The sequence below is a fragment of the Phragmites australis genome, chromosome 2 (genome assembly GCF_958298935.1).
Source record: "Phragmites australis chromosome 2, lpPhrAust1.1, whole genome shotgun sequence".
NCBI classification, from domain to species: Eukaryota; Viridiplantae; Streptophyta; class Magnoliopsida; order Poales; family Poaceae; genus Phragmites; species Phragmites australis.
In genome coordinates, this window is record NC_084922.1 from 6,360,685 (window position 1) to 6,474,612 (window position 113,928).

The 113,928-nt window shown below is 44.9% G+C and overlaps 13 protein-coding genes and 1 non-coding gene across 15 annotated transcripts; 6 read left to right on the top strand and 8 right to left on the bottom strand.

Moving 5' to 3' along the window:
- Positions 1–23,098: 23,098 nt before the first annotated feature.
- Positions 23,099–25,517, bottom strand: LOC133896311 (uncharacterized protein At2g39795, mitochondrial-like). Its single transcript, XM_062336895.1, has 3 exons — positions 25,213–25,517; positions 23,660–24,048; positions 23,099–23,552 (listed from the first exon to the last, which is right to left on the bottom strand). Exons 1-3 carry the CDS (start codon positions 25,456–25,458, stop codon positions 23,393–23,395), a joined length of 795 nt encoding a protein of 264 aa, XP_062192879.1. The 5' UTR covers positions 25,459–25,517; the 3' UTR covers positions 23,099–23,392.
- Positions 25,518–27,957: 2,440 nt separating this feature from the next.
- On the bottom strand, positions 27,958–31,030 carry LOC133896323 (uncharacterized protein At2g39795, mitochondrial-like). The gene is made up of 3 exons (XM_062336904.1): positions 30,681–31,030; positions 28,497–28,885; positions 27,958–28,404 (listed from the first exon to the last, which is right to left on the bottom strand). The coding sequence occupies exons 1-3, from the start codon at positions 30,942–30,944 to the stop codon at positions 28,245–28,247; spliced, it is 813 nt and encodes a 270-aa protein (XP_062192888.1). The 5' UTR covers positions 30,945–31,030; the 3' UTR covers positions 27,958–28,244.
- A 2,302-nt stretch (positions 31,031–33,332) lies between these two features.
- On the bottom strand, positions 33,333–37,986 carry LOC133896333 (probable pectin methylesterase CGR2). 2 transcript variants are annotated; one of them, XM_062336913.1, is made up of 7 exons: positions 37,575–37,986; positions 37,252–37,434; positions 37,110–37,167; positions 36,699–36,740; positions 35,215–35,583; positions 34,426–34,481; positions 33,333–33,816 (listed from the first exon to the last, which is right to left on the bottom strand). In XM_062336913.1, the coding sequence occupies exons 2-7, from the start codon at positions 37,372–37,374 to the stop codon at positions 33,670–33,672; spliced, it is 795 nt and encodes a 264-aa protein (XP_062192897.1). In that variant the 5' UTR covers positions 37,375–37,434; positions 37,575–37,986; the 3' UTR covers positions 33,333–33,669. The 2 variants fall into 2 exon arrangements, with proteins under 2 accessions (XP_062192897.1, XP_062192906.1); XM_062336922.1 differs by having other exon boundaries at positions 37,128–37,167; positions 37,575–37,983.
- A 10,638-nt stretch (positions 37,987–48,624) lies between these two features.
- Positions 48,625–51,397, top strand: LOC133896346 (uncharacterized). The gene is made up of 8 exons (XM_062336936.1): positions 48,625–48,772; positions 49,433–49,494; positions 49,855–49,998; positions 50,400–50,473; positions 50,592–50,646; positions 50,725–50,787; positions 50,864–50,991; positions 51,104–51,397. The coding sequence occupies exons 1-8, from the start codon at positions 48,721–48,723 to the stop codon at positions 51,180–51,182; spliced, it is 657 nt and encodes a 218-aa protein (XP_062192920.1). The 5' UTR covers positions 48,625–48,720; the 3' UTR covers positions 51,183–51,397.
- A 455-nt stretch (positions 51,398–51,852) lies between these two features.
- LOC133902029 (uncharacterized) lies at positions 51,853–53,382 on the bottom strand. Its single transcript, XM_062343602.1, has 4 exons — positions 53,316–53,382; positions 52,779–53,084; positions 51,989–52,612; positions 51,853–51,902 (listed from the first exon to the last, which is right to left on the bottom strand). The coding sequence occupies exons 1-4, from the start codon at positions 53,380–53,382 to the stop codon at positions 51,853–51,855; spliced, it is 1,047 nt and encodes a 348-aa protein (XP_062199586.1).
- Positions 53,383–54,538: 1,156 nt separating this feature from the next.
- TRNAL-CAG (transfer RNA leucine (anticodon CAG)) lies at positions 54,539–54,619 on the bottom strand. The gene has a single exon. It is a non-coding gene; the product is annotated as a tRNA-Leu (tRNA).
- Positions 54,620–56,138: 1,519 nt separating this feature from the next.
- Positions 56,139–62,839, bottom strand: LOC133896356 (actin-related protein 5-like). The gene is made up of 12 exons (XM_062336947.1): positions 62,651–62,839; positions 62,488–62,558; positions 61,854–61,978; positions 61,275–61,316; positions 60,437–60,539; positions 60,208–60,317; positions 58,881–58,990; positions 58,707–58,797; positions 58,052–58,483; positions 57,770–57,888; positions 56,883–57,219; positions 56,139–56,771 (listed from the first exon to the last, which is right to left on the bottom strand). Exons 1-12 carry the CDS (start codon positions 62,749–62,751, stop codon positions 56,274–56,276), a joined length of 2,139 nt encoding a protein of 712 aa, XP_062192931.1. The 5' UTR covers positions 62,752–62,839; the 3' UTR covers positions 56,139–56,273.
- A 2,541-nt stretch (positions 62,840–65,380) lies between these two features.
- LOC133902037 (uncharacterized) lies at positions 65,381–71,993 on the bottom strand. Its single transcript, XM_062343614.1, has 4 exons — positions 71,894–71,993; positions 71,634–71,788; positions 71,381–71,514; positions 65,381–65,702 (listed from the first exon to the last, which is right to left on the bottom strand). The coding sequence occupies exons 1-4, from the start codon at positions 71,991–71,993 to the stop codon at positions 65,381–65,383; spliced, it is 711 nt and encodes a 236-aa protein (XP_062199598.1).
- A 567-nt stretch (positions 71,994–72,560) lies between these two features.
- LOC133896365 (uncharacterized) lies at positions 72,561–74,838 on the top strand. Its single transcript, XM_062336958.1, has 5 exons — positions 72,561–72,742; positions 72,831–72,952; positions 73,539–73,620; positions 73,719–73,804; positions 74,336–74,838. Exons 1-5 carry the CDS (start codon positions 72,698–72,700, stop codon positions 74,586–74,588), a joined length of 588 nt encoding a protein of 195 aa, XP_062192942.1. The 5' UTR covers positions 72,561–72,697; the 3' UTR covers positions 74,589–74,838.
- Positions 74,839–77,511: 2,673 nt separating this feature from the next.
- LOC133902046 (protein MAIN-LIKE 1-like) lies at positions 77,512–78,589 on the bottom strand. The gene is made up of 4 exons (XM_062343625.1): positions 78,477–78,589; positions 77,827–78,401; positions 77,660–77,715; positions 77,512–77,559 (listed from the first exon to the last, which is right to left on the bottom strand). Exons 1-4 carry the CDS (start codon positions 78,587–78,589, stop codon positions 77,512–77,514), a joined length of 792 nt encoding a protein of 263 aa, XP_062199609.1.
- A 4,477-nt stretch (positions 78,590–83,066) lies between these two features.
- LOC133896373 (uncharacterized) lies at positions 83,067–84,859 on the top strand. The gene is made up of 2 exons (XM_062336969.1): positions 83,067–83,336; positions 84,501–84,859. The coding sequence occupies exons 1-2, from the start codon at positions 83,200–83,202 to the stop codon at positions 84,637–84,639; spliced, it is 276 nt and encodes a 91-aa protein (XP_062192953.1). The 5' UTR covers positions 83,067–83,199; the 3' UTR covers positions 84,640–84,859.
- Positions 84,860–87,440: 2,581 nt separating this feature from the next.
- On the top strand, positions 87,441–88,218 carry LOC133909800 (uncharacterized). Its single transcript, XM_062352352.1, has one exon. The coding sequence runs from the start codon at positions 87,605–87,607 to the stop codon at positions 87,914–87,916; it is 312 nt and encodes a 103-aa protein (XP_062208336.1). The 5' UTR covers positions 87,441–87,604; the 3' UTR covers positions 87,917–88,218.
- A 4,259-nt stretch (positions 88,219–92,477) lies between these two features.
- LOC133896383 (protein IWS1 homolog 1-like) lies at positions 92,478–96,690 on the top strand. Its single transcript, XM_062336980.1, has 11 exons — positions 92,478–92,670; positions 92,739–93,288; positions 94,023–94,142; positions 94,545–94,765; positions 94,867–94,996; positions 95,138–95,200; positions 95,285–95,362; positions 95,453–95,544; positions 95,656–95,718; positions 95,819–95,969; positions 96,093–96,690. Exons 1-11 carry the CDS (start codon positions 92,660–92,662, stop codon positions 96,189–96,191), a joined length of 1,578 nt encoding a protein of 525 aa, XP_062192964.1. The 5' UTR covers positions 92,478–92,659; the 3' UTR covers positions 96,192–96,690.
- A 2,020-nt stretch (positions 96,691–98,710) lies between these two features.
- LOC133896393 (RHOMBOID-like protein 1) lies at positions 98,711–103,108 on the top strand. The gene is made up of 6 exons (XM_062336990.1): positions 98,711–99,301; positions 100,611–100,774; positions 100,920–101,083; positions 101,168–101,427; positions 101,517–101,643; positions 102,105–103,108. The coding sequence occupies exons 1-6, from the start codon at positions 98,880–98,882 to the stop codon at positions 102,228–102,230; spliced, it is 1,263 nt and encodes a 420-aa protein (XP_062192974.1). The 5' UTR covers positions 98,711–98,879; the 3' UTR covers positions 102,231–103,108.
- Positions 103,109–113,928: the final 10,820 nt, after the last annotated feature.

Consider the following 113,928-nt stretch of genomic DNA (forward strand, 5'->3'; position numbering starts at 1 on the left):
CTATCTCATTTGATCGACCGATGAAAGAACTTCGTTTTCTCCCCCTTTGTTCACTTTGACATCCCTGAACATCTTGCTTTATTGCTTGTTCTCCCTTATGCATATCATCTTGCAACTTACATCTTACGTTGGTCTCAAAAAATTTCCCTTTATCAACAATCTCAAAAAGGCTACAAACACATGTTGAACTGGAAAACTCATTTAAAGAATTTTAGAGAGAGCTTCATAAAACATGATCCATATGAATGAAACGACTTAGATATGAGGTATTAATACTGTCGGAGGATGAACTCCACAAGTGGGGATCCGGAGGGACCCCCTTTGAGATTCGGCCGGGGAATGATTCTGAATCCATCTCGTACGTGAATTAAATGAGAGTAAATGAGATACAGGCGGGATGGATGATCGGATGCTAGAGAAAATAAATGCTCAGGGGATTTTAGATAGGTTCGGGCCGCACGGAGCGTAATACCCTACTCCTGTGTGTATGCTATAAATGCTCTGGGAATGCCTCTCTGAGAATCTCTTGTGTTACAAGGATTTCTGTCTAAGTCTAAGCTTCGTGTGTCTTGTTCTTCGTTAGCCTGTCTCGGTATTCTTCAACTCATGAGACTTAGTCGACTTCCAGAACTTGTCCTCGTCGTCGGGATGCACCCCCACCTTTTATACCGTCGGGGCGGCCTAGCGTGCCCAGAAAGGATGGCGCAAGTCCCAAGGCGTCATAAATGGAAAGCAACCATCATGGGCTGCAGCTTGACGTTACGGGGGGGTGAAAACGCGTCCCCGTCCGGTCCTGTCGTCATCATCCCACTTTTCAGCGGGTGCAGTAGGAAGGGTCCACTAGGCAGCCACCGAGAAACCCCACGTGCCCGCCCAGTCAGAGCGAGCATAACACAGCAGAGCGGCAGGCGATATGCCTCGAGCCCAGCGACGATATCTCCAAGCTGCGTCGGATGACACGCGATGGGACCCGTCGCAATAAATGTCCCCACGCCTCCCTACCAGGCGGTGGCAGGGACTGACAGCAGGCGTGGGGGGAGTGGTTAGAAGTGATAGTCCACGCTCCCTCTTAAATGCAGCATCGGGCCTCTCACCAATTGACACCTCACCGCTGAGCCCTTGTGGGGTCCACCGGCAAGGGGCTTCTCAGGTCCTCAGGGAACTCTGGGTGCTCGGGGACTACTGTTCATAGCTCCGAGTGCCCTCTACCGGATCTGCCTTTTCTCGGTCCTCGGGGAACTCGGGTACTCGGGGACCACTGTTCATAGCCCCGAGCGCCCTCTCCTGGACTGCCTTCTCGGGTCCTCGGGGTACTCGGGTACTCGGGGACCACTGTTCATGGCCCCGAGCGCCCTCTCCCGGAACTGTGTTTGCTCGGGTCCTCGGGGAACTCGGGTACTCGGAGACCACTGTTCATGGCCCCGAGCGCCATCTCCCGAAACTTGGTCTTCTCGGACCTCGGGGAGATAGTCCCCGAGGGAAGGCGCCACGTGGCATTCTGCTGTCCTGACCTCGGGACTCGGGGACCCCTGGTTCCCATGTCACCGACAAATGCCAATTGAAAAGATATACCAATAGAAAAAATAGGAGGCATTGATATCAATTGAAAATGATAAAAAAGAATCACAATTCATAAAACTCACATGATATAATTTAAACTCCCCTGTATGTGTGCATATATATAATAAGACTCACTTGTGAATATCACTTGTAGAAAAATAGCAATATATGCATAACTAGACAATATGTCAAGACGAAAGTTTAAGTCATATTATGTATTGAAGGTAGCTTAAATGAACAAATGAATTGACAATGATACCAAATTACCAATTGAAGCTTTTAAGCATCATACCTCTGGGGACTTGTTGATCACTTCATGAGACTACAAAAGATATTACTTGAAACACATGTTAGTCTCAAAATCACAACTCGTAGGATGTACTTCTCCAAAATATGTGCATACAAGTATTGTATACTTGTGAGATATATACACTAGTTATTGATAACAACGAGAAGGGTATCCTATAAATTAGATTTTGACACATAAAGGATAATAATTAAAAAAAACTAGTGCCATGTAAGAAACATATAACTAATAAATTATGTATGTTGCTCATAAGAAAGAGAGACACAAATAACCTATCATATGAAAAACTTACACTATATATTACAATAAATTAAATTGAGAACCTACAATCCTAGACAAGACAAGTGAATTCGTCAATTTAGAGAATTTAGCATCTGGTATCTTTGTCTTGTTTACCTTTGGATGGAAATTTAGGTATATGATGATTATGATCTTTGCCAATGTACTCAATCTTGTATATTTAGCTTCTTTGCTTGAACCTTTATTTCATCTTGTGAGCCAAGTCTCCAAGTCTCTGAGCCGACTTGTGGACTACAAATCTTCTTTGAATCCAAACCGATTTGAGCTCTCTTATGTTGATGATTACTTTTTTAGGCACTCAAATGAGTTGGTTCCATCCTCGGTCCTTTCTCCTAACTATGTTTGCGATCAATTTGGCATTGTTCTTCTTCTTGAGTTTGTAGTGATTGTTCTTGGTCTTGATCTTTTAGTTGAATTTGGTGTAGATATTGAAGTTCTTGTTGAAGAGCTCCTTCTTGATGATGGTACGGCTCGGTTTGATATGCATTTGAATTTTGCAATAATTTCAGAGTAAACAGTCTAATTCTTGGATGAATCGTATAATCCCATAGTCTAATGGAGCCTTAAGCCCTAGCAATCTGCTCAAAATTATCACTTGATTATTTGTGTTTGTGTTACTATTTGATGGCATTCTGGTTACACTTTGTTAAGAAAAAAAAAACACTGTCTAGCACATGTATTCCCCTTGCACGTGTTCGATCAAAGTGTCAATATAATTATGGTATGTATTTTTATCTCTTGTGGTTAGAAAGAGAAAGCGTCAGGTCGGATGGGACCGCAACGTGGGAATTTTTCAAAATATTATTTTTAGGGTAATTTCAGAAATAATATAGAAAATCATAGAATTTAAAAAATATCACCTGTTCAAGCGACCTAAAATTATAAAAACCGTGGCTAAAAAATAGAGTTTTTGCACTACAGTTGAGCGAAAAATATTATCGTAGGACCTTATAGCGAAAATAGAAAAGTTTTTCATCAGACCATATCATGAAAATAGTTTTGAAGGACCATTACGGGAAAATACTTTTCGTTGGACTAGATCGTGAAAATTATAATTTTTGTTGAACCGTCCAACGAAAATTACCGAGTTCGCTTGTGACGCCTCGCACCTCCTTCTTCTCTCTGTTAGTCGACATCATCACCGAGCTCGCGGGGAGGAGAGAGAGAGGCTGACGCACGACGAAGGAGAGAGCACTATGTGAAAAAAGATCACTGAGTGATAACTATAATTAGTGACAGGCCTCGTATCTATTACCTCGAATGCATCACTAATGAGTCGGCATTGTTGACGGGTTAAGACCCATCACATATAACTAGGTAATGGATCACAAATTGACCCGTCACTTATGAAAGTTATAAGTGACGGGTTATAACAATGACCTGTCACTTCTGACTTTTTTTATTTTTTTGACATGAAAAAAAGTAAAAAATATTTTTTCACCCAAGTCACCCAACACAGGGACCCATTATATATGCCCCATAAGCTACGTAATTTTTCAAACTGCTTTCAGTCTTTACGTTGCATAGGAATCGAACGTGTGCCCCTTACCACCACAGCTATCACGTTGTTATGATAGAAAACGGATATTTTATCTTTTTAACCTTTGTTACTGAAGGTCAAAGGTGATAGGTTATAACCATGACCCGTCACCTATGTCCATACTACCAAATTGGTAATACGAAGCGTCTTTGGTAAAATGGGTATAATTTTTGCATACGGACTTTAATTTTGATTTTTTTTTTTATTCTATGGACATCGGCAGAAAAAAAAGTTACATCCGTTTTCCCTCACTTCATCAAGTTCGAAAAAAAATTTGAGACCAAAAACAGTCTGGAAGATTGAGTTCTTGCGCACTGAAGCTTATGCATCATTTTTGAAACTCGTATTTGTGTCCATAGCTGCCACCCCTTACATCTAATTTGAGCAGAAATATACAATGATTCTTATTATAGTGCTACTGCGGTAAGAAAAAATAAGAGAAAAATAAAAGAAAATAAAAAAGTTATAGCACCATGCTATGTACATATTTACTATATAAGCAAAAAGTTAAATAAATTGCGATAGGAAATTGATTGGCTAATACATCTAATAATTGATTAATTAAAATTTCTTCACCTACTCTGTTTTATCAAACTAGTCATTAGTGATGGGTTCTAATTTGACCCATCCTAATGACTCTCTAGGATGATCCGTTACTGATGAGTTGGTCATTACTGATGGATGACAACTTGACCTGTTACTTATCACTAATCAATGATGACCTGATAATAAGTGATGGATCATAACTTAATCTATCATTTATGACTAAACAAGAATGACCCGTCACTTATAACTGGTCTTGATCCGTCATTTATAATTGGCCTAAGATAATCTGTCACTAATTTTGTGTCTCCTTTATCTGTTTTTCACGTAGTGGAGGATGTGCGCGCGTAGGAGGAGAGAGGACGAGCGTGTGTGGGAGGAGAGAGGTTGTGCGGTGCATTTGGCACGAAGAGGGAGGAGGCCAGTTAGAACAGAAGAAGATGTTAGTCTTTAGCCGTTCGTCATCTCTGAATGGTTCGGATTCATTCGCGCTACGACGAAAAACTCTACATCTTATGTAATATTTATCAGCGTATGTAACCTTTATTTTGGATTTTATGATAACTATATTTCAAAAGTACTATTGTTTGAAAAATTATATTTTTCATCCTTCCAAGTTTACTTCACTAAAAAGTTACTCAGATAATTTTACATCAAATAAAAAAAAAGAAACATCAGCAATCGGCCAATTACCTGGCCAAAATTACACCGAACGAAAAATTAAAGAAAAAAATGTTCTCGGCAATCACATAAGTACTTGGACAAAATTACATCAAATAAAAAATAACGATTTTTTGCATGCATAAATTATAATTTAAATTAATTTTCATATTTACAAGATATTTTCACAAAATGGAAAAGCAACGCAATATTTTCGTGAAACTAGATCGGAAAAAACTATCGTCGCACTACCGTTCAGTGAAAATATGATTTTTTTTTCAATTTTCGGAACCGCGGAAATATTTTCCCTAGTCAGCAGCGCGAAATTATATTTTCGCATAACGGTCTCACAATTTCTGTACTTTTCGCTTTACTGTTGTGCGAAAATTATTTTTTGCTAAACGGTCACGTGAACCTGTCATATTTTTTAAATTTCATGGTTTTCCGTATTATTTATAAAATTACCGTAAAAATAATATTAAACAATTCTGCAACGTGGTGCGTATGTTAATTATATTTTGCATCCTCTCAAGTTTACTTCAGTGCTGATTTCAGCCACGAACTGGTACTGATAGTAACTATTAATACTGTTTTTTGGTGCCTCAATTATTGCTCACGCGTAGGAGTTTAAGAACCAGCACTGATAGTCACTATCAGTGCCGGTAGAAACTAGAACCGATACTGATGCATGCGTTATATGTATATTCAACACTTAACCGTTCTCCTTGTTTGCTCTATTCAACCTGACGTTATTTCTCTTCCTCGACCACCCCTCCTGCCCGTTCGCAGCCTCCTCATCGCGCGTCGGCTCGTCACCTCCTCATCCTCGTCCTCATCATACATCGACCTACCACCTCCTCCTCATCGTCACGCACCAACCGCAACATGGTGCCAGTTCTCGACTATCCATTTGCTCATCTAAACGGTCACGCCAACGTGTCATATTTTTAAATTTCATAATTTTTCATATTATTTCTAAAATTACTGTAAACAAATAATATTAAAAAATTCCGTAACGTGGTGCGTTTGTATAAGTTTATCTCAACTATCCATCTGCTCATCCATTAAATTTGTCACTTATTTTATATTTTTTTCACTTAATCCTATAAAACTAATCTTAACATAAATACACTGCTAAAATAAAGGAAACGTACGCACTGTGTTACGAAATTTTCCCATCCCAGATCGGATTGGTCCTTGGAGTCAAGTCCATCACTTGCCCACACGCGAACCACAGCACCGAGAGGAACGCAATACACGCGCCAGCCGCGCGGCTCACAGCGCAAAGGAGTGCGCCGTACGTGTCAACTATCGAACTCGCTACGCCGATCTCGCCAAAGCAATTACAGTTTTTCAATTTTATTTAAAGGTATACTAAGATATATTTATATAAATGTGCAGCATACGAGTAATATGCGTGCGTAGATACATCCAACTTATACTTAAAAAACTCCCGCTTCTCTCATTCTAAAAAAACTCGAGGTTCTGTATTTCCTTCTCTTCTACGAATGGCCATATTAACATCCATGAAACGTATCTTGATTGCTTCTTTATCTTGGTCTAATTGCTAGTATAAGCTAGCTAAACTAGCGTCCGAGTTGCTACCGTGTGTACGCAAGGGCCAGGGTCGTACGTACGTACCTCGGTACCTGCCCGCCGTTGCCAAGAACGGTGTTCATGCTTGAAGGGCGTAGCGGTGGCGACGAGGGAGCCGGCCACAATTCGGCAGCGGGCGGTGTGGCGGCGTCGCCGTTGCCACCGCGGAAGGGCGCCGTCGTTGATCCTCGCTGCACTCGCTTGTGACCTCGACAGCCTCGCCGGCCCCGGGCGGTCGCCGGCGCCCATGGATCACCACCACAACGTAGAGATCTACGTTCGTACTCAAGCCGCTAAACCGCGCAAGTGCTCACGTACAGTGTTGTTGTTTGTGATCATATATATCATCTTAGTAGATTAATATATTACTTTCATTGATGGTTAATTTTCCAACATGTACCTAGCTAGCATCACCAATTTGCACGCTGGTAGATAGGTGAAAACGGATCGAATTTTTTCTACCCACCTGAGCACCCGAACCGATTTAGATGCTAATTAGATCTTGGACATCAGATATTCGAAAGAAATCTTATATCTCGGATATCCGATATCCAAAGAAATCTTTGATATCGGATCGGATTTTGGATAGTTATATTGAATTCGGATATAGAGAGTCAGTTATCCGTCAGATATCGGATATTCGAGAATAAAATCGCATATATCCAAAATTTATCTGAGTCTTTCTTTCGAAGTTTGTAACATCTTCATACGAAGTCGGATAGAAACAATATCTATATGAAAATTATAGCTCTCGATAAGATCTACAAGTTTGTAGTACATATTTTTTTCATTAAAGTAATTAACATGTTCTAATAATTAATAGAAGATTACCAGTATATTGAACATTCGTAACTTCTTTGATTTCGCTCTAACATAATTCTTTTCATAGGACTATAGTGTTGATTTGTTTGTTGGATCTCTAATGTAATAGTATTTTGGATATGTGGAATAATCGAATAATTATAACATATATATATATATATATGTTTGTTAATTTTACTCAATATCTATATAAATATTCGTGACTGATATTATTTGCATCTGACTCATCATATATTTAATCCGTATTTATGATTGAGACTATCTATATGTATCTATATCCGATACTATTCCTATCCAGCTCCAATCCTAATAAAAAAATACAGAATATCCGATTGGATTACGTGCGCTCCGAGTCTGAGACGTACAAAGAACCAGCGGTAACGAGTCACACGCAAAAATTGATCCGAATCAATGTGGATCCGACTCGGAGGGGGACTCCGCTCTGATCGCACACGGCACACGACGTGTCCGTCTCCTGCTCGGGTCGGAGATCGCAGGACGCGCGCGATAAATACCGAAGGTATGCGTACGTGAGGTACCAAATCACCAGTAGATCAGTACTCCTGCAGTCCTGCAGCGTCGATCGGTCATCCATCGCGCTCGCGCCATATGGTGCTCACCCGGAGCATGGCGGCGAGGCGGGCGGCGCTCCCGCTGCCATATGACGTCGTCGTCGAGATCGCCGGGCACGTCGCCGCGAGCTCGCCGCAGCCCATGGACGACATCTGCAGCCTGCGAGCCAGCTGCAAGGCCATGCACGCCGCGTGCAACGAGCGCTTCGTCAGGAGGCGCGTGGCTCTGGAGCGGGAGGCCAAGATGAAGTGGTCCGACAACGACCGCTACCTCGCCGTCGTCGGCAACCTGGCCGGCGCCGGCAACCCAGAGGCCTGCTTCCTCGCCGGGCTCACGCTCGTCTTCGCGCACCGGTGGGCGCGGCCGGGAGCCGAGTTGCTCGACCGGGCGGCCGCGGCCGGCCACGAGGCGGCGGCGTACGTGCTCGGCCTCCTCCTCTACAACGCCGTCGAGTCCCGCGGCGTCGCGAAGCAATACGTCAGGCTGGTGGAGGGCGAGGCGGCAGCCGGCGACGTCGACGAGAAAGGGTGCAAGGCCAAGAAGACGAACAGGGAGTGCGTGCGGTGCCGGACGCAAGCCGCGGAGGCAGTACGGGAGGTGACGTGGAATGTGGCTGGGCCGGTGCGGCAGGTGCCACTAGTGCTGCCGGAGGACGGCCATCGGTGCACGGCCACTGGCTGTGGCGTGCCGGAAGGGTGGGGTGACTGCGCCGTCTTCTGTAGTGACGGCTGTAGGATTAGGCATGAGTACGTCGCATTCTTTTCGCTAGTGTCACTACCTTTCTGTTAAACTGGCGAGATGAATATGTACAAATCGTAGAACCTTGATGCCAAGTTCGTTTTATCGTCCGACGGGTCATACCATTTTTCACATGCCTGAAAATAACATCTTTTTTAGGCAACACGTAGAGCCACCGAATCTCTATCTAACACGCTATAAGTTTTCTTTAACCTTCATCGGATCCTAACACCGGCTCGCTTCCCCACCTCTCACACACATACTGCTGTTTCAGGTGTGCTCGCCACCTTCGTCGTGCTAGCCTCTTAGTTTTAAGCGCCTTGTCATTGGCCGATCTAGCGGTTCTCTACTGTTTGTGACCAGTGGTGCCCTCCTCCTCCATCTTCTCTACTGAGCTGGCTTCTATCCCCTAGAAGCTCTTTTAATCCTTGAGACGAAGGAAGTCCCTCCCTCTGTAACCTCATCGACAGTAACCCCTCCTCTAAACTCGTTAGCGCCAGCACGTTCACATGTGTTACATGAAAAAATTAAGTTTTAAGCTCCAAAACTCTAGGAAGCGTGAATTTATAAAGCCATATGAATATATGCTTACGAAATAAATCATAAAATTACGGCTAAACAAAATACTACCTACGAATATATTACACATGTCGATCGGAGGACCATTTTATATTACTATGAACCAATAGGTAACACCTAGGGAATTATGAGTAGATATGTTTCAAAGAAAAAGAACTGAATTTTGATCAGTGCATAGGAAATTAAAAAATGATGGAGATTCAACCTTACAATGAAACACATGAGTACGCCGAATTATTTCCGCTAGTGTCACTACATATCCCATAACGGTGAAAAAAATTGTATAAACAACAAGACCTTGAATCCTTTACCTACAGCTTTAATGTCGGATGTAAATTATCTATATATCTAATGTGAGGATAAAACGAGATACGTGTTGTTCTTACTTTTTGAATTCCATGTGTTTTCTCCCGTATTTTATCGTATAGCGCGCGTTTGTATATAGTTAATTTGTAGGTCTAACCGTCTAACATACGCCCAAGGTGTGGTTTAAGTGAATGTAGGCCTGGTGTGTGTGTATTCACATACTACGGTTGTACCTGAAATGACTGTGCCGCACGTGATCTCTACTCAACACCAGCTTCTTTCCTTCTCTTCTTCTGGAAATGGCCGTGCTAACTCCCATGCCATGGGCTCACATGATTATAAACAAATTAGAGTACGTACACACGCATGACACGTATCCTGATTTCTTCTTAATTATGTATCCTAGTTGCTACCGTGTACGCAAGGATCAGCTGCTGCCCTTAAGTACGTAACTGCCTGCCATTGCCAAGCGCCCAGGATTCATGAAGGATGCGAGTGCGGCGGCGAGGGAGACGGCCACGGTTTGGCGGCGGACGGCGCTGTCGCAGGAGGGCGCCGTCGTCGATCCTCAGCGCGCTCCCCGGCGACCTCATCGTGTGCGGTGGAGATCGTGGGCCGCCTCGCCGCGCTATCGCCGGCGCCCACCGACGACCTCCACTGCGTCAGAACTACGTACAAGTTACAGCTTGCATGCAGTGGCGGACCCAGGGCCCGGCGACCCTGGGCACCCGCCCGGGCTCCGCCTCGATCCACCTCTATATCTCTATATAGGTTATAAAGAAATTCGTGACTTTGATCGGTCAAATTTTGGACAAAGTCTAGCCTGCACGGGCACCGCCTGTATCCAACCCAGGCTCCCTGAAATCCCTGGATCCGCCACTGCTTGCATGCATATACCTAGCTTGCCACGTAGGAGGGACTCCGAGTCTGAGACGTCGTACAGGCCGGGCAGCAGTAGCAAATCACACGCAAATACTGATCCGAATCGGAAAGGGCTAGCTAGTTGGCATTGATCATCATATCCGACTCGGAGTAGAATTAGCTAGGAGGAGGCGATAGCTAGCGAGGGCATGCGTACCAAACTACCAAACACTAGCGATCGAGTACGCAACGTCGATCTGATCATCCATCGAGCACCATGTCCCACACGACGTCATCGTTGAGATCGCCGGGGCCGCCGCCACGAGCTCGCCGTGGCCTATGGATGACCTATCCAGCATACGACACTAATATAGAATATGTTATAAGTAGTGTCTTATCAGTATCGATTCGAATATAATCGGTACTGTTGATATATCAGTGCCGGTTCTTAAACTCGCGCGTGCGAATCACGATTGAGCATCAAGAACCGACACTGTCGGTTCGTGGCGCCTCAATTATTACTCACGCGCGAAAGTTTAAGAACCGGCACTGATAGTCATTATCAGTGCCGGTAGGAACTAGAACCAGTATTAATGTCTGTGTTATATGTATATCCAGCACTTAGTCGCTCTCCTCGTTTGCTACATTCAGCCTAACGCAACTCCTCCTCAACTGCAGCCTCCTCCTCGTCCGTAGCCTCCTCGTCCTCGTCCTCATTGTGTGTCAGCCTGCCACCTCCTCCTCCTCGTCACGCACTGACCGCCGCCTCCTCATCCTCATCGTGTGTCGACCCGCCGCCATCTCCTCATCCTCGCCGCACGTCAGCCCACTACCGCCTCCTCGACATCCACATGACGAGCAGCAGCGGCAGTGGAGGTGGAGTGCGTAGATCTAGGCAGCATGGAGGTGGTCGCTTCATCCTATCCAGCCGTCCAGGTCCGGATGACCACCCTTGTACTCCCAGCCTCTAAATCCTCAACGGTGTATCCCCTTCCTATCCAGAAGGGCCACGAAACACCTGTTTTAGTTCTCAAATTCAAGTTAGCAAATTGTATTTAGCACATTGTAGTTAGTAATTTTAGTTAGTCAATTTAGGTCGTGGATTAGATATGTATTTTAGTTCAAAATATGTTGGCTTATTATTAGATATGTATGTCATGATATTAGATGTGTATCGCTATATCGGTATTTTAGATGTTACCATCACTTCCCAGTGAGCAACTAGTTTGGTACTTTCTTGTTATGCAATTGATGACTCGATATAATTGCGAGATTATTCACATGTGCCCATTGATATGGTATTGACATTTTTTCTCTAGGTATGTAGACATACCTATGACTTGTCGTAAGTATATCTACATGCTCGGAGATGAAAATCCCTTTGCTATAAAATATAAGAAGGCTAGTTAATATTACAGTTTGTAATTAACAAATTCAAAAATTAACATATCGATCGATATAGATGTTTCCTCATCTACAATGGTTATATGACATTATTGCGGACCTTGGTGGCACATCCCTGTTGTGATGAACACCTTAGCTTATAACAATAAAATGAAGATCACTATCTCTTTTAGCATTGATTTTCCTGTAGAAGGATATATTACTTTAACGGCATCAAGCTCTGAAACAGACCAAAGACTTATGACTGAAAAATCTGCTATCCATGCGCTTCTACAATCAGTTAACCGGAAACTTGGATACATGTTTTCGTACTACAGCTATTTCAAATTAAAAGCGCTTGAATAGAATGAGGATGTGCTTGCAATGACTCCTAGACTCTCACGGTTACATGCAGCTGAAACGGTTGGTGACATGAACATGTAGTTTGTAGCTAGATCTAGCAGTTTTATGAGGGCCAAGCTGGTGCTCCATCCTCCGTCGCAGAGGTAAGCTTTTCTAGGCAGGTGTAGATACTTTGAACTGCTCTTTTCTTCTTAATTACGCAACTTTACTCGTTTGTCGTAGGCCCTCGGCGACCACCGTGACCACCCCCCCTGACGGTGCCCCGGCCTGATGCCCCGACGCCCCTACCAGCGTTGGCTTTGCCCCTTGACATATCGATGGTGGCTCCAGGCCCCACGAGCTTGGTCGAGGAGTCAGTTTTGACTCCTAACTTGCTCTCGTGGGTCGGCCGTTTCCCGGCCGCCGTCCGCAAGCTGGTTGAAGAGAAGGAGATGGCGACCAGCAGATGCGCCAACCTGGAGAAGCAGCTGGTCAAGATGTAGAGGAGGTGCGGCGAGCTCTCCCAAGAGAAAGTCGTGCTGGCAGCCGAGCGCTTCCAGCTCAAGGAGGAAGAGCGCACTACCCTCAACATCCTCTGGGAAGCCTTCGGAGCGCTAGCGGATCCGCTGGGTAGCCTCGGGCTGGGGGTGATCGAGCCGAAGGATGACCGCACCGCTCGAGCCTGGGCCTACGCTCTCCAGGTCCTTGCAAAGCACTTCTCTGAGCTCCCTGCCACCCTGGTGTTGAGGGGAGCGGAGGATGTTTCGTAGGCGGTGAGGGTAACCGCGGAGTATATCTTTCGGTGTTACCATAGCCGTGACCCTAACTTCAACCTGGACTTGGTCCGGGAAGGGGCCGTGGTTGCCGGTCCAGAAGCTGAGGAGAGACTTCGGCGAGAGTGCCAGGGGGCAGTGGACTACGTGATGTTCATCTTTCGGGTGGAGGCCACCGAGGAGTAAAAAACTCGATTGTAACCTTTGTTATGTAACATTTTTTGAACGGAGCCCCCACGCCTTTGTTTCCAGACAAGATTGTGTCGTTGTGGTCGTAGAGTTCCCAAAGTGTCCGAGCCTTCAGCCTGAACCGAACCGATGCCCATGCTGATTGGCCTCTCAGCCCTTATCGAATCCCCGACCATATCCGTCGACTACCCTTCCGACCGACAATCCTTGGAGGTGGCAGCCGGATGTGTGCGGGGGTTTGTGGCCGAGCGGACGAGTACTTCCAGCGACCTTCAAGGTGTGTTGCACCTACCGCTTGCACCGCGTGATGGTCCTAGGTAACACAAGTAGGGTTCGACCTGCTGACACTGGTGTGGCTTACGCTCTGTCTTTTGACTAGCCTGCCAGGAGGAGTTACTCGGGGCGCAGAGGGACCTGGAACGGGCGACTAGGGAAAGCGCTGAGCAGAGGGAGGAGTTCTACGACCACCTTCGCCGCTGCTGGGAAGATTTCTATGCGATGCAAAAAGAACTCGAGCGGCTGATCAAGGAGAGCGACGACCGACGAGTGGCGTTCTATAACCAACTCAGTCGAGCTTTTACCCCTTTTGACTCGTTGCTTCAGTCCGTCGGTGTCCAGGTTCGTCTGACCCCTGGGAACACCGTGACCGGTCATGTCGAGTGATTTCTAGTGGCCTCCGAGGAGGCAGGTGGCCTTAAGCAGAGGATTCACGAGACCGTCATCGACCATCTATTTAAGGTTGGAGTCTCTGACGCCTGCCTGGCCCTTGCCTGTGTCAGCGACCACTTCCTCAGCCTAGACCACTTGCCGGCAGTCGGCGGCGGTTTTGAGGGTACTTGGATGACCGCGAAGGAAGTCGGCGCCCGACCTGATTCATTTTTGTATGTCGTTCATTCTTGTCTTTGGACCATCCGGTTCAACCCACTCAGGAGTATTTTTGGGTCCTAGGAGGAATGTCGTAGGCTTGTCTGGAACCAGCTCCCGGACTTTGTAATGATAGGTGTTTGGCCTTTATGTGGGTCTTCTCCGTGTTTGGATGATAAATAGCCTTCTGAGTGCCTGTATCGCTTAGGGAGGATCACATTAAGCCGCTCGCGAGCAACATTCCTGGTGCTGAGGGAGACCCTTAGCACGACGAGCCTTTTGGTGGCGACCAGCGCTCAACCCGATTTAGGACTTGTGGTATTGTGGTTGTTAACCCTCGGGTGCCTTTACACTGTCATCGTGCGAGCGGGTTAGCTTTGGATCTCGTCACATCAACATGGGCGAGCGCGCTAAACAAATCTTGGAACTTGGCGGGAGACCGCGTTTGTCCTTGGAGTCCTGCAACATAAAGAGTTTGATTACTTTATTTTGGAAAAACATACAAGTTATGTCCACGCTCGCCCAGAAGGTCCTGCAAAATAGACAAACAGGCTTGTCTCCGAGCAGCCTCATACATAGAGCTGGCGCACCACGAGCTGTATGATCGGCGGCCGACAACCCCGGCCAACCCGACCGCGTGACGCCGGGAAACTGGAGGTCGTCGGTGACCTGCGACCAGTTTCGTGTGTGGTGGTGACGGTCGTGCCTGAGGTCAGGAATTTAGGGCTGCCTGGGGCTTTAGAGGACGGTCCCACGATGTCTAGCCCCCAGATAGTGAAAAGCCGAGAGAGTGGTATGGTTTGAAGTATCCAGGCTGGTAGGTTGGTATTCTGGTCATGGTGCTGGTACGACTCGCACCTTTTCACCTGCTCGTGAGCATCTTGGAGGGCAGTGGGAGGTTCGGCCTCCACGTCTGCCTCCGAGGATGTTAGGGAGCGTTGTGCTCCCCCCATCCTAAGCGATGTACTTCAGTAAAGGGTCGTTGCTCCCTTGGTGATAGAGGCGTCCCTCTACCAAGGAGGATTCTCACGGTTAGCCCCCATGACCTTGTCTGCTGACACATCATCGCCAGGAGTTGCTTGATTCTGAAGGTAGTCCGAGATCTGATCCATCCAGATCGTACCTGAATCGAGCAGTACGACCACATAATGGCCACCTGAGGTCGACGGCACCGAGGGAGGCATTGCCTCCAAAGGTGTTACCTCTGGTGTTCCGTTTCCAAGCGGAGCATCCCTTCCGCTTCAGCCCTAGACCGCAGCGGGTGGCCGTGTGAGTCTTTTTCTCAAAGACTCCAACCAGGATAGATTCACAAGAAGAGGCTAGATGGGCCAGCCCATCGACCAGGGAAGAAGTCCTTGCGAGGAACATGTGCGACTTCCTGGCCGATGGAGCGTTGCTCTAGCTTTCTCACTTCAAAGAGGTATGTCGCCATCGTCCGGTCCGAGCACTCAAGACCTCTTGGCGACGGGGTTACACCTAGTAGCGAGTCCCTCATCGCTAGTTGGTGTTTTTCCCCATGCAAGTGATGCTCGTGTTCCGATTAAGAGGCCCTCATACTTCGTTTTGTATTTAATAACTGGAAAAAATGGAATTGAACCATGTACCTGACGATGCATGGTCATGTGCTCGCTCCTTCCTAGTCGGGGGAAGCATGCCCCGCTTAGTGACCAATACCGCGTCCGTGACCCTTTGAAATCCTGCAAGGTAGAACAAGGATTCCCCCTTCTGATCGAAGGGTGGTCAGTATCGGGAAAGGGAGAGGGTTACCTTTCTGATACTCTGGTATGCTGCCTTCCTTACTAGTACCCTACAGGGAGTTGTCGTTACTCGTGCCCAAAGTTCGAGGTGTAGACCCTTCTGTTCGTCCTTGGGTTGAACCTGCTCGGAGGAACGACACACGCGATTAGTTCCCCAATATTCTTTTGCCAGATTGAACCATACCTGCCCGATGGTTTTGGTTCACGTCACGGGCTGGGGGGTGGCAGTCCCGGCACGGTGAGCAGTCCTCCGGGTGGGGCTGCCATCGAAGAAGCCCGTTCCCCTAGAGCTTGTGATCCGTGAGCTCTCCATGGCGCTGGGAGCATGGATGCCTCAGCAGCCTCTACGGAGCCTTCGGATCCTGATCTGATGTCCTGAGTTTGGGACATATTGGCTCCGTCTGGGTCGTACCCAATGAAGAACACCTTCCAGCAACTTGAATCCCAAACTCGAAAACGTGCCCCCTACCTGGCGCACCAAATGTTGAGGGTAGATCCCTGATAGTAATTTCGGGGTATGTTGGATAGTGGGTGCGTGATCTTTGTTCGGGATGTATCTGCTGAATCTGTTTGTGTATATCTAACTCAAGAACATTGGGGTTTATCCAGGTTCAGGCCCCACTCAGGGTAATGGCCCTAAATCCTGAGTATTCTTTTCTTGTGGTCTAAGTTGGGTACAGATGATGTTCTTACCCAGACTTCTACTCATTGGGCCGAACCCCCCTTTACAAGTCCGGTACTCCTCCCTTTATATATCAGAGGGGGAGAGGATTTACATGTGAGTCAAGACATAGACCCAGGCCTAGCTAGAGCTTCCCACCTAGACCCATCATTACTAAGAGCAGACGTATCCTATTTGCTCTACGGTGCTTCAGAGCCTGTCCCATCGCTCCACCACCTGCGTCATCCCAGTCACCCGGACTGCCCTATCTCGTCCCCATGCATCACCTGCGCACCTGCAAAAGAACTCCTACCACGCATGGCAGGTTGTCCCGTAGCTATAATGCTATGGGACGGGTCATGGCCGCTCTGCGCTGACCACGCCGTGTCAGGCTGTCCCGTAGCTATAATGCTACGAGATGGGTCATGGCCGCTCTACGCTGACCACGCCGTGGACCACCAGAAAGAGGACCTGTGGAAGGAAAATACTCAAGTGAAAAAAGTATTTATTGTGATTAGATTGTTTAGACACATACCTGCCCTACGACCAGAGGAGACTGGTCGCGGGGTTTACTCCTGTGACTGGGGACTGGTCACGGAGCTCGATCGGAGAGCCTGGTTGTGTGTTCGCTGGCTGATCATGCGATTACTGACTGGTCGTGCAGGGGGACCACGGTTCCGGACAAAACGTGACATGCGGCACCTGCTGATATCTTACCAGCGTGGGTCCGCCCGCAAGGCGACCCCGCTATTCTTTACACCTACAGTCGGCCTCACGCTCATCTTCACGTGTCGGCATGCGCCACAGGGTGCCGCGTGGCTCGACCAGGCGGCGACCTACTACTCGGCCTCCTCCTCAACACAGTTAAATAGTGTCACAACACCGCGAAGCAGTACATCAGACAGGTCAAGGGCGAGGCCGCGCCGACAACAGTGGGTGCAAGGGCAAGAGGACCAATCGGGAGTGCGTGAGGTGCCAAAAGCAAGCCATGGATGTGGTCCGTGAGTTGACGCAGAAGGTCGGGCCACTAGGGTAGGCGGCGATGGCACTACTGGAGGATGGCCATCTGTGCATAGCCAACGACTTGGCGGAAGAGTGGAGTGCCACAGCCTCTACTGCTACTTGACCGGCATCAGGCGCAGACCATGCGATACCTAGGGACCGAATGGGCCCAGTAAGGAAGAGAACGTCGGGTACTTGAGCACTGAAACACTGTGAGAGGAGGCAAGAAGAACTTAGACGAAAACTCCCCTGGACCTCTGATTGCTTTCTTCTTCCTCTACCCCTCTGGTTCTCCTCTTCCTCCCTCTGAATCTCTATGTTCTAAACCAGATATTCTATGATTTTGAGTGAATTGAGAAGGAAGATCGTAACATTTGGTATCATAGCCGATTCTAACCTGATGGATCCTCTAGAGTATTTGGCGCAGCCATAATGCCTGACGTAAGAGCAGCAAAAGGCAGCGGAGATGGAGCAACAGGTAATGGAGATTGTGAAAGTGCTGGAGCCACTGCCCGGGCTGTTCAAGAAGATGGAAGGGTTATTCGTGTCGAATGCAACTATCGTTCACAAGGTGAAGGAGATAGGACCTGCGGTGAAGAACCGCATGGGTTGGAAATCAGAGGTGGATGCGGCGATGAGTGATCCACAGAAGGAGCTGAAGGACCTGAGATCTCAGGTGCAGCAGATCGGAGTGGAGGTGAAGGGAGGAGAGATGATCAACCCTTGGTAGCCACTCCTGTCAACCCCTTTGACTTTAAAGCGTTTGGATGATCTCAATTCCTCGGGTGAGATCATTGGGACAGGGAGCCATGGTGTCGAATTGCATCACTGGGGAAGGAATTAGGGGAATTTTTTTTCTCAATCCACCTACGATCATAGGTACGCCACAGTCCTTTGATCCCATCCACGGTTCCATGCATCATGATTCGTCGTCGCCAGGTTTTAGGCATCCGCATTATTTCCTTCCACCCATGGATTTTCCCTCATTCGACGGTGACAATCCCAAATCCTGGAAAATCAAGTGTGAAGCATATTTTCATGTTTTTCATGTTCCACCTGATTTATGGGTGCATATAGCCACAATGAGTTTCACAGGCAGTGTGACCCTCTGGTTGCAATCCACTAGATTCCATCATGGAGATTCTGATTAGGATAGTTTTACATGCGCTGTTAATGAGAAATTTGGGCGAGATGAGTTCTAACAATCTCTACTCCAATTTTTTCACCTTTTATAGTCTGCATCTATTGCTGAATATGTCGAGTGTTTTGATTCATTGATGCATCATCTGTTAGCTCATCATGCATCGTGGGATCCGATGTTTTTCATCACTCAATTTCTGGATGGATTAAAGGATGAGAATAGAACAGCAATCATTTTGCATAGACCACAAATGCTCGATGCTGTTGTTTCCTTGGCATGTTTGCAAGAAGAAGTCATGGAGGGAAATCATCAACACGACCGTCCCACTAAGCCCACATTGAGCTGTCGCGGCCGGCTTTGCTGTTACCATTGCCACCACCCACCGATGGGCAAGCTGCGGAGTGTGCCACCTGAACGCATTGAAGACAAGCGAGTTGTAGAAGCTCCTCAGTCTAAAGGAACTGATGACCACCTGGCCTCTTTGCGTGCCTACTATCGGACCCAAGGGATGTGTTATCGCAGTCGAGAGAAGTGGTCTCCAGACCATAAGTGCTCAGCCATTGTGCAATTTCATGTTGTTGAGGAGCTTTTGGATTATCTAACACCAGCCCATCTGCCTTCTGATTCCACCGACAATACTTAACAAGAGGAAGACACTCATTCAGAAGTTTTGCTGACCATCTCCAAGGAAGCTATGACTGGTTTAGAAGCACCCAAGACGATTAGATTGCAAGGCCAAATTCAAAAACACTCAATGCCTATGTTGATTGATTCTGGCAACTCAAACTGTTTTATTAGTGAAGCATTGGCTACACAGTTGTTAGGTGTGGTGAGATCAGCACAACTGGCCAAGGTATAGATTGCGGATGGAGCTATTCTGATATGTGATATGGAAATCCTAGATTGTCAATGGTGGACTCAAGGACATTCTTTCAATTGTACCATAAAGATTCTGTCACTGGGTGCTATGAAGTCATTTTGGGCCTGACTTGGCTGGAATTGTACAACCCAAAGCAGATTCATTGGAGGGCGCAGGCATTGTCATTTCAACATGACAATCGATGGATCACTCTCACTGGCATCAGACCTCAATTGAGTGAGTGTTCTATGATCTCGGCTACATAATTTTGCAGTTTGGAGCATTGAGGCGCCATCCAAACAGTCATCCAACTCTGTCAGACTAAAGTATTGCCAGATTCAGGTGTGTTGCCAGCTGAATTACAGTCACTATTAGATTCTTTTGCATTGCTGTTTGAAGAACCTAAAGGTCTTCCTCCAAAATGATATTTTGATAACTCTATTCCGTTGCTACCGGGAGCTAAACCCGTGAATTTGCACACATATCGCTACAACCCAGCCCAAAAAGATGAAATCAAAAAACAAGTGAAGGACATGTTGGCGCAAGGGGTCATTCAACCGAGCAACAATCCTTTTGCATCACTGGTGCTTTTGGTTCAAAAGAAATATGGTACTTGGCGCTTTTGCATCGACTATCGTCGCCTCAATGCAATCACGATGAAGAATTGCTATCAATTGCCCATAATCAATGAGTTGCTTGATGAATTGGCCAGGGCGAGTTGGTTTACCAGTCTGGACCTTTGGGTGGGGTATCATCAAATTTGCATGGTGGCTAGGGATGAATCAAAGATAGCTTTCAAGACACATCAAGGTCACTATTAATTCAAAGTCATGCCATACGGATTAACGGGTGCCCCAGTGACCTTCTAGAGTACCATGAACACTATGATGAACCTGTTGCTACGAAGAGGTGTCTTGGTGTTCATAGATGATATCTTGGTGTACAATGCCACCTTTGAAGATCATCTCACTACCCTCCGCTAGGACTTTCTTATTCTGGAAGAGCCCAAGCTTCGCATCAAACGCTCCAAGTGTGCATTTGGTCGCCGGCAGCTCACATATCTCAGACATGTTATCAGTGTGGTGGGCATCTCTACTGACCCTAAGAACATTGATGATGTCCTCTGTTGGCCACCTCCAAATTCAGTGGAGGAAGTCCATGGATTCATGGGGCTTACCGGGTATTACTGAAATTTATGGGCAATTTTGTAATTCTTAGTTGCCCGCTTACATATCTGCTCAAGAAGCACTCAGTATTCCATGGAATTCACTAAAGCTGAATCCTTCCAAGCACTGAAGGACGTGTTGATCTCCGCTCCAGTTCTTGCCTTACCAATTTCACGGTACCATTTGAGTTGGAGACTGACGCATCTGAGAAAGGGATAAGTGCGGTGTTGATTTAAAGAGGTCATTTGGTTGCCTATCTTAGTAAGTCATTGGGACCGCGGCATTAGCAATTGCCCACCTATGAAAAATAGTTTTGTGATCTTGATGGCTGTTGATCACTGGCGGGCCTACCTGCAAACCGATGAACTCGTGATTTTCATCTATCAATGAAGTCTCATCCATTTGCAGGATCAACGCTTATCCACCCCGTGCCAGCACAAGGCGATGATAATACTTCAAGGCCTTCAGTATCGCATTTTGTATAAAAAGGGTACATATAACACAACAGCGGATGCACTCTCCTGTTGATGAATGACAATCACTAATGAAGTGGCAGCCTTGTCCTCGCTAGTGCCCACTTGGATTTCAGATATTGTGGCACGATATCAAGCTGATCCAATTGTTCAGGACCTAATCACGAAGCTCAGCATGGACTCCTTGGCCGTGCCACACTTCCAATTATGGGATGGGGTCCTACGTTACAAGGGCCGCATTTGGGTTGGGCACAATCAGGCAATGCAACAAGCTATTTTGCAATTCCTCCATGACAACGCGTTGGGAGGTCATTCGGGCATTCAAGACGTATTGCCGTATCGGAAGCTTTTTACGTTGCCTAGATTGAAGAAACATGTCAAGGAGTATGTGGGTTGATGCGCCAACTGTAATCAAGCAAAGCCTGAGCATGTCCATTACCCGGGACTACTCCCGCCATTGCCAATGCTTGAGCATGCATGACATTCTATCTTGCTGGACTTCATCGACGGGTTCCCAAGTCCTCCAGCTTTGACAATATCCTAGCGGTGGTGGACAAGCTTACAAGGTACTCCCATTTCATACCACTTGCGCATCCATATACAGCATGGCAAGTTGCTCAGGCGTATCTCCAGCATGTGTCCAAGTTGCATGGCTTACCACATTGCTTGATTTAGGATCGCGATCGCATTTTCATGAGTGCTCTTTGAAAGGACGTGTTCAAGTTGGCAGGCACTACTTTGAATATGAGCTCTGCATATCATCTTCAAACGGACGGGCAAACGGAACACATCAATCGATGCTTGGAGGCCTATTTTAGGTGTTTCATCCATTCCTGCCCCTCCAAATGGCGCTCGTGGTTGGCACTTGTGGAATTTTGGTACAATACTTCCTTTCATTCTATTCTTGGATGCATTCCTTTTAAAGCTTTGTATAGTCATAGTCCTTGGCATTTTGGAATCTTTGATTCTTCTGATTGTGCTGCTCTAGAATTGACTGAATGGGCTCAAGAACGTCAGTTGCGCACTGAACTGTTGCGGCAACATCTCCACCTAGCATCTCAACGGATGAAACACCAAGCAGATCAAAAGCGCTCGGAGAGATCATTCAAGGATGGCGATTGGGTTTATTCGAAGCTGCAGCCCTACATCCAATCCTCAGTGGCACATCGTGCTAACCATAAACTTGCATTTCACTACTCCATCCGATGGGCAAGATGGCGTACAAGCTTCAGCTGCCTACATCCAGTTGTATTCATCCCGTGATCCACGTGTCCCAGTTGTGCAAGGCTCTACCACCAGTGACATCAAGTCAAGCACAGCTTCCCAATCTGGTATCTGACGATGCTCCTCTGTCGGAGCCAAGCAAATTTTGTAGCGGCGGTTGCATCGTCGTGGCTCCAAGACAGTCGAGCAGGTGTGGATCAAATGGACGGGATAACCATCAGCTCTGGTGACATGGGAGATGGCATCAGAGTTGCGCCATCGATTTTCGAGGGCACCGGCTTGGAGGCAAGCTAGTACTGAAAGGGAGGAGGATGTCACGACCTCTACTGCTACTTGGCCAGCATTGGGCACAGATCAGGCGACAACAGGTGGCGGAAGGAACGGGCCAAAAGTCCCCATGAAGGGAGGCCGTGTCCGAAAGCCCACGACTCGATAATCAAGGACCGAATGGGCCCAGTAAGGAAGAGAGCGCCAGGTAATTGAGCGCTGAAACGCTGTGAGAGGAGGCAAGAAAAATTTAGATGAAAACTCTCCTGAACCTCTGATTGCTGTCTTCTTCCTCTGCCCCTCTGGTTCTCCTCTTCCTCATTCTGAATCTCTATGTTCTAAACCAGATATTCTGGTAACATGGAGCGGCTACCGCCTTCTGTAGCGACGGCTGCAGAATCAGGCACGAGTATGCCAACTTCTTTTCGTTGGTCAAAGTACCTGTCTCTCAACGGCGAGATAAAACTGTACATATCACAGAACCTTTATGCCAAGTTCGTTTTATTGTAGGATGCAAATTATAGAGGCAGTATGATGATCACCAAAAATAAAATGCAGAAAGTTCCACCAAACGAGATATTCTAAAAGCACAGAGCACATGTTGCAAGCAAATTGATTTTTGCATATGCATGTCTGTGGTGGCAGAGAAGCAGAGCAACAGCACTTTGAATCCTACTAAAAGCCGTTCCACAGTATCACCGGTTCCAAGTTTCAACTTCCGGATCATAGGTCGTTATCATACCGCCAAAAACACAGCCATGAAAACGAACTTAAGTGCTAGGGTAAGCATATGCGTCCTTAATACTTGTGTGAAACAAAAGCAGCTCTTGGCTCTCAGAATGGGATTTGCATTAAAAAAATAAAAAATTGACTAATCTTATTCACGGCGAGCAATGGCGTTAATCTCTACTGCTTGACGAAATCCTTCAGCTTCGTCAGCCAGAGGAGGTACTCGCGGCTGTCCTTGTTGATCATGTACTCGTGCAAGAAGTTTGTGGTCATGGGCGTGATGCCACGCAGCTCCAGATACTTCTGGAATGCCCTCTGCAGGTTCTCATCAAGGTCACTGCAGCAGACAAAGAGCGTGTTGGGTATCGGTATTAACCAGTGATTAAGGCAAACACTCGTCTATTCAAGAAATAAAAATGAGCTAGCTAAGTTATGCTCTCTTACTTGAAATCAGGGCCCTCATATGCAATCAAATCTTCTTCCTCGTTCCCTGACGGCTGCCTCACAGACAAGCTGTCGATGATGACCTCATCGGGATAGGCAGTGCAGGTGAATTCAAGGGTGGGCCCGACACCCTTGGAGACAGTGACCGTGAGAGGTATGCTCGACTGTGGGGGCTTCTCACTGTCATCTTCCTGATTCTCATCTCCCTCCTTGTCTGCATCCTCATCCTCACCATCCCGCTCTTGATCAGGCTCATCTCCAGTGACTAGGCTGGGCATGTGAACCAGAACCTCGATCTGCTCACCCTGATAAGTTCTTGAAAGAGTAATTGCATTCATCCCCTTCTCATCACTGATTTTGAAAGGGAAGTTGTCTGGAATCTCCTCAACCTGTTTTACGACGAACAAATGAGGACTCAACCACAACACCACACTACTAAAATTAACAAGTAGCTCTTTCTACGGCGAATATGGAACTCCTCCTAGGCAGGGTTCCCTGCAGAAGATCAGAACAGACTGACAGATCCCCCACAATAGCTGGCACAGGAACCACCATGAGCGGTGTGTCATCCAGCATCCATATTCATATTTGAGTAGCAAAATCATGCATGGCTGTGCTAAACTGCTAAACCATTGCATTTCACAAACTATCTATCTTATATCCTACGCATGTACCCATCGCAACTCAAAAGTCTCAAACAGGAATGACAAAAGCCTAAGTGTTTAATAGTAAAATTAAATGGACATAGCAACTAATTCATTCAATTTCAGTTTCTATTCCCTTCAGACCAGCTTGAAATACTTAAGCAGGATGCTTTAGATTGGAATCACAAAGAAGATATCAAACCGGTCACACTGACACATAACAATACCAAGCAACAGCAAAATATGCATCAGCTACTCCCCCAGACTGCCACAAATAAAACCACACAACATCAACAAAATGATAGTATAAAAAGAACAAAGGCACCAGAAACAAAAGAACATAGAGCGCCGTGACAGCGAAGGCACTAGCAACCTTTCCATTAGAATTAAATACAACACACCATCGGTCAACTACTACAGTAATGTTACAACTGCAGAACCGAAGACGCCGAAACTATTAAAACTAACTAATCAATAGTACAGTGGCAATTAACATGGACCGGACAGTGGCAAAACCCTCATATCACAACAAAATACTGCCTCCGTGCAGATAAAAATTTAGAGCATTGGGTATAAGGTTAACAGAAGTACAGGACAACGCTACCAACTGTGGTATGGAAATACAGATGAGATCAAAAGAGCTATACACCAAAACTACCTAAAAGTCCTTCGATTTGGATGACAATATCAGACCCCAATTCGCAAAGCTGCAACATAATACATATCAACATGTAACAAATAATCGCATCAACTACCAACAGGCCACGAATTGCTCGCTCGCGTTCACGCTAATACGACTAAAGGTCTAGATTTCAAGTAACAAGGAATTCAGAATGCAAAAAATAAGGAGGGTCATGTTACGGTAGAGCGAAATAGCGGAACAAGCGCTAGGGGAATCGGCGAACGCACCCGGCCGTGGTCGTCGCAGTCCTCGGCGCACTTGATCTCGGAGTCGATGATGCCGAGGAGCTCGGCGTCGGAGCTGGGCCTCGTCGCGGGCGCCGACGAGAACGGCATCGCGCGAGGCTGCGGCCGCGCCGCGGCGGCGGCAAGGGGGCGGAGAAGGGTCGCGGGGCGGGGGGCACCCGAGGCGGAGGCGCGGAGGAGGGGGAGGGAGGAGGCCGCGGCGCGGCGGGCAGCGGCGAAGAAAGCCATGTCTGGGAGGAGGCGGCGGCGTGTAAAGGTCTAGGGTTTGCGGGTTTAGGATTTCAGGAAGGCGAGGGGTTTAAGGAGGAGGGCCAGAGTGGGGACCGAACTGTCAGGTTGATCACTGACCTGTTCTGTTTCATGATTTCCGTCCAAGCTGTTCTTCTTGGGAAACAAGAAAGGAATCGGGTTTTGGGTTTTCTACTGGTATTTCTTTTCAATTATTTTAAACGAGATTAGCTATTTATCTACATCCTCTATAGATAAATCTACACTTCCGTAAAATACATAAGTTGTGATAGATCTGATTAATTTTCACTATTTATCCAAATTAATCAAATGATCATCATGCAAAGTTAGACTCTATTCTTGCTTATAAAAATACATTCAATATCTTATTATTTATTTTACATATCTAGAAGTCAAATATTTAATTTTTATACATTTAAAAATACATTCAATCTCTTATTATTTATCTTACATACGTAACGTCTAATATTTATATTCTGTATATTCATCGTCGGGTTTCTCCAGGGGGTGTGCTATCTCTCGCACTTTGCCTACAATGTCAGCTTCTCGGAGAGAGTGCGACGTCGTCTGCACGCCGCCTCAATACTCGTCTATCACAGAGGTCGTCTCCATCACGCTATTTTTACACTAAAGTATTATGAAAGAATTATTTTCATCCACTTACGAATTAGTCACCATCTAGATCCTCCTCACAGCGTTGCTACGAACAACCTTCAGATGATATAATCTTCTTTACCCTCATGTCTAGATACTCGCTATTCTCCTCCTTTAAAAATATATGATAATATTCTAAATTTATGTTTATAAATATCTTTTTTTATCTTATATTTTTATTTTTTAATTGTTATATCTGAATTAATTTTACGTAAGTAAAATACATATACGGTTGTCACTGAGTTATAATTAGTGCTAGTGAGTTATAATTAGCTAGTTGATTCTTTTTCTGTGCTGGATTGATTATTTTTGTTATGATCATTAGCCTTGTCCGCGTCCGGCTCGGAGGACGCGAGTGAGAGGCAGGAGAGCAGGAGGGCCGCCACGCGGAGCGGCAGCCGGTGCGGCATGGAGGCGGTGGGGCTGACGTGAAACGCGGAGGGCCGCATCCATGGGAGCTCTGACATGTCCGTGCTCACGCCCAATGGCGAGTCCCAGGCCGAGACCTCCCGCCAAATGCTCCTCTCTGACTCCTTCGACGCCTGCTTCACTAGCCTACTCTCCCGCTCCCGCCGCACCGCCGAGATGATCTCGGAAGGATGCGATGAGAACCTCATCCCGGATTCCGATCTCCGGGAGATCGATCTCTACTCTTTTCAGTTGGATTTTTATATGCATATTGGGTAATATGTGCAATGCTTGCAGGGTGTTTTGGGGAATGTCTGACCAGTTTTGTCATCAGCTTGTTGGTTCCTTGATGGATGCTTAGAAGATGCTTGTGGAAATGCCTTAGTGTAACGAGCAAGATTTGTGGAAGGTGCTCGTGATTTAGTCTCTGCTTTATCATAATCAGGTGTATGTGATGCTTTTAGTAGAGGTATGTTTGCCTTCTTGCAGTCCATTTGTGCCATTTGGCTATCCTGAGATTGTCTTCTTATATTTGCAGGGACAAATCAGAGAATATGCTTTCTGAATGGGAGTCCTGATGAAGTTACCCGCAGCTTATTTCACAACAAGAATAATGAATCACTCATTATCGTGTCAGTATATGGTTCTGAAAATTTCAGTGATCTGCGATACAGGATAACTCGAGTAGAGTAAGATTTTGGATCCATATTTTTTTGTTAATGCAGTGATATTTTTATCATGTCATCTTCCTTAAAGGCTTTGTCCAACTATTTCAAGGTACATTCGATGAGACCAACGAGATGTTGGTTTCCCTCTTTTTGAGACAGTCTTGAAATGGCCTGGATTTGTGGGTATATCATGAGTTGGTTCTCACAATACATCTTCCCCTACTCTCTTTTCATATAATAAAAACTCCTAAAATTCAAATAATTTACCTATTTTTGTCATTCATCTTATTTCTTTAGCCTCCCGTCTTGTTAACAGCTATATATATGAGATATATTTTACTAATAAAAATAAATAAAGAAATTACGAGAAAAATTAGTGGATAATCATCATCTAATTTTTCGGATCCTATCTGAAATCAAATTACGGTATCACTCCCGACGTATTCGTTTAGCAGAACTCCTATAGCGTATCTATATCTCTATACCTTAATATTTATGTTTGATGTTATCGTACTTAATATTTATATTTTTGTTATAAACCGGCACATAGCTAGTACTAATAAATCATCACTGATTTTACTTATCATCACTCCTAAAGAAGCCAGAGGTCTCAGAATATACCAGAACAAGTTTACAGGCCAACGCGAGCCCAACAGCACTGCCTCATAGCTGATCATTTGTTCTTTAGTATCCTAAACAAAACACATATCTTTAGCTTGATTCAGAACGTGCTCATTGCTGCACAGGATCATCCCAATCATCAGAATTCCAAAACATATATCCAGATTTTTTTAGGAACAACATATATCCAGACAAGCAGCAGAGAAATGATAACAGCTCGTAGCGACCACTAATTCTAGTTTTCTTGAAACATAGTTGGAAATCTATCTGAGCCCCGGTTTCGCCATCTGATACAGATACATTGATCCCTTCTTTTTAGAGAGGGGGAGAAGCTTTGCGTAATCTTAGTATTCTTGTAACACATTCTCTAAGGCTAAGCTACCAAAAATGTTGCCATGTCAGCTTGGCCATTCCTCATTGCCTGACGAAGTCCTTCAACTTCGTCATCCACCGGATGTACTCCTTGGTCTGCTTCGTCACCATGTAATCGTGCATGTAGTTTGTAGCCGATAGCGTGATCCCCCTTTGCTCCAAGAACTTGAATAGGCCTTTCTGCACAATCACGGGGAGCTCGCTGCAATAGAAAATGAGCCAGTAAATGAGTGGATTAGTAGCTAACATCGTACTATAGGACCCAAAACTGATATTTAAACTGATATCGCTTACGTGAATTCAGGGCCCTCGAACGGCAATTTCTCTTCTCCTTTTGTGTCTGTTTTCTCCACTATTAGCATATCATCAATAGTGATCTCCTCACGAAAGGCTGTACAGGTGAACTCGAGCTTTGGGCCAGACCCTTTGGAGACTACCACCTTTAGAGAAACGCTACTATCTCCGGCACCCTCATCATCTTCATCTTCTGCTTCTTCATCGTCCTTACCAGCACTCTCACCATCGCCCTCACCATCTTCGTCATCAAACTCAGGACCCCCTTCTAAGTTAGGCATGCTGACGATGACCTCAATCTTCTCATCCTTGTAGTCCCTTTTCAAAATAACCACGCTCATACCCTCTTCGTCAAGGATTTCAAATGGGAAGTTGTCCGAAACAGGTTCCTGTTAAAAGAAGGATAAATGAATACAGCTAAAAGGCTTAAATATTTGCAAAGGCCAAGGACTGATGTGAAGTGCCTCAAAAATGAACTGATGCCCATGTAAATTTTACAGCTAAGTATTACATCTTGCAGAAAGTAACATCTGTCCATAGTCTTTTCAGGATCACTGGATAATCCATCAACCTCAATGTCCGTTTGAACATTGCTCTGGCGTGGAGCCACAAGTAGTTCAAAACTGAAACCAAACCCTCAACAAACTCAATCATTGGTCCCACTGATTTAAAATTATACTCCCCAAAAAATCATTGGAATGATTGGGTGATTTGACATCAGCCGAATGATTGCAGCTGCTCAGAGGAAATGCAGTCCAAGTATCCTTGCTTCTTTGGGGATATTATTATAAATAGGCAACATGAAACCGAGCTAAGCTGTAATACGTATGAAAGGTGATTACAACTTACATGCAAAGAAGTACCACCGGCATGCTTTATTATCGGTCATATGTATACATGCACGAAGCGTCCGGCAAACACAAGAAAAGAAAATACCAAATAGATGGTTTATTTACATTAGGCTCTTCAGCAGATATTCAGGTGAACATCTGAGAGATGTAAATGCAAGAAAGTAGGAAATCTGGATGATCAAATGGGACCGTAAATAGTAGATGCAAGGATAAATAGCTCTTTGAATGCCAACTCATATGGCAAATTGCTAGTATATGACCTCTTACACAATATAGATACCATGACTGCAGAATTTGGGTAATTAGGAGATATGCAAGCTCTCTCTGTGTATAGCAAATCCTCTATGTGAACTAGCATTAAGTGGTAAGATTTAGGGCTGGCAAAAAAACTCAAGGCTCGTGAGTCAGCTCGGATCGTTCCCAAGCTCGGTTTGGTTCAGCTCGGCTCAGTCTTCTAAACAAACCAAGCTGAGCCTCCTTTCTAGCTCGTTTTCTTAACAAGACAGCTTACAAGCCGCTCGATTAGCTCGTTAGGCTCAATAAATATAACAATCACAAACCCTGACTTCAATAATTCATTGATTTTATTATGTTTGGCTAAACTTGACTTGTCATCCAACCTATAAGCCAAGCATAGTAATCAGAAAAACTATACTAAGTGTTGAAACATCTATATTCTTTGTATTTGTTGTCCCCCGTTGGTAATTTTCGTAATGCTGTCATGGGTTATCATTTTAAATATTATTAACATGCTTAAACATTGTTAAAGTGATTAATCTCACATGGGTTCTTGACATTGAAGTTGAACTATGCTTGGCTTGTGAGCCAAACGAGGCAGCTCGAGCTTTCTAACGAACTGAGCTGAAATCCCTTTTCAGCTCGTTAGTCTTAACGAGCTGAGCCAGGCCAGCTCGTTCTCGAAACGAGCATTAACAAACCAAGCCTTAACGAGCCAAGCCGCTCGTTAATCCACCCCTCAGATTACCAAGACAATTGTTACACTGTAAATTGGTCTCTCCCTCTCTCCCTTACACACCAAATTATAGGTGTGTCTGCAACCTAGCGATAAGTTAGCAACTAGCAAGAGATGTGGCCTAGTATTGAACTAAGTGAACAATCAGCAGTAAACACCTACCCATCATTCACGAAGACATCGCTAGAATTTGACAAAATTTCAGTAAAGCTGTCTTCTCCATGGCAATTTCATCTCTAAATTGGCCAAAGACACTTCTTTTACTAGCGAAATCCCACTACTTCGACGAGGGGACTACATATTACCACATAATTCGACCGGACCGGAAAACTCTTAAGGAGCGAAACGCGCGTGCGTCACCTGCTCGTCGCTGTCGAGGTATTCCTGGGCCTCCCTGATCTCGACGTCGAGGGCTCCGGGTAGGTTCCCGGCGCCGGACCCCTTCTTCTTCTTGGTCTTGACCTTGCTCTCCAACACCACCGGCGCTGAGTTCGAGCCCTTCGCCGCGCGGAGAGGAGGCAAGAGCGGCCGCCGTGGCTGCGGGTAGGCGGACGCGCTGGCGCCTCCGCGGACGGCGGACGGGACAGGGACGAGGAGGGAGGCGGTCGCGGAGACGAAGGCCATGGCGGTGTGGGGAGGAGAGGAAGAGGGGATAAGGCGACGGGGTAGGGGTTTGCTTGGGCTTTGGATTGGGGGCTGTTTATTAAGCCATCTCCAATAGTTATATATAGCTATTATATTTTAGTTAAAAATATATATTTTTAAAAAATAATTATTTGTATTTCTTTATACTTATAGAACAAAGTAACTTGTAAGTACTAATTTTTTATCTTTTTCAAGAGTTAGTGCTTACCCTTCTCTCTTCTGTGAGATATAAAAAATGATACTAGTAATAACATTAAGAAATATGTTTTTTTTATAAGAGATAGTAGTTATCTTCAATAATTGAAGATGTCCTTAGATGGACATTTATAGAATGCTCATCACTCTACCTGCCGTATGGTGTGGCCCACACGTTAGTGAAAGGCTGGCATCAGGAGCTTCCACATCTACTCCGCGTTTGCGATTTTGCATGAAACGGTGAGACTTAGGTTGTTTGGCAGAATTTAGCTCCGAGATTTATGTAGCTTAACAAATTCATAGAATTTAAAGTATAATTTTCGGCCTTCATACCAAGGTGACATCGAGACGTCTAAGGATATATATAAATATAATTCGGCACAATCATTATGAAAACGCGTGTTCCAGAGTTGAGTGTCCGCGACGAAATATCCGAGTCCTCCAAATGTCTTGAGCACCTATGGCATGGTTTTCTATTTCCTTTCTTCGTATTTGATGCCTGCATAGTACAAAAAGCTTCCATCAAGCGCGATCCGTGAGAAAATAGTGCTGCTCTAGTGCTCTGGAAATTTTGGGTTCAAAAAGATGTGCTCTGTAAAAATCGTAGCGCCATGTCGTCCATGCTTGAAATGAAGGTCCGATTGAGAGATACATAAGACGAATACAGACATACAGTTTGAATTATCTCAGGTTAATTTGCAAAAGAAGATGGGAGAAATTGAACAAAGAGTATGCCCGAAATTGAAGGATCAAGCAGCAGGAGACCGCCGAAGAAATTAAGCACAGAGTACGCCTCAAATTAAAGGACCAAACAACAGCAAGATGATCATGCACAATTCTACAAGAACATCATAAAGTCAGCCCTCACTTGAAATCGGAGACACAAACATGTATAGTTTCATATCAGCCGTGCCTCTGAGCTTGCAATTTGGCAAGCACCAGAGTGAACCTGTTCTGTATATACAACGGCAGAACCAGAGCCTCCTTGACGAGGCCTGTCGATTCGTTGCTGCCTTTATTCCAAGAAGCAGGGAGAAAGGAGAACAAAGACTCGGAAACATAACCAAAAGAAAAGAAAAGCATCGACCAAATTAAACGATCACCGGCTCACAAGCTGCGCTTCTTTGCGTGCCGTGCATCTTGTAGGAGTATGTTGCATCAGGCGACGAAGAAGCACCGGCGGATGATTCATCCGCGGTCGTAGTAGCTGCGCGTCGACGGCGAGAGGAAGGCCGGCAGGTCTGCGCCGCCGGCGAGGCGGACGTAGTACGGCGCGCGTGGGGACGCCGACGGCGACTCGTTGCGGAAGGGGTTGCCGACGGGCGTCTCCCCGCCGTTGGCGAGGCTGATGATGGCCCTGTACAGGAAAGGCAGCAGCCCCTCCATGATGCCGAGCTGCCTGCTCTCTCACCAAACAAAGCAAAAGCAAAGCAACAACCACTGTTGCTCTCTGTGTTTGGTCTGATGCAACGAATGAGAGAGAGAGAGAGAGGATAGGAGGGGTTTATGTAAAGGCTCTAAGATGGACAAAGATGTGCTTACAACTTGGACTAATCAAATCGATCGGACTTGGTGGAGAACAACTGGATTAGCTAGGGCTGCTAGGCAAGGGAAATGGTCAATGAGAGAGAGGACAGCCACAACAACTGGAGGAGAGGATAATGTGTCTGGAAGGATGTGATGGGTTGCATGCTTGTGGGAGAGAGATGCTGTTTACACTTCAGAGGGGGGCACAGGATGCAATAGTCTAGTAGCTTGTGCAACAGCTGTGGAGTATTGGTTGCAAGAACAAATCAGGTGGGTAGGGGCAATGAGTTTGTGGTTTCTGATTCTGGTCTTGGGGAGGGGAGGAAGACCACCCTTCATATAAAGAAGAAGATCAAAGGACTTGTGCTAGCAGAAAAGGAGGAACACAAAAAAGAAATATATATTTATTATACATAGATGCAGGTTGAGGACGAGTTACCTGACCTTAGGACAAATTCTAGTATTGTTTGTTGTGCCTTCCTGTTATTATCCTGAGCTTGTTAGGTGAAGCTTGCAGTTGGGACTTAAATTGAGCCTATCACTAGAACGATGAAATAAAAGGTATAATCCGAAGTCTGGTAGACTTTAAGCATCATCCAACTTCTGAAAATGACATACTAATAGGCATAAGAAGACAAAGGGCTAGGGAATTGTTACTCTTGGATGAGTTTACAATTGAGATTGCTCAGTGAACAACTGGTACACCAAGAATAACAGGGTACAACACTGTAAAGTTGTTACAGATATATATGTCGTCAGGGCTTCAATTTGCAATTCTCGATAACACATAATTTAATTTTCAGAATGAATTTCTAGCAACAAGTGGTAAAGCCTCCCTACATAGGCTACCTATAGCTGACGGTGGCTCTTTCGTGTGGCAATTCCTCCGCATGAAAGATGAGCAAGTCAACGGGTAAGCAAAGATATTGCTTACAAAACTGGTGCGATGTCATGGACAGGCATCACCGTGCTCAGTATAATCCTACGAACTAAGGTGGAAGATCTGACAGTCTGGTTTATATTTGTTCTTGGATGCAGCCTCTTCAAACTTCTTCAGCGGTCCTTCATTCTCTGTCAAGCCAGTCTGGACAAAGTAGCGAGTCCACCATGAAGAACTCCGCAACTTCGCCTGGGAACAAACAAACACAACGGATTTTGTCAGCGACGGGCCTACCTTGCCAGTCATGACAAATCGTCTTAATTTTTTACAGCCTTAAGTAGAGTGTAGTATCTTCAATCCAAATAAATACTTGCATAAACTTAACAAAACAGCCACACCAACAGTCTCTGAACAATACCATCAACAACACTAATGGACTAACAGAGTTGGCAATAAGCAACAGTGTCTCAACCTACTTCATAACAGAAACTAGGTCAACATATCAGATGCAATTTAATTCTGGGGTGCGATACATCCACAGAAAATATGCCACACAAGCAAGGTTACTGTAGTTACAAACAAGCAATAAGCGCTACTGTGGACCATCAGTAACCTATAGTGTAAACTTAATCATACCATGTTTATACACTGCTATTTGGATTATGAACATGAAATGTATCAATAAGTTTTTTTTTAAGGCATGGGCTCAGTAAAGTGGGCATCATGTGGTTAAGTCATACAACAACAACAACGTGCTTAGCACGTTGGGGGTACGCTAGAAATGAAACCCAACAACATGCAGTTAAGTCATATGCAAAACAAATTTGTATGCTAGCAATTGGAATCATCTGTGCATACCGGTCTTCCAAATTTTGGTAGTTCAGAAACTTTAGCTTTCTGCTGACCTGGATTGCCTGCAACAAAGTAAATGAAATAATTATTACTCAGATAATTTATGGCATCCACCATAACAGATCGTACACAGGCCACGTATCACAAAATTGATATCTACTAAATGAAGCTATAAGAAGTCCAAGAGTTGAACGTTATTCAGGGGGTCTAGGTGCCATTACGTAATGTTGCTAACTAAAACAACTTATGCCATAAAAGCTATTTAGAGGTAGCACAGTTCGACCTAAAGCTGTTCCTACTCCAGAGACCTAACATCACACATTAAAAAATAATACTACTTCGACCTCCTAGAGGGTAGTATCACCTGATGTTGCAATAGCTACAGATATAGATCTGTTGGAAATATTTTTTATCTTTTAGGTTCATCCTTCGAATTTTTTGCATGTTCATTTAGTCAACGAAATCCCATGAGTAGTCCACGACATACAGTTAAATACAAACAGTTCTTAATATTTTTAAAGAAAGAAACTTAGAAGGACAATGGCAGGATCGACGATTATTGTACAAGTAAAAAATCAAGTAAAATATTCTTCTCTTTTAATGTAAGAGAAAACTAAGGAAAAATGACAGTCAGTACTCTTAATGTAATTTGCAGGTAATAAAACGTATACTTTTAAAAAGGAAGAAAAGAATCTTTTACCATAAACAAACTACATTTATTGGCATGCATATGTCAACTAAATTCCCTTCCAACGAAAAAGGAAGTAAACGTTTCGAGAAAGTAAATATACACACCAGCAAAGATAACAAGGCCATCTGTGGAAACCCTTGCCAAATCCGGAAGTGTTTTGTTCAGATACCTTGGGGTCAGATAATCTAAAGCATCTGACACAACAACAAGGTTAAAAGAATCTGGGCGGTATGGAAGGGGAAACTTAATATCAGACATACGGACAAAGCCCTTGCGCACAAGGCTTTTGCAGCTACTATCAGCATCCTCCAAGTCATAAGGTTCAACTCCCCAAGCTTCAACCTTTTTTTCTTTCAACAAGTCAGAAACTACTGTGCAACTATCAGGGCCTACATGGAGAACCTTTTGCATTGAATTGCCATATGCCTTCTTGAGATAAGGAAGTGCTCGTATAACTTCTGATGTGCAAGAACCTGGATGCAGATGCAAAAGAGAAGTCTGAGATAAGGAGCATGATAAAACTCCCCACACCAATACTTTGGGAAAGACAAATATAAAGAATATGACTAAAGCAATCAAATAACCAAAATACTACTGTTCACTGCAAACTGGCCAATTTAAAGTACCTATTTTGGGCTTTTGGATTAGGGTATGTCTCCTCGTCACATGACTGAGATCTTGCATATCTCTTGGTCACATTTGTGACCATAAAAGCTCATCCCCGCAAATGTAAAATCTTGTTTTTTTCTACGGTCACAAACCTTCCAGGACTCGTTACTGTAAAAACTATGCCAGATTTTACGGTTGTGGGATTATTTTTACGGTCGTGGGTCATGGGAAGGTCCGTGCCTGTAAAAACAATAGGATTTTACAGTTGCGGGGATTTATTTTTAAGGTCGAAATGTGACTGAGACATAAGCAAAATCTCAAGCAACTGAGAACTAGAATTCTCTTTGGATTATATCTACCTGATAATGACCTATTTCTGGCATAGTGTATCACAATTTAGAGGATAAACTACTGGTCTATCCTGAACCGTATGGTAGCAAAATAAAAAAGACAACATGGAGGGAAACACTATATTTATCTTGCTGCCCACTATTGGTCATCAGTTCATAGCATCTGAACAACCTACTAACCATTACATGGCCTAGTGAGAACACCAAAGCAGTTAAAACAAAATAGGGCACAACAGACACAAACATGGAGGCCGCGCAACCTAATCACGAGTCTGCCCAGGAAAATGCTTCGAATGAATCAACATACAAAATGTGTCTGTAAGCCTTTGCAGGTTACAGCACCACTAAACAATGAAAAGACAACAGTAACAAAGTATCTTCAATGCATATTACGGGATTGTTGCAAAACTAATTGAATGCCTGACATGCACATTATAATAGCAAGTGCAACCTTAAAATCAGAAAGAAAAAAAATATTTTCAAGCTGTAAGCTAATGACATATCAGAAGCGCAAGATTGAGCAAGAAAAGCAGAATGTTGCATCAGGATGCAGAAGAGTCTAAAACTGTAAATGACACCAGCAAGTTAGTATATGATACAAAAGGCAAAGATACAAAAGAAAAATATACCTTCAGACCTGCTCACAGCTTCTCTGCCTGTAACAGTTACACCTGGTCATTGGAGCAAGAATCAAAACAAGAGGTACAAGGACGCAACATCTGCTTTTTTATTCTCTTTTGGAACAGACCACAATTTAATTTCTTTGAATCACAAATATATCCATAAAGTAGAATACTAGAATGATCCCCTGTAGCATTTGAATGACATGTTAAGTTTAGTTTTCAACAACACATGATAATACCAATGCATTATTACTTTTCAAAAACAGTCAGTAGCAGTGCGTCCCCACTTTCATATTCAGTATTGAATGGAAAACAAGAGATAAATTTGTATGTATCACAGGCAATGTTCTGTAGTCATTTCGCAATTCTAAACCAATCAGGATCCAACATTAAAGATAAAAAATAGTGAAACCTAACTGGGAGTCTTTGACCGACCTGAGCTGCTGTTAAAGTAGGCGATCAGAAGAATGACACCCTGCAAACATTAACATCTAAACCATCAGCATCACCCAAACACATGAGAATTCCTAAGAACAGAATTGGCCACACAAAACAATACCAGGATGACGAGGGCAATGGTGAGCACGGGCGGCGAGCGTGACTTGGGGTGGAGCAGGCCGCCGACGGACGGCAGGCCCCCGTCCGCCACCCGCCGGCTCGGATTCACCGATCTCCTCGACATCCTCCCCTGTACCTCCCTCCCGAATCCAACCAGCCAAGTTGAACTTCCCCCCTCGATCACCTGCTCGCACGAACCACTCTTCGCATCAGACTAACCAACCGGCAAAACTCCCACAATGCCGCGGCGGATCGAAGCGCGCGGAAGCACCCGGATCCCCGCGGATCGGAATCCCCGAGAGCGGAAGGAGGCGGCGACGGTACCTCTGACAATGGCGGCGGCGGGTGGAGACGCGGAGGAGGGATCCGGCGTCGGGGTTGCCGGAATCGGGACTGGATCTGAGGCGGGGAGATGGATGGAGTGGGGTGGGGAGCAGCCGCGGCGATCCGGCGCGATAGGGACGGGAATGGAATTACTTGAAGCTAATGGCGAGGGGGGATTAGCACGCCATTAGCGATCGAGATTAGGATTAGTGGAGCGCGACCGGAATTCCGGGCTGGAGATTTTGTTCAGGGATGTTGGTCGTCGTGGCCTGTAGGTCACTGACTGGTGGGGTCTGCTGGTCTTTCTTTTTTATTTCCTTTTATTTTGGTTGCCCAGCTCGGTGGTCCAACGCATCGCTCATTCGTCCCATAGGATGGCTGGTCAGCGTTCGTTACAAATCTGTCAAAACTGAAGCCTTTTGGTTAAAGGAAAAATAGAGGAATTTAAAAAGATTTGAATTATATACCAAAAATCCCTATGAACCATTTAGAACAAATGATTGAATCACTAAAATTCCTATAGAGGATTCCTAGCACGACGTCCATTCTCCTAATTTCTTTTTATTCTATCTCTGTTCTCTTATTTCTATGTTTTTTTTTTTTTTGCTGCATCCAAATGATCCATTAAAAATTTCTTATATTCAACTTTAATCTTGTATTTTTTTTTTTATGTTCCTACAATTTCAAAATCCTTTGTTCTAAGAGGTCTTGAATGTACCTAACATTAGGACCAATCCATGGGATCAACAACATGTACAAATTCAGAAAACCTAACAGCTAGATAGATAGTCAAACTTGTGTATAATGACATAACTTAAAGAGCAATATATTCTCAAAGGTAAATACAGTAACGATACTCTAACTTGTTGTCCCTTGTCATGCAGGTTCAAGATCCCTCAAAATATATTTGTATAGCATTAATATTATCTTTTTGTGTCATTTAGATCCAATTCGTGTTTTGGAGCCTTCATGCACTAACGTGTCGCGCCTTGGTGACAAAAGCGCCATATCAGCTCCTTGTTTTTCTTTTTCTTTTTTTCTCTGCTGATATTAGCTTGCACAATAATTTCCCTTTCAGTAGGAAAATAATTCACAAAATTGGTTTAATCTGAAAATAGAGTTTTGTTTATAATTAAAATTTGGAAAATTCTTTATTAAATCTGATAATCTTTTATATGTGTTTTTCAATGATAAAATAAATATTTTAATTACATTTTAGGGTTAAAATAATAAATAAAATTCTGATTAATGTTGAATAAATTGTTTACTGTTTAAATAGGTTCTCTGTAATGTTTTTATAATGAAAAATAGTAAATAATTATTATAAATTAGAAAATGGGTTTTCTTTAGTAAAATAATTTGTAATAATATCTTTTAATTCTTTTAGTGTTTCTTTAATTCATTATGATACTTTTAAATTCCTAAAATTCTTAGAAAATCCAGAAAATTCACATAAAATGCCAAGAGCCTCCAAAAAAATCTCAAGAAAATTCATACACTATTCTTTCACCCTTTCAAAGTCATATCCCTACCGTTGCAACTCCGATCTAATCGTTTCCTTCGAAAATAATTCACAAAAAATCATAAAAATAATGAATTAAGTTGCTCGGTGTGTTTTTAGCTCTTTTTGTGTTCTTGGTGTTTATTGCCTTATTTTCTTTTGCAATTAGACGCCGCTGTCCTGGAGGAAGATTTTGCAGGTTTTCAGGACCAGTAATTCGAATACCCCTCTAATCACCAAGGTGAAGGCAAGTTGTCTTTGATGTATTTTTATCCTATGTTTTTCCTAAATATTTTTTTATCAAGTTCTGCGCTTATAGTTGTCAGTGAGAAACCCATGATAGGCAATATCTTAGTCTTTCTCATATCTACTTGTCGTCTGAGTTTTGGTGAGATCAAAGGTAGTATTGCTTAGCCATGTTTGGGAAAACACTTAGTTTAATAATTTTGATAATGGTTTATGCAATGAGATAAAATTGTGTTTTTAGCAACAAGCTACGCCATTGGAGTGCTCCTCACGAACTCGAGGGCGACCATTCCTCCGAAGTCGTGCCTGAAGAGGATAACCTTCTTCTTCTTCTTCGAAATCAAGTGGAAATGTGTATTGGTTTATATATGATGAGTCATTGACAAGCGTGTGGATTTGGTTTGTTGATTTTTGGATTGCGTAGGCATGTTTATATACTTCAGTGTTGATCTTTTACTAACCAAAGTTGCAGAAGAATTGGAGTTGACATTTCTGAGTTCAGGAAGATTGTGCACGTCGGGTGATCTGGCACTGTGAAAAATGAATGTGCCAGATGATTCGACATTCAGACCAAGTACACGCTAGAGTAATGCAACTCAAAAGCAAAAGGTCAAGTGCACGCCGGATGAGCCGGTGATGGAGAGATATGAATGCCAGAGTATTTCTTGCAGAGAGCCTGCAAGTTGGCTCTAGTGGGCCAAGTTCTCACGAATGGTCCAGCGATGCTGGATATGAATGTCGGAGAGATAGTTGAAGCATTTCTTCCAGAGAGATTGCAAAACTTGGGTCTAGCAAAGTTGTGCTCGTCGGATGTTCCGGCAATTGGTTGATGAGCACGCCGGAATATCTTCTGTAGAGAGGATTTCAAATTGCGTAGTCTGAAGAGTTGCACACGTTGGATAGTCCAGCGCTCAGGAGATGTGCCCGCTGGACCATCCGGCGTTCATGATTTTTCTGAGATGTGCTTTAACTGAGTATTTTGATTATGGACTAATCTATAATGAAGTTGGAGATGTGTGTTTGCTTGTCTATGTTATGCAGGTGATTGATGCAACTTGTCGACCGATGGCGGGATGATCGGGGCCAAGTGGGGTGCTTTGCGTCGGACGATCAAGGAGGTCGAGTGAAGTCAAGTGTAATCCTAGTTGTGTACATAGAGATCAAGCAAAGCATTGAATGAAGGATGAATGAAGATGACGTGGTGATAAAGTCAAGCGAATGAGATACCAGTGCAAGTGACAAGGTGCCCCGAGGGATCGGGAGTGTGAGAGACTTACCGGCTGTCAAGATTGCAAGATGGAATACATGTGTCAACATCAGGGATGCTTTCTTGGAGTCAAAGCAAGTAATAGTGAGTCACACTTTGAGAAGCGTACGGGACAGATTTGTGGTTTGGTCTCAAAACTGTGCAAGAATGGAGTGCACGTGGTATCATCGTGAAGCAAGCGTCAAGGCGAAGCAAATTCATGAAGGTGTCACAATTGTTAGATGGACGGAGCGGAAAATAGATCAAAATACTCTGATGATAGTTAGTAGGTCATTGTAAGCGAGGGGTATTTTGAAAATAAAGAAAATTAAGGGCTAAGACACCTCGTTAGGCCTATAAATAAAGGGATAGAGCTATAGGAGAGCTGGGAGCCAGTCATTTGAGAGTCTAATAATACGTTTTAGAGGAGAGGGTGGGATATGCTTAGCCTTTTGTAGTAGGTTAGAGTTTTTTAGAGGAAAATACTTTATAATCTATTTAAATATGGCTGACCTGTGTATTTAATGAAATTGATTTTCTTGTATGAGCTTGTGTTCATCTCCTTCTAGTTTTCTACTTTTAGTCCCTTACTTTTGTTGCACATTTTTCATTCTCGATTGTGATTTTTGTTTTCCTTTTTGAACTGCAGTTTTCCCACCTTGTGAAGTTGATCTCTTTGCTGCTAGGGGCATAAAATATGCATACAATAGTACAAATTTGGGTCTCGCATCCCCTTATCTTTAAGTCATCAAGTTGGAGAGTTTCTTCACGAGTGACCATCTTCTTAAGTTCTCTTTCAAAGTTACGAACTTTTTGTGACTAGGATCATAAAATGATCTTAAATGCAACCTTGTGTTCATATCTTATCCATGGAATCACATATTATCAATTCTTTCTTTGTTTTTTCTATTTGCTTTCCACTTGAATTTTTAAGGTGTATTGGGTGAAACAGATGAGAAGGTCATCCAATTTTTAAAAAAACTTTGGTAAAGCGTCTATTCACCTCTCTCTAATCATCAATCTCGGTACTACATCTTCTTCTTCTTTTTCTTCTTGCTCGTGCTCTCGACGAATGCCGTCAGCTGTCGGAAGTAGCGAAAGTAGACTTGAGATGGCTGGCCGGGCACTGGAGGATTGTGGCGGAGGTCGTGAGGGGCTCTGAATAAGGTATCTCCATTGCGGTACCCGATTCTTTCCGGTTCTTACTCAGATTTTTTAGGGTAAACATCATATATTGGATTTATTGAAATCAAATTAAAAAAAATTATCAAGAATTTGCTATAAATTATCTCCAATCAATTAATTATCACAAATTGCATATAATAACAAAAGAATAATAATATAGCAGCTGAGCCCGAGCATTGCCACGCGACCAGAGAGGAGGGCGACCTGATAGACCCAGCTCCCACGGCGCACCTGATAGACCCACAAGACGGCAGCGCGTCGCTTCAGAGGAGCGCACATTGAAACAAATCGTTGTCGAGAAGCACCAAACCAGAATGAAAAGCCGCCATGAAACGAGAACGTAGGGATACACTTAAAGAAGATTCCAACTGTTCAAACCGAACCCAACCAAGCCGCCGACCACCATAGCGTGAGAATAGGACCTCCAGAGCGACACCTCCAAGGAGGACGCAACGTAGAGACACCACCATCGCTCGTCCGGTTGCCCAAACCAGGTTTTCACTCAAAAGGTCCAGGGGAGAGGAGTGAGGAGACGCCCTAACAACGCCTCCAAGGAGGAGAATAGCGCCCGAGGGTGTCGCCGTCATCAAAATCGGCCAAAAGCCAGGCAAAGCTTTCGCCAGCGGCTTTGCATGGCCAACCCGCCCAAGGGTAAGACCCAAGCAGCAGCACCACTGCCACCTCATAGTCGCACTGCCCCACGGCCATCATAGTGTCAAGAAGCTCCCTGCATGCCCAACCTGCAGAAGAGGAGTAGGTCGGGCAAGAAGAGGAGCAACGCAAATGCCAAGAGCTAGCAGCTGCACAAGGAGCCAGCATGACAGCCGCCCACAGAGTCCACAAGCCAAAGAGGAAAATGGATTATCTCGACAATGCCTCCAAGGATGTGAGTGGTGCCCGGAGGTGTCACCGTTGTCCGCGTCGGAGGGAATCCAAGCTAGGCTTTCACCCGAAACCCCCACACCCCACCAGACAAGACAGCCCTTGCAGTTGATCTCCCCACAGGCCAGATATGGGGAAGGGAGTAGACCCAGCAAGGGGAGGAGACCAACATCACTAGGAGACCACGGGCGAGCACCGCGAGGCAGGGAGAATCGGGCACCACAGCTCCGCAGGACACCAGAGAAGAGCTGCAGCAGGGCCAGAGAGCAGCCCCAAGGCCGCCCAAGACCGACATGCCCGCTGACCATCAGAGGCAGCCATGGCAGCCACCAATCAGTAGCATAAGGCTACCCCCCCCCCCCCCCCGCACGGATTTGGACAAGCACCACAGATCAATAGCAAAAAAAACATTGTCAAGGGCCACGAAACGGACACGGGAGGGGCAGGGAACACCGGTGAGTTGATGGTCAAACCCATGATGAAGGCAGCGCTGGCAGCCACTGTGGATGAGCCATCAAAGTGGGAGAGCAAGAGCACAACAGGGCTGTCGATGGAGACCACATGGCGGCGAAGCGCAATGAGCTCACGAGATGGGGAGCAAGATCGTGAGTCGGTGGAATAGCCGTGAGCAGGGCACGAGTAGTTGTCGCAGCCGCTCTAGACCCACGAAGTTGCCACTCGCCACCACCTCCGTCGGCGGAGCAGCCAAGGGCAAGCGACGAAGGAAGCCCCAGAAGCCACATGGGGCAAGCATGCCGCCACCGTCGCCAGACTGGCCCGGAACCAGCCGGGAGCATAACACGGTCGCCCACCCACCGACCATTGTGGATCCATGGCAAGCAGGCAGCAAGGACATAGAACCAGCTGACAGGAGACCCGATTTGGCTAGTTCGGGGGCGGAGACCGGTGAGAGCACCACAACACAACAAGCACGAAAAGACCCAACTGACAGGGGAGGAGAAAGGAGGGGGGAGAGGAGAAAGAAAAGGACAAAAGAGGGGAGGGACATTGTCAGGGCAAAACACCGGTGGTGGCGGTGGCCTAGCAGGGGTGCGGCGGTAGGGGTGCTAGGCGGCGGTAGGAGGAGTTTCCCCGAGTCCTTTTGATCTGATCTTTGAAACATATGGTAAGGATGATATATTTCATATCTGATAGTACATGCAAATGCCAGGACTTGAGATCAAGGTTCTAAATAGTGATTGTGGCAGCGTAGATAGCAGTAAGGCAAAGAAAAAAGCTATAGCGGCAGCTATGTAGAACCTTGGTATGGAGTGCAGATATTTGGAGGAGAAACAAAGTAAAACATCCACGGTAAGGCGTGAAAGTGGATTTTCCTATAAATTCTTGTGATATCCATTAGGGATCATTTGGATTTTCGTTTGATGTATTTTATTCTTCTCTAGTATAGCTCTTTAATGATCATAGTTACGTTTATAGATCCGTCAGAATTCTGCGAGTACTGCGTGGAAAACGTCAGGAGCGAGTAAGATCCTGACTACAACCAAATCATTGAAGAAAACCTCAGAGAGGCAAGTCCTATCTCCTTAATCATATTGAACATATGTTTTCAACTAATCTACATGATTAACTAAAACTGGATTTATATCACCTATGCTATGTACTACTCTTCTACAAACTACTTGTAATAGTTAATCATATCAACACTTGCTATGCCTTAAATGTTCATCCAATATATGTATCACCCTAGGATTATTTGTTATTATATATATTAATGAGATACGACATCTTGAAATCTAGTATACTTATGATTGAATATGTTTTCTCGGAGACGTCACTTTTAAAGTATCTCTCCTCAGAGATAAGATTTACTATTAACAATGATAAATTATATACCATGAATTCTTAATGGTTGTGAAATCCTGGATGTCATGTGGGATGTGGAGGATGGTGTATAAAAATGGGAGTACTATTTTGGCGAGAACAGATGGAGTAGTACTTTGATGAGGATGCTCCTAGGGGCTTGGGTTACCTCTATGGTATTCATTGCCAGAAGATACCTGTCCTGATGGCTTAAGGACCGAGTTATTTCGCCGTCATGCTTAAGCAACTCCCGTGCAACCACGCATTCTGAATGGGAATGACTTGGCTTTTCTTTACCAGACTGGGTTGGGCATCATACTAGGAGGCTGGGAGCAAAGAGAGGCTAAGTGTCCATCTGCCCCTCTGTCTGAATATTTCGAGAGATAGCATGGCCAATCTGGTATTCAGTCCAAGGACTCTGGGACTTGGGGTGTCTCGTAGAAAAGCCCGACAAGAGAGGTGATTGAACTGTCTCGGTATGATTCTCCTCCGCTTGCAACGGTTGGAGGCTGAGCATATCGCGTGGGTACAGTGTACAACCTCTGCAGAGTGTAAAATTATTTGAATAGACGTGTCCACGGTTATATACATGCGAAGGTAGAACCTTTTTGACTAGACTCTAAGTGTGTGTGTCTTGATGAGTGAGTGTGTGGACTACATGACCGTACAATGATGTTATTGGCTCAATCTATCAAAAGCTGCGTGGTACCAGAGGTACACAAGAGGTGATGATAGGGATTGCGAAGTGAGGTGTAGCCCCTCCCAGAACCAAAAACCCCTAGATATAGCTTGTTACATGGTTTTAAACTATTTAAACTGTTTTAAAGTCAATCATAAAAGATATAATTGAATGCCTACATAAACTACTTCGCGCTTAAAACTTCTCTACTACTTAAAAAATACGTAGTGATTCTCTCACCGGGTAGGATGTCCTGCCTCTAGTCCTGCATACTACCCCTAAACTTTCAGAAATTACCCACCTCATGCCACTCAATCTCTACTACTCCGCTCGCATGTGTTCCGCTCCCAAAAATCCCGCTCTCGCGTTTCACCTCTGGCTCACACGCTCGCCTGCCTAGCGCGCTGCGCGCCATGCATGTCGGCTGTAAAAGGATCTAATGGCCCAAGAGAAGGAGGGGTAAATAGGGCACTAATTAAAACTAAACCAACTACCGATTTCTAGAACAAAAAGTAACATTAGCCTAAAAAATAACTAGACGGCCTAACAAGCTAGAAAGTTAAGAACACACATGCAAGCATATAGAACATAAGTAAAGTGTGGAATTGAAACTTTCATAAAACAAATGCTAGAAGCAAAATACGGAATGTAACAAGAGTAGGGAAAGAGGACACCGAGTTTTTCCTGAGGTATTAAAGAGTTGGCACTCTCCACTAATCCTCGTTGGAGCATCCACACAAGAATATCGCTCCTCCTTGAGTCACCGAGACTCAAGTGCTCACTAGTAATTGCCACTTCTCTATCTCCAGATTGGCGAGCACCAAACCAAGTACACGAGCTTCCCGGGGCTCCCACAATACCTCTAAGAGCTCATCGAGAGCACCTCCAATCTCCATGACCGGCTAGGTGTTGCCAACCACCAATAACAAACTATCTGATTCACTTGACACCAATCAAGCCTAAAACAATAGCTAGATGCACACTCACTACTCTTAGAGCACTAATAGAGTCCTTAATCTTCAATTAAGAACTTGAAAATCACTTCAAGTGCTCTCACTTGCCTCTAGATGACACACAATATGTATAAATGCTTCTGGGTTGTAAGAGAGACGAATGAAACTAAGTGATGAGGTATATATAGGCTAGAGGTCCAAATCTAGCTGTTGCCCAACCACTCACTTTTTCTGTGAACACCGGATGGTCTGGTGCACACGTCTCTGTTAACATCGGATAATACGGTGAGTTAACATTTTTCACCTGCTAATTTGACAGTTATCAGTAACCGTTGCAAAATGCTTTGGTGTTCTTCCATATAGCATCACCGGATAGTTCGGTGAGTTATATTCTATTTCCTCCGAAAATACGAAGCTTCTGTTAAATAGTCCAATGATGACTCATTTAAGTCATCGGACAATCCGGTCAGTTCAACTATGATTTTCTCTAAAAATACCAAGCTTCTGTTAAATGGTCCAGTGTATGAATCATTCAGATCACCGGACAATCTGGTGCATATAACTTCAAATTTCTCTGAACAATGACAATTTTGTTAAATGCTCTGGTGTATAGTTCCTTCTATCACCGGACAATCCGGTGAGTTCAGTTGAAGTCTTCTCAGAAAAGATAAATAGTCCGGTAAGTAAAAAACCTTCTCACACCGGACAATCCGATGAGAACAAACTTCCTAAAAATCATCCAATTCATTCAATTTTGTGTTCTAACTTCTCAACTTCTCACATATGGATTTCTTTGAGCTACCTAGTGCTATATTTTCGTAAGTGTGCATCCAACTATGTCTAGACTCAACTAGGTCAAATTACAATACTTAGCCCTCCTTTATAGTACGATCAAAAGATAAAAGAAGATCTATAACTACTCCAAGTGTCTTTCATCACATTATGACACTTAGAACTAGAAGTTCCTTAATCTTGACGTAGAAGTCTTTTGATCGACCAATAAAATTATATGAGGGACCAAGAAAAATCATTCAATCATTGTGAATTAAAAATTTTAAATTTCTTCAAAACATACACATTAGTCATAATGATATAGTTGTCATTAATCACCGAAACACTTATCACTTACCTAAGGACCTAGATGCTACGGACTGCCTCCCGCAGCTCCTGTCTGACACCCACACATGGGCGGACCCAGTAACTAGTAAACAATAAAGTATTATCATTGAATTATCCCTTTATAAATCTATCAACACCTTTAAGTAGTATAAGGCTTACTGAGTACCTTCTGTACTCACTCTTATTGCCATTCAGACGAGGAAGTTGAAGTTGACTTCGTCGAGATGAAGACGAGAATGAAGAGTAGTCTTAGAGATCGCATTCGCACTCTAGCTGCTTGTGGCTTTAGGTCTTTGCTTTCTACTAATTTTTGCTGGTTGTTCGGCCAGGTTTGTAATGTACGGTTTGGTTTGTAACCTTTTGTACTTTAAATCTTAATACTTATATACAAAGTTTGACTGTGATACTATAACTGTTATACTGTATATATCTGCTATTTGATTCAGAGATTGATACGGAAGGCATAGAAGATCTCGAGTTTAAGATCTTATAGCAAGGATGTGGTGGTGGGAGCGCTAGGCAGCGGCAGGAGGGAGTTGCCTCGAGTCCTTTTGATCTGATCTTCGAAACCTACGGTAAGAATGATATATTTCATATCTAATAGTACATGCAAATGCCTAGACTTGAGACCAAGGTTCTAAATAGTGGTTGTGGCAGCGCAGGTAGCGGTAAGATGAAGAAAAAAGCTATAGTGGTAACTATGTAGAACCTTGGTGTGGAGTGCAAGTGTTTGGAGGGGAAGCAAAGTAAAATATCCACGGTTAAGCGTGAAAGTATATTCTCCTATAATTTCTTGATATAGTCGAATATAAGATAAGCTCGGATTTTTAGAGTCTTTGAGTAGATTGACTAGTGTTCAATTTATCTACGATAATATAATTGTAACATCCCAACCTATTAGTAGTGATGTTAGCCCAAATAATTTAGGTGTTGTAGGATTAGTTTTACTCTAGGTATTTAAATGGCTAAGGACTAGCATATAAACAGTTATGTTTTAAATATAATATATTTGTTTAATTTTTTTACATGAAACAATAATGAAGATGTAAGTAGAGTGCTATGTGAATACTTGTGCTCGTCCCACGAGAGGCTAAACGATAAACGGATTTTAGACATAAGGTATTACAATGACACATTCCCCTCTTTTCTCAACAAAGGAAATGAGGAAAAACAAAAACAACAAGCAAGCCTGTTTGGATAAGGAGAATCGCTATACTGGTCTTTAGTATTATCATGTAAGTTTCTTTTAATGGTCTCATTTGTCATGTAAGCTTACAATATTATGTCAGTTTTTTATATTATGGTGTAAGTTTGTTTTAATGGACCATGTAAGTTTGGAACCCAAATTACTCATGCATATGTAATTTTGAAATAAAGGGGTTTATGAGGACATTTTTGGCAATTTTCTCCGTAACAAAACTGTCCCCATCCTCTAGACAGACGAGGTAGCTCCCATTCTCGAAAGGCACCCTCTTCCTCGTCGCCGGCGACCTCACCCACCGCCTCTGCCGAGGATGCCGGTGAGGGTGGTCGACACCGCCACTCCTTCCTCCCAGTCCTCCTCAGGTTCCCCTCCCCATCCCCTCTCCCCTCCTCTCCAATATCTATGGTCCTCGCGCGTATTAGGTTTGTCCGGTTCACCCAGGTTTAGATCTTAGGGTGCTTGATCTCTCGATTGCGCTGGATTGATCACGCGATGCGTCTCCTTTGAGTCTAATCGAGGATTTATTTTTCATAATCGAGATTCGTGTTAATTTAACTGGAGTTTGAACAGCGGTAGTTTGGTACTGATTTAGCTGGTTTTGATCCTTGCAACTGCGTAAATTACTGCTTCGGGGAATTTAGACGGTGCTGCAACTGTAGTGGGTTGATTGTTTTTATCCATCGAAATGTTTGCGAGGTGCCAAGTGTTTTAGGTAGCCTCCCTAGATAATCATGTGATGTTTGTTTGACTGGTTTTGATTTCATGAGTCATGCTGAGTTAGGCGCCCTGGAACCACGGTTCATATGAGATTCCGGGTTTAGAGAACGCCATTTCTTCTTCTCTGTTACTGATTGATGGTTGTCAGAAAACTAGTACGTGCTGTGTTTTTCGAAGAGTCAGTTAACCTAAAAAATACAGTCAAATTGTGATTTGCTTTGCATTATAAACCTTGACAGACTTATTGTGATTTTATTAAGCTTGATAATTCAACATGCCATACTGATTAAAATACCATTTTGCAGGTCAAGATGCAAATGCTGGACAACCGTCTCCTCCTAGCTGTTCACTCTTAAGTGCTGGAAGAGTAAGTGTTTTTGTTTCGTTGTTTGAATACCAAATTTTGGCTAAGAAGGTGATCATTCAAGTCTGAGTTACTTTTTCTCGAAAAGCCTATGGTCAAAATAAGATGCCATATGCAAGTTCACTGATTGTTTTACTTCCATGGTATCAATTGTGACCTTCCGTCATGTCCTCTCATAAAGCAAATGTGAAGTCTCTTTGGTGTTCTGGAAAATTGGTTGTGGGTTCATGTTAGCTTGGAATGCGCAAACTGAATTTATATGCTTGTCTATTACTCAAGTTCGCGCTTGTGACATTGCATGGACTTTCTGCTTGAAGCCTTAAGAGATGCCATTAACCAAATCAACTTGTATATTTCTTTCAGTGTTTTGCTGGAACTCAAAACGTTTCAAGTCTACAGAAGGATGAAGCATGGAAAGTTAATGTGCGCATCCATGGTTGTGATCTTGAACAGGGTTATTTATGTGGGACAATGGAAGCACTTAATGTTCCCTTAGCTGATACACCTGTGAGCAACTTGTTTGTTCTTCCACTTTGACTCTGAATTTTATACGCTTCAACTTTTCCTTAAGAATACATTTATACAGCTGCATACCAGTTTGCTCAATAAAATTACAAAATCAGCTAATTTTTTCTTATTGTGACACTCTGTCTGATTGTGCCACTGTGCATTTCAAACAACATAAATCAGATTTACTAGATAAAAAAATTGTGTGCCATACACTTTTTACAGATGAACTATAGAATACTTGTGTCGCCAGAGTGTAAGACTCGATTTTGGAAATGTTGTGCTGAAATTTGTGCTGTTGTTTAAGATTACAACAAGAAGTTGATAGGTTTATGTAGTTCACATGTTCTTCTTTACTATCTTCATGAACTTAACTTCACTTATTGATTCTCTATCCACAGGTAGTGACATTTTGGGAGGGGGAGATTGTAGATGCTACAAATTACACATTTTTCACTGGCAAGTGGGAGGCATCGTGAGTATTTATTTTCTTGTTAATACCAAAATTTACCATGCGTATATATGTCCTGATGCAGTGATGCTGGATTGCATTTCCAACTTACTTGCAAAAACATCTTCTTTCTATTTTGCAGACCAGAGGATGATATAAGGCACTGGTCCAAGTTCCCATCATTTACTCCTCTTCTGGTAATTGGTCACCTAACTTGGTGTTGTCAATCATCACAAATCTTTTGAGGATATGTTCTCATTGCACTCTTCCTTCAGAGTCAGATCGAGACAGATGGTGGCAAGTCTTTGGACCTTAGCAACTATCCTCATATATTTATGGTATTGCATTACCTGACCTGTTCATTTGTTCATGTATAGACATTAGCAATTATCATTTCTCTAATGTTACATGCAGAGATGGAAAGAGCAGTACTTTGTCAATGTTGGAGTTGACTGTGGGTTAACCATCGCTGGTTTCTACTATGTTTGCTTTTCTTGTAGCGATGGCTCCATTAGTGGCTTTTATTATGATCCAAATAGCAGGTAATAAATATTTTTCTGCCATTTGTTTCTTGCATATTACAATGGGATGAGATGGGGTTCATTAATGTAGAAATTGGCCTGGTGTAAACATTTTGTTTTCTTTTTCGTGCAGTCCATTTCAGAAGCTTGAACTGAAGTGTACCAATGAGAAACATTCCGGATTCACATTTTCCTCATATGAGCTACAGTGACAGACACAATGCATTCTAACTTTCTGCATGTCCAATATTGGCATATACAGTGTGTGTACTGAACTCATTGTTCCTTGTGTTGCCCCATTAAAAGAGATGAGATGGTGTGTATGTAACAGTGGTTTCCAGTGAGACTAAGCAACTATGCAATTTGCCCCTTTTGTAATCTGAACAGAAGCAGGCAGCTTTTCTTGTGTAAAATATACATTTGTGTATTCTGTTTGTGTTGATCATGATATGCTGTGTCCAAATTCAGCGTGACAGGGATGTGAGGGACAGATGCAGATTCAAAGAAATGTTTTCTACCTCTTCTCAGTTGTCACAAATGTCGCTCTGCAGTTCAGGATTTCTATTTCAACATTTCTATGCTATATACATTGTGGTCCTAATTACATACACTGCGAATACAATTTCTGATACAATCATGATGTTGAGCTGTATCTGAAGAAAAACTTAATCAAGATTGCTGATTGTATTCTTTCACTTAAGTTTCTGGTACAAAGCTGCAGAGACCTTTTGGTTTCACTTGCAGCGATTGTAGGATGTTTTTACTGTGATGTAATTCTATGAACAAAGTAAACTTGGGGCACACTCTTCGTCTCCGCCTTCAGCATCCAGACATTGTTAGGTAAACAACTCTCTACCAATGTTGTTTCATAATGTCTTGATCTCATGCTTCAAGCTGTAGTTCATTCTCTAAGGAATAAAATTCTTCTGCATCTGCATTGCATTAATTTTCCATCATTGTTAATCCAATAATAATGTTTTGCTGGTAGGATTACTCTTGCACACTTGGTTAATCTTACCTTCATACACACAAGGATGTGTAGACAGTGGAACAGGAGGTGTTTCTTCTCTTCCTTCATGCAGAAACCAGGAAGAGATTTCCTTTGCCCTTTGTACCAAAGGCCTCTCAACACCCTCACTCCATGTGTCGAACAGATTGAGGACAGCCTCAGTAATGATTTCTGAGAGTACCTTATCATCTTGTCCAGGTTGGAGCTTCAACAGCAGGTATCTATTAACTGATATTACCTTCTCTATCAAGTGCCTTCTATCAACATTATATGCAACCATTATTTCTTGTATTTTAGAGATCATCTTGAGGGCTGCCTGATAGACCGTAGCATATGCATTTTTGAACACCTCGGTTGCTGCTTCAGACAGTTCCCTGCTGTTCCAGCCATTCTTTTCATCCCCGAACTCGCGTTCTATGGTTGGCGCAAAAGCTACAGACTTTGGCTTAGTTGTGTTGACACGGAGCTGCTTTGATTCCCTCAGCATTTCATTGGCTTCCTTCATTTCTGACTCAAACCTGCTGCTGACCTTGAAGTATGGTTGTTCCTTGTGTGCAGTGGGGCTCGGGACTGGTGAATTCTGTCTTGGTGATGCTTCCATGAACACCTCAGGTGTCCTTTCTGAATCACCTGCTGCAATGCACATTGTAAAACATTTATCATGCATGCTCCATCGCAGCGAAGCCATACTATAATTGATGTCTTGACTGAATTGAACTAGAGATTTACAGGTGATATTTCATTTCAATCAACAACTGGTTTGGTGCCATATGATATTCTGAGTTTGTGACTGACATACAGGAAGGTGGATGTTGAGCTTTACTGGGGGTTCCATGGTGCTCGGCATCTTGTTGTTCTTTCCTGCCCTTGATGTCTTCTGGACTGGGTCCAGCCTTGGGCGTCCACATCATCTCCTCTTGTGCGGGCTTCTTTTTGTGATGCAGCAGGTGCATCCATTTCTTGGCCTTGCTCTTCACCTTTCCCAGCACTGCCTTTTTCTGGCTCCCACCTGGGGTCCATGGTGATTCTGTCGGGCTCACTGGAGGCGCCCGTGGCGAAGGCCAATATCGCTGTTGCTCCTCCCATTCATCATATGGATGTTGGCCTGCAAATAACGTCACCTCGATTAAGCTACCAGAGATGCAGAGGAGAATAATGATAACACATGATCAGTTTCCACTTCTCAGCAGGTGAGCACTGAAACATCATGTCCCACAAAAGATCAAAAAGGCATCGACCTACCTAAAAAAGTTTCAAGGTCAGAATTTCATTAAAAATGCGAGAACGATGCTTTGCAACCGGGATTGGAAATAATTGCAATCGACAGATCTTTTACCATTTTGGACGAGGTGGTCACCTCGTTTGGTGCTGATCCCGCGCTCTAGTTTTCTGATTTCTCTCATGTTCGTGCAGGAACTACACCAAATCCTAATCCAAATCCAAAAACTTGGGAGGAGCTATGGAGAGCTGTGCCAGTAAGGCCAGAAATGGGTTTGATCGGCCTATCCTAAAGTTGGCAAACTTGAGGCAAACGTTCTGAGTTATAGCTGTGGAAATGGTAAATTCTGGGGTGGAGTGGTTGCGTTTTCCCCTGCTATTCTTGGGGGTGTTTGCCTGTTTGGTGGTCGGAGGGAGACGAAGCTTTTGTGCCGCATCCTTGGAGCCCTTCAATGTAGGGACGAGATCACAAAACGAGGTTTCATACCTTTGCCAAGATAGTTACCTCATGAATATTGCGTTTCTTGCTTTTGATACCAGAGTTATAATCCTACAGCATGTAGTAGGCATCTAATCATCTCCGTTAGCCGACAAGCCGTGCCAAAAATGTTTACAGGACTCTTACAAAAAATGTCAGCGCTCACAATCAGTTTCCCTAAAAATAGGCGGAATAGCCAATTTGGTTCCTATAGTTTGACCCGAGGCTCAATTTGGTCCATGTTTTGATTTGCCCATCCTAGTCCTCGAACTCTCTTCCTTAGTCCAATATAGTCCCTAGGATGACGGTTGATAGTTGCGTTTGCAGCTGGTACCGCATGGCCAGCACTTATCTACATGGCACAACCTCCCCGCGTCCCCCTCTCTGTTAACCCCTTGGATCTAGGGCTTGCCCTCACTCGTCGTTGCCATCCAAAAAGAGCCAATTGGGTGCGCCAGGAGACAGGAGGGTCAGGACATGCAAGCGAAGAAGCGTTACGAGCGGTGTCAGGTTATTTTTTTCTTTTGAATCTATATTTCACACGGGCATGAGGAAAATTTTGCATATGGTTGGTGGCTGGACATTGAGTTGTCTCGTACATGTGGTGCTCCATATCATCCCAAGAACTAATTTGAACCAAATAAGAGAGTTTGAGGACTGAGATGGATAAATCAAAACTTTAGGAACCAAAACGAGCCTCTGGCCAAACTTGAGGGACCTAATTGGCTATTGTGCCATAAAAATAACCATGGCCAATTTTGGGCTTTCTTGGATTAAACGGGAGTGTTACATAAAACAAAAATAGTCTGACTTGGAACACAACCAAAAAACATGTTCCGAAATCAAAAACAAAAACATGGTAATGTCAAGAATGGGATTCGAACCCATGCCCTTTCGGACCAGTACCTGAAACTGGCGCCTTAGACCAACTCGGCCATCTTGACTTTTGTGAAACAGCATTCAATTAAATATACTTATTCTATTTAGCAACCTAGTCGATCAAATCAGCTGATCACCATCTAAGCCTCGATAAGTTGACTTCAAAGTCCAAACAAACGAAAAGTATGCGTTGGAGTTAACCACTAGTGCACACATCAGCACTCTTAAAGCTAGCAAATATATAGACATGGCTACCAACACGATGAACCTGTATATCATTTCAAATGGGCTCGAGGTACAGGTTGAACCGAAATTCACAGTTGGGGGCCAGACTTACAGTTTTGTAGTTGGGGGTAGGGAAAAAAGTTTAGCTTGGTATATCGGGTTTACTGGGTCTACCGATAGATTCTGGTAGGAAAAAATTTATCATGTTTTTCGGTATTTTATTTAAATTTGTTTAAATTTTACCCGATATATCCGATAAATCATATTTACCGGTAACCTCTAGTAAAATTTATTTATTGGTTAAAAAAACCCTAGTTGTGGGTAGAAATTAGACTTTCTCAAGAGTCGAACCAAACATGGATTTTTCCTAATAAAGTTTGGCGTACGTGTATGATCAGTTCATCATCCATATTTTGTAGGACAAATTCCTTATTTGTCATTGAAAAAACTTCGTCTTCCCTCCATACCACTCATATTTTTCAATTTCCTTCATTGCCTTATTCTTTTTTTGCCATTCATCCACATTTTCGTTTAATCATCGGTCAAATTCACTATTCGTTGATTCACTGTTCACTGATTATCTTTCTCTAAAAGTTAGTGATCTTCTATTTCTTAAAAAACCTAAAATAAATTGTGCGTATTTCATAATCCATATACAATCTATTTTAATTGGATTCACTCAAAATCCTATGTAAAATTTAAACTAAAATTCTCCAAAAATGCTACTTTATAACTTCTAACCATTATTAGGGTCTCAAATAAAATCCTAAAAAGTTGAAAAAATTCACTAATATTCTTCTATGTGATGGAGTAATTTTTAAAATTATTTCCATCCTAGGTTATATGATGAAAAAAGTGAGTTCTTTTGTAATACCATATTTATGTAATGTGATAGAATAGATGGAAATAGAGCATTACAAAGTAACTTACTTTTCTAACATATAACCTATAGTTGAAAATAATTTTAAAAATTAGTTCACCATATAAGAGTAATATTAGTGATTTTTTCAGATTTTTTGGATTTTATTTGAGACCCTAACAATTGTTATAAAAGTAATCTTTTTTGAAGAAATTTAGTTTAAATTCTACACATGTTTTTAAGTGAATCTAATTAAAAGGTTACACATGCAAAAAAAGTTTTAGGATTTTTAAAGAAACAGGAGTTTTTGAAGAAATAAAACCGGTGACCAGTGAATTTAGCGTAGATTGAACTGAAATGTGGTTTGAGTGGCACAAAGGGAAGAGGAAGTTTTTTTTATAGCAAATAAAGAATTTCCCCTATTTTGTAACCATCCATGTGTTACCTTTCCTCCCTAGTTGTGCCTCCAGGAGACTAGGAATGGCCATCGCACATTCTGATGCACCATCAAAGAACTTATGCTTTGGTGCTTAAAAAATGTTGCTACATCATTTGCTATTGGCAGTCAATAAATTGCCTGACTGAGGTTGTTTGCTCACTACTGAATACTGATACATTATCAACTGTAACAGACGTTACAGTGAGTAAACAATGTTGTACCGATGAAACAGGTTTTCGCCATGCTCTCTGTAATCTGCTAAGCTGAAAGTTTGTTTCCCAAACTTACTCGAAGCCGCAAAGGCAGCAGCGCCCCTCCATGCGTCTAGAATGGGGTCAGCCGCTCTGACAAGCTTCAGTGGAGCGAGGTAGGGCCTAAACTGCCTAATCCCGGACTCCAGCCGGGGGATCATGCCTGGGAACAGGGAACTCCCGCCGGTGACCAGAATGGACTGGCAGAGGCGCTCCTTGACAGATTCGTCCTCCATTAGTCTCCTGAGCGAGATGCTGACCATCTCATCGATGCCGGCCTGGTCAATTCCTATCATACCAGGCTGAAACAGCACTTCAGGGCAGCGGAACCGCTCGATCCCTATGGCAATTCTGTAATCCTCTGAGGTAAGGGGCCGGACTTTGGGAGGCTCTGGAGTCAGTTGGACAGCTTCGGATTTGGACACAAATGTAGGGTCGATCTCCTGCACATGGAGGCATCAAATGGTTTCTGATTATACTGTTGGTTTTTGAGATCAAACTAAGATAGGATAAAATGGTCATCCCAGAAGGAAAGCTTGACACTGGGATTTTACCTGGAGTTTTGATGCAATTCGAACAAGTTCCGATTCATCATCATCATTCCCCTCATCGTCATTGCCTTTGCTCATTTTATTGTACACCAACCAATCTTCATCTCTCATTCCGAAAGTGTCCTCACCTTTGCCCCGATCAAATGCAGCAGAAGTAAGCAGCCGCATCCTTTCTTTCTGAGCTGCATTTAGCCGTTCTCCACGGCCTACACTACCAGATGAATTATAGTTCCCATTTGTCTGGCTGCCGTTAACTTTTTGTCGCTTCCTCTGCTCCAATTTCTCAGAAAGTTCTGAATATCGGGCACGAAGCTCTTCGAGGTATAACTCTGGGTTCTCCCTGTGTAGTTTAGTGAAACATATTACAAGAGCCGCATACAACGCACGGCAAATATTTATAACAGACTTGAGATACTTTATCCATATTAGCCAGGATGTAGATGTATTATTGATATCTGAGACAAGATGTAGACTATTCATATTGAATTGTAGATGCGTAATCTTTAAGATGACACATAATCATGAAATGTTAATAATACATACTGCATAGCCGCATTTTGTTTTTCTGTTCAATGTAGCAACAGAGTTTGATCCTTGGCTCTTAAAAAAAGGGCCTTACCTTATACAAGATTGAAACAATGCTACTCAATAATGCCCATTCGGTACTGCAAAATGCAGGATGTAATTTAATCCTATCTTTGGGCATTGATGAGCGAGGGATAATATCAGAAGAATAAAGAAACTGCAAAAGTTGGCTTTAAAGTAACTATATTGAAAATCAACAAGAGGTGGCACCATGAAATTTTATATATGAGGATCTATTATTGGATGCAAGAAAGTATGAGGATTGTATGGAAGATAAATTTTAGACTGGAGATATCACAACTTACGCACGCCTCTGTTCTTCTTGCTTCTCCCTCAATGCCTCCTCTTCCGCACGTTTCTGCTTGGCACGCATTTTGCCCTCTGTTGTGGTTTTAAGTAATATCTGTTTCTTCTTTTCTTTTAACTGGTAAAATATACAAAAGTGAAATGCAACAATGGTCAGAGGTTGGGAGTCTCCAAAACTTGGCAGAATATGTATATGCAGTATGCACACAACATGCAGATGCCAGATGCCCCAAAAAACACATGAACAAAATCCCCTGGACGATAACTGAACAAGCACACACCTGCTCTGGTATCAACATCTCATCAGGGACAGACACAAGCGGATATTTATCAGCACCTGATGCATCTGCTTTGTCCTCTGTACCATTGGACTCCCCCTTTGCTTTCCTTAAGGACTGTGTTGCTTTCAAAATAGCAGATTTGATTTCCTGCTGGGAAAGATATCCAGATCTACCTAGAATACCTGTTGCTTCTGGTTCCTCAGTTCCATCAAGTTGCTCAATTAGTTCCTCCAAATAAGAAAGCTGCTTTTTCAGTTCCACTATCTTCTGAGACCTCTTTGCAGCAGCCATCTCTCGCAAACGTTGACCAGCCTTTTCCTTCAGAGCTGCTTTCCTTGCAAGTTCTTCCTCGGATGGCGGTTCTTCCTTTGGTGGGGGAACCCATGGTAGCTGCCAATACCTCGTTTTCTCCTCAGCTTCTTCCTTGTTATTCTGTAAAGTGAAGTGATCAGTCCATGGTGTTACAAGAATGTTCATATAACTAGAACACATATAATAAATAGGCTTCTGGATGAAAAAGAAATCATGGACTAGAATTTGAAGCACAGTGAATCCTATAGGAAAGCCCTATGCATTCTATACAAATACATATGATACAGGAATTCGGTAATTCTAAAATTTCCAGGAGAACAGAACAGTATATACAGGTTTTTACCTTAAATATCTGCAATTCTGACATGTAATCAAGAGGTATGTAACAATGCTCCTTCTTCAGCTCTTCAGCCTTTTCCCACGTAATACTTGCCCTATTCAATGTAAAATGATACTGTTACATGGTAGGAAAAACAAATACCATGAAGTATTTCAGAGATATACTGCTATCACTTACGTGTGATAGGGGTATTTTAGAGAGAGAAGCTGCCTCAGAAAATCAGTAATGTGAAATCCACCAACATTGGTTCTGCAACATGCCCCCAACACAGGCTGCCCTTTTAAAAACTGGAGAAAAAAAAACACATCCAAAAAGGCTTTTAGTTTGCACAGCAACAATTTAATTTGAAATATATATAGGTGACCAAATGCAATTTTCAGGAGGATGTATTTCACAGAAACACATTTATGAATATAGCGGAATTTTCTTTTTATTATTGTCTTATTGACTACTTCAGGGGGCCATGGTCAAGGAGAAAAATCCGTATTGTACCTAATACACCTAATGATGGTCTAAAGGAAATTTGGTATGCAAAAACCTCAGCAGAGTACCGAATGATATTTTTGCCTAAAGCTTCCCGAATCACCCACTAGATTAAGGCTAAGCTTTTGACTGAAGTTATAGGGACTTTTGACTGAAGTTATAGGGATGGGAGTATCAGTGGACAACTTACCCTAGCAAAAGTAAAATAAAAAATAAAAAAAAATAAAAATGAAAGTGTGTTTGGAGATCAACAAAAATGCATCTTGGCTCTGTAGCTCCATGAGCAAATAGCCAAATAGTCTTAGCAGTGGCAGTCTCTCTTCTTGTACAACCCGCTTATCAAATGTCATAGTCATAGTCATAGTTGTTATGGCGGCGTGGCGAGGTGCGGCAACCCACTACTTTCACAACTTTACAGCGCCTATGGCGCAAGGCGTGGCAACGCCATACACACGTCGGCGTGGCGAATACACACATTTCAATACTTTTCCTAATACACATTATCTCTCAAAGTATATATAAAAAGAAAAAAAAGAATACACAAATTTGGCCCATGTAAGCTAGCTCAGCCCACTAATTTAGCCTATGTAAGCTAGCCCACCCACCCTTCTACTTACCCTAGCCCCTCCACTTGCTCCCTCTCAGCACCGCCTGCTCCCACCGGATCTGCATCAAGCACGGGCAGCGGACGGAGATCCAGACGAGAGAGGCGGACTCGGACTCGATTATACAGGTACCCCTCTCCCTCTCCCTTGCCCGCCACAACGCCTAAAAGTCATGGCATCCCTGTGGTGAGACACCGTTCTCCGCCACACCGATATATCGGCGTTATGGCGACGATATCCCGACACCATGACAACTATGGTCATGTTTTAACCGTTAATTGTTATCCAACCAGAGTTACAAAAATTCACATTGCATTCAGTGATATTTCTGGACATATGAAAAAATCAGCCAAATGTACCAAAAGAATTTAGATACTATGAAAGTTGAAGGGCATATCTTGAGGACAAAAACTTACTGGAACAACATGGCAAGTTCCATGTTCACATGAAATAGCCAACCCATCTTCTCCACAGTTCCCAAGTTTCTGATTGTACTTGTAACTAAACGCATTGTCGATGCCAAATGCTACAACTCAGATAGGAAGAGACAGCATAAGCATTGCTATCCTTATGTCAAGGTCATTAATACCATACAAACAATTGCAGTTCATAACAACGGCCCATCAAGATTTTAGGAATTATTACCAATGGATGGCACACCATATGTCTCAAAGAGTAGTTCTGCCATTCGGGCTCGAGAAAAGGACGGATTGCATTCGCATTCTGTCATAAGAATTGGATGGCCCACCTGTCCAGTATCATTGTTAGCTTTGAACAGCACTTGACCAAATAATAGTTTACGTGAAAGAGCACAAGTTTCTGAAGTTCAAAGAACACATACATATAAATAATACAGGTTAGGAACTGAAAGTATTTTAACTGTTCAAACCTAATAAGTGTGTGCAAGTCAGGACAGGGACTAACATAACTGAAAAAATGTGCAGGGGTTCCACTATGAGAACATGAAAGTGCTGGTTCAGGAGCGCCAACTCTTCTAGGTTAGATTTCGCAATCATGTACTGCTAAGGAGGACGAGCTTAATAATTGAGACTTCACTTGATGGCCCATGCTCCCTTTGTATTTAAGATGGAGTTGCTTAATACTATTCACTTATTGCCGTTCACCTTGCCGGTTATGAGAGCTTCTCAAGTTCCATTTGAAAACCTTAAGACACTATACTTGACTTGAAAAATCTACTGATTAACACAGTATCAACTACCATATAAGAATCTTCTATGCAAAAATCTGTATCCAGTAAGCCCCTACTATTAGACACTGCTCTGGTAAATAATTCCATCATATATAAACAACCAATGGCTCCCTCCTTTGTGATTCAATACTACCAGCTAAATTTGACAGTTTCCTTATGTCTCGAATGAAAAGTAAAGCAAATTACAAAATGAAGAAAATAGAGAACAATAAGTCAATGAAAACGGAAAAAAATTAGATAATATTTTGGAGAGAAGCTATAATGACAACTTACCTCTGAAGTGGCACCTAACCGATCAAAGCCATAGTCCAGAATCTGCAATACAAAAATAGTGCCATGTCAGAAAAGATTAAAAACAAGAATAAGACATCCCTTTTACAGAAGTTGACAGCCTAGAGTGTAAAACATCATGATCCAGAAAATTAAGCAGTCACACTCTGTTCTTTAAATCTTTGATCCGTTAGAAGTGCCAACTGCCATTATAAGGACCATATGGATTATGAGAGAGATGATCATTTAACAACAGAATGGAGCCATGCTCAATATCAGAAAGTTTAAGGGAGTATTTAGCTTTGACAATGTTTTGTTTATCATCAACGTCCAACCACAGGTTATGCACATAGAATCCATCATTTAACACGTAATTTATATTACTTTGATGTTTTTGCCCTGATAGAACTTTCTAACGTAATCTATCAAGAATGTGATTGTTTTAATGTATTCCAGAGAAGGATGACAAAACAGATTGATCACTGTTTTATATATCTCAAGACTAAACATGAATTGAAAGAACCATATGTAGATATTTCTGCAACTCAAAGAATGGTGGATGATTTCATAGAAGTAACGAACATATTCCATGTACTCGAACTGGTAGACAACATCATCATCAAATGGTGAGCGAACTGCAGATCTTGTGCAATCGAAGAACTTCATTAGAGCTGGATCAGTGTCCCCAACAATTGAAACAGTTTCACCTGTACCATGGAAAATAAATTGCAGTGAGTAGAGTTATGAAACTTTCTTGAATCCAATAATCCTCTTACAAGTTTGATGATTGACACAGGCATGGAAGCTTCAATTAAGTACATTTTTGTTCCTTCCATATATTCATTCAAACCGATATGAAACTTACAGAGCACTTCACAAACAAAAAGGTGACCACAAAAGTATCTGGGCTATAAAATATTTTCAGATTCACTGGGTCCACGTGCGCAGCAAACAAACCGAAGTAATATCAGATCATCAGAAACAATATCCTAACTTTATGAGATCAAATGAATTTAAACGCTGAGCCAATTTCGTGCGCTACAACAAAATTAGCTCCTGTAAAATTCAATTACCAGCGAAACGGCATACTCAACTTCTAAAACCGCACAGTAGGGAGCAACTAAGCAAACACCAGAGCAAAACATCGATACTTTCACGCAGCAGACAACCAACAAACCAACTCGGATTAACATTCCTAAAGCTCAATGCGGTGTACCCGAGCTGCGGTGGCGCGGCCTCTGCACGACGTTGCGGAATGCGACGCGCGGCTCCGCCTCGCCCGCCCACCTGCACGGAGCAACCACCGCGTTACAAAAATCCTCGGAGGCTTGCTAGGGTTAGGGTTTGGGGGAATTCCCGGCGCGGCTGGCCCCTCCTACCCGATGCGGAAGGTGGAGGCGCCGTTGTCGATGACGATGGGGGCGGACGACGGGAAGCGGGCGAAGTCGGTCTCCCGCGACGGGCGGGTCACCGACGACATCTGGCCGCCGCCGGCGACAGGGCTCGCCGGAGGCGGAGGAGAGGGGTTTGGGGCTTTTGGTAGATTTTGTGCTTTTGCTGCGTCGTCCTCTTCGCGACTCGCGAGCTCGAGGAATGCAGGGGATTATTAACGCAAAACCCCCTGATGTTTTACGTAATTCATGTGCAGCACATCAGGTGATGTACGTACGTGAATACCCCTTGAATATACTCCTTCTATTAAGAATATAAGGTGTATTTTATTAAAAAAAATCATCAATAGTAAATTTTAACTGTTAATTTTTCTTATAATATATTATCAATTGCTATAATATCAACATCATATTAAAATTACTTTGAAATATAAATCGACTAAAATAAAATTTATATACTAATCGCATATAATTTAACTAATTATCAATCAAAAATTATAAAGTTTAATTTCTTTTAAACAAAACATGCCTTAAAATTCGCAGAGGGAATACAGACCCCTTGAATATACTGTATTTGCCTTTCAGAATTCTGATGCCATATTCAGGACAAATCCGAGTGGACTATATTTTTTTATCTGACCCTAAATTTACATACATACATATATATATATATATATATATATATATATATATATATATATATAGGAAAACTAGTATGTACTTCTGGGTGTATGTACTCTCACCTCTCATATACCACTTTTACACGTGTGTTATACTTCTTTATCACTTTAAATATACTTCATTAGTAATTATAAGATACTACAATACAAATTCCACGAAAATTTTTACGAAATTCCATGATTTTTATCATAATTTGGGTATATACTTCTTTTATGTATAAAAAAGAGTATATAGCAACAATGAAAGGCTAACATTGAATTTTTTTTCATACAACTCATATTGGAGTATCTTAGAATTAGTATTAGAGTATACTAAAAATGATAAAAAAGTATAAAGTGTTTGTTGAGGTGGTATATTGCATGTGGGAGTACATACTCCTAGGAGTATAGAATAGGTGTCCTATATATATATATATATATATATATATATATATATATATATATATATATATATATATATATATATATATATATATATATATATATATATATATATATATATATATATAGTGTGTGTACTTGTATCCAGAGAATTTCATTGGATGTGGGAAAACTAAACATATTCTCCGAATTCGCTTTTAGCCAGATACCTGATAGACTTGCAAAGAGAGAGAAAAACGAGATGTCTTTTTAGGGTAAAAATGAGCTTTATTGACCAAGGAGAAACATTAAATCAAGATCAACTAGTTCGGCAATATAAATGGACACTTGTCTCGACCAAACAACAGTATGTACATTTCTCATAGCTAATTGCACTAACAAATATGCGGAATTATTCCGCTCACGCTTCAACCTGGACTGTTTCTACCTCCATCAGCTCTTTTCGCTTCGTAGATATATAAATATAAACTTATGAATATGATCCAAATATACAAGTTACAAAGTATTGGTAAATAATGATATACTTGTCTGTTCTATTCCTTTCTGTAAAGGACGTCATCAAATCTTTCTTTTCGTGAGGTTTATGTTTTTTTTCCAGGAACATACGAAAAGATTCGCGTGTCATTCGATTAAGAAGAAGAACCTGAATTGCACACATCTATCGGCACAACTAGGAAGATTAAACCATTAACGTAATACAAAGCCGCATCATGCCCACTCTACACCTACAAGATATTTGATAGGCAAAGAATCAACACAATATTATGAACATTTACTTACAATCGTAACCAACTGTTTTTTTCCCATGCACGCATGCAGCTTTTCTTTTGCAGTGTGAAAAGGCTTGTAGGAAAATTACAATTTGAATATATCTTGTTTGTCCAGGCCTAGGAAAGTTTTTTTTAACAAGAAAATTTTTCATTGCGCACAGCTTCGAGAGAAAAAAAAGTGGCCCAGCCTTTCCAAAGTGCAGCAAATCAGCAGGATTAAAATCTGCATAGTACTTCTGGACATAACTAGGAGCAACCGTTAGATTTCTTAGTTAGCTAAGAAGGGAAGAGAAAAATATGATTTTTCATTAAAAAAATGCACTTGCTCTTGTCCATTTCTCGAGAAAATGAACTATTTGTCACCGAATAACAACTGGTACTCCGATTCGACATTAGGTTCGGTTTTCTAACATGTTTAATTTGTTTTCTCATCTTTAAACTAAGCGTTGAATGATAATATTGTTGCTTTTGTTTGCCGTATACTAGCAATAGAAATCTAGTCAGTAATTTGCAATAGTACGAGGAAAATTACTCAAATACTAAAATCTAGTCTAGTGGAATTCGACACCCTGTCTAACGGAGACATGGCTTAATAGTTCATTTTCTCTCATTTCTCTCCGGTCTACCTAAGCAAATCTCTCATTTCTCTCCGGTCTACCCAAGCAAATTGAATTCCTCAAGAAATCCCCTCAAATCCACTCCTCTGTTCAAAAAGGCTAATAAACTATAATACACATGAATTTTTCCTTCACTCCTGCAAGGAATATCGAGTCCCGGTAAACCGCTTCTCCTGTTCCTTGCCACCACCCTCCTTCCACTTGCTCATGCCATTGCCACTGCCGCCACCGGCCACCGAGGGGCCGCCAAACCGAAGCCCTCTCCTCAGCTTAACCGAAGCGCCGGCACCCGCTGCCACCGGAGACGGCACCCGCTGTCGCCAGCTTGCCGTCCATCCGCGCCGCAACACCAGTGAACCGGACCGGCCGCGGTGGCTTGTCACCGCCTTGGCTGACGTGCTCCGGCACGGGCAGCTGCTCCTTACAGTCGAGCGGCGGCGCGAAGTCCACCTCACAGTCCGTGTCGATGGCGCAGACAGCGTTGGCCGACCGCGCCTCCACCACGTCCAGGTAGTACCTCCTCTCGGCCTCCGTCACTATGATCGTCTCACCGGCGGTCACGCCTGGGTACTTGCGGAAGTTGTGCTCCAACCTTGTCACTACGGCGGTGTCTGAGTGACTGAAGCAGAGGAAGTTCAGAGAAGGTTCAGTTCAGATAACGATCAAGCAATGGAATAGAGTTGTAATGCGCTGGCATTAGCTGTTATGTGTGTGTGGGGCCCTGAGGGCAGTGTAAGCAGACCGGATATATTACCGGATCGGTGTGGACATTCAGAACTAAGAAATGAAAAAGTAAAAAAAGGTAGAACTCATTTCCTCTCGCCCACACATTCTTCTTCCTCCTCGGCTCCTTTCCGCCAACTTGCCATGCTCCCGTCACGGTGCTCTCGCTGGTGGCCACGGGTGTGACAGGTGGTATCAGAGACATCGATCCTCGGCTCATGCCTCGCTGGTGGTGCGTCGATCTACTCATTCGACCTTGCAGCTGTAAAATCCCAGTACGGGTTGGTTGAGATCGGAGATCCGGCTCGCGCTGTGCATCTCCGACATCCTGTAAATCCCAAATTCAGTTGGCTCGGTTTGAGGTTCGACCATCACGGCTCCCCCAAAGCCATCGGTGCAGACGGAGTTTGTCTTAGCAGCGATGGCAGAAGCGGACAAGAAGGGTGCCGATCGCTGGGAACGCCTCATGGAGAACATGGATCTCGTCTGCGCCTAGATCGGTGCCCTCTCGACCATCCAACAACAAATGCTGGCCCAGTTGGACATCAACACCAAGGCGGTCGGACAGATCACGCGGGAGCAGCAACTCATGGCGAAGCAGCTGGACTCCACGGGACCAGCGATGGCTCGGATGACAGTGGAGCACATGGTTGTGCCTAATGGTGATGAACAACTCCAGCAACCATGTCCATGGCTGCCTACCTCATCTCGCTCGCTTCCACCTCACGAGCGTCCTCCTTTCCAAACAGCTTGTGGTGAGTCACCCAACCATCGTCCGGGTTATGCTGCTTATCGCTCTGGAGATGCCTTGAATTTGCCTCAAAATTCCCTTCCCAAATTATCATTTCCAACTTTCTCTGGTGACAATCCTCGGATCTGGCGTGATAAGTGCCTTGATTACTTTCGCATCTATAATGTTCATGAGATGATGTGGACTACTGCTGCTTCGTTGCACATGGAGGGCAATGCTGCTCGGTGGCTGCAGGTGTATAAGTTTACTCATGGTCTGGATCCTTGGGATCAGTTCATCAGAGTAGTGGAAGACAAATTTGGCGCTGATGATTACAGATAGGCTCTTGAACAGTTATTGGAGTTGAAGCAGCAAGGGACAGTTGAAGCATATGTCAAGGATTTTGAGGAAATTCGTTATAAGATCTCTATGCACAACATTGGTTTTGATGAGATGACATTTGTGTCTCACTTTGTCAAAGGTCTGAAGTCTGAAATTCGGGCTATTGTTCAATCTCAAATTCCTGGTACTGTTGATAGAGCCATTTTGATTGCCAAAGTGCAAGAGCAAGTGTTGGACAAAGGGAAGTTCAAATTTAAGAAAAATGCCACTTCCAGTAGAGCAACTCCTTTCTCTCAGAAATCTGAAACAACATCTGCTCCTGCTATTGCACCATTCTGGAAAGAGAGGCAGTTAAGAGATTATTGCAGAGCTAATGGTTTATGCTATTACTGTGGTGATCAGTTTGATTCTTCACATCTGGCAAAGTGTTCCAAGAGACCCAAGGCTCAAGCAAATGCCTTAGTAGTCAATGATCTGCATATTGACCTCACTGATTACATTTTGAATCAGTTGGACAGAGAAGATTCTTTAGCTGCTGAGTTTGGCCAATTGTCGCTCAATGCCCTTGCTGGAACTCAAGGTGTTCAGTCTATGAGGATAAGAGCTATGGTTGGTGATCAGATCATGCTCATATTGATAGACAGTGGAAGTTCTCACAGTTTTGTTAATTCTTCTTTCTTACCAAGAGTGGGTATTGTTCCAAGAGACACCTTACCAGTTCAAGTGAAGCTTGCCAATGGTGATATGGTGACCAGCAGTACAGAAGTTCCTGATCTGGAGTGGTGGTGCCAAGGTAACTCTTTCACCACTAACATGAGGGTCTTAGAATTAGGAGCTTATGATGCTATTTTAGGATATGATTGGCTCAGATTGCATGGTCCTATGCTTTGTAATTGGGACACAAAGACTTTGGCATTTGAGGAAAGAGGCAAAACTGTGAAACTTCAAGGTATACCACAACCACACTTGGAGATTTCTGAGCTCCCAGCAGAGCAATTCCTCAAGTGGCGTCAAGGCAATGAGATATGGGCAGTGGCTGTGGTGGAAATCTGCCCTGCAGAACAATCTCCTCCAGTACCCCCTGTTATAACTCAGCTTTTACAGGAGTTCACATATGTGTTTGCAGAACCCAAAGAGTTACCTCCCTCCAGGGTATACGATCACACAATTCCCTTGATACCAGGAGCCACACCTGTGAATTCCCGGCCCTACAGGTACTCACCTCATCACATGGATGAAATTGAACGGCAAGTGGTTGAGTTGTTAGCTACTGGCCTTATTATTCCTAGCACTAATCCTTTTGCTTCCCCAGTTTTATTAGTGCAAAAGAAAGATGGTTCTTGGAGGTTTTGTGTGGATTATAGAAAGTTAAACTCCCTAACAATCAAAAATAGATTTTCCATGCCAATTGTAGATGGGATATTGGATGAACTAGCTCATACACAGTTCTTTACTAACTTGGATATGAAGGTTGGTTACCATCAAGTGAGAATGGCACCAGCAGATGAGTTTAAAACAGCCTTTAAGACACATCAAGGTCATTACCAATTTAGAGTGATGCCCTTTGGATTAACAAATGCCCCTGCTACATTCCAATATGTAATGAATGAGATATTGAGGCCCTTTCTCAGAAAGTATGTGCTAGTATTCCTGGATGATATCTCGATTTATAGTCCTGATTTGGAGACTCATGTCATTCATCTGAGGACAGTTCTATCCACATTGAGGAAACACCAATTTTATATCAAGAGGTCCAAATGTTCCTTTGCTCAACATCAATTAAAGTATCTTGGCCACATTATTTCAGTGCAAGGAGTAGCTACTAATCTCGCTAAAATTGAAGCAATGGTGCATTGGCCCATTCCAGCTTCTGTCACAAATTTGAGGGGTTTCTTAGGGCTCACTGGATACTACAGAAAATTTGTGTAACATTATGGAATCATTGCCAAACCCTTGACTAATTTGCTGAAGAAGAAACAGTTTCATTGGACTGAGCAAGCTCAGCATGCTTTTCTAACTCTCAAGCAAGCTATGGTGAGCACTCCAGTCTTGGCTCTTCCAAGTTTTCAAGAAACATTTGTGGTAGAAACAGATGCATCTGATTCTAAATTGGGAGCTGTTCTTATGCAAAGGGATAGACCTCTTGCATTTTTAAGCAAAGCATTGAGTGAAGTGCACAAACATCTTTCTATCTATGACAAAGAATTTATGGCCCTCATTATGGCAGTAGAGAAATGGAGAGCTTATTTGCAATACAATTTATGGCCCTCATTATGGCAGTAGAGAAATGAAGAGTTTATTTGCAATACAAAGAGTTCCTTATCAAAACTGACCACAAAAGTTTATGTTACCTGGAAGATCAAGCCTTACAATCCGATATGCAAAAAAGAGCTATGTCCAAACTGATGGGACTTCAGTTCAAAATTGTTTATAGGCAGGGCAAGGACAATATTGTAGCAGATGCGCTGTCTAGAAGGAGTCATCTATTGGCTATCTCCATAATATCTGAAATTAAACCTCAATAGGTGCAGGAAGTCCTTAACTCTTATGTGACTGATACAAAGGCTCAACAACTTCTCCAAAAGCTGGCAATTGAGCAACCAGTTGATCAGGACTTCACCTTGCATCAAGGACTCATCAGGTATAAGGAACAGATTTGGATAGGGGATAATTCAGCACTGAAGACTAAGCTGATAGCAGCAATGCATTCTAGCCCTCTGGGAGGTCATTCTGGTGTCTTACCTACATGTCATCATCTCAAACGTGTCTTTATGTGGGACGGCTTGAGAAGAGATGTAGAGGATTTTGTCAAACAATGCAGTGTCTGTCAGCAAGCTAAGCACGATAGAAAGTATCCAGCTCGTCTTCTGCACCCTTTGCCAATACCAGCAAGAGCCTGGCAAGAGCTCACTATGGATTTCATTGAGGGACTCCCTAAATCTGAAGGCTTTGAGGTGATATTGGTGGTGGTTGACCGTTTTACCAAGTATGCACACTTCTTCCCTCTGAAACATCCATATACGGCTCAAAGTGTGGCTAGACTGTTTCTGGATAATGTGGTTAAGTTGCATGGTGTTCCTCACTCCATAATCTCAGATAGAGACAAGGTCTTTACCAGTCTTTTTTGGATAGAATTGTTCAAGATTCTGGACACCAAGCTGCTGTTAAGCACAGCTTATCATCCACAAACAGATAGACAATCAGAGAGAGTGAATCAGTGCTTAGAAATGTATCTCATATGTGCTATCAGTGAGTCACCTGCTCAATGGCGAAAATGGCTTCCATTAGCATAGCTGTGGTACAATTCTAGCTTCCATTCAACTCTGGGCTGCTCACCATTCAAGGCATTGTATGGTTATGAACCTCAGGTAATAGCTGTTCCACCTCTGCCATCATCTGGTCCTTCTTTAGTGCTTGAGCTTATTTAGGACAGGGAAGCACATATAGAGGCCTTGAAGCAACATCTGGCAAAGGCACAGAACAGGATGAAGCTATATGCCGATCGTAAACGATCTGACAAAGAATATCAAATGGGTGAGAAGGTCCTTCTCAAGCTCCAACCTTATGCACAGACATCTTTGGTTAATCGCCCTTATCCCAAATTAGCTTTCAAGTACTATGGCCCTACCAAATCTTGGAAAAGATTGGTGCAGCAGCATACAAATTGGATTTGCCGGCAACAAGTGAGATACACCCAGTGTTCCATGTTTCGCAGTTGAAACCATTCACTCCCAATTTCACACCTGTATACTCTACCTTGCCGCAAGTGCCAGAATTGGACACAAGTGTTGTTGACCCTGAGACTATTCTCGACAGGCGTTTGGTGAAGAAAGGAGGCCAAGCTATGCCACAGGTGCTTGTGAAGTGGACCAGTCTGCCGAGTGACTCTGCTACTAGGGAGGATTTTTATGTTGTCAAGGAAAGATTTCCTCATTCTCTTGCTTGGGGTCAAGCAAGTTCTGCAGGGGGGGGGGGGAAGCTGTCACTACGGCGGTGTCCGAGTGACTGAAGCAGAGGAAGTTCAGAGAAGGTTCAGTTCAGATAACGATCAAGCAATGGAATAGAGTTATAATGCACTGGCATTAGCTATTATATGTGTGGGGGGTCTTTAGGGCAGTGTAAGCAGACTGGATATATTACCGGATTGGTGTGGACATTCAGAACTAAGAAATGAAAAAGTAAAAAAAGGTAGAACTCCTTTCCTCTCGCCTACGCATTCTTCCTCCTCCTCGGCTCCTTTCCGCCAACTTGCCATGCTCACGTCACGGTGCTCTCGCCGGTGGCCACGGGTATGACAAACTTGCGACGTGTTTAGGGACCAAAAGTTAGCTGAATCACACTTCACTCGCAAAGCCTAAAAGAGAAAAATCAAATCTTTTAAAACGGAGACAGAGGCTCGAACCTGGATCGGCCAAGCCCAACCAACTGAGCTAACAAATCAAATCATTTTCATCGTCGGAGACGACTGCACTCACAGGTCCCTCGGGTGGGAGACTCTGACGAGGAAGTCCGTCGTGTGCGGCTGCAGCTTGACGAAGGTGGCCTTGGGCAGCGACGTGCTCCTCACTGCGACGATGTCGTTCTCCATGAGGCCCAGGTACGCCATCAGCTGAAGCAAGAAAGGAACACGGGGATGCAAGAAACTTCAGCTTTGTTTTCTGACAACGACTGAATGATTCGTGGATTGTAATTATGCACACGAGATATTTTCTGGAGGGAGCTAATTACCCAGCTCTGGACGTGGATGAAGCCTTCGTCGGCGATGAACTCGAGCATGCCGCACTGCAAGTCCCGCTCCGTGCTGGGGTTTTGGATCTGGAATAGCATCGGATACTCGATGTCATGGGTGCCAAGCCTATCCAGGGCAGACTGTGGCATTATAACTGCACGAAAAGATGCAACAGAGGGTCAGAACACATCTTGACATCCTGCAGGAAAGAAATTGGAAGTGAAAAAAGTACTGAGAAAGAAAGAAAGAAAAAGCTTACCTCTGTTTCCGTCCTCGTCGACATTCTTCTTGTTCAACCCTAGTGGTGTCACGTCTATGTGAGGTAGACAGTGAACTGACCAAATTAGGTATGTCGGCATGCCCTTTAACAAACCATTCATGCATACCCAAGGAATAGACAAAAGCATCCTCCAACACCGGCTAAGATGTTATTTAAGTAGTATTGTAAAGTTTAGAGTGAAATATATCTGGTTTTATAGTTTATAGTGAAATTTGAAAGATATTGTAAAGTTCAGGATGAAAATATATCTAGTTTTATAGTTTAGGTAAAATTTAAAGATCAATTCAAAGTTCAGGGGTGATATGTAGTTTTCTCTTAGATATATACCATTATAAGATTTTAAAATATATCATTATAAATCTGGTATTTGGAAACGCGACATTACAAATATCCTGAAATTAGATTGTGTTATTACCTTATTCTATTGATACATTTCATAATGATATGGATCCAATTTCAAGAGATTTTTAACGATATGGATCTAATTTTGAGATATTTGTAACGGTATGATCCAATTTCATAAGATTTGTAATTATTAGATTCAATTTCAATAGATTTAAAATAATATAGTTTAAAATATTATATTATAATAATATATTTTAAAATCGTAATATTTATAATGACATATATCAAATAACGGGTTCGGGCGCACCCCTTTTTCTCCTCGTGCTCCACCTCGCCGGCGGCTCCCGCTACAACGCGAGTACCCTGAACCCTAACCCTAAATTAGGGGGCGAGAAGGCATCGAACCAGCTAGTTGCGGCAGCGGCAGCGTTCGCAGCGATGGCGGCGAAGCGGGAGCTCTCGAGCACCCTCAAGAGTCTAAAGGTGAGGAGCCCCCTTTGCCCCCTCGGTTCTTCTGCCACCATGGTCTGGGGTCTCACCGGGTTGTTGTGTTTGTGCGGTCGCGGTGTAGTTCATGCAACGGGGCGCGGCTGCGCAGAAGGTCGAGGAGAAGGCCAAGGTGGAGGCGCAGGAGGAGGTGGTGATGGCAGCGAGTGGAGGCGTTGGCTCGTCGGCTCAAGTCGCTAGGAAGTGGTATGGAGATTGAAGTTTCGTTTTTAATACAGTCCCTGCTGTCATTGTCCTATATTGGAATAGCATATTTTCGAGAGATTTTGGGTTCAACGAATTGGTGGGGCAAGTTGACTTGAGGGTAGCATGAAAATTTGGTGTACTATAACAAGGTAAGGTGTATATGGGCGCATTAGTTTTAAACATGATTTTGGATTTTGATCCAATCAAATGGAATCACACATGGGGAAGTTGCTGAACGTTGCACTCATTTTGGTTACCTTGTTTGTTGCACTAGTAAAACCCACCCAAAACCCCATTAGCGCAACATGTTTCGCTTGGATGGCACCACTCACAGTGAAAAGGACGACAGAAAGATGCTTATGCAGTTATATAGTGACAATTTGAGATACAGATGATGTTGGCAAAGTTTTACATGCTTGTGTAGTTATTTGTTAATCTTTCAACTTTCATTATTTGATTCTTCAGCATGGTGGTACAATAAAAAGATAAGTGCATACTACAACTAATTATGTGAAAAACTCCTGATGAAGAACAACACTTTTTATCTATTGGTTTAGACTGAACCAGTAACATTTATTTTTTGCAGCATAGTTATCATGGAGGGTAATCCACATCCAGGAGCCGTAAAGGGTCGAATGTCATTCCAAAATTTCAATCCATCTATCGATGTGAGTCTGGAAGGTTGTTTTTGTTACATGTCATTCTGTCAATTATATCCAATTGTCCATGTATATGTGTGCCCCCTTACAAAATCCTAGATATGTAGAAATTAAATGAAGAGGCAAGTGGTGACCGCCAAACAGAATCAGCTTCACCTAGTAATTATCATCAAGGCAGTGCAAACTCCAGCAGGTTAGTTATTTCTCTGTTAAGTTACCTTGGCAATTTCATCTGTCATGAAATAGATTTAGCTTTAAGTTGAGCATTGATATGTTCTGGAAACCTGTGAAAATCATTTGTTGAGCTGCACATGTCATTTGGACTACCCAGATACGAGCTTTGTATCCACTAAGGAACTATATACTTACGTTGTCATGTTTCACTGAAGGAGGATGATGGAAATTGCAAGGATAGTTCAATTTAAAAAAGTTTTGCATATGTGCTATGAAAGCTTCAGGACTTGCATACACACTTATCGTAGTACAGATTGCCAATCAAAATCAGATTCAATGTTATCACTACATAACCCACCACTACGCCATACAAAGGGCTATGGGCACAATATTCATCATAAGAGTGCTTGCATCTATGTTTTACATCAAATTGCTTTCTGTTAGCTGCTCAATTTCAGCGAAATGTTATCATATGGATGGATGCATAATTTTTGTTTGGCTTATGGGTGAAATGAATTTACATGTGATATCTTTTGCAATGAAAATGCAGAGGGGATGAAGTACCAGCATCAAGGTTTAGAGGCTCCAACATTGATAGTTCAGAAAGCATATCTCTGAATGAACTAAAGAGGAAACAGCCTGAACTTGAGATGGAAACACCACCATCTCATAAGCCACCAAAGACCACAGGTCGAAATGTTGATGGTGGGTCGTCTTCACAAAGCACCGGTCGTGGATCTCACAAGTCGAACAAGCGTGAAAAGCTTGACTATAATCTTCTGAGGCCAAATAAATCAGGATGAGTTTCAAGTTACCATAACCATGACTAGCTCTTGTACTCCGTTTGTAGTTGTACCCGATTGGCCATTTGCCCTGTTTTGTGGATTATATCTAGAGAGCTGGTAACCATGCGGTGGTGCATGCCTGTTCTTAACTTAGTGAGATACTGAGATGTCGACCATTATCTTTCTCTTGGTGTGTTGTTTACTTCATTACTCTGCTGTATGGTTATCTCCAACAGATACTTTAAAATTTTATCACTTATAATACTATTGCAGCATTCTCTAACCTTATTATAGTATCATTTATTTTTTTTCATCTCTAATAACTACTCTATTTCCTACCTTCTATTACTCTCCTTCTCCCTTCAGAACTACACGCATACACTGTGAACAGTGTTACGGTCTCCCTTGTTGGTCAGCAAATTTGTCGTTACTCTATCCTCTCGATCACCATCTCGTATTACTGTAGAACATGATAGAACATCTGTTGGAGCACTCGTTGGCTTGCTTCTGATCGACATCCAGTACGACGACGTGGGTCCGTATCCAGATACCGATGCCGTTGGAGATGCCCTAAGACGTGAGGTTCTGCAGCAGTAGGGAGGAATAAGTTACAATAAAAATATAAACATTAGTTACAGTAACATCAAGTATAAACTAAATGTACGAAGATATGAATGTACGTGAGAGCGTCGCTAAACGAATATGTCGGAAGCGATATCATAGTTTGATTAAAAAAGAAAATTATCTACTAATTTTTCTCTTAATTAATTAATTTATTTTTATTAGTAAATCAGGTTCTATATTCGTAGCAAGATGATGAAGTTTGAGGACAAGAGTGAATAATAAAAATAGGTAAATTATTTAAATTTTAGAGATTTTTATTAGATGAAAGGAGAGGAAGGGAAGAGGTAGCATATGAATCAATTAGAGAAGATGGAACAAAAGCCGTACCAAAAATAAAAAGGAAAAACCTATCTGATTTATCATCATGGTCCCACCTGTCAACCAGCGACGTCGTCGAGACGTCCACTTGCTTTCTTTCCAAAATTCGATTTTGTACAACATACGTGACCGTATTTACTTAAATGGACAACTATTTTTCGTATTTACAATTTTAGCACATGTATTCGGCACACGGTGTGCCGAAAACGATTTTTCGGTACACGGTGTGCCGAATACAGTCATTTTCGGCACACCGGTGCCGCGTATTCGGCACACGGTGTGCCGAAAATGCCTTTTTCGGTACACCGTGTGCCGAATACAACCAAAAAGCGTATTCGGCACACGGTGTGCCGAATACAGTTGGTATTGGGCACACCGTGTGCCGAAATACCTTTTTTTTTGTACTCCTCCCATTACGTGATTTGCCTGTGTAATTTATGTAACAAAATTAAAAATTTGCTAATCTAAAATATTTTAAAATGCATGAGTAAAAAAACAGTCTTTAAGGCGACCAATAGTCTTAACAGGGTATATTCGAACATGGGCAAGATTAATAAGGTATCAGTGATCATGGGAATGCTATATCGATCGTTGTATATGTCCATGGGAATGCAGTAGTAGAATTTCTCGCCATATTGAGATTTCCCTGCAACTTTTTTGGTCTGCACCAAAGCACGATTCGCTGGTTATTTAACAAACAATAAACATGTATGAAATGTCGAAAATGATATATACAAATACTTAATAAGTTACTGATATAAGTTATGTGTCATAATTAGTTAAAAAAGATTATGTAAACTAAATATAATTACTTGAACACTGAAGTGTATGGCATAGTACAAATGAGTACATAATATAGTGTATGGCATAGTACAAATGGCTCTTTAACGATGCCTACGCCGCAAGAAATCCTCAGGAGTGTAAGCGTCTGGCGGGTGTGTGGCCCTCATCCCAACCGCCTGAGCTGGCCCCTGCCATGTGTGCCCTTGGTCCTCATCTTCGTCTTCATGATGTGTTCCAACTCCGCCGAATGTGTATCCAGAACCGCTAACTCGGCCCTGCATATACCACGCTGTAGGATCGTCATGCGGGAGTGTGACCGCCGGTAGTACGTGCTCGGTGGGAGTCCGAAATGATGAAGTCCCAGCTTCTTGGTACCAGTGTGAACCCCCTGGTGCATCGGGATATTGGGGGTATTGGCCGCTCAGTAGCTCCGTGAAGCTGCTCGATTGCAATGCACCAGCCCAGTCAAAATCTTGAGTGCCACTCCAGGTGGGCGTCTGGTGTGTGCAGTCAATGACATCCTCGTTGTGAGTTGATAATCCTGGTGGAGTTGTCTGCGTAGCTTGAGTAGGTTGTGTGAACGGAGGGGGCTGGGAACCCAGTATGCACTCCTCAGGAGCGGGAGCTTCAGGTATCACCTCCTCGGCTCCAGCAGAAGAACGTGTCCCATGATGTGCCGCAGACGAAGGGGCATCCCGTGAATGTGCCTCATGAGCACTGGATGAGCGCCTGCTGTGGGAGGCACGGGACGGGTCCATGGCGGGTACGTCGTATGCCCTATAACGCGGGGCGCAACCACCTAGTCCACGTATCGCGGACCAAAGGCGAGACCCTCTCGTCCTCATGTAGTCTCGGAGAGGGTGCCTATCCCTTCGCGTGGCTGACCCACTCGCTTCCCAACGGTCATGCTCCGCATGCCTATGCATTTCAATCCCCGCTTCAGTCTGTTGTTGTTGAGGGTTATGTCAGTAATACGGATGACAAACTAATGAAAATCGTTATAAGTACAACATCACTTACCACCACATGTAGAAGCCGGGCACGATCTTCGGGGAAGGGTCTAGGGGCTGGCGATACGCTGCCGCTGAGTAAGGTGGGACGAGTTCGTGATTGATACCACGCAAGGTACTCCCAGTACAAGCTATCGTCGTACTGTCCTGCAGGAACGACGACATCCATTGCACCAGACTCCATCCACCGGGTTATGTGTTCTGCATTAATCTCCGCCCAGTCGTGGGTGCTTGCATTTCCTTGGGCACTCCTCCTGTATGTGACATAAATAGTTAAAATTTTGTAACATAAAAATGGTATCTACAGTAACACACTTACTCGTGCGCTTGACCAGCGTCTCGTGGGGGAGGTACTGGCACCAACTGACGATGACCAAACTGCCTCTGCACACGGTCAGGAGAATACACTTCTACATTGTTCATATAAAGCAGAAAATATGTAGTCATCCATAGGTCGGAGTCACGGAAACAAGATGGTGCGATGAGGCCGCTAGTCGCAATTTCGGCCACTCGTTCACTACGCCATGGATCCCACTCCACAAGATCGACACTGAGGACATCAAGGTCACTGATCACCCGGGAGTAGTTTTCATGGTCATGGTGGTGACTCCATCGCAGCCTGGCATGAAGCCACCTATAACCCATCGTTGGCCTCATGTCGTCGGCGACGCCGTCAGAGATGGGAACTGGATAGTAGGTCTTGCTCACCCACGGTCGACACACCGGGAGATAATCCCAGCTCCAGAGCTGTAGAAGGTGTAGGCAACCAGAAATAGATCCCATCTTTGTTGACCGTTGGGTTGCGGCACACAATCCTTTGTATGTAGCAGCCAACACAGCAGATCCCCAACTGTAATGTGTCGGCTCGTACGGACGTGATGTGAGCTCACGCGCTAACCATAAAATATGCGGAAGTACATAATCACCTGCCGTGTTGCAAAACATTATGCCTCCAAGAAAGATATACAAGTACACCTCATAATGCTGCATAACTGTTGCCTCGTCTGCATCCGGTGGGCAAGGGCTGAACTGTGGTAGGCCATGAATCCATGACATGGAGAGCCCTACATCCTTCATGTCATAATGCATGTTAAACCTACAAGATACAGAGAATCAATGAACCATGAACAACACTCCAACGTATAAAATGCTTTATGTAACAAATAATTACCTGCCGTGAATATAACTCTTCCACTGCTCCTTTCCTGGTCGTGGAAGTACTAACGGGGTGCCCCTTATCGGGAGCCCGGTCAGCATGGCAACGTCCCGTAAAGTAACGGTCATCTCTCCGTAAGGAAAGTGGAATGTGTGCGTCTCAGGGCGCCAGCGGTCGACCAGGCCTGTGAGCAGTGAGACCTCGATCGGCGGCAGTGGAGTCCTGCCACCACCCTCCATGGGAGCTCCTGCCATCATAAGTGCAAACGGTAGGAGTCCGGCTTGTGCGAGGGGCTCGTGGAATCGAGGGTCTAACTCCTTAAGCTTGCGCACACTCCTGGAACGCAATGGGAGCAACTGCAAATGTATGCAATACATTTTTAGAGTAAGTACCAAGGTATTAGAGCAAATGAAATTCACGTAATATCGATGTACCTGTTGCCCTGCGAAAATCATCCTTCCCCTGTGGTTCTCGTCATACCGTAGTTGAAGAAGCTCGGGAAGGTGAATGTGAACCATGCCAATGATTTCAAGCCTCATGGTTCAATTATAAAATAAAGTAAGATAATAGCTATTACAAAATGGGTACAACACCTAATACGCTCATAACAAATTACAATACAATCCATGTTTCCAACATACTTCATATAACAAACTCACTAGCACCAAAGCTAATACAATCCAATTCGATCGTAGCCTAATAGTTTACCGTCGGGTCGGACAAGTCCTCCTGTCATGGCCGGATTGCTTGCATATTTTGCACCTACGTAGTCCATCAACAGCATCTGCTGCATCCATGTCACCCTGAAGCCTCGTGGCTCTAGGCCTTCCAGGATCCGTGCGTCTGGCCCTGGGATAAGGTACCCACTTAGGCCCCTTGATTGCTTTGTAGCTGGATCCGATGTTAAATGAACGCATCTTTGGAAGCCATGTGCTCCTCAGTGCATCGATCGTGAAATAGGGTGATACGTATTGTGATCCATCGTTCCCGCCCATGTCCCTGCAAGCGGCCAAGATATGGGAGCACGGGATATGATGTAGCTTTGGCTTATTGCATGTGCACTTCACCTCGTGAGGACCAATTTGACATTGTTGCATAGTGTCACCCGCACTGTATCCAGAAGTGTACCGACGATGACACATGACCTCAAATTCATTATTGGTCCGGTCGTAGATCCTAGTCCGATGAAAGTGTGCCTTACTCCTCCTTCTGGATAGGATTTCCTCCACCTTAGGTGCGAACCGCGTGCTGCACTCCATTGCAGCTATACCACGGTCTCGAAAGTAGTCAGCCGTCCTATAGAATGTGTGCTCAATTATGGCACACAATGGGAGGCCGCGTACACCCTTTAGGACATTGTTGAATGCCTCAGCTATGTTCGTTGTCATAATCGTATACCTATTATAAGATACAACAATTTTAGATACAATTTTTTGCGTAACCAAAAGGAAATTACGATCTTTAAAACGCTATGTTCTCACCTGGAACCGTGAGTATCATGGAATAGGGCCCAACGCTCCGCCGGCTTTCCCGCTATCCACTGGCTAAACGTACCACGCGAACGACTAATGATGGTTTGGCCCCCCACCATTTGCGTCCGTAGATGGTCCTCCTGTGCTTCTTGCTGTGCCATCATCTTACGAATGGTCTCATTTAACTCTCGCCATATCTCGTTGAACTTCGCCTGCTGGTTCTGAAGACATAACCCTTTGAACCTCTTCACAAGACTCTTGTTGTGATACCTTGAGTAAAGGTTCGCACCTAAGTGTCGCATGCACCATCTTCTCTCCACATCAGGCCACGCAATGGAGGGGTTTGTGCTGGCATGCAGCACATCCAATGCATGCAAGAGGCCCTTATTGCGGTCTGATATGATGCAGACTCGTTCCCTATTACCGACCACACGTGTCCTCACCAAGGTAATGAACCACAACCAACTATCATTGTTCTCACTCTCAACCAATGCATAAGCGAGAGGAATTATCTGATTGTTTGCATCCGCCGCCATCGCTGTCATTAGGTTACCATGGTACTTGCCACTAAGAAATGTGGCATCCACACATACCACTGGTTTGCAATGCCTGAAAGCTTCGGTGCATTGGCCAAAGGACCAGAAAAACCTAATGAGGTATCGATCAGTGTTGCTGTATGACTCATCATCCAGCCTGATCGGCTCATCCGCCATGGCCCACTGGGTCCCGGGGTTGGTCATAGCAATCTTCTGCATCAGCCTCGGTGCGTAGTGATACGAATCTTCGAAACTTCCATACAACATCTTCAATGCCTTCTGCTTTGCTCGCCACGCGGTGTGGTAATTGATCAGCATGCCCGTCTTAGTCTGCACCTCCTCCATAATGGATTTTGGCGACAAACATATGTTTGTGCCAACAAGGGTGATGAGTAGTTGGGCTATGAACCTCGCATCAACCGCGTGGCTCACATTCCTAATAGCCTCTTCGCTGCATGTATGTGGGGTGTGTCTACTCAGCACAAAATAGTTCTCGTGCTTTGGCTTATGGGCTCGTACGAAGTAAGGACAAGTCGGATGCTTCGTACACCTAACCTCATACTCTGTATGGTTAGATCGGGCACACTTGTGGTCCCTTCTTGTGATTACAGCATAGTTGCTGATAAAGTGGATGACCTCTTCCCTGTTCCGAAACCGTTGCCCCACCTGGATGTCGCTATTCTGATATCCCCAATTAGATAGGGTGTTATACTCACTGATGGTACAATTTAGCAGCCCAGCACCATGAAAGTACTGGATCGCCGGCACCGGGTCATCATTGTCAACACCTTCTTCATCGCCACTACCACCGGCTTCATCTTCCATGCATTGTGCATCTACCTCACCATGGTCCACTTCGGGTCCATCCGTACCCGAAGTGCCCTCCCCGACATTCCCTCCCGCCTCATCATGCATCACATTATGGTCTAATCCTTCCACAGTAGCCACCTCTTCACCATGCATCGGTCGTGATACTATGGTTACGTACACTCCCATTTCAAAGTTCTCCTCCAATGCCTTACGTGAGTACAAGGCCCAAGCGTTGTTCGTTCTCAAATCGAACAACGTATGGACAATGAGCGAGCTGTTTGGTACAGGCCGTGGCCTAACACCCTCTAGGATAACATTGTAGGACTGCTGGTCTAGACACAAAAGGCTCATAACATGTGTTTGTAAGCCTTTTAGATCAATTGGTAGCTCAACCGTACTCTCTACGTGCTGGCAGTTCTGAATGGACACGAGTCTCCTATGCAAAACAGCGGGACGTTCTCCATAATAAATATGGATAGTCATAGTGTCTCTGCTAAACAAACATAAATGACCAAATAACTAATTAGATGTATGTTACATACATACTCTATTTTAGCTAATGCATTAGCACGGAATAAATACTATACTTGCTGTAATTCCTTTTTTTATTCTAAGTATTACAGTTAATGTTGCACTATAGTTGCTTCTGTTACGAGATAATAGAATATACAAATAGTATACCTACTCTATTTTACCAACTTAATATCGTTTATCTAAATGATTTGAACGATCTACTTGCTCTAATTACATTTTGTAATCTAAATATTACGATTAATATTACACTATAGTTGCTTTTGTTGTGCGATCATAAAATATGCAAATATTGTACCTACTCTGTTTTTCCAACTTAATATTACTTATCCAATGTATTCGAGCAGAATAAATACTATATTCGCTCTAATTACATTTTTTATTCTAAGTATTACAGTTAATGTTACACTATAGTTGCTTCTGTTGCGAGATAATAGAATATACAAATAGTATACCTACTCTACTTTACCAACTTAATATCGTTTATCCAATTTATTCGAACTGTCCACTTGCTCTAATTACATTTTCTAATCTAAATATTACGATTACTATTACACTATAGTACCATCTATTATTACAAGATCATAGAATATGCAAATCTTACACCTACTCTATTTTAGTAACTTAATATCTACATGCTATAACTATATTTTCTAATCTAAATATAAGTACATACATAATCTATGATTCAAATAAATATAAGTACTTACTACTAAGGAAGGCTGTCCTGCTGCACCGTAGCTCTTCGGGCTCGACTGCTCACACTAATTTGTTGCTCTGCTCTTCTCTCCTCTCTCTCCTCTCCTCTCCTCTCCCTGCTCTCCTCCTTGCTCTCCTCCTTGCTCTTCTCTGCTCGCTGATGCCTCCTTACTCTCTCCATTTAAAGCCTCATCGAGGAGACAACAACACATGGGTGAGCACATGCGCCATGCAGTTGGCTGGAGCCGGCCAAAAAAAGTGGGCACAAAAGGACAAAAGCAAAAAGAAAATAAAAGAGAAAAGTAAAAAGAACGACGTGACTTGACGTGACAAAAGGGTATTTCGGCACGGTATTCGGCACACCGTGTGCCGAAATACGCCTTTTGGTTGTATTCGGCACACGGTGTGCCGAAAATGCCTTTTTCGGTACACCGTGTACCGAAAAATCGTTTTCGGCACACCGTATACCGAATACATGTGTTAAAATTGTAAATACGAAAAATAGTTATCCATTTAAACAGATACTGTCACGTATGTTGTACAAAATCGAATTTTTGCCTCTCTCCCAAGTTGCGGCGGACCTGGAATTTAACCACCTCGGCACATCGGCGTTCGTCGCTCAAAATCTAAACCCTAGCTCCAACGCCAACTAGACGGCCGCGGCGGCGGCAGAAGAGGGGATCGCGGGAGATGCCTCCGGCGTCTGTGGTTGCATCGGCCGTGGAGAAGCTGCAGCTCGCGGCGCAGGACGCGGCCAGCTCCTCGTCGCGCTCGGCCGCCGCCTTCTCCGAGCATGCGCAGCAAGCCCTCGTGCCCAGGGCCGCTGGGTAAGCCGTCTCCACTGACACCTACTTCCACCTCCTCTGGTTCGCTGCTGCCTCGGACCTCCCACTTACGCTCGCTCGGTAGTATGCTCTGATTCGGTGCGGCCGTGCGGAATTTGCAATGTGTTGCTCCGAATCACCAATTGCTATAGAATTGTACCTCTAATCTGATTACCTTACATATTGAAATCCGTTTACTTTCATGGATGTGACGAGAAAAGGCCGATCCGTGTAGATCGCTTGATACTCGATAGGTTGTGAACTTTATAACTTAATATTTCCGAAGGTTTAAACAAATTATATGTAGGTCGACTGGTGAATAATTAGTATGTTTTATCCCCAGACCATTCATGTAACCGTATTACCAAAAGAGAACCATAGGAAAATCCCTTACTTCTGAAGCTTACAGCTACTGTCAAGTTAAGTTGAAACTAGTAGCTTAATGATTAAAGTTTACTAGGTTTAAGATCTCCAAATTACTACCCTGTTGTGATTTCAGTGGAGATAAGTTGAAAGTGGTAGCCAGGTGTAGCAAAGTTTATGATGGTTAAATCTTGAGATTATCTCGTCAGTGTTCAACTCGGCCCGCAATTTTAGCTGATGCACACAATGGTTTATCCCCTAACTGCAAATGTATGACAAAATGTTCATAGAATATGCCACAAGTGTTCCTCTACAGCTATCACTGCCAGCAAAGCCAAAGATCCTGACAAGAGTAGTTAGAGTGATGTGATATTCATATTGTATATATATATGTGTCGGAACTCAGGTGTAAATTGTGTTTTGGTGCAACGAAAAAATAAACACTTTGGTGAAATGTATGGGTGCAAATTGGTGAACCTAATGGTACCCATTGACACTCTTCTGTTGAACCAATAACACTAATTTTCTGAAAGCTTGCTCAACTTGAGAAAACTAGTGTTATTGGTTGAACTAAAGAGGGTCGGTTGGTACCCTTAGGTTCACCAATTTGCACCCCTAGTGAAAATGTGTATGGCACAACAAAAAATAATTGTCTTTTGTTTTTGTTACTGTAAAATGCAGCTACCCCGAAGAAAGCAACAATACAGTGTCGTTTAGGTTAAACTTTTGCTGTATTTTAAGCCTGTCATCAAAAGTTCCTGCCAGTATGGTTCACCTAATGTTATGATTTGTACTGCATTGCAGCCAGGTTGTTTCTCTATCGACTTGTACGAAGGTCAGCGCAATTAGCTTTGCAGTTGGTGTCGTGGTGGGCTTCACACTCAAGAAAAGGCTACGCCGATGGGCTGCTAGACTGCTGAAGAGAATTAAGGACGATGACTAGTGCAATCTTTTTGCAGTATGTTTAGAGTTTGTTCAGAAATCAGAACTATCTGTAGCTCAGTGCCTTCCCAAGCTTGACTCTTTGAATGCTTCCGTAAATTTGCTGTGAACATAAGCTTACAGTTTCATCCGCATTACGACATTGTGGCATGTGGCAACGTTGATTCGATATTGATATTGCTAATAGCAATGCGAATGCAGCATGCTGCGCAACTATTCTCTGTGGTGTCCTTTGCCGTGAATCTTTGTCCCCTGTTATTATTTTCCGTACATGACTAAGCTTGATGCTCTACACGATTTAACTAAAAGTAGTATCCGATCCATACTTTAGTGTTGCAGCTATATCAATAGTAATGTTATTGGTCAGTTCCTGCCAATATCTATTGGTTCCCAGAGGATTATTGCTCGATGTTATAGGGAATTCTCCTGGTGCCTATCAGTTCCAATCGCTTTTACTTCAGCTGCTGTTGTATCCATAATTATGACTTTGTTCAGTCATACTGTTGGAGTTCAATATTGTATCCAGGGTAAATGTGAGTGGAAACGTTTTGACTTATTCTGGTCAATATAATTGAAATATGCTGCCATTTCATTCCTGCTGCTATTTACATATCGGTACAATACTTATGTTGGTCTTTCTATGTTGCACAAGGCAAGTTTGAAGAGATGTGGAAAGCTGTTCGGTTCTTTGCTGGTTGCATATTTCACAAGAAACAATGTCGGATCTTTCCATTCCTTTTCAGGCAGGAATTTGGTTACGCAAAGTAAAGGGTAAAAAAAAAAAAAAACAAAGAGTAGTGAGTTTTGGATGGTTCAAAAATGGCTAATGATGTTGACATGCAAATTGCTACTGTGCCATGCAGGCCAAATCTTTTTAGTAAAATGCACCAGCAATCCCTAAACTTGTACCGCAGTGTCGCATATGTCCATAAACTGAGAAAATAGAAAGTGCAGATATGAGTATGTAATCTTTTTAAGTAGTTCAAGCCAGGTCCATGACTCGAACAACTTGCTGGAGGAGTGCTGCAAGCGCGTAGCTGAAAACTCGATGACCGCTGCCGCTCATATCCGATTTTTTGAAGGGGAACTAGTTCTAGGCGCATCATGTAAGAACTGCAAGCATTAACGTGTGCCTTCCATCAGCAATTGTGGAGTTCCTTCTTAAATTTTTGTACCTTTGAACGCATATGGATATATATACCCGGCTAGCTAGCTAGTTTGTAGAATGCTTCGTCACAAATTCACAATGGAATGATTGATTGGTTCTTTTGGAACAGATGTGAAATGTGTGCAGCGATAAAGAAGAAGAGTAGAGGGTTGGGATTGTCGTCGTGTTCAGGTCTTGTTGGTGCTTTGCTCGCTCTGCTGCTGTGCAGAATGTCTTTTCCGACGTTGAACCACGGTTCACAAATGCGACGGTAACCGTCTAAAAATCGCGGTTACCGACTTTCTCGGTCCGATCCGGTTTCAGAAACCGAGCGGTAACCGAATTTGAATTCAAAAAGTTCAAAAAAAAAACTAGACACAATTCTAAGACCTTTTGTGAATTTATTTTTAAAAAATAATATCGTTTGCATCATATTCTAAAGGGAAGAAGTTTAAAAAATTGAAGCGTGCGGCTCAGTTATTAACCTATGTTAAGAAAAAGTATAATATACAAACACATATTTTTCTTGTGTAAAACATATTTTAAGAGAATCTTTAAAATTGATTTCACTTTATTTAGAGTTTTATTAATTTCTCTATGATTTTTACAAAGTTCACAAGCATAAAGTGAATATGTTAAGAAACAGTACTGTAATTAACTTTTTTATGTCTACTATTATTTTTTCTATGTAAATCATAGTATAAATAAGCTAATGAAAGTAGTTTCACTAATTTTTGAGGTGTGATGGGTCAGTTATGAATTAATCTAGTCGCAACATATTTACACAATCATGCATGTTACAATAACTAATTCATGAGTTCATGTATTTATAAAAGATATAGGATCATGTAAGAAGACTAACAAAATTAGTTTCATGATTTTTGGATTAGCAAAGAGTAAACTATGCATTTAACTTGGTTTAACAAATACAATTTCTCACAGAAAATTTTGAACTTTTTATGAGTATAAATACCTTTATCATGTAGATCATGTCACAAGGAAACCAACAAAATTTGTTTCACTTGATTTGAAGCTCAGATAAATTAGTTATTAATTTTACAAGATTGAGATAATTTTTGGATTTTTTGTTTTACTTCACTGAAAACCGAGAAAACCGCACGATAAATCAAGAAAATCGAGCAGTTACCGACAAAACCGAGCGGTTACCGACAGTGCGAAAAATTCGAGAAAATCGCTCGATAAATCGCAAAAACCGCTCGGTAACCGGTCCAAACCGACCAGTTACCGAACGGCTAAAATCGCAATTTTTTTTTCAAATTTCAAATTTTATCAAATGAATTTTTTCTGAATTTTTTTAAATTTTTAACCGATAACCACGGTTATCGTGAATTTTCAATTACCGCTGTGCTCCGGTCGATAACCTTAACCCTCGTCTTTCCGCGCTTGCATAACTTCGCAATTAACGCTTGCGTACAGATTGGCGATCAACTCTGTATATACAGTAGTGTGAAGAGTCCAGCACTCCAGCTCAGGTATTGCGTCGTAGCAGGTTCAGTGGCTCGCATCACAAAGTCGATCCACGTTTGTGAGACAGCAAGGAAGGGGCCAAATGAATGGACCGAGGAAGCGTGGGCCCACCTGTCATGCAATGGCGTGACTGCGTGAGGAGCCTTGCTTCTGATCGCTAAAGCTAATCTACCTAGCTGTCGATGGTGTTTCTCGACGACTGGCGCCGACTCGTCCTCCGGAGCTGGAACCCTTCTTTGATGCTCTGGCTGCCTATATATACGGTACCTTCTGAGGTCAAGAACTGCATGCGCCAACCTAAGCTAAGCACGCAGCCACGTCCGGTTTGAGGATGGGCAGGACCTGGCAGGAAGAGGAGGCCGATGGCAGTGCTGAGCTTCGAATTCGTCTGGGCGGCCTAGTCGGGCTCGCCACCGCCTCCATGGCCATCACCTTGGCCGTGCGCGAGCCGCCGCCGGGGGTCCACAAGAACGCCTACTTGCTCGCCATCACAGGGCCATTCTTTGCCGGGGTGGCAGAGGTCATGGCCGCCGTCTGGGTCTCGAACAACCCCCGCGCCGCGGGGAGGAAGCTCATGTACGCCTCCGTCGGACCACTCGCCGTCGTCGTCGGTCTCTCGGCGGCTTCACTTATGCTCTGGTAAGTTTGTGGCTCATCGTCCACTGCACGCCTCCGTCGGTCCACTTGTCATCACCGTCGGTGGCCTCTCGGAGCCTTCGCTGAGCCGAGAGGTTCAATCTATGTCTGTGTGTGTTGTCAGCTGCGTGGGTCAAGTCAATAAGCAGCATGCATGATGCGTGTGGCGTCGTTTCCTGTTTCTGGCTTGTCATGTTGTTCACTTGGTTTGGTGTGGCGTATCAGAGTTATTTGACTTGGGGGGTTTGTATAAGGTCGTTTTGTACTCCAGTGTAAAACCTACACCATGTTGCTCTATGCTAAATCTATTCGTCGCGTTGCTGATGTGAATCACATATTCTGTTTTTCCCTTCGTGCTGCTGATCATCACGTTCTCCAAGGCTATGGCCGTTTAATAGTCCTGAGTTATGTTGGGGAAGAAGAAAGAAATGAGATGAATGAGAAAGACGAGGAAGAATATCAACCCCTTCCATGATTTGACGTGTCCACCGTGGAAGTCAAATAGAGAATCTTCAATTATTTCTTTTTTTCCTTAGCAAAAATATTCAATTATTTCTTTTTTCGCTCTTGAACAATGCATAAGGTTGTCAATACTGTATTGCGAAGCTAGCTCTAAGCCTCTCTAATTACTAAACGAAAACGAAAACATTGCCTCCAAATAAAGGAGAGGCAAAAAAACCACAAAAAAAAAACACAGCAAAAGGAAAAAACTGTTTGCAGTTTGGGCCATGCACTTGGGTTGGCTTGTGAGGTTCCTGATCTCTTGGCCCTCCTCATCCTCTCACCTCACTCCCGCTCTCCCATCGGTCGCCGCCCTCTCCCTTTCCAGTTTGCACTCCTCGTCGCGCCTCACGCTCGTCGTGGTGTGGCGACGAACCGAGGGGAGACAACATCTGTGAGGCGGGGAGGAGCGAACTAACGGCTTCCCCTCAATCCTCCTTCCCTGTTCCGAGCTTCAGGCGTGGAGGCCGCGGCGGAGCGGCATCATCTGGTGTCCAGATCCAGGAGAAAGGAATGATCGCAGTTCATGCGGAGAGAGAGAGAGAGAGAGAGAGAGAGAGAGAGAGAGAGAGAGGATAAGGGAGTGGATGGAATAGACAGATGTGGGTTGCATCATGCGGCTGGAGCTGCGAGAGGGCGGGAGAGCCAACGCTTGCATGTCTAGAAAGTAGTTTTTACCTTCGTGTAAAACAAGTGATGAAAAGTCATGCGTTGTGTTGAATCCGACCCGGTGGACTGGTGTGAGATCAGGAGACACTGAGAACAGGAACATAGAAGGAAAGCCAAGTGTAGACAGGCGAGCGGGCACAAGATGAGAGAGAGAGAGAGAGAGAGAGAGAGATAGATATATATATATAGAGAGAGAGAGAGAGGTCTGCCCTAGTTAGCAAGATGTGAAGAAGAAGGAAGCTTCGCGACACGTTTGACCCTGCACCGGGAACTCGATGCGCTCTTTTGGGTAGACATCGCAGAATTGTTCGCTTCACACCGAATACAAACTGAGTTGAATGTGGGTCACTATCGCTATAGACAATCGACACGGATGCTTTTTGATTCATGGCCACCATCTTCCACTTATATATAGGCATGAGAGTGGGGCTTCCTCTCTCATTGTCAAAGCCTACTGCCTCCATGTCCATCGTCTTGGCCATGTGCGAGCTGCCACTAGGGCTCAATAAGAACATCTACTTCCTCTCCTTCTCGGTCATCTTCTTTACCGGGGTGGTAGGGGTCATGGTCACCGTGCCACGGGGAGGAAACTCGCCTATGCCTCAATCGCTCCGCTTGCCATTGCTATTAGCCTCTCGGTGGCTTTGCAGCTCTATGATCACGTTGCCCTTTGGTTACCGAGACACTAGCGTCTTTGGCAGCCTTCACTAGTTGAATTCTTCGGTGCATGGATCTGCACCATCGTCAGGTGCATGTGGTTCAATGAGCAGCATATGTTGTCTCCTATTTCTGGTTTAGTTGGGTGTATGCATCTGTTATTTCGATCCATGAATTGTTTGAAATCGATCGAGTACTCCAGTGTACCACATATGTCATGTTCCAATAAGGTCGCCGAGATGATATGCAGTTTGGTAGTGTTTTATGAATTTTCAAAGATGTGGTGGGAGTAGTCAATGAAAAATCTCCAAATATTTATTTATTTATTTATTTATTTCGGTCACAATAATTTTCTCATCAATGATTTAAACCACAGGGGTTGAGATTGTGCCGAAGGAATAGTTCTTAGTGCAGAACGAAGATGAGAATGAATGCAAGGCAGCAAAACAGAGCAAAAAGGTACATAATGAAACTAGTTTGCCCTGCGCGACGGTTTGCATAAGGCAATGTCGCATGCATGCTTTGGTCCACCATGACTGTCAAACATAGTTGGCACACATGGTGCCCTAGACCGGCCCTGGTGCTCCCCCCAAGTACGCAGGCCAGATTCTCTTGCACGCACACACCAACATCACATCGGCAAGCACAACTATGCAACGCAAATTTGTTTACTAGTGAGCAAAGCTAGCCAGAGGATCAACATTCATCATGTGGTGTTCCTGCTGTGCCACCACTCCCCCTCTAGCAATCGAGCTTATACGTCGTGTAATTCTCAACGTCAACTAATGAACGGATGTATAACTTTCAATTTGGGAAATCCTAAACCTAAAGAGTGTCCCAACACTCGTTTCCCCCCGCTTATGGCAAAGATCTCCAACAAGGATTTAGGGTTCAGGATTGGGGGCTTCGGGTTCCGATGGGGCTCTCTAATCGCCAGGCTTAGAGGGGAGGTGGCAGTGGTGGTGGCCACAAGGGTTAGACAGTGAGGGCGTTGCCATCCATGGGAGGAGGATGGTCGTTGGTTATGCGGTGCCAAGGCGAGGGCTTCACGCCTCGGGGGCTTAGTGCGACAGTGGAAGGCAGCGGTGAATCCGACAACGGGGAGCCATTGGAGATGATGAAGGTGGGTAGGGTGGGGACAGGGACGCAATGAAGAAGTCAAAAAATGAGATGATGATGGTTGGGGAGGGCGGTTGTCAGCATCGAAGCCAATGTCGACGAGTGGCGGAGAGGAGGCACTGCCGGATGTGGAGGTGGTGTGGGTGACACGATGGTTGGGATGACGTTGGAGAAGAAGAGTAACATCCTAGTTTCAGCATATTGATTAATTGCAAATTTCGCTGTAAATTAAAATTTTTTGTGATTAATTAAGCCAACTAAAATTAGGGGGAAATACATATTCAAATGTATTACTTTGGCTAAATATTCCAAAATGCACTACCATAAATTCTAAAATCCTCCATGCATTAATTGAGTCATCTACATTTGGTTTATGATTTTATAGTTTCTTGAGTGAGATTTGAAATTGAATGTCTCTCAATTTCAAATCTATTCTTATATTCTATTCAGCTCAAATTCAGTTGATTCAAATCATCGTCCAAATCTCAGAGCTTTACATCTAATTCATAATTCAAATATTCCTATTTGAACTGATCCTAATCCAAAGTCAAATCCAAATTCAAATCTCTTAATTAATTTAAACCTAAGCCTTCTTTGCTTCTCCTTTTCCCATTTTCATTCGGGCCTAATCCTTTTCTCTCCTTGGGTCGCTTCTCCTTGTTCCCTCTCAGCACGGTCCAGCAAGCCAGCCTAACCGGCCCCGCTCCCTTCTCCCGCGCCTAGGCTGCAATTGCGCTGCCGGCCCAACTTCCTCGTGCGCCGGCCAGCCCACTCGCCTACTCCTGCGCACGAGACCTGGTCATCCATGTGTCGCCCATCTCGCGCTCGTCTGTCTGCGCCTTCTCCCTCTCCTCCAGCGCGACGTCACGCCACCGCGACGGCCAGCGCAATTAATACGCCAGCGACTTTCTCGTCCCCCCCCCCGCGATATCTGTCCGTACTCTCGTTCTCTCTCCTCTCTCTCTGCCCTCAAAACACGCCACCCGAGCGCCTGACGCCGTGTGACTTCCGTGCCCGCGTGAGCGCGTGGCCGGCGTAGCCCGACCTTTCCTTTATGTGTTATTTCCTTTTTATGTGTAAAGATATGTATGTTCTCGCTATTTTAAGTTGAGAAGCTTTAGAGATGCATTCTCATATTTTAGTTATCAATTTTTTCGTGTAAAATTTTTTATCGCATCACAATATTATTGATTCTATATTTATGTAATACGTGTGTGATTACTAATATAGATTAGTTAAACTAAAAAGAGTTGATAGGTACCTTGTGTTAATTAATTTTGCACCCCTAAAGTGAGCTAGGCTATCCGTGACGATTTTCGATCAAAAAGCGCACATGACCTGTCTAGCAGACCTCCCAGAATAGTTTTTCGAGTAGAATTAAGAAGAGCTATGCTAAATAATAGTTTTTAGTCTTAATTATTAGAGTAAAATTTGTGAAAGTGATTCACTGAAATAAATTAGATGTTAAGAGCTAAAAAAGAGTAGATTTATCTTATTTATTTTCCATATATAATTATTTTCTACATAAAATTTATTATAAATATTATTTTTAATCACATAATCATTTCTGTTATAAAATCACTCACTCTAAAATATTTTGTTAAAGAAGCTCACCCAAACAGACCCATATTCTAACACCTCCTCCGTCTTGCCGTCGCATGCGTTCCAATCCTTCCCTCCCTGCCCTTCCCCATCTCCGAATCGATCTCTCCTTCCTCCTACTGACGACTCCTCTCCTGCCGCCCTACCTCGCCATCCTCTCTCGCTCACCTAGGGTTTGGATTTGCAGCTCGCCGCCGTCGACATGGACGACCCGTAAGTACCTCTGCTTCTCCACCTCCCTCTTAGGGTTTCTTCGCCTCACCCTGGTTCCACTCCTGCAGCTACATCGACGAGGACGGGGAGCCGCTCATGGACCCCGACGCGCGGGACCCCTCCCCCGAGCCGCAACCTTACGACGACCTCGAGGACGACCTCGGCGGCGACTGGACCCGCGACCGATCCCCGACCCCCGTCCACGGAGACGACGGCGGGGCGGGGTCCTCCTCCAGGCCCCGGAAGCGCCTCCTTAAGAAGGGCGGGGGCGGGGGAGGCGAGGGTATGCCCGGCGACGACGGGCTGGAGGACTGGGGGTTGGAGGACGCGGACGCGGACGCGGACCCGGACCCGGAGGCCGCGGCGGCGGCGGCGGAGAATAAGAGGAATGGCTCGTCGTCGCTGAGGGACCTCGCGAGGGGCGGGGGCAAGGAGAAGAAGGAGAAGAAGAGGAGGAGGGAGGACGACGGCCGGGAGAGGGACAAGGGGACAGTGAGGGAGAAGAGGGGCTTCGGAGGGAGGGGCTCTGGCGGTGGGGCTGGGCACCAGGATCAGGATGAGGATGGGGAGAGGGAGATCCAGGAGCTCTGGGATACTATTGCCGGCGGTGACTCAGAGGTAAAGACGGTCTCTTGATGCGTTTCGATGTATTTGAGTTGCTTCATTCTAGTGATCGATATGGCTCTTCTAGATGATGAGCAGTGGTTGAATTAGTTTGTGTGTTGGTGTTTCTGGGTCATTCAGTTGCTTTTGGGTTGTTTCTTTTCATAGGGAAATTAAGAGTAATCGTGATGTCTTATTATATCCTCAGATAACATCTTCAAAGTTTTGCAGATAGCATTTTTAAAATGAACTATATAAGCTATGGAGATGTTAAAATGTGGTGCTTGGTTTTATTTGGTCTATGCCATTGGCTTGATTTTGCAAGGAAGGCTTTGGCTTAATGAGATGACTTGGATAGCGTTGTTTAATCTGTTTATGGTATCTTATTTCTGAGTATGACACTTAAGTATAACTGGAACACTGCTCCGTTGGAGAATATCTTATTCTACTTAGATGATATGACAGTTGAAGACTTCTCTTGCTAATACCTTACTGGTGAGATAACTAAGAGCTTGTAGGTCATCAATATGAGTTTGCTTTTGCTCTCAAAGCTTGCATTTATTTTCCCTTTTGGAGAATTGCTTACTCAGGATGGTTATGTGAATATGTTAGGTGCATATCAAGTCAGATCATTGGAATTTATTGGGTGCATTAGATCATTTATTATCATGGCTTCCCTTTGAAACTAGTGTTTTCATGGTCTTGTACAGACTAATGTGCTCTGCTAACATTTTTTTCTCATGGAACAGGATGACCAAGAAGGTGTTAGAAATGTAGATGATGATAATTTCATTGATGATAGTGGGGTTGATCCAGCTGATCGTTATGGCAGTGATAATGATCGACATTCTCCTCGACATTATCCACAGGTATTCATTCTTAAATCGTAATTGCTCAGATGCCCTAGAGCATTATGTTTTTGCATTCTTTAAAGACCTGCTCACACAGGCTTAACAAATGTCTGCTGTCTTATTGTCTTTTGCCCTTGGTTGTATAGCATACTAATGGTTCTGATGGCTGTATTAACCCGTGGATTGTTCACATTCACTATTAAGTAACAGAAGGATGATGTTAGAGATCCATTTCACAGCTTTGCAGTAATTGATAGAATATTTAGGGGCTAAGTCTTAGTTGGCAAAGCCACCTTTCCGTCTTATTAATTATCCAAATCAAAATATGTGCTCTGCACAGGAAAAATAACAAAGAGTTACGTTATCCTCGTTTATCTTTTGGCCTTCGCAACCAGTATGAATTAATTCACTTTACTATAGGCAGAGGAGGGTGAAGAGGATGATGAAATTGAGCGACTCTTCAAGGGTGGTAAGAAGAAGAAGAAGAATGATCGCCCACGTGCAGATATTGGTCTTATAGTGGAACAATTCATTGCTGAGTTTGAGGTAGCAGCTGAAGAGGATGCAAACCTGAATAGGCAATCAAAGCCGGCCATTATTAAACTGATGAAGCTTCCACTGCTCATAGATGTTCTCTCTAAGTAAGATGTTAGGAGATACAACCTTGCCTGTGGTGCCAATTCGTATTGCTATTGGTTTATAGCTGGCAATAATTATTTTCTCGTGCATCACTATTTTGCAGGAAGAATCTTCAGCAGGAATTTCTTGATCATGGGGTGCTCACTCTTCTAAAAAACTGGCTTGAGCCCTTACCTGATGGAAGCTTGCCAAATATGAATATTCGATCTGCTGTGCTGAAACTATTATCTGATGTAGGCATCTTCATGTTCCTTCTTTCCTTTTGTGTTGTGGAACTTCATTTTTCTTGCATAAGAACACAGTTTTCCATGATTTATGTTTTGATTGCCCCTCAGGATCTAATTGCTAATGAAAGCTTTGTGCCTCTTTCACAGTTTCCCATTGACTTGGAACAATATGACAGAAGAGAGCAGCTTAAGAAAAGTGGTCTGGGAAAGGTATACTTTTATTTGGCTCTCTCTGGTACATTGTTTTGCAGATTGCGTGCTATGTGCTAAGTCTATCTCATGATGCATGGTCAGGTTATTATGTTTTTGTCAAAATCTGACGAGGAGACTACTGCGAACAGAAAACTGGCTAAGGAACTGGTTGATAAATGGGTAAGTTCGTTTTCAGTAATCATTTATTTTGCGTGCTTGTTTCCTTTCAAAGATTTTTGGTTGGTATGACTTATTGTTGTAACAAACCAGAGTCGACCAATATTCAACAAGAGCACGAGATTTGAGGATATGAGGAGATATGACGATGAAAGAGCCCCTTACAGGCGACCTCAAATGAAGAAGTGAGTGCATGCACTCTTTGGCGATTCAAAGACCTAATCTCTTGCCATAGTCTTCTTATCTTGGGTATTATGTCTGTACTTGTATACTGATGGGTTATTCTTTTCACGAAGGCCTTCGTCAAGTAGCTCTGGAATGGAATCCAGAGACGATGATCTTGATGCTGACTTCTCTCAGTAAGTCTGACATTGAGTCATATTTGTTTTACCCTTGATTTGTGGCTGCAGGTTTTGTCACCATTGCAAATTGTTGGATTAATATTTGTTATGCATTTAGACGTAGGTCTGGGCAAAGCAGTGCAAGGCAGCATGCTTCTAGGCCAGAAGCCTCGCCTTTGGACTTCGTCATTCGTCCACAGTCCAAAATTGATCCTGAGCATATAAGGGCTCGTGCTAAGCAGGCTGTCCAGGACCAGCGCCGGCTGAAGGTTCTCCTGCCATCTTCAAAACTCTTCAGTTTTATCAGCATATTATAAGCTAGTTCAGATTCTGTCATTCTTGTTAACTGTCAAAGGTGGACCGATAATTTATTGTTCTTGTTGGACATTCAGATGAACAAGAAACTGCAGCAGCTCAAAGCGCCCAAGAAGAAAAACCTTCAGGCGTCGAAGCTCAGCGTGGAAGGCCGAGGGATGATCAAGTACCTGTAGACCATCTAGCATCCACTCTGGTATCCTCAGCCAGCAAATCCCCTGGGCATGATGATTGTGACTGCAGTGGATTGCTGAATCCTACCACCATCTGAGGGCAAATAGCTCGGCTCTCAATAATTGCTTGGATAATCTAGGATTCTTTATCCAAGTATTTTTCCTGCCTGGTAGGGTGCAACAGATGTGCTTCACGACTTGATGATTTGGGCACTATATATATAGCAGAGGTGCACACTACGATTGTGCGTGAAAATAGTGTTTTCCAAGCTGAGTGGTGCCTTTATAGTGTATAAAATGTTTGTTATGTTTACAAATTACAACTGGATACGATCGGGCTGTAAGTTCAGTTGTGTTGAAGTTTCACTCCTTTGTACTTGAAGAACGTTATGTCTTGTTATGACATCAAAACAAAGTGCTACAACAGATTAATTGTTCTTAATGGTTTCTGTATACAAGATTGTAACTCGATATTAATAAATTCTAATGATTCATTTTTTTTATCTTGCTTGTGACTGTAAGCTAGTCGTGCTGAGGCAGCTAAGCAGCTTCTATCCTTGGGTCTAGTTGAGCGTCCTCCTTCTCCTTGTTACTAGAAAGATTTTCGTTGTCTGGGCATGTATTTGATTATTGGTGGTCTTGTTCGGATCTCAGTTACAACACAGTTAACAGTAACAACACAATAAATAATCATACAATAGTGGCCTAGTATTTTGTGCCGTAACTACTGTGGCCATCATATTAATTGGGCGAAAGTATTTATAGTTATACCTTAATCATTCTATTTCACATTATATTAGTATCTCTACTCTCTAAAATATTCTAGGAGTATTATAGCTACTACAATATTACAAGTTGTGTTCTTTTAGGATCTGATACGTGTCTATTAATACACGTCGGCCAGCCCTTCATTGGTGAGATTGACCACCTTTGTGCTTCCCTTTGGTCTCCTCCCGTCGGGTTCTTTGTCTCACAATAGGTGGTCTTGCGCTGCATCTTCGGCGGTTCTCATCCTTTTGGTCAAGGTGTGTGGAACTTAAGGACGAGGTGTGTGGAAATTTGGAACCTTCACTTGTTGCCAGGTGGCTTTTCAGGCTTCATTGATACCTCCAGTGACTCTGGCCTCCGGCCCGTTCGCTTGGCGTTGGTTGTCTCTCCGGTTTTCGTCTCTGCAAGACGATTTTAGAGAACACATTATCATTACCAATTCTTATCTAGTTTTGGTTGTGACTTAGGGTGTGAAGATAAATTGTTATCATTGCTAATTCTTATTCGGGATCAGATCTGTTTGGTTGTGACTTAGGGTGTCAAGCTAAATTTTGAGGACTGCTCTAATTTTGACACAGATCAAATCATATTTTTTACTTGATTTTAGCATTTATCTGATTTTAATCATAACAAATATTTAGTCAGGCTTGTTGGGTTGTTCAACCAAACAACCCCAAGTCGTAAATTGAAAGCAACGTGGTGGCCTGGCTATATTTATTTGTGTTGCGTAGCAGTTAACACACAAGTAATGGCCAATTGGCGAATCAGGTATGCTCGAGGGCCGAGGCATGTTCCGAGTGTTGCGCACTTTCTTTTTTGAGCAAAAGTATCAGGACAAATTTTGACAAATTTCATTCATTTATCGGAAGAAACTGCGCGTTCAAGCGACGTGTCTTCTGCATATTTATTTGCATCGTTACAAATAGTTTTACGAAGTAAATCACTAACGTAGAGATTGGTACAGCTCGATCATGGAACATAACATTTGCTCGGAGAGAAAACGGTCGTGAGAATTCAAATACTCGTGATGGTTTGTTAGCTTGATAACAAAATTGCTCCAAAACTGTTCGTTCAAAAAATTGCTAGTACAAAACTGAGATGATACTTATTAAAATGGACTACCCATATATCTTCCTATTGAATGTTTTTAATCACACTCAACTTTTGTTCCGATTCTTGTTTTCGGACAGCGTTCTCTCACATAAACCGATACATGTTTCGGTTTTTCTTCAGTCGGATTTGTGTCGAGATTTGCTCATCTTTGTTTAATTCAGTACAATGACAGCTCTTTTTTTTTTGAAATATAACAATTGCAGCATTGAGTTTTCATTTGAAATATATGTTTCCCAGCTTTTTAAAATATAACAATGGCAGTTTTTTTAAGTATAACAATTGTGCAACTTTCAGTACAATATTATGTTTTATAACTTAGACCTAATTCTAGTGTGACATATGGTAAAAATTATCATAAAACTTATAATGAAGATAAAGAAAATCATTTGTGATGAAACCAGAAAGGAAATAAATTGCCACATACAACACTATAAATTAGATCTCAACCCTAAATAAATAAGATCAGATCTTATATGATTATTTTCCATGAATATGCTGTCCGTTAAAGTAGGTTGATTTGGAATTGAAATCGTTTGAGTATGTTTTTGGTTCGACCAGCCCAAGGATTTTCCTCGAAGAAGAAAATACTAAAAATAGAGGTCTGGCCTTCTTCTCCCTCCTTTCCTTTCCGAGGCCGCCACCACGTCTTCCTCCTCCTCCCCCTCCCCCTCCCAACCATTTCTCCACGAGGCAACACGCGCCAACGAACCTCCCGAGCCGCAGAATCCCACCCGGCGTGCTCGCATTCCTCGCGCTGTCTCCCAGGCTTCAACCGGTCACGCACCCGCGGCCCTCGCCGCCGCCGGCGCCATGCCGCGGCTGGGCGAGACGGCTGTGGTCCCCATTGACGTGGACGGCGGCGGCGGAGGTGGGGGCCAGGACCGGTCCAAGAGCCCGCGCCACCGGAGCCATGGCCCCGGGCACCACGGCCGCCACGGGCCGCACCACCAGCACCGGAGCCGCCCGCCGCCGCCGCCGCCGCCGGAGTTCCGGCCGTTCCGGCGGTGGTTCCCGTTCCTGGTGCCGCTGTTCATCGCCGCCAACATCGTCCTCTTCGTCCTCACCATGTACATCAACGACTGCCCCGCCCACGCCGAGGCCGCCGGTGCCGCGATAGGGGGATCCGTCGGCGAGAGCGCCACCGCGCAGGGGTGCTGGCTGGCGCCGGAGCTCGGGAGGTTCGCGTTCCAGTCATTCAAGGAGAACCCACTCGTCGGTCCCTCCTCAGCGACGTAAGGCACTATCCAAATCGGTGAAGCAATTGGATCTTTGTGCTGTTGGCTTGGTTTAAATTGCTTTAGATGTATGCATTGTGAGAAATTGTGTAGATTTGATGAAATGTGCTTCCATTATGGCCTTTGTTTGGTCGTTTTAGGCGTCATTGCGGAATGGTTAGATGTTAGTGTGAATTTTGCATTTCTTTTTCTTGAGCTCGTTGATTGGTAGCGCATTGACTTTTTAAATCAAAATAAAAAATCTGATATGGTTGACTTTGGTTTGGATCAGGTGCTGTTTCTTGGGCATGCATGGTTGAATCTTTATGTTTTATCAAAGACTCAAAGTTGCTTGCTTATTGCATATAAAATTGGTGTCCATTAGTGTCACATGTTTGAATCTGATAAATTTGCTCTTGGTACGTCTACGGTGGCTGTTGTGTATCTAACGGTAGGCAGTTTGAGGTTCTGATCTTCACCAGGTCATCTTGTTGTCTATTTTTTATAAAATTTGTGGAAAAGTTTCTTGACCTCCAGAGGCAGGCCTTTCTTTGATTGAAGTCTTTTTAGGCTTGAATTTGTGTTCCTGTTTTTTTTTTTTTTTCAGGCGAGAAACCTTTGCTGTTTGTTATTTTTCTTTGAACAAAAAAGGATCCGCTACAGTTTATCTGTATTGGATTTTATGAATGTTCTAAAGATTGAATTTTGAACGAAATGAGATTGCAGCTGTGGAATACAATATTCCTGATACATTAGACAGCATTTTCATAGAATGAAAGTACTTAAGTTGATTCTATGTAGAAGATCTGAGTAGTCAGCTACTTATTTTCCATCATCTGAATATTATTTTCAATGTGGATAACTCCTTTACCATCTTATTCTTATTAAAGAAAACATTTTTCTTTGTTTTACACTTTTACTTTTATCTAGTCACATTTGAATAACCAGTTGTTGATGAAAACGAGGTATATGCATGATATCCAGTCTAACCTCATTTTTTGGTATAGCAATACCTTATATGTAGCAAGGGTTGAATGGTTTTCTTCCTAAAATCAAATGATTGCTTATTTCCAAATCTTAGACCAGTGAAGAAGCAGATGCAATGTGATGCAAATATACCCTTTTTTTGTGCTCATACTTCTGTTAAACCTTATTATCTGAATCGAATCGATCTTTGTAATTAAAAGGTCCATGGCGATTGCTTTTCAGTGTTGAGAATTCTTTCTGATTAAGATTTTTCTTAATCAACCCCCCCCCCCCCCCCCGGCTTATTGATAAAAATCTTGCTAGGTTGAAGGTTTAACTGACATATGTTTCAATTCCCCAGGCTGTTGAAAATGGGGGCGCTAGAAACCAGTAAAGTTACCAAAGATCACGAAGGCTGGCGCCTCATTACATGCATTTGGTTGCATGCTGGAGTTGTCCACATACTTGCTAATATGTTGAGTCTCCTATTGATTGGAATCAGGCTCGAGAAAGAATTTGGTTTCAGTAAGTGTTGAAATAATTTGTATCGATCTTTTTGTTCTTCATTTTGATGCCTTTACACTGCATATTTTATTTATGGAGTCTGGCAATTCCTTCAAGGCCTCATGATCATATAACTTGACCACTGACCACTGATTGTTTGTTGCAGTGAGGATTGGTACGCTGTATGTGCTCTCTGGGGTTGGTGGTAGCTTGCTGTCTGCTCTGTTTATGGTGTCAAATATATCTGTTGGTGCTTCAGGTGCACTATTTGGACTATTGGGCTCCATGCTGTCAGAGCTGATAACGAATTGGACGATATATGAGAATAAGGTCAACTTTAAAATATATGCAGTATCTTCACAAATTATTCCATATTCCATGTGTCTAATTCTGTTATTGTTTTAAAAAAATCAGTTTGCAGCATTATTGACTCTAGTAATGATCATTGTCATCAACTTAGCTGTTGGGATCCTTCCACACGTTGACAACTTTGCTCACCTCGGTGGATTTATATCAGGGTTATTTCTTGGTTTTGTGCTGCTAATGCGCCCGCAGTTTGGATACATTAACCAAAAGAACTCTCCTCTTGGATTTCCCATGGGCACAACTAAACGGAAGTTCAAGACATATCAAATCATACTTTGGGTTATCGCTACAGTGATATTAATTTCTGGGTAAATATCTTACTGATCAGAAGAAGAACAATACTGATCTATTCAGCCTCTGCATTTCTACTGCTTGTGCTAAATGTTATCGTTGGCAGGTTCACCATTGGCTTGGTGTTGTTACTTAAAGGGTTCAATGCTAGCGAGCACTGTTCTTGGTGCCATTACCTGAGCTGTGTGCCTACTTCAAAGTGGAGCTGCAAAGCACCAAACAACTATTGCATGGTAAGCCTTTCTACACATGATTCTTACTAAATGTACTTCACCTATAATGTCTGACGTGTCAATCACTAGTTCTCATAATTGTTCTTTTAATCTGGTATTATGGATAAATTGTGTTCAATGGAAAACCTTAATGAGTATATCAACACAGGGTATGCATGGATGTGTGCTCTTGAGCATTTTTCACTTTATAGAAGTTAGATAAATTCATAAAAACCATCAGAATTTCGACCGATATTGAAAATGTTGCTTTGATTGGTTTCCAATTGTTTTGCCATTAGCAATTTTGCAGTTGCATCGTTTTCATTCCTATAAGCATTACTAGAACTTTTGCTTATCAGATATTATTTATCTTTCAATATGGCTGGCATGTTATCGTTGCAGGCATGCTGTGCTTAAATTAATGTTTCATTTTTGCTTTACATCCTCACTGCAAGTTTACTAATACTAAGCTTCTCCTGCAGTCTTCACAGCTTGGAAATCAATTAAACCTGACATGTCAAAGCACTGGAAAGGCAGCAACATATGTTCTCAACAATCCAAACAACACGGAAGCAATTAAAAACCTATGTATTGGCCTTTGCAGTTAATGGTAAATGTATGTACTTTCTGACAAGGAATTGATGCCCAAATATGTATGGAAGAGAGAAGAGAAGCCTAATTTACATCGAGCTTTTCTGGTAATGCTTTTATGTCTTCTATGCTTTTGTTTTGTTGTGCATGCTGTGTATTCTGAATGTCAGTTGACAGTTATAAAGATTAATTTGAGGCAGGTTTCTGAAATATCAATTGAACACTTGCCTTATACCATTATGACGATACAAAGGTGTCAAGCTTAAATGTTTATCAAGAGAAGGAAGGCTTGGTGAATCTCTTCAATTCTCCATAAAAAAAAAAGAATAATAAGAGTATGTGTAGTTGTGTTACCATATCTAGATTGTTATCCCGAATATTAGCTACAGAAAGGGAGATGGGGGCAACCATGGAAAACATATTAGGATTTAGGACTAAGGAGTTTATCCTGGTCAAATAAAATTGTCGCCATATATTATACTAAAGATGATTATACCAGGACCCTAGACAAGTGTCGACTCATGTATGCTATCTAAGTCCTATTCTGCTCATATGTGTATCTAGGTTAGCATTCCTCTTCATACTTCTCTTCCACTTTTCACACGGATATCTTAGTATTTTGTTACAGACTTGTTATGTTTGTTTTGCACTACTTTGGATGGTCATAGGATGTAAATGTTACAGAAGTTGATGGAAGGATACAAGTAAAGAAAAAACAAAGAAATATCAAATGAAACTTGAATGCTGTCACTGGATCCATTTTATATCCCTGGTTCCCTGCTGTTGCCGATCGCTGTTCCTTGATGTCAGAGATGTAATTCTTCCACTTGGATTTTTTCGCCTAACCCATCAATGAGTTCTCAACTGCATGACAGATGTCAGCCCCCGTCACTTAATATAGACTACTTAATTTTTACCATTGTTGTCTATGATTTCCTGTAACCTTTATATAGCATAACTATATATGGACCCTTGTGACTATGCATGTTTATAGAGTTAAGAGATTACGCGCTAAGCACAACATAATGACTATGCTGTGTACGGATACTTTTTGGTAGTAGAAGAAAAAGTAGGTGTAGATTTCCTACTAAGATCTGCCTTTTCCAAATCCTTGGCTATTGCATATGCATCACATAATGTTGCAGGTCTACGTGGTTTCAAGTAGTGTTTAGGGCCTGTTTAGCAGAGCTCCCAGAAAAGCTCCCTGAGCGGAATTAGGGGAAGCTCTGCCAAACAACAGTTTTCAGCTCCCTGAGTAGAATCTGTGGGCGTGATTTCCTGAAATGAATTAGATGTTGGGAGTTAAAAAAAGTAACTTTCCCTAATTCACTTCCCACACACAATCACTTTCTCCATAAAGTTTACTTTAGAGAATCACTTTCATCCATAGAATCACTTTCCTCAAAGAATAACTCTCTCCAGAGAATTTGGATCAGAGAGAGCTCTACCGAACAGGCCTTGTCGGTGATATGGGAACCAGGGGTCCCCGAGTCCCGAGGCCAGGACAGCAGAATGCCACGTGGCGCCATCCCTCGAGAACTATCTCCCCGAGGCCCGAGAAGTACAAGTTCCGGTAGAGGGCGCTCGGGGCCATGAACAGTGGCCCCCAGTACCCGAGTTCCTCGAGGACCCGAGAAGGCAGTTCTAGGAGAGGGCGCTCGGGGCCATGAATAGTGGTCCCCGAGTACCCGAGTTCCCTGAGGACCCGAGAGGACATATCCGGGAGAGGGTGCTCGGGGCTATGAACAGTAGTCCCGAGCACCCAGAGTTCCCCGAGGACATGAGAAGCCCCTTGCCGGTGGACCCCACAAGGGCTCAGCGGTGAGGTGTCAATTGGTGAGAGGCCCGATGCTTCCAACCACTCCCCCCACGCCTGTTGTCAGTCCCTGCCACCGTCGGTCAGGGAAGCGTGGGGGCATTTAATGCGACGGGTCCCATCACACGTCATCCTGCGCGGCTTGGAGATATCGTCGCTGAGCTCGAGGCTTATCGCCTGCCCCCCTGCTGTGTCAGGCCCGCTCTAACCGAGCGGGCATGCGGGGTGGTTCGGCGGTTGCCCGGTGGGCCCCCCTCCTGCAAACGGCTAAAGCCGTGTGTAATGAGCGACAAGACCGGCCAGGGACGCACTTTTCAACCCTTGTAAACGCCGAGCTGCAGCCCATGATAGTTGCTTTCCATTTATGGCTCATAGGGACTCATGTCCTCCTTTCTGGGCACGCCAAGTGTCGTGAATCAGGAACCAGGGGTCCCCGAGTTCCGAGACCAGACCAGCAGTTTGCCACGTGGCGCCCTCCCGCGGGGATCGTCTCCGCGAGGTATGAGAAGACTAAGTCCCAGGAGAGGGTGCTCGGGGCCATGAACAGTGGTCCCCGAGTACCTGAGTTCCCTGATGATCCGCGAAGACTAAGTGTCGGGAAGAAAGTGCTCGGGGCCATGAATAGTGGCCACCGAGCACCCAAGTCCCCCGACGACCAGAAAAGCCGAGTACTGGGAAGGGCGTGCTCGGGGCTACGAACAGTGGCCCCCGAGCACCCGAGTACCCCGAGGACCTAAGGAAGATAGTTCCGGGAGAGAGCGCTCGGGGCCGTGAACAGCGGCCCCCGAGCACTCGGTTCCCCGATGACCAAGAAAGGGCATATCCGGGAGAGAGTGCTCGGGGCTGTGAACAGTGACCCCCGAGCACTCGGTTCCCCGACGGCCTAAGAAGTCCTTCGCTGGTGGCCTCCACAGAGGTCCAGCGGTGAGGTGTTAACCAGTGAAAGGCCTGATGCCGCATTTAAGAGGGCGCGTGGTCTGTCACTTCCAACTGCTCCTGCCACGCTTGGTGTCAGTTCCTGCCACGCTTGGTGTCAGTTCCTGCCACATTCTGGTAGGAGGGCGTGGGGGGCATTTATTGCACAGGTCCCATCCCGCGTCATTTGGCGCGTCTCGAGATAGCATCGCGAGGCCCAGGCGCCCCTCCTGCCGCTTTGCTGTGTCAGGCGTACAAGACCGAACGGGCACGTCGGGCTGCTCGGTGGGCCCTCTCCGCGGCGCCCATTGCAGAACGCCATCATGATGTCCAAGACCGGGCGGGGGCGCGTTTTCAACCCCCCGTCACTTCGTGCAGCAGCCCATGATGGTTGCTTTTCCATTTATGACGCTTTGGAACTCGTGCCCTCTCTTTCGGGGCACGCTACCGCCGGCGAGTATTTAAGAGTAGCCAGTGGACACGGAAACACTCTCCCTCTCCCAGATTCGAACACTGAGAGCCAAGGAATGAGACAGAGGTTCAGTACAAGCACAGAAGCCGAAACCACCGAAGAACAAGGAGCCCGAAGCTCTAGAATAGACGAACATTCTTGTAACCAGCGACATCCCTGAGAGACATTCTCAGTGCATTTATAGCATCCACACAGGAGTAGGGTATTACGCTCAGTGCGGCCTGAACCTGTCTAAAAACCTCCAGTGCATTTACTGCATTCTGCATCCGATCATTCCATTCCACCTGCCATCGCATTTACGCCCATTTATTTCACCCGCAAAACAGATTCAGAATCATCCCGCCGGCCGAATCTCAAAGGGGGTCCCTCCGGATCCCAGCTTTAGGAGTTAACCCTCCGACACCAAGCCTCCTCGACGGTATAAGAAGGGGATGGACACCCTGGAGAAGAACAGGTGGAGGTTAGACAAGACTCAGACAAGCTAACAAGGTTCAAGAAGTCTCAGATCACGACATACGAAGCCGAGCAGAAGCTTAGAGAGATCGACGCTTGAAGACTGAAACTCTAGACTTAGAGAGAAATCCTTGTAACACAAGAGATCCACAGAAAGGCATTTCCAGAGCAATAATTGCATACACACAGGAGTAGGGTATTACGCTCCGTGCGGCCCGAACCTGTCTAAATCCCCCGAGCATTTACTCTCACTAGCATCCGATCATCCGTCCCGCCTGCATCCCACATACTCGCATTTAATTCACGTACGAGGTAGATTCAGAATCATTCCTCGGCCGAATCTCAAAGGGGGTCCTTCAGGATCCCCGCTTGAGGAGTTCATCCTCCGACAGCTGACGCGCCAGGTAGGGGGTTGCATCTCTGAAACCGCCTTGATTTCTGCAGGAAAGATGGCAGGCGGACATCGTCTTCAACGCACCGGCTCCAATTCGAGCGAAAAAGTGGAGCCCATCGCTCAGGAAGCCCCAGTTACTGCTGTTACTCAGCAGCAGCAGCGGTCGGCCCGTACGGTGCTCCCCTTCCTTGGGGACAATGGCGCTGGCTCCAGCAGGGCCGCCGTCGTCGTCGCAAGATCTACATCCGGACAGCGCTGGGCACCGTTACGGCGCAGGCTCGCCTTCAGTGACGCCAGCCCTGGGAGTGCGTTGCTTGCGGCGCAAGCACTCCTCAGGCACCCGCCTGTCTAGACAGCGGGGGAAACCTCAAAAGGTCGTTGGCTGCAGGAGGTGGCCGCCTTGGTGGGCACAGCTCACCGGCAGGTGCTGGCCGAAAGCTCCCGTGCCACCTCCCACCGCAGCGCAATCAAAGCCGGTCCATCCTCGGGTGGCGGCAGAACCGGCCGGGGGGCCTTCAGGCGGAGTGCCGCTCCTCTGGCCACAACAGGAGCTCAGGACCTTCGCTTACACCTCAATGAGCGGAGGGCCGTCGAGGATGCGCGCGTCACTCTCGAGCGTCACCGGGAGTCGCCGCGCGAGGCCGAGGAAGAGGACCAGGCTTCCTCTATGCCGGCCCGCGACCGTCGGGGTTCCTCGGCGCGCCGGCGTTTGCCCCACAAGGGCGCTGCTGGCGCCGCGGGATACGGCACCGGCTGCCGCGCATTCACCAGCGAGCTCCGTCGGGTCAACTGGCCCACGAAGTTTCGGCCAGAACTACCGGAGAAGTACGACGGATCCATCGACCCCGTCGAGTTCCTCCAGATCTACACCACCGCCGTCCAAGCGGCGGGCGGTAATAAAAAGGTTATGGCCAATTACTTTCACGTAGCCTTGAGAGGCTCTGCCCGCTCCTGGTTTATGAACTTACCCCCAGGATCTATTAGTTCCTGGGATTATCTGTGCTACCAATTCGTGGCCAATTTTCAGTGCACTTTCACGCACCCCGGCCTGGAGTGCGACCTCCACGCCGTCAAACAGCAAGAGGGGGAGACGCTGAGGCGCTTCATACAGCGTTTTAGCCAGATCCGCAACACTATCCCGCGGATTACCTCCCATGCCATCATCGTCGCATTCCGGCAGGGCGTCCGCGACGAGCGGATGCTTGAAAAGCTAGGTACGCATGAGGTCAAAACCACCGCGGAGCTCTTCGCGTTGGCCGATAAGTGCGCCAAGGCGGTGGAGGCTCGGGCGTGGCATGTCCCGCGCCCTGAGCAACCCGCCGCCGACAAGGCAGGTCTTTCCCGCTCTGACAGGTGGGAAAAGAAAAAGAGAAAGAAGCTCGACGCTGTCCCTGTTGTGCCGGGGGAGGGCCCTGCCCGTAGACCGGCACGCCGGGTGGCTGTCGCGAGGGCTCCCGCTCCCGCTCCCGCGAGGCCCGAACCGGGAAAGTGGTGTGAGATCCACCAAACTGACTGGCACGACCTCACTGAGTGCCGGTCGTTCAAAGGTCTCGTCCAGCGGCGCCAGAAGGAGCGCGAGGAGCGCCGCAGGGGTGGCGTTGACAAAGCCGTCCTCGAAAACCAAGAGCTCAGGTTCCAAGAGCCCGATCACACCGTCGCTTTCATCGACGGAGGCGCATACACGCCCTCCTCTCGTCGCTGCGTCAAGACAATGCAGCGCGAGATGTGCTCGGTCACCCTGGGCACTGCGGCCGCAAGGCCTCTGAAGTGGTCGGAGACCCCAATCACCTTCAGTCTGGAGGACCACCCTGCGAGTACTGTAGGCTTGGGGCGACTATCTCTGGTGGTGTCCCCCACCATCTGTAATGTGAAGGTCAGTCGAGTGCGGATCGATGGAGGGTGTAGGCCTAAATCTCCTGTCCCAGGAGGCCTTCAAGAAGCTGCAGGTGCCTTCAAGACGCCTAAAGCCATCGCTCCCCTTCTACGGGGTGACACTGGGGCATACATTGCCCCTCGGGCAGGTTGAGCTGCCCGTCACTTTCGGGAGCCGGGACAATTTCCGGACGGAGAACGTCGTCTTCGACGTCGCGGAGGTCCCCCTGCCCTACAACGCCATCATTGGGCGCCCGACGCTCGTCCGGTTCATGGTGGTGACGCGCTACGCCTACCTCACGGTTAAGATGCCGGGCCCCGCGGTCCCATCTCCGCTCCCGCCGAGACCGGCAGCGCCGTCTCCTACGCCGAGCAGTTCTACTCGGCCTTGGTCTCTGCTCGGGCTGAGGTCGAAGGACACCCAGGGGCCTCGGGACCCTCTTCATCCAAACCCCGACTCGCCGCCGACACCTCCATCCCCACGAAGGAGGTCGTGGTGGGCGAAGACTCGTCCCAGGTCATCCGGATCGACAGTGACCTGGGCGACAAATAGGAAAGCGCGCTCGTCGCCTTTCTCCGGGCTAATATCGACGTATTTGCATGGCAGCCGTCCGATATGCCCGGGATCCCTAAGGAGGTGATCGAGCACCACCTTGCTGTGCGACCAGACGCACGGCCGGTGAGGCAGAAGGTCCGGCGGCAGGCGCCCGAGCGCCAGGAGTTCATCCGGGAACAAGTCAGCAAGCTCTTCGACGCTGGCTTCATCCAAGAGGTCCTCCACCCAGAGTGGCTGGCAAATCCAGTCGTCATCCCGAAAGCCAACGGCAAGCTGCGGATGTGTGTCGACTACACCGACCTAAACAAGTCTTGTTCAAAAGATCCTTTTCCTTTACCCTGCATAGACCAGATAGTAGATTACATCGCGGGATGCGATCTTTTGTGTTTTTTAGATGCAAATTCGGGTTATCACCAAATCCGTATGGCCAGACATGACGAAGAAAAAAAACATCTTTTACTACCCGGATGGAGACCTACTGCTACGTGTCAATGCATTTTGGTTTGCACAACGTTGGATCGTCATTCCAGCGGGCCGTGCGCATTACCCTTGATACGCAGGTTAGCCGCAACGTCGAAGCTTATGTCGACGACCTCGTGGTCAAGTCCCGAGACCGCGCCACCCTGCTGGAAGACTTAGCCGAGACTTTCAATAATCTCCGCACTACTCGCCTGAAGCTCAACCCCGAGAAGTGCGTCTTCGGGGTACCCGCGGGCAAGCTCCTCGGTTTCTTGGTTTCCAGCCAAGGAATCGAGGCCAATCCGGAGAAGATCAGGGCCATCGAGCAGATGCGTCCCCCGGCTCGACTCAAGGAGGTCCAGCGTCTCGCTGACTGCATGGCGGCCCTGGGGCGCTTTATCTTCATGCTCGGGGAGCGAGGGCTCCCACTCTTCAAACTGCTGAAGAAGACCGGTCATTTTGACTGGACACCGGAGGCTAAGCAGGCCTTTCAGGACTTGAAGAAGTATCTCACCTCACCGTCCCTATTGGTGGCCCCCTTCGAGGGCGAGCCTTTATTGCTCTATGTCTCGGCCACTACTCAGGTCGTGAGCATGGTACTGGTGGTGGAGCGTGACGAGTGCTCGGGGCAAGGTGCTGGGTCCGAGCTCCCGGCCGCCTCCGAGCAGCCTTCAGGTCTCGGGGCTTCTCTTGACCAGGGAGTCGAGCCCGAGACCCCGGCTCGTCTCGACCAGGGAGTCGAGCCCAAGACCTCGGCCGGCCCCGACCACTGCGCCGAGCTTGGGGGCTGTGACAAGTCCTCGGGCGAGGCTGCTGTCCGGGTCCGCCGCATACAGCGACCGGTGTACTTCGTCAGTGAAGTCCTCCGAGACGCCAAGACAAGATACCCTCAGGCTCAGAAGATGCTTTATGCAGTGCTCATCGCTTCTAGAAAGCTGCGCCACTACTTCAAGCGCACAAGGTCTCGGTGGTAACCACGTACCCACTGGGGCCGATCCTCCGGAACCGAGAAGGCACTGGGCGTATCGTCAAGTGGGCGGTCGAGCTCACAGAATTCGATTTGCACTTCGTCAGTCGCCAGGCAATCAAGAGCCAGGCTCTGTCCGACTTCGTGGCAGAGTGGACGCCGGTCCCCGAGATCGACAATGATGAGATTTCCGCGTACCACGGGCATGATGGGCGGATCCTTAGATGGCGGCGTACGTGGCGGAAGTCAGGAGGCTGGAGAGGCACTTCGACGGCCTGGAGCTACGGCACATACCTCGCCGCGACAACGCTCTGGCCGATGACCTCTCGCGCCTGGCCTCTGCCCGGGCGCTCGTCCCAGCCGGAGCCTTTGAAGAAAGGCTCACACGACCATCCGTCCTGCTTGCCGATCAGGACGAAGGGGAACCCTCGAGCCTAGTTGAGGGAACTGAAAGTGCCTAGAGGGGGGGGGGTGAATAGGCTTTTCTAAAAATTAAAAGTAAAACAGCGGATTAAATCTACCGGATACTCCGGTGAAGGTCGGATACTCCGGTCTGGTCCGGAGTATCCGGTCTAGTCCGGAGTCTCCGGTGTATACAGGAAATCAAGAACAACTACGAATTAAAGCAAGTAGCTAGAATCTATAATTGAAACTAGGTCTACTAGATATTACAGAGCTAAAATAACAATTACTGCTAGTAAGATGATCACTAGGCGGGACAAGTCCGCCTGGGCAGATCGCACGGCCTCCTCCCTTCTGCTTTCCGCCTCCTCCCGAGAAACCACCTGCCGCTCGTGAGCAAGCAGCTCTGCGGCGCGCCTCCTGGACGCCTGGTCGCGCTCGGTCGTGAGCCGCTTCATGCGGCTCGTCGCGGGTCTCCTCCAGCGCCTCCCGCTCCTCAGCCACCTCGCGTATGGATTTCTCGTAGGACGCGCGGGCCGAGGCGATGCGGGTCTCCAGCAGCTTCCGGGCCTCCTCTAGCCAGCCCCTCTCATCGACCAGGGCGGCGTGCTCTTTGTCGAGCTCGGCCCGCTCTGCCCCCACGGCCACTTCGAGCCTCCCGATGATCTCCCAGGCGCTTCCCAGCACCTCGGGGAGGGGTTCTAGGGCCTGGCCAGAAGGTAGCCAGGGGCTGGGTCCCCTGCGAGCCTTCTCTGCAGTGGCGCCTGGGGACCCCGACGGCGGTCACGCCGGCACCGCCCTTGTCGCGACCACCTCCCTGGCGGCCGTTCACTCCTTCCTCGGAGGGCTTGGGGCAAGTTCGGTCGGCGCTTGCTGCTTGGGACCGTCCAGAGCCCTCGGCTCAGGGTCCGTCGGTGCGCTCAGCCCAGGGGCAGGGGCTGGCCTTGGCTGCTCCGGTTGCTTCTGGCCCCCTGCGGAGTCCTTGGGCGGCCTGAAACGAAAATAGGTTAGTAACCAGAAAGGGAGCTTACGTGGTTTTGAGCCCGCGGTACCGCCATCGAGACTCCAGGATCTGAAAATCGGGGCTCTGCGGCTTCGGCCCGGGCTCTGCCCTCCTCTTCAGGGGAGGGCTCTGGCCCTTGGGCCGTTGTGGGCCGGCCCCAGCGGCCGCCCCGGAGCCTGCCTCCGGAGGCTGGTCGGTACGGCCGCCAGCCGTTGCGCCGCCAGCCGAGCTCTGGCCTTCAGGTTGCCGCGCCTTAGATCCGGCCTCCATCCCGGAGTCCGCTCCCGAAGATTGGCCGCCTCGGTCGCCCTCCGTCGCGCCGCCTGCCGTCGGCCGTTGTCGCGGAGGAGACGGCGACGAAGATGAAGATGGCTGAGGGACGTATGCCCGGGGACGCTTCCCCTTGTCGCCTCGGGTCGCCGGCCTGCTGCCTTCGGCAGCGGCGCCCTGCCCTCCGTTGTCATCCACCCCGGGGATGTGTATGGTCCCGCGGTCCCGGCGCCCCGGACGGTCCACCAGACCCTGGGCGTCGAAGGTCGGCATCGACGCCTGCATAGCCGCCCGGCCCGGGTCCGCGCAAAGCGCCAGCTCCTCGCGTGGCAGGACCGCCCGGGCGATGTCGTCGACGCCGGTCACCACCTTCACCATGGTCGCTAGGGCCCCCTCGTCGAGGTCCCCGTCTTCGCCGATGCAGGTCCTCGTCAGGTCGCCCGAATCGGTGTACATCCAGGCGAAGCGGGCACGCTCCCGTAGCGGGGCCAGACGACTTCCTGCCCTCAGCATTCTTTGGGGGTGGGGAGTGCTGGAGGAGATGAGAAGAAAGGTGCGCTACGGGCTGAAGGGCGAGAGCTCCCGGTGCGCAAGAAAGAAGAAGACAGAAGATGGCAATCGCAAGAGTGGCGTGGGGGGCAACGGTTCGTTGCTCCTCTCCTTTTATGTCGTGGGGATTTCAAACGGCACATTTCTCGGCGCAATCTGCGAGACGCATTCCGCTCGATCGGCGCGGTTGCCAGGCGCATCTCCCTCGATTCATGCGGTTGCCAGGCGCACTACCCTTGATCCGCGCTGTTGTCACGCGCGCTTCCCGCCTCGTTATCACTCTCCTTGGAAGTCGGAATGGCACGCGTTCTTTCGGTTTCCCGCCTGGGTCGTACCAAAAGTCTGGGCCGGAAAGACTGCAAAGACCGCAAGATTCTAGCGCCTGAGGACAAGCCACGTGGCACCGATGCTGTGATCGGCCTCAAAGATGTAGGGTCCCATCCGCAGTCTCTGGGCCATCGCCTGCCGATGGGCCCGGGGGCTGCTGTCGGTGACATGGGAACCAGGGGTCCCCGAGTCCCGAGATCAGGACAGCAGAATGGCACGTGGCGCCATCCCTTCGGGACTATCTCCCCGAGGCCCGAGAAGTACAAGTTCCGGGAGAGGGCACTCGGGGCCATAAATAGTGGTTCCCGAGTACCCGAGTTCCCTAAGGACTCGACAAGGCAGTTCCGGGAGAGGACGTTCGGGGCCATGAACAGTGGTCCCCGAGTACCCAAGTTCGTCGAGGACCCGAGAAGGCAGTTCCGGGAGAGGGCGCTCGGGGCCATGAACAGTTGTCCCCGAGTACCCGAGTACCCGAGGACCCGAGAGGACATATCCGGGAGAGGGCGCTCGGGGCTATGAACTGTAGTCCCGAGCACCCAGAGTTCCCCGAGGACTTGAGAAGCCCTTTGCCGGTGGAACCCACAAGGGCTCAGCGGTGAGGTGTCAATTGGTGAGAGGCCCGATGCTGCATTTAAGAGGGAGCGTGGCCTGTCACTTCCAACCACTTCCCCCACGCCTGTTGTCAGTCCTTGCCCCTGCCCGTCAGGGAGGCGTGGGGGCATTTAATGCGATGGGTCCCATCGCACGTCATCCTGCGCGGCCTGGAGATATCGTTGCTGGGCACGAGGCTTATCGCCTGCCCCCCCCCTGCTGTGTTAGGCCCGCTCTGACCGAGCGGGCATGCGGGGTGGTTCGGCGGCTGCCCGGTGGGCCCCCCTCCTGCAAACGGCTAAAGCCCTCCTTTCTGGGCACGCCAAGCCTCCTCGACGGTATAAGAAGGGGATGGACACCCTGGAGAAGAACAGGTGGAGGTTAGACAAGACTCAGACAAGCTAACAAGGTTCAAGAAGTCTCAAATCACGACATACGAAGCCGAGCAGAAGCTTAGAGAGATCGGCGCTTGAAGATCGAAGCTCTAGACTTAGAGAGAAATCCTTGTAACACAAGAGATCCACAGAAAGGCATTTCCAGAGCAATAATTGCATACACACAGGAGTAGGGTATTACGCTCCGTGCGGCCCGAACCTGTCTAAATCCCCCGAGCATTTACTCTCACTAGCATCCGATCATCCGTCCCGCCTGCATCCCACATACTCGCAT

What these genes read in the sequence shown, in the direction of transcription:
- LOC133896373 (XM_062336969.1), top strand. Translation starts at nt 83,200, where the DNA reads ATGCCTCCGGCGTCTGTGGTTGCATCGGCCGTGGAGAAGCTGCAGCTC. An exon ending in CTCGTGCCCAGGGCCGCTGG is followed by an intron (nt 83,337 to 84,500) that starts GTAAGCCGTCTC and finishes ACTGCATTGCAG; the next exon opens with CCAGGTTGTTTCTCTATCGA.
- LOC133896333 (XM_062336913.1), bottom strand. Translation starts at nt 37,374, where the DNA reads ATGTCGAGGAGATCGGTGAATCCGAGCCGGCGGGTGGCGGACGGGGGC. An exon ending in AGGTCGGTCAAAGACTCCCA is followed by an intron (nt 36,741 to 37,109) that starts GTTAGGTTTCAC and finishes TCCAATGACCAG; the next exon opens with GTGTAACTGTTACAGGCAGA. An exon ending in TACCAAAATTTGGAAGACCG is followed by an intron (nt 33,817 to 34,425) that starts GTATGCACAGAT and finishes GTTTGTTCCCAG; the next exon opens with GCGAAGTTGCGGAGTTCTTC.
- LOC133896323 (XM_062336904.1), bottom strand. Translation starts at nt 30,944, where the DNA reads ATGGCCTTCGTCTCCGCGACCGCCTCCCTCCTCGTCCCTGTCCCGTCC. An exon ending in ACCTCGACAGCGACGAGCAG is followed by an intron (nt 28,886 to 30,680) that starts GTGACGCACGCG and finishes TTCTTTTAACAG; the next exon opens with GAACCTGTTTCGGACAACTT. An exon ending in TTCGAGGGCCCTGAATTCAC is followed by an intron (nt 28,405 to 28,496) that starts GTAAGCGATATC and finishes TTTCTATTGCAG; the next exon opens with CGAGCTCCCCGTGATTGTGC.
- LOC133902029 (XM_062343602.1), bottom strand. Translation starts at nt 53,382, where the DNA reads ATGAGAGAAATCAGAAAACTAGAGCGCGGGATCAGCACCAAACGAGGT. An exon ending in TGACCACCTCGTCCAAAATG is followed by an intron (nt 53,085 to 53,315) that starts GTAAAAGATCTG and finishes CGTTATTTGCAG; the next exon opens with GCCAACATCCATATGATGAA. An exon ending in AGCTCAACATCCACCTTCCT is followed by an intron (nt 52,613 to 52,778) that starts GTATGTCAGTCA and finishes TGTGCATTGCAG; the next exon opens with CAGGTGATTCAGAAAGGACA.
- LOC133896311 (XM_062336895.1), bottom strand. Translation starts at nt 25,458, where the DNA reads ATGGCTTTCTTCGCCGCTGCCCGCCGCGCCGCGGCCTCCTCCCTCCCC. An exon ending in ACTGCGACGACCACGGCCGG is followed by an intron (nt 24,049 to 25,212) that starts GTGCGTTCGCCG and finishes GTCGTAAAACAG; the next exon opens with GTTGAGGAGATTCCAGACAA. An exon ending in TATGAGGGCCCTGATTTCAA is followed by an intron (nt 23,553 to 23,659) that starts GTAAGAGAGCAT and finishes TGTCTGCTGCAG; the next exon opens with TGACCTTGATGAGAACCTGC.
- LOC133896346 (XM_062336936.1), top strand. Translation starts at nt 48,721, where the DNA reads ATGCCGGTGAGGGTGGTCGACACCGCCACTCCTTCCTCCCAGTCCTCC. An exon ending in TTCCTCCCAGTCCTCCTCAG is followed by an intron (nt 48,773 to 49,432) that starts GTTCCCCTCCCC and finishes ACCATTTTGCAG; the next exon opens with GTCAAGATGCAAATGCTGGA. An exon ending in ACTATCCTCATATATTTATG is followed by an intron (nt 50,788 to 50,863) that starts GTATTGCATTAC and finishes TGTTACATGCAG; the next exon opens with AGATGGAAAGAGCAGTACTT.
- LOC133896383 (XM_062336980.1), top strand. An exon ending in AGAAAAGTGGTCTGGGAAAG is followed by an intron (nt 95,201 to 95,284) that starts GTATACTTTTAT and finishes ATGCATGGTCAG; the next exon opens with GTTATTATGTTTTTGTCAAA. An exon ending in AGGAACTGGTTGATAAATGG is followed by an intron (nt 95,363 to 95,452) that starts GTAAGTTCGTTT and finishes GTAACAAACCAG; the next exon opens with AGTCGACCAATATTCAACAA.
- LOC133896365 (XM_062336958.1), top strand. Translation starts at nt 72,698, where the DNA reads ATGGCGGCGAAGCGGGAGCTCTCGAGCACCCTCAAGAGTCTAAAG. An exon ending in GCTCAAGTCGCTAGGAAGTG is followed by an intron (nt 72,953 to 73,538) that starts GTATGGAGATTG and finishes TATTTTTTGCAG; the next exon opens with CATAGTTATCATGGAGGGTA. An exon ending in ATTTCAATCCATCTATCGAT is followed by an intron (nt 73,621 to 73,718) that starts GTGAGTCTGGAA and finishes CTAGATATGTAG; the next exon opens with AAATTAAATGAAGAGGCAAG.
- LOC133896393 (XM_062336990.1), top strand. Translation starts at nt 98,880, where the DNA reads ATGCCGCGGCTGGGCGAGACGGCTGTGGTCCCCATTGACGTGGACGGC. An exon ending in GTCGGTCCCTCCTCAGCGAC is followed by an intron (nt 99,302 to 100,610) that starts GTAAGGCACTAT and finishes TCAATTCCCCAG; the next exon opens with GCTGTTGAAAATGGGGGCGC. An exon ending in CGAGAAAGAATTTGGTTTCA is followed by an intron (nt 100,775 to 100,919) that starts GTAAGTGTTGAA and finishes TGTTTGTTGCAG; the next exon opens with TGAGGATTGGTACGCTGTAT.
- LOC133902037 (XM_062343614.1), bottom strand. Translation starts at nt 71,993, where the DNA reads ATGCCGACATACCTAATTTGGTCAGTTCACTGTCTACCTCACATAGAC. An exon ending in CGACGAGGACGGAAACAGAG is followed by an intron (nt 71,789 to 71,893) that starts GTAAGCTTTTTC and finishes CTTTTCGTGCAG; the next exon opens with TTATAATGCCACAGTCTGCC. An exon ending in GTCTCCCACCCGAGGGACCT is followed by an intron (nt 65,703 to 71,380) that starts GTGAGTGCAGTC and finishes CGTAGTGACAAG; the next exon opens with GTTGGAGCACAACTTCCGCA.
- LOC133902046 (XM_062343625.1), bottom strand. Translation starts at nt 78,589, where the DNA reads ATGACCGTTACTTTACGGGACGTTGCCATGCTGACCGGGCTCCCGATA. An exon ending in AAGAGTTATATTCACGGCAG is followed by an intron (nt 78,402 to 78,476) that starts GTAATTATTTGT and finishes TGTATCTTGTAG; the next exon opens with GTTTAACATGCATTATGACA. An exon ending in GTCATCGTCAGTTGGTGCCA is followed by an intron (nt 77,560 to 77,659) that starts GTACCTCCCCCA and finishes TGTCACATACAG; the next exon opens with GAGGAGTGCCCAAGGAAATG.
- LOC133896356 (XM_062336947.1), bottom strand. Translation starts at nt 62,751, where the DNA reads ATGTCGTCGGTGACCCGCCCGTCGCGGGAGACCGACTTCGCCCGCTTC. An exon ending in GCCGCGCCACCGCAGCTCGG is followed by an intron (nt 61,979 to 62,487) that starts GTACACCGCATT and finishes TCCATGGTACAG; the next exon opens with GTGAAACTGTTTCAATTGTT. An exon ending in AGTTCGAGTACATGGAATAT is followed by an intron (nt 61,317 to 61,853) that starts GTTCGTTACTTC and finishes TTTGTATTGCAG; the next exon opens with ATTCTGGACTATGGCTTTGA.
- LOC133909800 (XM_062352352.1), top strand. Translation starts at nt 87,605, where the DNA reads ATGGGCAGGACCTGGCAGGAAGAGGAGGCCGATGGCAGTGCTGAGCTT.